This window comes from Oncorhynchus clarkii, unplaced genomic scaffold (genome assembly GCF_045791955.1).
Source record: "Oncorhynchus clarkii lewisi isolate Uvic-CL-2024 unplaced genomic scaffold, UVic_Ocla_1.0 unplaced_contig_3996_pilon_pilon, whole genome shotgun sequence".
NCBI classification, from domain to species: domain Eukaryota; kingdom Metazoa; phylum Chordata; class Actinopteri; order Salmoniformes; family Salmonidae; genus Oncorhynchus; species Oncorhynchus clarkii.
The window spans coordinates 92,501-212,051 of NW_027258020.1; the positions used below are offsets into that span (position 1 = coordinate 92,501).

The following is a 119,551-nucleotide window of genomic DNA, read 5'->3' on the forward strand; positions in this document are numbered from 1 at the left end:
GGTCAAACGTAGTGCACTGTGTAGAGAACAGGATGCCATTTTGGACCATCCCCCAGAGAGCGGAACACTGGGCGTCACCTTGACAACGAGAGGAGAAAATCACTGTAATTAACGTCACGGAGGAGAACGATCCACAGAAAACACAGTATTTTAGGAACGTGCTCAACCGTAGACTCAACGGAGAGCGTTCAAGCTCGTCTAGTTGTTCCAGGTGTTTCACACCACATGACCCCCGTGTGTGTGTGTGTGTGGGGGGGGGGTACTCTTTTATTTATCACAGAGCTTCTCCTTTAAAGATGTGGAGTTACTGATCATTCTCCCTCTTAAAATAGTATTTTAAGGAGACGTCGTCTCTGTGCGTTGGCGGTAGTGTAATGTCTTGCATTCTCTTCAGAAAATATAGGACTTCTCTTACAGTCAAGGTGTTGAATGTGTCTTCCACGTTTGATAAATGTGGATTTATAAGGTCTACATTAGACTTCACATTTAATGCCTTTTAAGCTACTGCTACTGTCTGTTTATCATATATGCACAGTCACTTTAACTATACACTCGTGTACATACTACCTCAGTTGGGCCGACCAACCAGAGCTCCCGCACATTGGCTAACGGGGCTATCTGCATTGTGTCCCACCACCCACCAACCCCTCTTTTACGCTACTGCTACTCTCTGTTCATCATATATGCGTAGTCACTTTAACCATATCTACATGTACATACTACCTCAATCAGCCTGACTAACCGGTGTCTGTATGTAGCCCCTCTACTGTATATAGCCTCTCTACTGTATGTAGCCTCTCTACTGTATATAGCCTCTCTACTGTATATAGCCTCTACTGTATATAGCCTCTCTACTGTATGTAGCCTCTCTACTGTATATAGCCTCTATACTGTATGTAGCCCCTCTACTGTATATAGTCTCTCTACTGTATATAGTCTCTCTACTGTATATAGCCTCTCTACTGTATATAACCTCTCTACTGTATATAGCCTCTCTACTGTATATAGCCTCTACTGTATTTAGCCTCTCTACTGTATGTAGCCTCTCTACTGTATATAGCCTCTATACTGTATGTAGCCCCTCTACTGTATATAGTCTCTCTACTGTATATATCCTCTCTACTGTATGTAGCCCCTCTACTGTATATAGCCTCTCTACTGTATATAGCCTCTCTACTGTATATAGCCTCTCTACTGTATATAGTCTCTCTACTGTATATAACCTCTCTACTGTATATAGCCTCTCTACTGTATATAGCCTCTCTACTGTATATAGCCTCTCTACTGTATATAGCCTCACTACTGTATATAACCTCTCTACTGTATATAGCCTCTCTACTGTATATAACCTCTCTACTGTATATAACCTCTCTACTGTATAGAGCCTCTCTAATGTTATTTTTCACTGTCTTTTTACTGTTGTTTTATTTCTTTACTTACCCATTGTTCACCTAATATATTTTTTGCACTATTGGTTAGAGCCTGTAAGTAAGCATTTCACTGTGAGGTCTACTACACCTGTTGTATTCAGCATTTCACTGTAAGGTCTACTACACCTGTTGTATTCAGCATTTCACTGTAAGGTCTACTACACCTGTTGTATTCAGCATTTCACTGTGAGGTCTACTACACCTGTTGTATTCAGCATTTCACTGTGAGGTCTACTACACCTGTTGTATTCAGCATTTCACTGTGAGGTCTACTACACCTGTTGTATTCAGCATTTCACTGTGAGGTCTACTACACCTGTTGTATTCAGCATTTCACTGTAAGGTCTACTACACCTGTTGTATTCAGCATTTCACTGTGAGGTCTACTACACCTGTTGTATTCAGCATTTCACTGTGAGGTCTACTACACCTGTTGCATTCAGCATTTCACTGTAAGGTCTACTACACCTGTTGTATTCAGCATTTCACTGTGAGGTCTACTACACCTGTTGTATTCAGCATTTCACTGTAAGGTCTACTACACCTGTTGTATTCAGCATTTCACTGTAAGGTCTACTACACCTGTTGTATTCAGCATTTCACTGTAAGGTCTACTACACCTGTTGTATTCAGCATTTCACTGTAAGGTCTACTACACCTGTTGTATTCAGCATTTCACTGTGAGGTCTACTACACCTGTTGTATTCAGCATTTCACTGTAAGGTCTACTACACCTGTTGTATTCAGCATTTCACTGTAAGGTCTACTACACCTGTTGTATTCAGCATTTCACTGTAAGGTCTACTACACCTGTTGTATTCAGCATTTCACTGTAAGGTCTACTACACCTGTTGTATTCAGCATTTCACTGTCAGGTCTACTACACCTGTTGTATTCAGCATTTCACTGTAAGGTCTACTACACCTGTTGTATTCAGCATTTCACTGTCAGGTCTACTACACCTGTTGTATTCAGCATTTCACTGTAAGGTCTACTACACCTGTTGTATTCAGCATTTCACTGTAAGGTCTACTACACCTGTTGTATTCAGCGCACGTGACAAATAAACTTTGATTTGATTAATATTTAGATTAAATTCCGATACGCTTTTGAATGTCTGAATTGGAAATGGGGTGACCTACAGTATCTTGTCATGTGTGACAGATCACGTTTATCTAATCTCTCCCTGGCTGTCTGCTCAGTTCAGTCATGTTCTGTGTCTTTGTAACCTCTGTGATTGACTTCCGTGTCCTGTGTCAGCGCGCACCTCCTGCTTGACACTCGATCTAGTCAAGTATCAGAACGCTCCGTCCAATCATCAACATAACCTGCATCTTCACTCCGTGACGGCATCCCAAATGGCACTCTATGTAGGGAACGTATTTTCACCAGAGTCCTATGGAGGCTGTGGTCAAAAGTAGTACACTATACAGTATATGATCACTCATCCTCACACTACCGTACTGTATAGCACTGTACAACACTGTATCCTCATATCATATCAAATCATCTCGGCTTAGACCCAAATGCCATCCTATTCCCTACATTGGGCAATACTTTCATATGGGCCCTGGTCAAAAGGAGTGCACTTGTAACGGTGTTCGTCTATAGGAGGAGAAGAAGCGGACCAAAGCGCAGCGTGGTGGTTACTCATGTTCTTTAATTAATGGAAACGGAACGATACATGAAATAACTTAACTCTACAAAACAACAAACGGAACGTGAAAACCTATACAGCCTATCCTGTGACAACACACACACAGTGACAGGAACAATCACCCACAAACAAACAGTGAAACCCAGGCTACCTAAGTATGATTCTCAATCAGAGACAACTAATGACACCTGCCTCTGATTGAGAACCATACTAGGCCGAAAACATAGAACTGCCCCAAAACATAGAAAAACAAACATAGACTGCCCACCCAACTCACGCCCTGACCATACTAAATAAATACAAAAACAAAGGAAATAGAGGTCAGAACGTGACAGTACCCCCCCCCAAAGGTGCGGACTCCGGCCGCAAAACCTTGACCTATAGGGGAGGGTCTGGGTGGGCGTCTGTCCGCGGTGGCGGCTCTGGCGCGGGACGCGGACCCCACTTCACCATTGTCTCAGTCCGCCTTATTGTCCGCCTCCGTGGCTTACACACCATGCCCACCCCTCTCAATGACCCCACTGGACAGAGGGGCTGCTTGGGACAGAGGGGCAGCTGCTCGGGACAGAGGGGCAGCTGCTCGGGACAGAGGGGCAGCTGCTCGGGACAGAGGGGCAGCTGCTCGGGACAGAGGGACAGCTGCTCGGGACAGAGGGACAGCTGCTCGGGACGGAGGGGCAGCTGCTCCGGGCGGAGGGGCTCTAGCGGCCCCTGGCTGACTGGCGGCCCCTGGCTGACTGGCGGCACTGGCGGCCCCTGGCTGACTGGCGGCACTGGCGGCCCCTGGCTGACTGGCGGCACTGGCGGCCCCTGGCTGACGGGCGGCACTGGCGGCCCCTGGCTGACTGGCGGCACTGGCGGCCCCTGGCTGACGGGCGGCACTGGCGGCCCCTGGCTGACGGGCGGCATTGGCGGCTCCTGGCAGACGGGCGGCACTGGCGGCGCTGGGCAGACGGGCGGCGCTGGCGGCGTTGGGCAGACGGGCGGCGCTGGCGGCGTTGGGCAGACGGGCGGCGCTGGGCAGACGGGAGGCTCCGGCAGAGGCGCCGGACAGGCGGGAGGCTCCGGCAGAGGCGCCGGACAGGCGGGAGGCTCCGGCAGAGGCGCCGGACAGGCGGGAGGCTCCGGCAGAGGCGCCGGACAGGCGGGAGGCTCCGGCAGCGGCGCCGGACAGGCGGGAGGCTCCGGCAGAGGCGCCGGACAGGCGGGAGGCTCCGGCAGCGGCGCCGGACAGGCGGGAGGCTCCGGCAGAGGCGCCGGACAGACGGGAGGCTCCGGCAGAGGCGCCGGACAGACGGGAGGCTCCGGCAGCGGCGCCGGACAGGCGGGAGGCTCCGGCAGAGGCGCCGGACAGACGGGAGACTCCGGCAGCGCTGGAGAGGAGGAAGGCTCTGGACGGATGGGCCGGAGAGACAGCCTGGTACGGGGAGCTGCCACCGGAGGGCTGGGGTGTGGAGGTGGTGACGGATAGACCGGGCCGTGCAGGCGCACTGGAGCTCTTGAGCACCGAGCCTGCCCAACCTTACCCGGTTGAATGGTCCCGGTCGCCCTGCCAGTGCGGCGAGGTGGAATAGCCCGCACTGGGCTATGCAGGCGAACCGGGGACACCGTGCGCAAGGCTGGTGCCATGTAAGCCGGCCCAAGGAGACGCACTGGAGACCAGATGCGTAGAGCCGGCTTCATGGCACTTGGCTCGATGCCCACTCTAGCCCGGCCGATACGCGGAGCTGGAATGTACCGCACCGGGCTGTGCACCCGCACTGGGGACACCGTGCGCTCCACAGCATAACACGGTGCCTGCCCGGTCTCTCTAGCCCCCCGGTAACCACAGGAAGTTGGCTCAGGTCTCCTACCTGGCGTAGCCATACTCCCTGTTAGCCCCCCCCCAAGAAATTTTTGGGGCTGACTCCCGGGCTTCCATCCACGACGCCGCGCTGCCTCCTCATACCAGCGCCTCTCCGCTTTCGCCGCCTCCCGTTCTTCCTTGGGGCGGCGATACTCTCCTGGCTGAGCCCAAGGTCCTTTACCGTCTAGTTCGTCCTCCCATGTCCAATCCTCCTCGCGCTGCTCCTGCTGCTGCTTTCTCCTTTGCCCATTACCACACCGCTTGGTCCTGTTGTGGTGGGTGATTCTGTAACGGTGTTCGTCTATAGGAGGAGAAGAAGCGGACCAAAGCGCAGCGTGGTGGTTACTCATGTTCTTTAATTAATGGAAACGGAACGATACATGAAATAACTTAACTCTACAAAACAACAAACGGAACGTGAAAACCTATACAGCCTATCCTGTGACAACACACACACAGTGACAGGAACAATCACCCACAAACAAACAGTGAAACCCAGGCTACCTAAGTATGATTCTCAATCAGAGACAACTAATGACACCTGCCTCTGATTGAGAACCATACTAGGCCGAAAACATAGAACTGCCCCAAAACATAGAAAAACAAACATAGACTGCCCACCCAACTCACGCCCTGACCATACTAAATAAATACAAAAACAAAGGAAATAGAGGTCAGAACGTGACAGCACTACATAAGGAATAGGGTGTAATTTGAGACAAGGACATCGTATTATATTGTATCATCCTTGTGATCAAAGTGCCATCGACCAAAGCTATTTTATGACAGTCCTATTTTATAGCCTAGATGTACTGCACCTCTTTCAGAACAGGAAAATGAAAAATAAGCCAGGTAATGGAGTATAGGAGTCCTGAGAGCTTCTCCTGCCTGGTTGATAGTCCTCTTTAAAAGGTCCTATTCTAAGTTGTGGTATTTAAATCACTCAATAGACCTTTACAGGGAGGAAATGGAACATTCTGAATTAAATGTTCTATTGTCCTGGTGACGGAACGGAGCAGATCACTCTATATCACTGTCCTGGTGGCGGAACGGAGCAGATCACTCCATATTACTGTCCTGGTGACAGAACGGAGCAGATCACTCCATATTACTGTCCTGTTGTTGGAACGGAGCAGATCACTCCATATTACTGTCCTGTTGTTGGAACGGAGCAGATCACTCCATATTACTGTCCTGGTGACAGAACGGAGCAGATCACTCCATATTACTGTCCTGGTGACGGAACGGAGCAGATCACTCCATATTACTGTCCTGTTGTTGGACCGGAGCAGATCACTCCATATTACTGTCCTGGTGACGGAACGGAGCAGATCACTCCATATTACTGTCCTGGTGACGGAACGGAGCAGATCACTCCATATTACTGTCCTGGTGACGGAACGGAGCAGATCACTCCATATTACTGTCCTGGTGGCGGAACGGAGCAGATCACTCCATATTACTGTCCTGTTGTTGGATCGGAGCAGATCACTCTATATTACTGTCCTGGTGACGGAACGGAGCAGATCACTCCATATTACTGTCCTGGTGACAGAACGGAGCAGATCATTCCATATTACTGTCCTGGTGACGGAACGGAGCAGATCACTCCATATTACTGTCCTGGTGACAGAACGGAGCAGATCACTCCATATTACTGTCCTGTTGTTGGACCGGAGCAGATCACTCCATATTACTGTCCTGGTGACAGAACGGAGCAGATCATTCCATATTACTGTCCTGTTGTTGGACCTGAGCAGATCACTCCATATTACTGTCCTGGTTACAGAACGGAGCAGATCATTCAATATTACTGTCCTGGTGACGGAACGGAGCAGATCACTCCATTTTACTGTCCTGGTTACAGAACGGAGCAGATCATTCCATATTACTGTCCTGGTGACGGAACGGAGCAGATCACTCCATATTACTGTCCTGGTGACAGAACGGAGCAGATCACTCCATATTACTGTCCTGGTGACCGAACGGAGCAGATCACTCTATATTACTGTCCTGGTGACGGAACGGAGCAGATCACTCCATATTACTGTCCTGGTGACAGAACGGAGCAGATCACTCCATATTACTGTCCTGGTGACAGAACGGAGTAGATCACTCTATATTACTGTCCTGGTGACAGAACGAAGCAGATCACTCCATATTACTGTCCTGGTGACAGAATGGAGCAGATCACTCTATATTACTGTCTTGGTGGCAGAACGGAGCAGATCACTCCATATTACTGTCCTGGTGCCAGAACGGAGCAGATCACTCCATATTACTGTCCTGGTGACAGAACGGAGCAGATCACTCCATATCACTGTCCTGGTGACAGAACGGGGCAGATCACTCCATATTACTGTCCTGGTGGCGGAACGGAGCAGATCACTCCATATTACTGTCCTGGTGACAGAACGGAGCAGATCACTCTATATTACTGTCCTGGTGACAGAACGGAGCAGATCACTCCATATTACTGTCCTGGTGACAGAACGGAGCAAATCACTCTATATTACTGTCCTGTTGGCAGAACGGAGCAGATCACTCCATATTACTGTCCTGGTGGCAGAACGGAGTAGATCACTCCATATTACTGTCCTGGTGACAGAACGGAGCAGATCACTCCATATCACTGTCCTGGTGACAGAACGGAGCAGATCACTCCATATTACTGTCTTGGTGGCGGAACGGAGCAGATCACTCCATATTACTGTCCTGGTGACAGAACGGAGTAGATCACTCCATATTACTGTCCTGGTGGCGGAACGGAGCAGATCACTCCATATTACTGTCCTGGTGACAGAACGGAGCAGATCACTCCATATCACTGTCCTGGTGATGGAACGGAGCAGATCACTCCATATTACTGTCCTGGTGGCGGAAACGAAGCAGATCACTCCATATTACTGTCCTGGTGACTGAACGAAGCAGATCACTCCATATTACTGTCCTGGTGACAGAACGGAGCAGATCACTCTATATTACTGTCCTGGTGGCAGAACGGAGCAGATCACTCCATATTACTGTCCTGGTGGCAGAACGGAGTAGATCACTCCATATTACTGTCCTGGTGACAGAAAGGAGCAGATCACTCCATATCACTGTCCTGGTGACAGAACGGAGCAGATCACTCCATATTACTGTCTTGGTGGCGGAACGGAGCAGATCAATCCATATTACTGTCCTGGTGACAGAACGGAGTAGATCACTCCATATTACTGTCCTGGTGGCGGAACGGAGCAGATCACTCCATATTACTGTCCTGGTGACAGAATGGAGCAGATCACTCCATATCACTGTCCTGGTGATGGAACGGAGCAGATCACTCCAAATTACTGTCCTGGTGGCGGAAACGAAGCAGATCACTCCATATTACTGTCCTGGTGACTGAACGAAGCAGATCACTCCATATTACTGTCCTGGTGACAGAACGGAGCAGATCACTCTATATTACTGTCCTGGTGGAAGAACGGAGCAGATCACTCCATATTACTGTCCTGGTGGCAGAACGGAGTAGATCACTCCATATTACTGTCCTGGTGACAGAACGGAGCAGATCACTCCATATCACTGTCCTGGTGACAGAACGGAGCAGATCACTCCATATTACTGTCTTGGTGGCGGAACGGAGCAGATCACTCCATATTACTGTCCTGGTGACAGAACGGAGTAGATCACTCCATATAACTGTCCTGGTGGCGGAACGGAGCAGATCACTCCATATTACTGTCCTGGTGACAGAACGGAGCAGATCACTCCATATCACTGTCCTGGTGATGGAACGGAGCAGATCACTCCATATTACTGTCCTGGTGGCGGAAACGAAGCAGATCACTCCATATTACTGTCCTGGTGACTGAACGGAGCAGATCACTCCATATTACTGTCCTGGTGACAGAACGGAGCAGATCACTCCATATTACTGTCCTGGTGACGGAACGGAGCAGAGCACTCCATATTACTGTCCTGGTGACGGAATGGAGCAGATCACTCCATATTACTGTCCTGGTGACGGAACGGAGCAGATCACTCCATATTACTGTCCTGTTGTTGGAACGGAGCAGATCACTCCATATTACTGTCCTGTAGTTGGAACGGAGCAGATCACTCTATATTACTGTCCTGGTGACAGAACGGAGCAGATCACTCCATATTACTGTCCTGGTGGCGGAAACGAAGCAGATCACTCCATATTACTGTCCTGGTGACTGAACGGAGCAGATCACTCCATATTACTGTCCTGGTGACAGAACGGAGCAGATCACTCCATATTACTGTCCTGGTGACGGAACGGAGCAGAGCACTCCATATTACTGTCCTGGTGACGGAACGGAGCAGATCACTCCATATTACTGTCCTGGTGACGGAACGGAGCAGATCACTCCATATTACTGTCCTGTTGTTGGAACGGAGCAGATCACTCCATATTACTGTCCTGTAGTTGGAACGGAGCAGATCACTCTATATTACTGTCCTGGTGACAGAACGGAGCAGATCACTCCATATTACTGTCCTGGTGACAGAACGGAGCAGATCACTCCATATTACTGTCCTGGTGACAGAACGGAGCAGATCACTCCATATTACTGTCCTGGTGTTGGAACGGAGCAGACCACTCCATATTACTGTCCTGGTGACAGAACGGAGCAGATCACTCCATATTACTGTCCTGGTGACGGAACGGAGCAGATCACTCCATATTACTGTCCTGGTGACGGAACGGAGCAGATCACTCCATATTACTGTCCTGGTGACAGAATGGAGCAGATCACTCCATATTACTGTCCTGTTGGCAGAACAGAGCAGATCACTCCATATTACTGTCCTGGTGACAGAACGGAGCAGATCACTCCATATTACTGTCCTGGTGGCGGAACGGAGCAGATCACTCCATTATACTGTCCTGGTGACAGAACGGAGCAGATCACTCCATATTACTGTCCTGGTGACGGAACGGAGCAGATCACTCCATATTACTGTCCTGGTGGCGGAACGGAGCAGATCACTCCATATTACTGTCCTGGTGGCGGAACGGAGCAGATCACTCCATATTACTGTCCTGGTGACAGAACGGAGCAGATCACTCCATTTTACTGTCCTGGAGACAGAACGGAGCAGATCACTCCCTATTACTGTCCTGGTGACAGAACAGAGCAGATCACTCCATGTTACTGTCCTGGTGGCGGAACGGAGCAGATCACTCCATATTACTGTCCTGGTGACAGAACGGAGCAGATCACTCCATATTACTGTCCTGGTGACGGAACGGAGCAGATCACTCCATATTACTGTCCTGGTGACAGAACGGAGCAGATCACTCCATATTACTGTCCTGTTGTTGGAACGGAGCAGATCACTCCATATTACTGTCCTGTTGTTGGAACGGAGCAGATCACTCCATATTACTGTCCTGGTGACAGAACGGAGCAGATCACTCCATATTACTGTCCTGGTGATGGAACGGAGCAGATCACTCCATATTACTGTCCTGGTGACGGAACGGAGCAGATCACTCCATATTACTGTCCTGTTGTTGGACCGGAGCAGATCACTCCATATTACTGTCCTGGTGACGGAACGGAGCAGATCACTCCATATTACTGTCCTGGTGACGGAACGGAGCAGATCACTCCATATTACTGTCCTGGTGACGGAACGGAGCAGATCACTCCATATTACTGTCCCGGTGGCGGAACGGAGCAGATCACTCCATATTACTGTCCTGTTGTTGGATCGGAGCAGATCACTCTATATTACTGTCCTGGTGACGGAACGGAGCAGATCACTCCATATTACTGTCCTGGTGACAGAACGGAGCAGATCACTCCATATTACTGTCCTGGTGGCGGAATGGAGCAGATCACTCCATATTACTGTCCTGGTGACAGAACGGAGCAGATCACTCCATATTACTGTCCTGTTGTTGGAACGGAGCAGATCACTCCATATTACTGTCCTGTTGTTGGAACGGAGCAGATCACTCCATATTACTGTCCTGGTGACAGAACGGAGCAGATCACTCCATATTACTGTCCTGGTGACGGAACGGAGCAGATCACTCCATATTACTGTCCTGTTGTTGGACCGGAGCAGATCACTCCATATTACTGTCCTGGTGACGGAAGGGAGCAGATCACTCCATATTACTGTCCTGGTGACGGAACGGAGCAGATCACTCCATATTACTGTCCTGGTGACGGAACGGAGCAGATCACTCCATATTACTGTCCTGGTGGCGGAACGGAGCAGATCACTCCATATTACTGTCCTGTTGTTGGATCGGAGCAGATCACTCTATATTACTGTCCTGGTGACGGAACGGAGCAGATCACTCCATATTACTGTCCTGGTGACAGAACGGAGCAGATCATTCCATATTACTGTCCTGGTGACGGAACGGAGCAGATCACTCCATATTACTGTCCTGGTGACAGAACGGAGCAGATCACTCCATATTACTGTCCTGTTGTTGGACCGGAGCAGATCACTCCATATTACTGTCCTGGTGACAGAACGGAGCAGATCATTCCATATTACTGTCCTGTTGTTGGACCGGAGCAGATCACTCCATATTACTGTCCTGGTTACAGAACGGAGCAGATCATTAAATATTACTGTCCTGGTGACGGAACGGAGCAGATCACTCCATATTACTGTCCTGGTTACAGAACGGGGCAGATCATTCCATATTACTGTCCTGGTGACGGAACGGAGCAGATCACTCCATATTACTGTCCTGGTGACAGAACGGAGCAGATCACTCCATATTACTGTCCTGGTGACCGAACGGAGCAGATCACTCTATATTACTGTCCTGGTGACGGAACGGAGCAGATCACTCCATATTACTGTCCTGGTGACAGAACGGAGCAGATCACTCCATATTACTGTCCTGGTGACAGAACGGAGCAGATCACTCTATATTACTGTCCTGGTGCCAGAACGGAGAAGATCACTCCATATTACTGTCCTGGTGACAGAACGGAGCAGATCACTCCATATCACTGTCCTGGTGACAGAACGGAGCAGATCACTCCATATTACTGTCCTGGTGGCGGAACGGAGCAGATCACTCCATATTACTGTCCTGGTGACAGAACGGAGCAGATCACTCTGTATTACTGTCCTGGTGACAGAACGGAGCAGATCACTCCGTATTACTGTCCTGGTGACAGAACGGAGCAGATCACTCCATATTACTGTCCTGGTGGCAGAACGGAGCAGATCACTCCATATTACTGTCCTGGTGGCAGAACGGAGCAGATCACTCCATATTACTGTCCTGGTGGCAGAACGGAGTAGATCACTCCATATTACTGTCCTGGTGACAGAACGGAGCAGATCACTCCATATCACTGTCCTGGTGACAGAACGGAGCAGATCACTCCATATTACTGTCTTGGTGGCGGAACGGAGCAGATCACTCCATATTACTGTCCTGGTGACAGAACGGAGTAGATCACTCCATATTACTGTCCTGGTGGCGGAACGGAGCAGATCACTCCATATCACTGTCCTGGTGATGGAACGGAGCAGATCACTCCATATTACTGTCCTGGTGGCGGAAACGAAGCAGATCACTCCATATTACTGTCCTGGTGACTGAACGAAGCAGATCACTCCATATTACTGTCCTGGTGACAGAACGGAGCAGATCACTCTATATTACTGTCCTGGTGGAAGAACGGAGCAGATCACTCCATATTACTGTCCTGGTGGCAGAACGGAGTAGATCACTCCATATTACTGTCCTGGTGACAGAACGGAGCAGATCACTCCATATCACTGTCCTGGTGACAGAACGGAGCAGATCACTCCATATTACTGTCCTGGTGGCGGAACGGAGCAGATCACTCCATATTACTGTCCTGTTGTTGGATCGGAGCAGATCACTCTATATTACTGTCCTGGTGACGGAACGGAGCAGATCACTCCATATTACTGTCCTGGTGACAGAACGGAGCAGATCACTCCATATTACTGTCCTGGTGGCGGAATGGAGCAGATCACTCCATATTACTGTCCTGGTGACAGAACGGAGCAGATCACTCCATATTACTGTCCTGGTGACGGAACGGAGCAGATCACTCCATATTACTGTCCTGGTGACAGAACGGAGCAGATCACTCCATATTACTGTCCTGGTGACAGAACGGAGCAGATCACTCCATATTACTGTCCTGGTGACGGAACGGAGCAGATCACTCCATATTACTGTCCTGGTGACAGAACGGAGCAGATCACTCCATATTACTGTCCTGTTGTAGGAACGGAGCAGATCACTCCATATTACTGTCCTGTTGTTGGAACGGAGCAGATCACTCCATATTACTGTCCTGGTGACAGAACGGAGCAGATCACTCCATATTACTGTCCTGGTGACGGAACGGAGCAGATCACTCCATATTACTGTCCTGGTGACGGAACGGAGCAGATCACTCCATATTACTGTCCTGTTGTTGGACCGGAGCAGATCACTCCATATTACTGTCCTGGTGACGGAAGGGAGCAGATCACTCCATATTACTGTCCTGGTGACGGAACGGAGCAGATCACTCCATATTACTGTCCTGGTGGCGGAACGGAGCAGATCACTCCATATTACTGTCCTGGTGACAGAACGGAGCAGATCACTCTGTATTACTGTCCTGGTGACAGAACGGAGCAGATCACTCCGTATTACTGTCCTGGTGACAGAACGGAGCAGATCACTCCATATTACTGTCCTGGTGGCAGAACGGAGCAGATCACTCCATATTACTGTCCTGGTGGCAGAACGGAGCAGATCACTCCATATTACTGTCCTGGTGGCAGAACGGAGTAGATCACTCCATATTACTGTCCTGGTGACAGAACGGAGCAGATCACTCCATATCACTGTCCTGGTGACAGAACGGAGCAGATCACTCCATATTACTGTCTTGGTGGCGGAACGGAGCAGATCACTCCATATTACTGTCCTGGTGACAGAACGGAGTAGATCACTCCATATTACTGTCCTGGTGGCGGAACGGAGCAGATCACTCCATATCACTGTCCTGGTGATGGAACGGAGCAGATCACTCCATATTACTGTCCTGGTGGCGGAAACGAAGCAGATCACTCCATATTACTGTCCTGGTGACTGAACGAAGCAGATCACTCCATATTACTGTCCTGGTGACAGAACGGAGCAGATCACTCTATATTACTGTCCTGGTGGAAGAACGGAGCAGATCACTCCATATTACTGTCCTGGTGGCAGAACGGAGTAGATCACTCCATATTACTGTCCTGGTGACAGAACGGAGCAGATCACTCCATATCACTGTCCTGGTGACAGAACGGAGCAGATCACTCCATATTACTGTCCTGGTGGCGGAACGGAGCAGATCACTCCATATTACTGTCCTGTTGTTGGATCGGAGCAGATCACTCTATATTACTGTCCTGGTGACGGAACGGAGCAGATCACTCCATATTACTGTCCTGGTGACAGAACGGAGCAGATCACTCCATATTACTGTCCTGGTGGCGGAATGGAGCAGATCACTCCATATTACTGTCCTGGTGACAGAACGGAGCAGATCACTCCATATTACTGTCCTGGTGACGGAACGGAGCAGATCACTCCATATTACTGTCCTGGTGACAGAACGGAGCAGATCACTCCATATTACTGTCCTGGTGACAGAACGGAGCAGATCACTCCATATTACTGTCCTGGTGACGGAACGGAGCAGATCACTCCATATTACTGTCCTGGTGACAGAACGGAGCAGATCACTCCATATTACTGTCCTGTTGTTGGAACGGAGCAGATCACTCCATATTACTGTCCTGTTGTTGGAACGGAGCAGATCACTCCATATTACTGTCCTGGTGACAGAACGGAGCAGATCACTCCATATTACTGTCCTGGTGACGGAACGGAGCAGATCACTCCATATTACTGTCCTGGTGACGGAACGGAGCAGATCACTCCATATTACTGTCCTGTTGTTGGACCGGAGCAGATCACTCCATATTACTGTCCTGGTGACGGAAGGGAGCAGATCACTCCATATTACTGTCCTGGTGACGGAACGGAGCAGATCACTCCATATTACTGTCCTGGTGACGGAACGGAGCAGATCACTCCATATTACTGTCCTGGTGTCGGAACGGAGCAGATCACTCCATATTACTGTCCTGTTGTTGGATCGGAGCAGATCACTCTATATTACTGTCCTGGTGACGGAACGGAGCAGATCACTCCATATTACTGTCCTGGTGACAGAACGGAGCAGATCATTCCATATTACTGTCCTGGTGACGGAACGGAGCAGATCACTCCATATTACTGTCCTGGTGACAGAACGGAGCAGATCACTCCATATTACTGTCCTGTTGTTGGACCGGAGCAGATCACTCCATATTACTGTCCTGGTGACAGAACGGAGCAGATCATTCCATATTACTGTCCTGTTGTTGGACCGGAGCAGATCACTCCATATTACTGTCCTGGTTACAGAACGGAGCAGATCATTAAATATTACTGTCCTGGTGACGGAACGGAGCAGATCACTCCATATTACTGTCCTGGTTACAGAACGGGGCAGATCATTCCATATTACTGTCCTGGTGACGGAACGGAGCAGATCACTCCATATTACTGTCCTGGTGACAGAACGGAGCAGATCACTCCATATTACTGTCCTGGTGACCGAACGGAGCAGATCACTCTATATTACTGTCCTGGTGACGGAACGGAGCAGATCACTCCATATTACTGTCCTGGTGACAGAACGGAGCAGATCACTCCATATTACTGTCCTGGTGACAGAACGGAGCAGATCACTCCATATTACTGTCCTGGTGACAGAACGGAGCAGATCACTCCATATCACTGTCCTGGTGACAGAACGGAGCAGATCACTCCATATTACTGTCCTGGTGGCGGAACGGAGCAGATCACTCCATATTACTGTCCTGGTGACAGAACGGAGCAGATCACTCTGTATTACTGTCCTGGTGACAGAACGGAGCAGATCACTCCGTATTACTGTCCTGGTGACAGAACGGAGCAGATCACTCCATATTACTGTCCTGGTGGCAGAACGGAGCAGATCACTCCATATTACTGTCCTGGTGGCAGAACGGAGCAGATCACTCCATATTACTGTCCTGGTGGCAGAACGGAGTAGATCACTCCATATTACTGTCCTGGTGACAGAACGGAGCAGATCACTCCATATCACTGTCCTGGTGACAGAACGGAGCAGATCACTCCATATTACTGTCTTGGTGGCGGAACGGAGCAGATCACTCCATATTACTGTCCTGGTGACAGAACGGAGTAGATCACTCCATATTACTGTCCTGGTGGCGGAACGGAGCAGATCACTCCATATCACTGTCCTGGTGATGGAACGGAGCAGATCACTCCATATTACTGTCCTGGTGGCGGAAACGAAGCAGATCACTCCATATTACTGTCCTGGTGACTGAACGAAGCAGATCACTCCATATTACTGTCCTGGTGACAGAACGGAGCAGATCACTCTATATTACTGTCCTGGTGGAAGAACGGAGCAGATCACTCCATATTACTGTCCTGGTGGCAGAACGGAGTAGATCACTCCATATTACTGTCCTGGTGACAGAACGGAGCAGATCACTCCATATCACTGTCCTGGTGACAGAACGGAGCAGATCACTCCATATTACTGTCCTGGTGGCGGAACGGAGCAGATCACTCCATATTACTGTCCTGTTGTTGGATCGGAGCAGATCACTCTATATTACTGTCCTGGTGACGGAACGGAGCAGATCACTCCATATTACTGTCCTGGTGACAGAACGGAGCAGATCACTCCATATTACTGTCCTGGTGGCGGAATGGAGCAGATCACTCCATATTACTGTCCTGGTGACAGAACGGAGCAGATCACTCCATATTACTGTCCTGGTGACGGAACGGAGCAGATCACTCCATATTACTGTCCTGGTGACAGAACGGAGCAGATCACTCCATATTACTGTCCTGTTGTTGGAACGGAGCAGATCACTCCATATTACTGTCCTGTTGTTGGAACGGAGCAGATCACTCCATATTACTGTCCTGGTGACAGAACGGAGCAGATCACTCCATATTACTGTCCTGGTGACGGAACGGAGCAGATCACTCCATATTACTGTCCTGGTGACGGAACGGAGCAGATCACTCCATATTACTGTCCTGTTGTTGGACCGGAGCAGATCACTCCATATTACTGTCCTGGTGACGGAAGGGAGCAGATCACTCCATATTACTGTCCTGGTGACGGAACGGAGCAGATCACTCCATATTACTGTCCTGGTGACGGAACGGAGCAGATCACTCCATATTACTGTCCTGGTGACGGAACGGAGCAGATCACTCCATATTACTGTCCTGGTGGCGGAACGGAGCAGATCACTCCATATTACTGTCCTGTTGTTGGATCGGAGCAGATCACTCTATATTACTGTCCTGGTGACGGAACGGAGCAGATCACTCCATATTACTGTCCTGGTGACAGAACGGAGCAGATCATTCCATATTACTGTCCTGGTGACGGAACGGAGCAGATCACTCCATATTACTGTCCTGGTGACAGAACGGAGCAGATCACTCCATATTACTGTCCTGTTGTTGGACCGGAGCAGATCACTCCATATTACTGTCCTGGTGACAGAACGGAGCAGATCATTCCATATTACTGTCCTGTTGTTGGACCGGAGCAGATCACTCCATAGTACTGTCCTGGTTACAGAACGGAGCAGATCATTAAATATTACTGTCCTGGTGACGGAACGGAGCAGATCACTCCATATTACTGTCCTGGTTACAGAACGGGGCAGATCATTCCATATTACTGTCCTGGTGACGGAACGGAGCAGATCACTCCATATTACTGTCCTGGTGACAGAACGGAGCAGATCACTCCATATTACTGTCCTGGTGACCGAACGGAGCAGATCACTCTATATTACTGTCCTGGTGACGGAACGGAGCAGATCACTCCATATTACTGTCCTGGTGACAGAACGGAGCAGATCACTCCATATTACTGTCCTGGTGACAGAACGGAGCAGATCACTCTATATTACTGTCCTGGTGCCAGAACGGAGCAGATCACTCCATATTACTGTCCTGGTGACAGAACGGAGCAGATCACTCCATATCACTGTCCTGGTGACAGAACGGAGCAGATCACTCCATATTACTGTCCTGGTGGCGGAACGGAGCAGATCACTCCATATTACTGTCCTGGTGACAGAACGGAGCAGATCACTCTGTATTACTGTCCTGGTGACAGAACGGAGCAGATCACTCCATATTACTGTCCTGGTGACAGAACGGAGCAGATCACTCCATATTACTGTCCTGGTGGCAGAACGGAGCAGATCACTCCATATTACTGTCCTGGTGGCAGAACGGAGTAGATCACTCCATATTACTGTCCTGGTGACAGAACGGAGCAGATCACTCCATATCACTGTCCTGGTGACAGAACGGAGCAGATCACTCCATATTACTGTCTTGGTGGCGGAACGGAGCAGATCACTCCATATTACTGTCCTGGTGACAGAACGGAGTAGATCACTCCATATTACTGTCCTGGTGGCGGAACGGAGCAGATCACTCCATATCACTGTCCTGGTGATGGAACGGAGCAGATCACTCCATATTACTGTCCTGGTGGCGGAAACGAAGCAGATCACTCCATATTACTGTCCTGGTGACTGAACGAAGCAGATCACTCCATATTACTGTCCTGGTGACAGAACGGAGCAGATCACTCTATATTACTGTCCTGGTGGAAGAACGGAGCAGATCACTCCATATTACTGTCCTGGTGGCAGAACGGAGTAGATCACTCCATATTACTGTCCTGGTGACAGAACGGAGCAGATCACTCCATATCACTGTCCTGGTGACAGAACGGAGCAGATCACTCCATATTACTGTCTTGGTGGCGGAACGGAGCAGATCACTCCATATTACTGTCCTTTTGACAGAACGGAGTAGATCACTCCATATTACTGTCCTGGTGGCGGAACGGAGCAGATCACTCCATATTACTTTCCTGGTGACAGAACGGAGCAGATCACTCCATATCACTGTCCTGGTGATGGAACGGAGCAGTTCACTCCATATTACTGTCCTGGTGGCGGAAACGAAGCAGATCACTCCATATTACTGTCCTGGTGACTGAACGGAGCAGATCACTCCATATTACTGTCCTGGTGACAGAATGGAGCAGATCACTCCATATTACTGTCCTGGTGACGGAACGGAGCAGATCACTCCATATTACTGTCCTGTTGTTGGAACGGAGCAGATCACTCCATATTACTGTCCTGTTGTTGGAACGGAGCAGATCACTCTATATTACTGTCTTGGTGGCAGAACGGAGCAGATCACTCCATATTACTGTCCTGGTGCCAGAATGGAGCAGATCACTCCATATTACTGTCCTGGTGACAGAACGGAGCAGATCACTCCATATCACTGTCCTGGTGACAGAACGGAGCAGATCACTCCATATTACTGTCCTGGTGGCGGAACGGAGCAGATCACTCCATATTACTGTCCTGGTGACAGAACGGAGCAGATCACTCTATATTACTGTCCTGGTGACAGAACGGAGCAGATCACTCCATATTACTGTCCTGGTGACAGAACGGAGCAGATCACTCTATATTACTGTCCTGGTGGCAGAACGGAGCAGATCACTCCATATTACTGTCCTGGTGGCAGAACGGAGTAGATCACTCCATATTACTGTCCTGGTGACAGAACGGAGCAGATCACTCCATATCACTGTCCTGGTGACAGAACGGAGTAGATCACTCCATATTACTGTCCTGGTGGCGGAACGGAGCAGATCACTCCATATTACTGTCCTGGTGACAGAACGGAGCAGATCACTCCATATCACTGTCCTGGTGATGGAACGGAGCAGATCACTCCATATTACTGTCATGGTGGCGGAAACGAAGCAGATCACTCCATATTACTGTCCTGGTGACTGAACGAAGCAGATCACTCCATATTACTGTCCTGGTGACAGAACGGAGCAGATCACTCTATATTACTGTCCTGGTGGAAGAACGGAGCAGATCACTCCATATTACTGTCCTGGTGGCAGAACGGAGTAGATCACTCCATATTACTGTCCTGGTGACAGAACGGAGCAGATCACTCCATATCACTGTCCTGGTGACAGAACGGAGCAGATCACTCCATATTACTGTCTTGGTGGCGGAACGGAGCAGATCACTCCATATTACTGTCCTGGTGACAGAACGGAGTAGATCACTCCATATTACTGTCCTGGTGGCGGAACGGAGCAGATCACTCCATATTACTGTCCTGGTGACAGAACGGAGCAGATCACTCCATATCACTGTCCTGGTGATGGAACGGATCAGATCACTCCATATTACTGTCCTGGTGGCGGAAACGAAGCAGATCACTCCATATTACTGTCCTGGTGACTGAACGGAGCAGATCACTCCATATTACTGTCCTGTTGTTGGAACGGAGCAGATCACTCCATATTACTGTCCTGTAGTTGGAACGGAGCAGATCACTCTATATTACTGTCCTGGTGACAGAACGGAGCAGATCACTCCATATTACTGTCCTGTTGTTGGAACGGAGCAGATCACTCCATATTACTGTCCTGGTGACAGAACGGAGCAGATCCCTCCATATTACTGTCCTGGTGACGGAACGGAGCAGATCACTCCACATTACTGTCCTGGTGACAGAACGGAGCAGATCACTCCATATTACTGTCCTGGTGTTGGAACGGAGCAGATCACTCCATATTACTGTCCTGGTGACAGAACGGAGCAGATCACTCCATATTACTGTCCTGGTGACGGAACGGAGCAGATCACTCCATATTACTGTCCTGGTGACGGAACGGAGCAGATCACTCCATTATACTGTCCTGGTGACAGAACGGAGCAGATCACTCCATATTACTGTCCTGGTGACGGAACGGAGCAGATCACTCCATATTACTGTCCTGGTGGCGGAACGGAGCAGATCACTCCATATTACTGTCCTGGTGGCGGAACGGAGCAGATCACTCCATATTACTGTCCTGGTGACAGAACGGAGCAGATCACTCCATTTTACTGTCCTGGAGACAGAACGGAGCAGATCACTCCCTATTACTGTCCTGGTGACAGAACGGAGCAGATCACTCCATATTACTGTCCTGGTGGCGGAACGGAGCAGATCACTCCATATTACTGTCCTGGTGACAGAACGGAGCAGATCACTCCATATTACTGTCCTGGTGACGGAACGGAGCAGATCACTCCATATTACTGTCCTGGTGACATAACGGAGCAGATCACTCCATATTACTGTCCTGTTGTTGGAACGGAGCAGATCACTCCATATTACTGTCCTGTTGTTGGAACGGAGCAGATCACTCCATATTACTGTCCTGGTGACAGAACGGAGCAGATCACTCCATATTACTGTCCTGGTGATGGAACGGAGCAGATCACTCCATATTACTGTCCTGGTGACGGAACGGAGCAGATCACTCCATATTACTGTCCTGTTGTTGGACCGGAGCAGATCACTCCATATTACTGTCCTGGTGACGGAACGGAGCAGATCACTCCATATTACTGTCCTGGTGACGGAACGGAGCAGATCACTCCATATTACTGTCCTGGTGACGGAACGGAGCAGATCACTCCATATTACTGTCCTGGTGGCGGAACGGAGCAGATCACTCCATATTACTGTCCTGGTGACGGAACGGAGCAGATCACTCCATATTACTGTCCTGGTGGCGGAACGGAGCAGATCACTCCATATTACTGTCCTGTTGTTGGATCGGAGCAGATCACTCTATATTACTGTCCTGGTGACGGAACGGAGCAGATCACTCCATATTACTGTCCTGGTGACAGAACGGAGCAGATCACTCCATATTACTGTCCTGGTGGCGGAATGGAGCAGATCACTCCATATTACTGTCCTGGTGACAGAACGGAGCAGATCACTCCATATTACTGTCCTGGTGACGGAACGGAGCAGATCACTCCATATTACTGTCCTGGTGACAGAACGGAGCAGATCACTCCATATTACTGTCCTGTTGTTGGAACGGAGCAGATCACTCCATATTACTGTCCTGTTGTTGGAACGGAGCAGATCACTCCATATTACTGTCCTGGTGACAGAACGGAGCAGATCACTCCATATTACTGTCCTGGTGACGGAACGGAGCAGATCACTCCATATTACTGTCCTGGTGACGGAACGGAGCAGATCACTCCATATTACTGTCCTGTTGTTGGACCGGAGCAGATCACTCCATATTACTGTCCTGGTGACGGAACGGAGCAGATCACTCCATATTACTGTCCTGGTGACGGAACGGAGCAGATCACTCCATATTACTGTCCTGGTGACGGAACGGAGCAGATCACTCCATATTACTGTCCTGGTGGCGGAACGGAGCAGATCACTCCATATTACTGTCCTGTTGTTGGATCGGAGCAGATCACTCTATATTACTGTCCTGGTGACGGAACGGAGCAGATCACTCCATATTACTGTCCTGGTGACAGAACGGAGCAGATAATTCCATATTACTGTCCTGGTGACGGAACGGAGCAGATCACTCCATATTACTGTCCTGGTGACAGAACGGAGCAGATCACTCCATATTACTGTCCTGTTGTTGGACCGGAGCAGATCACTCCATATTACTGTCCTGGTGACAGAACGGAGCAGATCATTCCATATTACTGTCCTGTTGTTGGACCGGAGCAGATCACTCCATATTACTGTCCTGGTTACAGAACGGAGCAGATCATTAAATATTACTGTCCTGGTGACGGAACGGAGCAGATCACTCCATATTACTGTCCTGGTTACAGAACGGGGCAGATCATTCCATATTACTGTCCTGGTGACGGAACGGAGCAGATCACTCCATATTACTGTCCTGGTGACAGAACGGAGCAGATCACTCCATATTACTGTCCTGGTGACCGAACGGAGCAGATCACTCTATATTACTGTCCTGGTGACGGAACGGAGCAGATCACTCCATATTACTGTCCTGGTGACAGAACGGAGCAGATCACTCCATATTACTGTCCTGGTGACAGAACGGAGCAGATCACTCTATATTACTGTCCTGGTGCCAGAACGGAGCAGATCACTCCATATTACTGTCCTGGTGACAGAACGGAGCAGATCACTCCATATCACTGTCCTGGTGACAGAACGGAGCAGATCACTCCATATTACTGTCCTGGTGGCGGAACGGAGCAGATCACTCCATATTACTGTCCTGGTGACAGAACGGAGCAGATCACTCTATATTACTGTCCTGGTGACAGAACGGAGCAGATCACTCCATATTACTGTCCTGGTGACAGAACGGAGCAGATCACTCCATATTACTGTCCTGGTGGCAGAACGGAGCAGATCACTCCATATTACTGTCCTGGTGGCAGAACGGAGTAGATCACTCCATATTACTGTCCTGGTGACAGAACGGAGCAGATCACTCCATATCACTGTCCTGGTGACAGAACGGAGCAGATCACTCCATATTACTGTCTTGGTGGCGGAACGGAGCAGATCACTCCATATTACTGTCCTGGTGACAGAACGGAGTAGATCACTCCATATTACTGTCCTGGTGGCGGAACGGAGCAGATCACTCCATATCACTGTCCGGGTGATGGAACGGAGCAGATCACTCCATATTACTGTCCTGGTGGCGGAAACGAAGCAGATCACTCCATATTACTGTCCTGGTGACTGAACGAAGCAGATCACTCCATATTACTGTCCTGGTGACAGAACGGAGCAGATCACTCTATATTACTGTCCTGGTGGAAGAACGGAGCAGATCACTCCATATTACTGTCCTGGTGGCAGAACGGAGTAGATCACTCCATATTACTGTCCTGGTGACAGAACGGAGCAGATCACTCCATATCACTGTCCTGGTGACAGAACGGAGCAGATCACTCCATATTACTGTCTTGGTGGCGGAACGGAGCAGATCACTCCATATTACTGTCCTGGTGACAGAACGGAGTAGATCACTCCATATTACTGTCCTGGTGACGGAACGGAGCAGATCACTCCATATTACTGTCCTGGTGACAGAACGGAGCAGATCACTCCATATCACTGTCCTGGTGATGGAACGGAGCAGATCACTCCATATTACTGTCCTGGTGGCGGAAACGAAGCAGATCACTCCATATTACTGTCCTGGTGACTGAACGGAGCAGATCACTCCATATTACTGTCCTGGTGACAGAACGGAGCAGATCACTCCATATTACTGTCCTGGTGACGGAACGGAGCAGATCACTCCATATTACTGTCCTGTTGTTGGAACGGAGCAGATCACTCCATATTACTGTCCTGTTGTTGGAACGGAGCAGATCACTCTATATTACTGTCTTGGTGGCAGAACGGAGCAGATCACTCCATATTACTGTCCTGGTGCCAGAATGGAGCAGATCACTCCATATTACTGTCCTGGTGACAGAACGGAGCAGATCACTCCATATCACTGTCCTGGTGACAGAACGGAGCAGATCACTCCATATTACTGTCCTGGTGGCAGAACGGAGTAGATCACTCCATATTACTGTCCTGGTGACAGAACGGAGCAGATCACTCCATATCACTGTCCTGGTGACAGAACGGAGTAGATCACTCCATATTACTGTCCTGGTGGCGGAACGGAGCAGATCACTCCATATTACTGTCCTGGTGACAGAACGGAGCAGATCACTCCATATCACTGTCCTGGTGATGGAACGGAGCAGATCACTCCATATTACTGTCATGGTGGCGGAAACGAAGCAGATCACTCCATATTACTGTCCTGGTGACTGAACGAAGCAGATCACTCCATATTACTGTCCTGGTGACAGAACGGAGCAGATCACTCCATATCACTGTCCTGGTGACAGAACGGAGCAGATCACTCCATATTACTGTCCTGGTGGCGGAACGGAGCAGATCACTCCATATTGCTGTCCTGGTGACAGAACGGAGCAGATCACTCTATATTACTGTCCTGGTGACAGAACGGAGCAGATCACTCCATATTACTGTCCTGGTGACAGAACGGAGCAGATCACTCCATATTACTGTCCTGGTGGCAGAACGGAGCAGATCACTCCATATTACTGTCCTGGTGGCAGAACGGAGTAGATCACTCCATATTACTGTCCTGGTGACAGAACGGAGCAGATCACTCCATATCACTGTCCTGGTGACAGAACGGAGTAGATCACTCCATATTACTGTCCTGGTGGCGGAACGGAGCAGATCACTCCATATTACTGTCCTGGTGACAGAACGGAGCAGATCACTCCATATCACTGTCCTGGTGATGGAACGGAGCAGATCACTCCATATTACTGTCATGGTGGCGGAAACGAAGCAGATCACTCCATATTACTGTCCTGGTGACTGAACGAAGCAGATCACTCCATATTACTGTCCTGGTGACAGAACGGAGCAGATCACTCTATATTACTGTCCTGGTGGAAGAACGGAGCAGATCACTCCATATTACTGTCCTGGTGGCAGAACGGAGTAGATCACTCCATATTACTGTCCTGGTGACAGAACGGAGCAGATCACTCCATATCACTGTCCTGGTGACAGAACGGAGCAGATCACTCCATATTACTGTCTTGGTGGCGGAACGGAGCAGATCACTCCATATTACTGTCCTGGTGACAGAACGGAGCAGATCACTCCATATCACTGTCCTGGTGATGGAACGGATCAGATCACTCCATATTACTGTCCTGGTGGCGGAAACGAAGCAGATCACTCCATATTACTGTCCTGGTGACTGAACGGAGCAGATCACTCCATATTACTGTCCTGTTGTTGGAACGGAGCAGATCACTCCATATTACTGTCCTGTAGTTGGAACGGAGCAGATCACTCTATATTACTGTCCTGGTGACAGAACGGAGCAGATCACTCCATATTACTGTCCTGTTGTTGGAACGGAGCAGATCACTCCATATTACTGTCCTGGTGACAGAACGGAGCAGATCCCTCCATATTACTGTCCTGGTGACGGAACGGAGCAGATCACTCCACATTACTGTCCTGGTGACAGAACGGAGCAGATCACTCCATATTACTGTCCTGGTGTTGGAACGGAGCAGATCACTCCATATTACTGTCCTGGTGACAGAACGGAGCAGATCACTCCATATTACTGTCCTGGTGACGGAACGGAGCAGATCACTCCATATTACTGTCCTGGTGACGGAACGGAGCAGATCACTCCATATTACTGTCCTGGTGACGGAACGGAGCAGATCACTCCATATTACTGTCCTGGTGGCAGAACGGAGCAGATCACTCCATATTACTGTCCTGGTGACAGAACGGAGCAGATCACTCCATATTACTGTCCTGGTGGCGGAACGGAGCAGATCACTCCATATTACTGTCCTGGTGGCGGAACGGAGCAGATCACTCCATATTACTGTCCTGGTGACGGAACGGAGCAGATCACTCCATATTACTGTCCTGTTGTTGGAACGGAGCAGATCACTCCATATTACTGTCCTGGTGACAGAACGGAGCAGATCACTCCATATTACTGTCAGTAAAATGTCAAATCAACACGGAGGCTCATTAATCTGGCGGCCCCCGAACACCATTTACTCTGACTAGGAGCTGTTACACACAGAACAGCACTCTGACTAGGAGCTATTATACAGAGAACAGCACTCTGACTAGAATCTGTTACACACAGAACAGCACTCTGACTAGGAGCTATTATACACAGAACAGCACTCTGACTAGAATCTGTTACACACAGAACAGCACTCTGACTAGGAGCTATTATACACAGAACAGCACTCTGACTAGAATCTGTTACACACAGAACAGCACTCTGACTAGAATCTGTTATACACATAACAGCACTCTGACTAGAATCTGTTACACACAGAACAGCACTCTGACTAGAATCTGTTACACACAGAACAGCACTCTGACTAGAAGCTATTATACACAGAACAGCACTCTGACTAGAATCTGTTACACACAGAACAGCACTCTGACTAGAATCTGTTACACACAGAACAGCACTCTGACTAGAATCTGTTACACACAGAACAGCACTCTGACTAGAATCTGTTATACACAGAACAGCACTCTGACTAGGAGCTATTATACACAGAACAGTACTCTGACTAGGAGCTATTATACACAGAACAGCACTCTGACTCGGAGCTATTAAACACAGAGCAGCACTCTGACTCTGAGCTATTATACACAGAACAGTACTCTGACTATGAGCTATTAAACACAGAACAGCACTCTGACTCGGAGCTATTATACACAGAACAGCACTTTGACTAGGAGCTGTTATACACAGAACAGCACTCTGACTAGTAGCTATTATACACAGAACAGCACTTTGACTAGGAGCTGTTATACACAGAACAGCACTCTGACTAGGAGGTGTTATACACAGAACAGCACTCTGACTAGGAGGTGTTATACACAGAACAGAACTCTGACTAGGAGGTGTTATACACAGAACAGAACTCTGACTAGGAGGTGTTATACACAGAACAGAACTCTGACTAGGAGGTGTTATACACAGAACAGAACTCTGACTAGGAGGTGTTATACACAGAACAGAACTCTGACTAGGAGGTGTTATACACAGAACAGAACTCTGACTAGGAGGTGTTATACACAGAACAGCACTCTGACTAGGAGGTGTTACACACAGAACAGCACTCTGACTAGGAGCTGTTATACACAGAACAGCACTCTGACTAGGACCTATCAGGAGCACTAGAGAGCGTGCTATGGAATAAATGTGTTTTGTTTGAGCTCCACTCAATGTTGATGGTAATATGACAAAAGTAAAAGGCATCATTAAAAGGGGGCTTTTATCCAAGATCATTTGGATAAGACAGAAAACGAACCAATGTCAACATCGAGGAGTTAGCTGAAGATGCTAGCTGCCAAGAGCTCCCCACAGAACCTACTCCAAGTGACCCACTGGCCGCTATAAACTCACTAAGCTAAAAGGTGGACACAAGGTTGGCTGATATCTCAAAGAGCATTGGGACTTTGTCTGAAACTGTGAAGGCAACCAAGGGCAGGGTGCATGAGGTCGATTTGTCTGAAACTGTGAAGGCAACCAAGGGCAGGGTGCATGAGGTTGATTTGTCTGAAACTGTGAAGGCAACCAAGGGCAGGGTGCATGAGGTTGATTTGTCTGAAACTGTGAAGGCAACCAAGGGCAGGGTGCATGAGGTTGATTTGTCTGAAACTGTGAAGGCAAACTAGGGCAAGGAGTCTGAGGTCGATTTGTCTGAAACTGTGAAGGCAACCAAGGGCAGGGAGGTTTTCTGGGCTAACAATGTAATAAATAATACATAAAAATAAAAAAAAACGATATAGTTTCCTTCGGACTCGAAGAGAAGCGACCGTCTCTGTCGGCGCCATCTTGCGTGAGTGATCTATGGAGCTTAAATAAATTCAGTAGTACTGCCTCCTGCCGACTCCTCTCTACACCAGTGATAAAACCACATAAATGATTAGCGAGACAGCTAAGGCATGTACAGGCATCTAGAGATATTCCTAAAATTAAAGACCAGAATGGTAAAATAGTAAGAGATCCGTAGGATATTGATGAAAGCTTGGCACAATTTTACTCAGAGCTACAGTATCTCACTCTACAGTATCTCACTCTACAGTATCTCACTCTACTGTATCTCACTCTACAGTATCTCACTCTACAGTATCTCACTCTACAGTATCTCACTCTACTGTACACCAATCTACAGTATCTCACTCTACTGTACACCAATCTACAGTATCTCACTCTACAGTATCTCACTCTACAGTATCTCACCCGACAGTATCTCACCCGACAGTACTACTCTATATAAATCTACTGTATCTCACTCTACTGTATTTCACTCTACTGTATCACAATCTACTGTATATCAATCTACTGTATCTCACTTTACAGTATATCACTCTACTGTATCGCAATCTACTGTATATCAACCTACAGTATCTCACTCTACAGTATATCAATCTACTGTATATCAATCTACAGTATATCAATCTACTGTATATCACTCTACAGTATATCAATCTACTGTATATCACTCTACAGTATATCAATCTACTGTATATCACTCTACAGTATATCAATCTACTGTATCTCACTATACAGTATATCACTCTACTGTATCGCATTCTACTGTATATCAACCTACAGTATATCAATCTACTGTATATCACTCTACAGTATATCAATCTACTGTATATCACTCTACAGTATATCAATCTACTGTATATCACTCTACAGTATATCAATCTACTGTATATCACTCAACTGTATATCAATCTACTGTATATCAATCTACTGTTTATCAATCTACTGTATATCAATCTACTGTTTATCAATCTACTGTATATCAATCTACTGTATATCAATCTACTGTATATCACTCTACTCTATATCAATCTACTGTAAATCAATTTAAATTCGATGCTACTGATCCACAAACTACGAAACGCCTTCTCACTGAATGTGATCTTCCTAAACGAGACAAGGGGGTAGCGGCTGCACTCGATGCCGGGATAACTTTAGAGGAGATTACTGCAGTGATAGCACAATTTCCAAACAGCAAGGCCTCTGTCCCCGATGGATATGTAATAGAATTCTATAAGAAGTACTGTGCCAGTCTAGCTCCACTTACGTTGTGAATGTTTAAACATTCCAAAGAAAATGCCAAACTATCACAAACAATCTATCAGGCTACAGTACTATAGCACTGATCCTGAAAAAAAGATAGAGATTCCATGGAGATGTTGTTTTATCGCCCCGGGCCATAGCTCCGTATAGAAAATAAAGTGTTGACAAAGATATTGGCAAACCGATTGAAAGAATACATAAACTCAGCAAAAAAAAGAAACGTCCCTTTTCAGGATCCTGTCATTCAAAGATATTTTGTAAAAAAAATCCAAATAACTTCACAGATTTTCATTGTAAAGGGTTTAAACACTGTTTCCCATGCTTGTTCAATGAACCATAAACAATTAATGATCATGCACCTGTGGAACGGTCGTTAAGACACTAACAGCTTACAGACGGTAGGCAATTAAGGTCACAGTAATGAAAACTTAGGACACTAAAGAGGCCTTTCTACTGACTCTGAAAAACACCAAAAGAAAGATGCCCAGGCTCCCTGTCCATCTGCGTGAACGTGCCTTTGGCATGCTGCAAGGAGGCTTGAGGACTGCAGATGTGGCCAGGGCAATACATTGCAATGTTCATACTGTGAGATGCCTAAGACAGCGCTACAGGGAGACAGGACGGACAGCAGATCGTCCTCGCAGTGGCAGACCACATGTAACAACTCCTGCACAGGATCGGTACATCCGAACATCACACCTGCGGGACAGGTACAGGATGGCAACAACAACTGCCCGAGTTACACCAGGAACGCACAAGCCCTCCATCAGTGCTCAGACCGTCCGCAATAGGCTGAGAGAGGCTGAACTGAGGGCTTGTAGGCCTGTTGTAAGGTAGGTCCTCACAAGACATCACCGGCAACAACATCGCCTATGGGCACAAACCCAACGTCGCTGGACCAGACAGGACTGGCAAAAAGTGCTCTTCACTGACGAGTCGCGGTTTTGTCACATCAGGGATAATGGTCGGATTCGTGTTTATTGTCGAAGGAATGAGCGTTACACCGAGGCCTGTACTCTGGAGAGGGATCGATTTGGAGGTGGAGGGTCTGTCATGGTCTGAGTGTCACAGCATCATCGGACTAAGCTTTTTGTCATTGCAGGCAATCTCAACGCTGTGCGTTACAGGGAAGACACCCTCCTCCCTCATGTGGTACCCTTCCTGCAGGCTCATCCTGACATGACCTTCCAGCATGACAATGCCATACAGCCATACTATTCGTTCTGTGCGTGATTTCCTTGCAAGATACGAATTTCAGTGTTCTGCCATGGCCAGCGAAGAGCCCGAATCTCAATCGCATTGAGCACGTCTGGGACCTGTTGGATCGAAGGGTGAGGGCTAGGGCCATTCCCCCCAGAAATGTCTGGGAACTTGCAGGTGCCTTGGTGGAAGAGTGGGGTAACATCTCACAGCAAGAACTGGCAAATTTGGTGCAGTCCACGAGGAGGAGATGCACAGCAGCCCTTAATGCAGCTGGTGGCCACACCAGATACTGACTGTTACTTTTGATTTTGACCCCCTCCGTTTGTTCAGGGACACATTATTCAATTTCTGTTATTCACATGTCTGTGGAACTTGTTCAGTTTATGTCTCAGTTGTTGAATCTTGTTATGTTCATACAAATATTTACACATGTTAAGTTTGTTGAAAATATCACAGTGAGAGGATGTTTTCTTTTTTGCTGATTTTATGTCTGACGTCATACACCCTGACCAGACAGGTTTTATCCCGGGCCAACATATATACTACAATCTGAGATGCCTTTTCAACGTAATGTATCACGATCATAAGGTTGAGGGAGTGGTAATAGCTCTTGATGCAGAGAAGGCGTTTGATCAGATTGAGTGGAAGTAAGTATATGATGTCGGTTCTGGAGGATATGATGTCGGTTCTGGAGGATATGATGTCGGTTCTGGAGGACATTATGTCAGTTCTGGAGTATATGATGTCGGTTCTGGAGTATATGATGTCGGTTCTGGAGGATATGATGTCGGTTCTGGAGGACATGATGTCGGTTCTTTTGGATAAGAATTATTTATGCACACCCAATGGCATCCGTGGTAACCAATCAGGAGATGTCCCAGTCATTCCGACTGTTCAAAGGCTGTCGACAGGGGTGCCCTCTTTCGCCTGCTCTCTTCGTTATAGCCATGGAACCCCTCACTACTCTCATTCGTGTACGTGATGATATTGCTCCCGTTAAGATAAAAAGACACGCAGCACAAAATCTCCCTCTATGCAGACGATGTTCTTTTGATTTTATCCAAGCCTAAGACTTCTATTCCCCCCTTACTTAACTTGATAAATACATTTGGCTCCTTCTCTGGATATAAGATAAACTGGCACAAAAAAGTGAATTGATGCCGATATCACGGCCTGTGGATATGCACTTTCTGCAATCAACCCCATTTATAACTGAGTTCACAAGCCTTCGCATTGAAGTGACCAGAACATTTGATCAGCTACTGAAAACTAATTCGGACATGAAATTGATCAGCTTAAACAAAATATAGATTTTTGGAACACACTGCCTATTTCCTTGGTTGGTTATAAACGCTATTCAAATGGTTGTCCTACCCAGGCTTCGTTACCTCTTCCAATGTCTACCCAGTTTCATACCACAAAGCTACTTTAAGAAACTGGATTCGATAGTAATTCCATTTTTACGGGATAACAAGGCAGCCAGAATTTCAAAGAATAATTTATGCAAGTACAAGTTAGAGGGGAGTTTTGGCCTTCCTTGCTTTAAAACTGTATTATTGGGCTGCCAATCTGAACATTGTGTCTTTCTGGAGGGAAAGTTTACCTGGGATCCGTCTGAATGATATAGCAAAATGACATAGCAAAAAAAGGAAAAAAGTGGAAAAAAGCCTCTTATGACTCTGATCTGGTCATTTGTCACACTCTTAGGATCTGGAAACAGATGAGGTATTGAGGTACATACCCAGTGTTTACATAGACAGCCCAATTTTCCTGAATCATGCTTTCCACCCTGCATTGGATGATATGTTGTTTTCACAGTAGAAGGAGATGGGGCTTGAAACAATCAATAACTTACACATTGATGGTAATTTAGCATCATTTCAACAGTTACAGGATAAGTTTAATTAACATGCCAGCAACATATTTTGTCAGATACCTCCAAATCCTGAATTTCTTAAGGACACATATCCCACAGTGTGGCATTAAGCCAAAGAATCGTACATTAGATAGTCTGATCCTTGCCAAACCCCATTCAAAAGAGTCAGTTTCTAAACTGTATGATGTGCTTCAGGACCACATAGAGGTATCCACAGACATATTACACTGACTTGGGAACAAGAACTTGGTTCAGAAATCTCAGATGAGGACTGGGTAGAAGTTCTCGATGAGGACTGGGTAGAAGCTCTCAGGAATATAAACCACAGTTCAGGGAATGCCAGACACAACCTTGTACAGTTTAAGGTGATACACAGGTTACACCACTCAAAGGTTAAACTGCATCAAATATTCCCAGACACCTCACCACTGTGTGAGAGGTGGAAGCAGGATGAGGAGACGTTGACCCACTTATTCTGGACCTAAGTTACATGCTTACTGGGCTCTCATTTTTGATGACTTATCTAAAGCCTTTGATAGAGTTATAACCTCAGACTCATTGATCGCTCTGTTTGGTACAGTTGATGGGAATAACCCGGAAGGGAAGACTGTCTCTCTTTGTACTCTATTAGCCAAAAGGCTCATATTGCCATTTTGGAAATTGGAGACTCTACCTACTTTTGAAATGTGGTTACGGGATTTAGGGAATGTAATACATATGGCAAAGATTCTATACAATACCTCCAATAGAAGTCCAATGTTTTACAGAATATGTCAGCCTATACTGGATAAATGGTCTAGTCCCGCTTCATAACTGGGTTGACGATCTGCTGCTCCTCTGTGCTGTACTCCACTCAATATTTATTTGGGGTTTAACTACACTGCTTGTAATGACTGTATCGGTTCGTCGAACTCTCACGCATCTCCTGTCTCATAGGGCTTCTACGCCTCGGCTGGCTCGTCAGGCCTCGACTGGTCCGCTCCTGATCCCCGGGATCGTCCCCTTGGTTTTTGGGTTTAACTACACTGCTTGTAATGACTGTATGCTGTCTTCTTATAATAAGTACCACCTAATAGGATTTATTTGTTATTTTTTGTATTCTGTGAGTTAAGTTTTGTTTTGTCCTCTAAATCTGCCATCCCATTCAACACCTCAATGAATGTCCATGTTTGTATCTCTGTCTTCCATTTCTATTGGAAAATAATAAACATATTATGAAAAAATATTTTAAAAATGGAAGACAGAAGAGAATATTTAATCATCGATGTCTGACGGGAGTTCAGGGGTCGTGGTTGGAGAACAGAGGTACGAAAGGATTTCTCTCCCATGAACGTTTATTCAGTTTCCTGTCTGTGCGTTGTTCGGGCTTCTTGTTTTGTTTTATGTTGCATTCATTTATTAAATGATTCACTCCCTGAACTTGCTGCCTCCCGCCTCAGCCAGTTCGTTGGGCTCTCACGCTTCAGCCGGTTCGTTGGGTTCTCACGCCTCAGCCGGCTCGTCGGGCTCTCCCGCCTCAGCCGGTTCGTTGGGCTCTCACGCTTCAGCTGGCTCGTTGGGCTCTCCCGCCTCAGCCGGTTCGTTGGGCTCTCCCGCCTCAGCCGGTTCGTTGGGCTCTCACGCCTCAGCTGGCTCGTTGGGCTCTCCCGCCTCAGCCGGTTCGTTGGGCTCTCCCGCCTCAGCCGGTTCGTTGGGCTCTCACGCCTCAGCTGGCTCATCGGGCTCTCACGCCTCAGCCGGCTCGTCAGGCTCTCACGCCTCAGCCGGCTCATCGGGCTCTCACGCCTCAGTCGGTTCGTCGGGCTATCGTGCTTCAGCCGGTTCGTTGGGCTCTCATGCCTCAGCCGGCTCGTCGGGCTCTCACGCCTCAGCTGGCTCATCGGGCTCTCACGCCTCAGTCGGTTCGTCGGGCTCTCGCGCTTCAGCCGGTTTGTTGGGCTCTCACGCCTCAGCCGGCTCATCGGGCTCTCACGCCTCAGCCGGCTCGTCGGACTCTCACGCCTCAGTCGGTTCGTCGGGCTCTCACGCCCCAGCCGGCTCGTCGGACTCTCACGCCTCAGTCGGTTCGTCGGGCTCTCACGCCTCAGCTGGCTCGTCGGACTCTCACGCCTCAGCCGGCTCGTTGGACTCTCAAGCCTCTGTCGGTTCGTCGAACTCTCACGCATCTCCTGTCTCATAGGGCTTCTACGCCTCGGCTGGCTCGTCAGGCCTTGACTGGTCCGCTCCTGATCCCCGGGATCGTCCCCTTGGTCGGTGTCCTGCGGCTGTAGCTGCGCGCCAGGCATGGGGTACTGTCACGTCTACTCCCTCTCTGGCACTCTAGGTCGCCAGGCTCCCGCACCTCAGCCGGTTCGAAAGGTTCCTGCGCCTCAACAGAGGTGAGCGGTCCGCTCCTGATCTCCAGGATCGTCCCTTTGGCCGGCGTACTGTGGCTGGAGCCTTGCGTTGGGGAGAGGGTACTGTCACATATACTCCCTCTCCGGCGCTCTAGGTCACCAGGCTGCTCGTTATGGTGCACACCTGTCACCATCGTTACGCGCACTAGCGCGTCATCAGACTCACCTGGACTCCATCACCTGCCTGATTACCTTCCCTATATATGTCCCTCCCTTTGGTTCCTTCCCTATATATGTTCCTCCCATTGGTTCCTTCCCTATATATGTCCCTCCCTTTAGTTCCTTCCCTATATATGTCCCTCCCTTTGGTTCCTTCCCTATATATGTCCCTCCCTTTGATTCCTTCCCCAGCCGTTATTGTTTCTGTATCAGTTTCCTGTCTGTGCGTTGTTCGTGTTTCTTGTTTATGTGTAATGTTTCGTTCATTTATTAAATGATTAACTCCCTGAGCTTGCTTCCTGACTCCCAGCGCACACGTTACAGCAATTTAAGACCAACCACTGTTTAAACACCACGGGTATTTTCATATTTTCATCGCCAACAGGGACACTTCAGAATAAATCAATAAATGAATAGCGATGTGCATTCATTACATTAATTCACGAGCTTGACGAGTCATTTAAAATAAAGTCTCATTAGGCTCAGTGGCGGCTGCAACACCTGAAACAGCGATCTGTCCCGTTCATTTAACACTCTACCTGACTGTGATGTTTGAGTACTGTCAGAAGGGAATTGATTGTAATGAGTTTCTACAACCTATTCCTGATTACAAAAGCAAGGTCAGATCAGTATTTACAAATGGGATTGTTAAAACTCAAAACATGTTTGGTTTGCTAAATATTGACCAAATTCATCGGCGTCAACATGAAAATGTGCTCTACAGGTGTGGCTTCATTCAAGGACAGGTTGGTGTCAATATTTATATTCACTATATTTTACATACAGTATCTAGACAAACAATTGGATAATAGCATATTCACGTGTCCTTACATATTACAATCCCTCCTAATGTCTCCACCATGTCTCCTCCATATCTCCTCCATGTCTCCTCCGTGTCTCCTCCAAGTCTCCTCCATGTCTCCTCCATGTCTCCTCCGTGTCTCCTCCATGTCTCCTCCATGTCTCCTCCATGTCTCCTCCAAGTCTCCTCCATGTCTCCTCCGTGTCTCCTCCATGTCTCCTCCAAGTCTCCTCCATGTCTCCTCCATGTCTCCTCCGTGTCTCCTCCATGTCTCCTCCGTGTCTCCTCCATGTCTCCTCCGTGTCTCCTCCATGTCTCCTCCATGTCTCTTCCATGTCTCCTCCATCTCTCCTCCATGTCTCTTCCATGTCTCCTCCATGTCTCCTCCATGTCTCTTCCGTGTCTCCTCCGTGTCTCCTCCGTGTCTCCTCCATTTCTCCTCCATGTCTCCTCCATCTCTCCTCCGTGTCTCCTCCGTGCCTCCTCCGTGTCTCCTCCGAGTCTCCTCTGAGTCTCCTCCGTGTCTCCTCCGTGTCTCCTCCGTGTCTCCTCCATATCTCCTCCATGTCTCCTCCATGTCTCCTCCGTGTCTCCTCCATATCTCCTCCGTGTCTCCTCCGTGTCTCCTCCGTGTCTCCTCCATGTCTCCTCCATGTCTCCTCCGAGTCTCTTCTGAGTCTCCTCCATCTCTCCTCCGTGTCTCCTCCATATCTCCTCCATGTCTCCTCCATGTCTCCTCCGTGTCTCCTCCATATCTCCTCCATGTCTCCTCCGTGTCTCCTCCGTGTCTCCTCCGTGTCTCCTCTGTGTCTCCTCCATGTCTCCTCCGTGTCTCCTCCATGTCTCCTCCATGTCTCCTCCGTGTCTCCTCCGTGTCTCCTCCGTGTCTCCTCCATGTCTCCTCCGTGTCTCCTCTGTGTCTCCTCTGAGTCTCCTCCGTGTCTCCTCTGTGTCTCCTCCATGTCTCCTCCATGTCTCCTCCGTGTCTCCTCCATGTCTCCTCCATGTCTCCTCCGTGTCTCCTCCGTGTCTCCTCCATGTCTCCTCCAAGTCTCCTCCATGTCTCCTCCATGTCTCCTCCGTGTCTCCTCCATGTCTCCTCCGTGTCTCCTCCATGTCTCCTCCATGTCTCCTCCAAGTCTCCTCCATGTCTCCTCCATGTCTCCTCCATGTCTCCTCCATGTCTCCTCCAAGTCTCCTCCATGTCTCCTCCGTGTCTCCTCCATGTCTCCTCCAAGTCTCCTCCATGTCTCCTCCATGTCTCCTCCGTGTCTCCTCCATGTCTCCTCCGTGTCTCCTCCATGTCTCCTCCGTGTCTCCTCCATGTCTCCTCCATGTCTCTTCCATGTCTCCTCCATGTCTCTTCCATGTCTCCTCCATGTCTCCTCCATGTCTCTTCCGTGTCTCCTCCGTGTCTCCTCCGTGTCTCCTCCATTTCTCCTCCATGTCTCCTCCATCTCTCCTCCGTGTCTCCTCCGTGCCTCCTCCGTGTCTCCTCCGAGTCTCCTCTGAGTCTCCTCCGTGTCTCCTCCGTGTCTCCTCCGTGTCTCCTCCGTGTCTCCTCCATATCTCCTCCATGTCTCCTCCATGTCTCCTCCGTGTCTCCTCCATATCTCCTCCGTGTCTCCTCCGTGTCTCCTCCGTGTCTCCTCCATGTCTCCTCCATGTCTCCTCCGAGTCTCTTCTGAGTCTCCACCATCTCTCCTCCGTGTCTCCTCCATATCTCCTCCATGTCTCCTCCATGTCTCCTCCGTGTCTCCTCCATATCTCCTCCATGTCTCCTCCGTGTCTCCTCCGTGTCTCCTCCGTGTCTCCTCTGTGTCTCCTCCATGTCTCCTCCGTGTCTCCTCCATGTCTCCTCCATGTCTACTCCATGTCTCCTCCATGTCTCCTCTGAGTCTCCTCCTTGTCTCCTCCATGTCTCCTCCGAGTCTCCTCCATGTCTCCTCCGTGTCTCCTCCGTCTCCTCCATGTCTCCTCCATGTCTCCTCCATGTCTGTTCTCAGAACAATGATGTGGCTAAACTGCTAAACTGTATGTTTGTTTCATGAACAACAAATGTGTCCACAGAAGCCCTTCAGAATGTCGAAATGTATTCTGTGTACAGAGCTGAACAGCCATGAATTTGCCATCTTCACTGTGGGTTTGTAGAGATGGTGCCAACGCAACACAACAGAAGACGAAGAGATTCCAGCAGGATGCTTTCAGCCTCTATCTGTATTAATCATCTCAGCTCAATTTCTCAGTGTTTTGTCACAATGCTTACAATGCCAACAGACTGTATTATACTGAGCCCTGAGACGGAGAAAGAGACAGAGAGACACAGAGACACACAGAGAGAGACAGAGAGAAAGAGAGAGAGAGAAGGAGAGGGAGAGAGAGAGACAGAAGGAGAGAGAGAGGGAGAGGGAGAGAGAGATAGATTTTTAGGGAGAGAGAGAGAGAGAGAGAGAGAGCCAAAGGGAGAGAGAGAGAGAGAGAGAGAGAGAGCGACAGAGAGAGACAGAGAGAGACTGAGAGAGAGAGAGGGAGAAAGAGAGAGACAGAGAGAGGGATGGAGAGAGAGAGAGAATAGCCTAGCCTCTTTAAGCATATGTTGTATCAGATAAGTCTGCCAAACAGTGATTCTCTGCCTTAAGGAGCTGGCTTGATAAGGTCTCTGGATCAATATGCTTTGAGGGATCGGAGCAGAAAAGGATGCCATTGAACTTACTGCAGGCGCTGTCTCTGCCACATCCTTTACTATAACACTGCCTCAGACTACTCTACTCTGCCATGTTATCTGTTAACCTTTATTTAACTAGGCAAGTCAGTTAAGAATACATTCTTATTTACAATGACCCGGGCCAATTGTGCACTGCTCTATGGGACTCCCAATCACAGCCGGATGTGAGGCAGCCTGGATTTGAACCAGGGACTGTAGTGATGCCTCTTGCAGTGCAGTGCATTGCTTAATGGGAGATTTCTTTAAGGGAGATTACTTTATGGGAGATGTCTTTTAAGGATATTTCTTTGAGGGAGAATTCTTTATGGGAGATTTCTTTAAGGGAAATTTCCTTATGGGAGAGTTCTTTATGGGAGATTTTTTTATGGGAGATTTCTTTAAGGGAAATTTTATTATGGGAGATTTCGTTATGGGAGATTTACTTGGGGGATATTTCTTTAAGGGAGATTTCTTTAAGGGAAATTTCCTTATGGGAGATTTCTTTAAGGGAAATTTATTTATGGGAGATTTCTTCATGGGAGATTCTCCAATGAACTTGGTCTTTAGTCCAGGCTTATTCTGTGTCTGGGAAAACCACCACAGTATGCTTTCAGATATTCCTTTAACCTACCTGTTAAGGGTGTGTACAGGAGGCCAAGTCAGATGCAGGAGAGCAGAGTGGAGTGAACAGGCTCACTTTTTATTTCGGTCCAACGAAAGAACAAAAGTATATAAACACGGAACATAGACAAAAAGTCTGCCGCTTAACAATACCCACATAACATACATACAATTACACACAAAGACGTGGAGGGAACAGAGGACTAAATACATGCAGTGTGATTGGGGAATGTAAACCAGGTGTGAAGGGAACAAGACAAAACAAATGGAAAATAGAAAAATGGAGTGGCGATGGCTAGAAAAGCAGGTGACGTCGACCGCCGAACGCCGCCTGAAGGAGAGGAGCCGCTTCGGCGGAAGTCGTGACACTACCAGAAAACGTAAAGATGGCGCCCGGGGTGTGATGTGGAACATTAGCCCTCTGACAGGGTCCATTTAGAAGTTGTCTTCATTCCAGGATATAGTCTGGTTTATCTGACCCGACCACAGTGCTGAACCAGACATAGAACAACTGGAGCGTGTTGGGGAAAAAATGCATCTCTGATAAAATGTTCCAAGATGGCCACCGAGAGTCTGAAATGTTCCACTATTCCCTTTGTAGTGGACTACTTTCGACCCCTTAATAGGGTGCCATTGATTTCTGACACAGCCTACTTCCTGATTGTGTTAGCCAGTGATGTTTATTCCTGGGAGGTAAGATGGGAAGTAACATTCAGAGAGAGAAGAGGGAGGAATGAGGCATGAATTATGAATGACTGCCAAGAGTGTATATCTGGGGGGACGTGTGTGTGTGTGTGTGTGCGTGTGTGTGTGTGTGTGCGTGTGTGTGTGTGTGTGTGCGTGCGTGTGTGTGTGTGTGTGTGTGCGTGAGTGCGTGTGTGTGTGTGTGTGTGCGTGTGTGCGTGTATGTGTGTGTGTGTGTGCGTGTTCGTGCGTGAGTGCGTGTGTGTGTGTGTGTGCGTGTGTGTGTGTGTGCGTGTGTGTGTGTGTGTGTGTGTGTGTGTGTGTGTGTGTGTGTGTGTGTGTGTGCGTGTGTGCGTGTGTGTGTGTGTGTGTGCGTGTGTGCGTGTGTGTGTGTGTGTGTGTGTGTGTGTGTGTGTGTGTGTGTGTGTGTGTGTGTGTGTGTGTGTGTGTGTGTGTGTGTGTGTGTGTGTGTGTGCGTGCGTGCGTGTGTGTGTGTGTGTGTGTGTGCGTGAGTGAGTGCGTGTGTGTGTGTGTGTGTGTGTGTGTGTGTGTGTGTGTGTCTGCGGGGTGGATGGAACTGCTGACGGATGATTTCCAGAGAGATGTTGTATCAGGTTAAGTCTCGCCAGACAGCGACGATATCCGGCCTGTAATAACACTCGTCCTCAGAGGTGATTTAGGTATTAATCTGTCCGACGACTACCTCTCCCTATTTTCTACCTCCTCTTCTATTGGTCCTGATGTACTGGGGTGGGCGTGGCCCACACCAAGAAAATATCATATATCATGGAAGATTGTTTTTCTTCTTGACAAACCCTCACATTATCAAAAGTACCTCAGTAATGAGTAATGAAGGTAATGAACAACATCGAGTCTCTGTGTAATTTGGAATGACTCCAAGGTAGAAATACTTGAGTTGCGGGCAACAACAACAACAACAACACACACACACACACACACACAAACAAACAGCTGGTCGGCTTTTCTCAAATTGCAAGCAGGACATTCCAAGTGAGGATGGACAAGGACATATGTTTAGTTAGAGAGATAATGATAACATATGTTTAGTTAGAGAGATGAGTGGGAGTAAATACTGCCAGGAGAGAAGCATTAGTTTCCTATCCAGCTAATATCTACTGCTGTCAGATGTCTGAGAGATTACACATGGCCCCTACAAGCCACCGTACATGTTAGGGTAATCTATGTACTTTTACAGCATCACGCACTAAACTTCCATATCTACTGGGTGAAATTCCACAGTGTGACATCACAGCAGCAAGATGTGTGACCTGTTGCCACAAGAAAATGGGCAACCAGTGAAGAACAAACACCATTGTAAATACAACCCATATTTATGCTAATTTATTTTCCCTTGTGTACTTTAGCCATTTGTACATTGTTAAAACACTGTATACATATGTATAATATGACATTTGTAATGTCTTTATTGTTTTGAAACATCTGTATGTGTAATGTTTACTGTTAATTTTTATTGTTTATTTCACTTTTGTATATTATCTACCTCACTTGCTTTGGCAATGTTAACACACGTTTCCCATGCCAATAAAGCCAATTGAATTGAGAGAGAGAGAGAGAGAGAGAGAGAGAGAGAGAGAGAGAGAGAGAGAGAGAGAGAGAGACCAGTTCCTCCTCTATGAGTGATGTTTCTCTTCAGAGCCTCCCAGTGGGCTGTCTTGCCCTCGGGTCCTGTCTCTCCCATACGTCCTAAACAGCATGGCACCCTCTGCCCTATTTGGTGCACTACTGTTGAATACTATACGAATCCAATAAACCGAAATGGCCAAATTTGGATGGAATCAATTAGCTTAATTTCTCAGTTCAAATTATCTTTTCAACAAAATTTTGTTTCAGGGAACGGATATCTTATCTGAACCATGTCAGAAACAATCTGAATATCGGTAGGTGTCAAAATCCTCTTTCTTGCGCTTCGTTGAGGTGGAACGACTCACCTGGGACACACGGTCCAGTCTGCCTCTAACTCCTTCCTTATAACGTAGCAGGTTATTACTGTTCCCTCTGAGTCACTCTGACCTTCATCTGGAACCAATCCTAGAGCCGCTCACCGCTACCGTGGCCTTTTATCCTGGACAATTCTACTCCTCTCTGGTGAGACCTCAGGGCTGAGCACAGTCAATGTAAAACTGTAGCAGAGTCTGTAGCATCAACAAGGAGGCTCGGAAGGCAAACCGTTTGTCTGTCATGTACATCAATGCACCGTATATCACCAGTGTTTTGAGGGGAGAAGAGTCAGTGTTGCCGTTCTATACCATGAATACGGTGTCCATATTAGGACAGCCTCAACTCCTTGTGACGCTGAGGCTGGCTTAATATGGACACCGTTCAGTGTTTGAATCTGAACTCTCTCTCTCTCTCTCTCTCTCTCTCTTTATCTCTCTCTCTCTCTCTCTCTCTCTCTCCCTCTGTCTCTCTCTGTCTCTCTGTCTCTCTCTCTCTGTCTCTCTCTCTCTCTCTCTCTCCCTCTGTCTCTCTCTGTCTCTCTCTCTCTCTCTCTCTCTCTCTCTCTCTCTCCCTCTCTCTCTCTGTCTCTCTGTCTCTCTCTCTCTCTCTCTCTGTCTCTCTCTCTCTCTCTCTCTCTGTCTCTCTCTCTCTCTCTCGCTCTCTCTCTCTCTCTCTCCGTCTCTCTCTCTCTCTCTCCGTCTCTCTCTCTCTCTCTCTCTCTGTCTCTCTCTCTCTCTCTCTCTCTCTCTCTCTCTCTCTCTCTCTCTCTCTCTCTCTCTCTCTCTCTCTCTCTCTCTCTCAGAGGCTCAACCCAGGTTTCTCTCCACTATCTCTGACTTGGTCTTCCCAGCACGTATGTTCTCAGCCCCTGCACAGAGCACAGAGCACAGAGCACAGAGCACAGAGCACAGAGCACTGCTTAACCAGCCATTCCACTGCCTGCAAATTGAGTGCATTATTTGCCGCTATGAGCCGTCACTTCAGAAGAGCTGGGCACCGTGCCGTTCTTTTCCCCCTCATCCTTATCCTCCTCCACTGAATCCTGTTCTAAACCACTCTTCCTGGGCCAGGAAGGTAGAGGAGTGGGGTGGGGTGGGGTAGAGAGGAAGGGGACATGGTAGGCATTTGAGGCAAAAGAGAGAGGGAATTAGGGAGTTACTGAGGGGGACTGGAATGAAGATAAGGGGGACCAGGGGTGGGGGTTGTTGAGGGGCACCAGGGGTGGGGGTTGTTGAGGGGGACTGGAGGGAAGATAAGGGGGACCAGGGTGGGGGTTGTTGAGGGGGACCAGGGGTGGGGGTTGTTGAGGGGCACCAGGGGTGGGGGTTGTTGAGGGGGACTGGAGGGAAGATAAGGGGGACCAGGGTGGGGGTTGTTGAGGGGGACCAGGGGTGGGGGTTGTTGAGGGGGACTGGAGGGAAGATAAGGGGGACCAGGGTGGGGGTTGTTGAGGGGGACCAGGAGTGGGGGTTGTTGAGGGGGACCAGGGGTGGGGGTTGTTGAGGGGGACTGGAGGGAAGATAAGGGGGACCAGGGTGAGGGTTGTTGAGGGGGACCAGGGTGGGGGTTGTTGAGGGGGACTGGAGGGAGGAAATTCTTATTTACAATGACTGTCTCCCCGGCCAAACCCTCTCCTAACCCGGACGACGCTGGGCCATGGGACTCCTGATCACGGCCAGGTGTGATACAGCCCGGGATCGAACCAGGGTCTGTAGTGACACCTCTAGCACTGAGATGTAGTGCCTTAGACTGCTGCGCCACTCCCTGAAGATATAGTGCACTACTGTTGACCAGAACCACCTTATTCCCTACGTAGTACACTACTGTTGACCAGAACCACCTTATTCCCTACGTAGTGCACTACTGTTGACCAGAACCACCTTATTCCCTACGTAGTGCACTACTGTTGAAGAGAACCACCTTATTCCCTACGTAGTGCACTACTGTAGACCAGACCCACCTTATTCCCTACGTAGTGCACTACTGTTGACCAGAACCACCTTATTCCCTACGTAGTGCACTACTGTTGACCAGAACCACCTTATTCCCTACGTAGTGCACTACTGTTGAAGAGAACCACCTTATTCCCTACGTAGTGCACTACTGTAGACCAGACCCACCTTATTCCCTACGTAGTGCACTACTGTTGACCAGAACCACCTTATTCCCTACGTAGTGCACTACTGTTGACCAGAGGCTCATCCATCAACACGGCTGTAACGAGAGCCAGATCGTGTTGGGGATTGCAAGGTTCTGTAGTTGTGAAGCTCAGCAAAACCTGACATGATAAAATACCCTAGAACACGCGAGGCTGTCCTGGATAGGCCTGCATGGATTTACATGTGAGATGAAATGGGTTCGGTTAAGGTCTATCTATGCAGGTGATAAACCCTCTCAACAGTCAACTTCGTGCTGCAATAATACTCTATACTTTTTTTATCCCTTGCCCCAGTGTGAACTGCACTATATAAACAAAAATATGTGAACGCCACTTCAAATTAGAGGATTTGTCTAATTCAGCCACACCTGCTGCTGACAGGTGTAGAAAATCGAGCACACAGCCATGCAATCTCCCGTAGACAAACATTGGCAGAAGAATGGCCTCACTGAAGAGCTCATTTGGACTTTCAACGTGGCACCGTGATAGGATGCCACCTTTCCAACAAGTCAGTTTGTCAAATTTCCGTCCTGCTAGAGCTGCCCCCCGGTCAACTGTAAGTGCTGTTATTGTGAAGTGGAAACGTCGAGGAGCAACAACGGCTCAGCCGTGAAGTGGTAGACCACACAAGCTCACAGAACGGGAGTCGCCGAGGGCTGAAGCACGTAGCACGTAAAAATCATCTGCCAACTGTTTGGAGGAGGAGGAGTTTGGTGGAGGAGGAGTTTGGTGGAGGAATAATGATCTGGGGCTGTTTTTCATGGTTTCGGCCACTTAGTTCCAGTGAAGTGAAATCTTAACGCTACAGCATACAATGACATTCTAATCTAGATGATTCTGTCCCTCCAACTTTGTGGCAAAAGTTTGGGGAAGGCTCTTTCCTGTTTCAGCACGACAATACCCCAGTGCACAAAACAAGGTCCATACAAAAAAAATGGTTTGTGGAAGAACTTGACTGGCCTGCACAGAGCCCTGACCTCAACCCCATCGAACACCTTTGGGATGAATTAAAACACTGACTGCGAGCCAGGCCTAATCAACCCAACATCAGTGCCTGACCTCACTAACGCTCTTGTTGCAGAATGAAAGCAAGTCCCCACAGCAATGTTCCAACATCTAGTGGAAAACCTTCCCAGAAGAGTGATTCTTCATGATTTTGGAATGAGATGTTGGACGAGCAGGTGTCCACATTCTGTTGGGTCATGTAGTGTATAAACGAAAGCAACTTCCAAATGCGAATTGAACTGAGGAGAGTTGAAAGTTTTCAACTGAAGAGTCTCTCTCTGGACCTAAATGCTGCCGTTCCATATGGTCACCGTACCATGTCGTGAGACCACTGAGACCAGAGGCCATTTCAGAAACGACGAGTCATGATTCATTTCAACTTGTGTGGGGACAGTTGGTCAACTCCCTTGAATCAGGACAGGCCTGCTATTGCCACCCGGTGGCTGGATGATAGTACTACAGCTAGGACCTGCTTGAAATGCATAACAAACATAAACATGCTATTTATTGTTATTAAACCAAACCAACAGAAACAAACAGGTGGTCCTCACCCTGACTGCCTTCGCCAGCAGAGCTACAGACCAGAGTTACAGACCAGAGCTACAGACCAGAGCTACAGACCAGAGTTACAGACCAGAGTTACAGAGCAGAGTTACAGACCAGAGCTACAGACCAGAGTTACAGACCAGAGCTACAGACCAGAGTTACAGACCAGAGTTACAGACCAGAGTTACAGAGCAGAGCTACAGAGCAGAGCTACAGACCAGAGTTACAGACAAGAGTTACAGACCAGAGCTACAGAGCAGAGTTACAGACCAGAGTTACAGACCAGAGATACAGACCAGAGTTACAGACCAGAGTTACAGACCAGAGCTACAGACCAGAGTTATAGACCAGAGCTAAAGACCAGAGCTACAGACCAGAGTTACAGACCAGAGCTACAGACCAGAGCTACAGACCAGAGTTACAGATCAGAGTTACAGACCAGAGTTACAGACCAGAGCTACAGACCAGTTACAGACCAGAGCTACAGACCAGAGCTACAGACCAGAGTTACAGAGCAGAGCTACAGACCAGAGTTACAGACCAGAGTTACAGACCAGAGCTACAGACCAGAGTTACAGACCAGAGCTACAGACCAGAGTTACAGACCAGAGTTACAGACCAGAGATACAGACCAGAGTTACAGACCCGAGCTACAGACCAGAGATACAGACCAGAGATACAGAGCAGAGTTACAGACCAGAGTTACAGACCAGAGCTACAGAGCAGAGTTACAGACCAGAGTTACAGACCAGAGTTACAGAGCAGAGCTACAGAGCAGAGTTACAGACCAGAGTTACAGACTAGAGTTACAGACCAGAGTTACAGACCAGAGTTACAGAGCAGAGTTACAGACCAGAGCTACAGACCAGAGTTACAGACCAGAGCTACAGACCAGAGTTACAGACCAGAGTTACAGACCAGAGTTACAGAGCAGAGCTACAGAGCAGAGCTACAGACCAGAGTTACAGACAAGAGTTACAGACCAGAGCTACAGAGCAGAGTTACAGACCAGAGTTACAGACCAGAGATACAGACCAGAGTTACAGACCAGAGTTACAGACCAGAGCTACAGACCAGAGTTATAGACCAGAGCTACAGACCAGAGTTACAGACCAGAGTTACAGACCAGAGCTACAGACCAGAGATACAGACCAGAGTTACAGACCAGAGTTACAGACCAGAGTTACAGACCAGAGATACAGACCAGAGTTACAGACCAGAGCTACAGACCAGAGATACAGACCAGAGTTACAGACCAGAGTTACAGACCAGAGTTACAGATCAGAGCTAGAGACCAGAGCTACAGACCAGAGTTACAGACCAGAGCACAGAGGACAGTGGAGAGCGGGCTATGGGCAACGCTACAGAGTAGTCAACCCCTGGGCTATGGGCAACGCTACAGAGTAGTCAACCCCTGGGCTATGGGCAACGCTATAGAGTAGTCAACCCCTGGGCTATGGGCAACGCTACAGAGTAGCCAACCCCTGGGCTATGGGCAACGCTACAGAGTAGCCAACCCCTGGGCTATGGGCAACGCTACAGAGTAGCCAACCCCTGGGCTATGGGCAACGCTACAGAGTAGTCAACCCCTGGGCTATGGCTGCATGAGGCGTGTCTCGCTGCATGAGGCGTGTTGTACTTCATGAAGCATGTTGTACTGCATGAGGCGTGTTGTGCTGCATGAGGCGTGTTGCGCTGCATGAGGCGTGCTGTACTGCATGAGGCGTGTTGTACTGCATGAGGCGTGTTGTACTGCATGAGGCGTGTTGTACTGCATGAGGCGTGTTGTGCTGCATGAGGCGTGTTGCGCTGCATGAGGCGTGCTGTACTGCATGAGGCGTGTTGTACTGCATGAGGCGTGTTGTACTGCATGAGGCGTGTTGTACTGCATGAGGCGTGTCTCGCTGCATGAGGTGTGTCTCGCTGCATGAGGCGTGTTGTACTGCATGAGGCGTGTCTCGCTGCATGAGGCGTTTTGTGCTGCATGAGGCGTGTCTCGCTGCATGAGGCGTGTCTCGCTGCATGAGGCGTGTTGTACTGTATGAGGCGTGTTGTGCTGCATGAGGCGTGTTGTACTGTATGAGGCGTGTTGTGCTGCATGAGGCGTGTTGTACTGTATGAGGCGTGTCTCGCTGCATGAGGCGTGTTGTACTGTATGAGGCGTGTCTCGCTGCATGAGGCGTGTCTCGCTGTATGAGGCGTGTCTCGCTGTATGAGGCGTGTCTCGCTGCATGAGGCGTGTCTCGCTGTATAAGGCGTGTCTCGCTGCATGAGACGTGTCTCGCTGTATGAGGCGTGTCTCGCTGCATGAGGCGTGTTTCGCTGTATGAGGCGTGTCTCGCTGCATGAGGCGTGTCTCGCTGTATGAGGCGTGTCTCGCTGTATGAGGCGTGTCTCGCTGTATGAGGCGTGTCTCGCTGCATGAGGCGTGTCTCGCTGCATGAGGCGTGTCTCGCTGCATGAGGCGTGTCTCGCTGCATGAGGCGTGTCCCGCTGCATGAGGCGTGTCTCGCTGCATGAGGCGTGTCTCACTGCACGAGGCGTGTCTCGCTGCATGAGGCGTGTCTCGCTGCATGTGGAAAATGGTGGTCCCACCAGATACTGACTGGTTGTCTGATCCACACCAGATACTGACTAGTTTTCACACCCCTACCTTTTATTTAAAGGTATCTGTGACCAACAGATGTATATCTGTATTCCCAGTCGTGAAAAGATTAGAGCCTCATTTATTAACTTACATTTACAGATGTCCTTATATGAACTAAAACTCTGTAAAATCTTTAGAAATGTTGCATGTTGCGTTTATATTTTTTGTTCAGTATAAATTGTTCGGCTGCCGTTGAGACAGATATGTAGGTTCAGACATAACTTGTATGTTCAGCCATTTCAAATAGTTATTCACAGGGGAAATGAGTCCCAGGCAGGCAGCATCATTGTTGGTGGGTGCTGATTTAGTCATGTAATATTCTGTCTCTGTACTGACATGTCAATCAACAGATATGCTACCGAACAGCAGTTATAACTGGCTCAAAAACACACACACACTCACACACACTCACACACACACACACACACACACACACACACACACACACACAAATACACACCCTCTCTCTATATCTCTCTCTCTCGCTCTCTCTCTCTCTCTCTCTCTTTCTCTCACATAAAAGGGGGAAGAGGGGAGGAGGAAAATTAGGAGGATGAGGAGGATAATGAGGAAGAGGGAGGGAGGACGAGTAGGTGTAATATTCCATATATTCAAGATGAATAACAGAGAAATGTCCAGACAGATTAAGTTGATGGCTGTTCATCTAGAAGCTTTGCATGGCTCACACACACTTTCACAGGTTGAGTAACTATCCTAAACTGCAGTACTATGGATCCACCATGTGGTGTGGTATTAGGTGAATGATTTCGTAAACAGTTGTCAATGCTACCGCACTGCCTAAACATCCCAGGGAGGTAATCCTGTAACCCTGGTAACAGATTGAATGTCTTGGCTCTGTTGTTCAAGGCTCCGAATTTGTTTTCTCCTGGTATGACGTCGCCATCCAGTGGACATGCTTGAGTGTTACTGGGGACAGTGTTACGAGTAGTGGCCCGGTGTTAGGGTTTTCTTCCGATGAAGGAGAGACGGACCAAAATGCAGCGTGGTTAAATCGATACATCTTTAATAAAGACGAAACACGATCAATACAAAAAACAAGAAACGTAACATGAAAACCTACCAGCCTATACTGGTGCAAAACAAACACTGAGACAGGAACAATCACCCACGAAACACTCAAAGAATATGGCTGCCTAAATATGGTTCCCAATCAGAGACAACGATAAACACCTGCCTCTGATTGAGAACCACTCTAGACAACCATAGACTTTTCTAGACAACCCCACTAAGCCACAATCCCAATACCTACAAAAACCCCAAGACAAAAACACACCACATAATTAACCCATGTCACACCCTGGCCTGACCAAAATAATAAAGAAAACACAAAATACTAAGACCAGGGCGTGACACCCGGCCTTGTCACCGTGAGTCACTATTCATAATGCTGAAGTGAGGAGAAAAGGTCAAAATGACCTTTGGGAAAAAATGTGTCACTTTTTATGCCCTGGCTGAATAATGATTGGTGGTTTCTTGCAGCTGATTGTCGGCCTCGTTCTCACGAGATAAACTACGAAAACCAGAATCAAGTAAAGTGGGGATTTTTTTTTTTTTTACACACAGTAGCCACCTAATAAAATAGGTATGTAACCAACTGTGTTTCAGGTTAATGTCATAACTCCACTACAGTAGGCTGCAGTGGAGGCTGGTCGGACGGGCTCATTGTAATGGCTAGAATGGAATTAATGAAACGTTACCAAACACTTCAAACATATAGAAACCCTGTTTGACTCCGTTCCATAAACTCCATTCCAGTCATTACACAGATCCTGTCTTCCTATATAACTCATCCCATCAGCCTCCACTGGTAGGCTGTCACCGCACCGTCACCACACCCCTTTTCAAATGCCGTTTCAAGTTCTAGTCAGAACTAGGAACTCGAAAATGTCCCGACTTGCTAACTTGTTGTAGGTGTACACATGCCACATTCAACGAATCAGCAAGTCGGAAAATATCCGAGTTCCCTAAATCAGATAAGCATCTGAACGCGCCAGATGTCTCGGGAAGTCGGGGGCAGAAGTATGGAATTTCCCGAATTCTGCAACATGCGCCTCGGTCTGGTAGTCTACACTCAGTCAATACCTTTGGCGTTACATACGTAAAACTAGCCAAAATAAAGATTATCCACAACAGTGGAATTTGCCTTCAAAATAATAGTCTATAATTGAAAGTGATGCAAACGAATACAAATAGTGGAATCATGCCATATTTATACTAGATAATGGAAGAAAAAAAAAGTTTGGAATATTGTTATATAAATTCTAAATCTGTTTGAATCGCACTGTGGGTGTATTAGACTTGAGAGTCGCACCGGGGACATCCTTCTATTTCACTGCGCAGGCTTACCTATGGATTGTGGATCAACGAAACGGGATATCAATCTACTCAGTGACACCCACAGAACTGTGAGTTTAAACAAATATTAGCGTTTTTAGCTCTTATTGCGTGACTTCCCTAGTCAGCTCATTGTACGTATTGATGGTTGGTGTTTTTACAAACATTTTCCAATCCTCCCTCGACCAGCAACACGTGGCAGTGTTGTGGAAAAACTCAACAATTCTACCCATTCATAAAGCCTCTAATCCCTCTGTGCTGAATGAACTACCGCCCTGTTGCCTTGACATCCTTAGTAATGAAATGCCTTGAGAAACCTGTGAAAAGTCATATTCTCAGCGTCGCCCAGCAGTTCCTCGACCCATTAACACTTTGCCTATCAGCCTAGCAGAGGAGTTGATGATGCCCTTCTTACTCTGCTCAACATGGTCTATAGACATCTAGAGGGCGCCAAATCCCATGGCAGGGTTCGGTTGGTTGACTTTTCTTCTGCCTTCAACACAATCCAGCCTTACATTCTGGCACAGAGACTCATAAGGGACATCTCCTTAGGTGGGGGGCTGGTTTTGTGGCTGTTGGACTTCCTGAGTTAGAGGTCACAGTGTGTCAAGGTGGGTCCCCACGTTGTCAGACAAACACACCACCAACACAGGCTCTCCACAGGGATGTGTTTAGTCTCCACTCCACCACCAACACAGGCTCTCCTCAGGGATGTGTTCTGTCTCCACTCCACCACCAACACAGGCTCTCCTCAGGGATGTGTTTAGTCTCCACTCCACCACCAACACAGGGATGTGTTTAGTCCCCACTCCACCACCAACACAGGCTCTCCTCAGGGATGTGTTTAGTCTCCACTCCACCACCAACACAGGTCTCTCCTCAGGGATGTGTTTAATCCCCACTCCACCACCAACACAGTCTCTCCTCAGGGATGTGTTTAGTCTCCACTCCATCACCAACACAGGCTCTCCTCAGGGATGTGTTTAGTCTCCACTCCACCACAAACACAGGCTGTCCTCAGGGATGTGTTTTTGGTCCAAGTTCAATGAGTCAGTCGTCAGCTCAATGTGGCTCATTTCACAGTGGTTTCAGAGTCCCGCAATCTTCAAGAGCTATGACGCTACTCTTTATGGAAACTCTTCACAGTTGTGTTCTCTGAGTGTCACTGAGTAGACAACACTGGTTGTTGGTCGAAGGAGGATTGGAAAATGTCTGTAAAAATACCAGCATTCAATATGTACAATAGGTTGACTGGGGAGGTGATTTCCCCACAGTCAAATCCCCACACCGCAATAAGAGCTACAACACTGATATTGGTGGAAACTCTTCATAGTTGTGTTCTGTGGGTGTCCCGGAGTAGACTGATACCTCTTTTAATCTATTCACAATACATAGCTAAGGCTGAGCAGTGAAAAATATGAGTATGCCCCCCAATGCAATTCTAATACATCTAACAGTGCTAATTCAACTGATTTTCTAATTAATTCAGTATTTATTCTTTTTATTTATTTTTATATAACAACATTCCAACCTTGTTTAGCATTTATCTAGTCAAAATATGTCATGATTCAACTATTTGTAACCATTTGAATCGCGTTCAATAATGAACTTTTATTTTGAAAGTGAAACCGCAAATTCAACTATCGTGGCTGATCTTTATTGTGGCTAGCTTCACATAGGTTAGATTCTTGACGATAATAAGGTTCCAGCTCAGTCGCAGTTGAGATGGACTCGTCTATGTACCTGTATGATGTCCCCCCAGTTTTGATGGAGAAGTTTTGTAAGATAATCGACAGCGGTGATGACAGCCTCGGATGGCGCGGGCTCGGTGAGTAATGTGAACAAAGTGTTACTTTCTGTGCGCGGTTTAAACCGAATGATTACGGGTTTACCTAAACGGAAGTGTTGTGTACACTGTGGTACATGTTGTGTAGATTACACGTTAACGATCTCTTCTGTGATAAATAAACATTCCGTTTTTTTCCCCACCGCACAATGTAACGCTGTTAGTGTATAGCACATAGTATAATGTCACTATAACATCGGAAGACTGGGTCAGAAATATACAGTAGCGCTGGTATTTTAGCAACTCACACCACATCACTGCTCCATAACCCCTTTTCGAGGACATGATACTACTATGATACTACTATGCTACTTTCATTAATACCATGATACTACTATGGTACTTTCATTAATACCATGGTACTACGATGGTACTTTCACTTAAACCATGGTACTACTGTGGTACTTTCATTAATACCATGGTACTACTATGTTACTTTCATTAATACCATGGTACTACTGTGGACTTTCATTAATACCATGGTACTACTGTGGTACTTTCATTAATACCATGATATAGTCTGTATCATGGAAAAGTACTGTGGTTTTAGCCCTGAAGTTTGATGGTACTACCATTGTACTGCCATTGTCCTTAATTATTACCATGGTACTGCATCATTGTTACCATGGTATAGACGTGGATCATGTTTTTAACCTGCATTTAACCTCACTCTACATTGGCTTCCGCGAGCCTGCATAGTCATTGAGTCAGTTGTCGTGTTTGTAGTTTTCTTGCCAAATTGGGCTACTTTGAAAACTATGTCATGGGTAAAAATGAGTGAGTGAGTGAGTGAGTGAGTGAGTGAGTGAGTGAGTGAGAAAACAAATCATGAGAAAACAAATAATTACAGTTTTTTTAAAATTCTATTTAATTCAATATAAAACCATCTGTGTTTGTCACAGAAAGATGGGACTAGTTTCTGTGGATGTGGACAGATTTCCAGCGGTGTGCTTCGTTTGAGACAAGCAGTGACGGGCCCTCCCGGTGAGGCAAATTACATTTCAGACGGGACTTTCCAGCCTCCAATGACGGTGGATGTGCAATGGAATCCGACACCGGAGTCCCTAGTCACTACAGTTAAATGGAATCCGACACCGGAGTCCCTAGTCACTACAGTTAAATGGAATCCGACACCGGACTCCCTAGTCACTACAGTTAAATGGAATCCGACACCGGAGTCCCTAGTCACTACAGTTAAATGGAATCTGACACCGGAGTCCCTAGTCGCTACAGTTAAATGGAATCCGACACCGGACTCCCTAGTCACTACAGTTAAATGGAATCTGACACCGGAGTCCCTAGTCACTACAGTTAGATGGAATCTGACACCGGAGTCCCTAGTCACTACAGTTAAATGGAATCTGACACCGGAGTCCCTAGTCACTACAGTTAAATGGAATCTGACACCGGAGTCCATAGTCACTACAGTTAAATGGAATCCGACACCGGACTCCCTAGTCACTACAGTTAAATGGAATCTGACACCGGACTCCCTAGTCACTACAGTTAAATGGAATCTGACACCGGAGTCCCTAGTCACTACTGTTAAATGGAATCTGACACCGGACTCCCTAGTCACTACAGTTAAATGGAATCTGACACCGGAGTCCCTAGTCACTACAGTTAAATGGAATCTGACACCGGACTCCCTAGTCACTACAGTTAAATGGAATCTGACACCGGAGTCCCTAGTCACTACAGTTAAATGGAATCTGACACCGGACTCCCTAGTCACTACAGTTAAATGGAATCTGACACCGGAGTCCCTAGTCACTACAGTTAAATGGAATCTGACACCGGAGTCCCTAGTCACTACAGTTAAATGGAATCTGACACCGGACTCCCTAGTCACTACAGTTAAATGGAATCCGACACCGGAGTCCCTAGTCACTACAGTTAAATGGAATCCGACACCGGAGTCCCTAGTCACTACAGTTAAATGGAATCCGACACCGGAGTCCCTAGTCACTACAGTTAAATGGAATCCGACACCGGAGTCCCTAGTCACTACAGTTAAATGGAATCTGACACCGGAGTCCCTAGTCACTACAGTTAAATGGATTCCGACACCGGACTCCCTAGTGACTACAGTTAAATGGAATCTGACACCGGAGTCCCTAGTCACTACAGTTAAATGGAATCTGACACCGGAGTCCCTAGTCACTACAGTTAAATGGAATCCGACACCGGACTCCCTAGTCACTACAGTTAAATGGAATCCGACACCGGAGTCCCTAGTCACTACAGTTAAATGGAATCTGACACCGGAGTCCCTAGTCACTACAGTTAAATGGAATCTGACACCGGAGTCCCTAGTCACTACAGTTAAATGGAATCTGACACCGGAGTCCCTAGTCACTACAGTTAAATGGAATCCGACACCGGAGTCCCTAGTCACTACAGTTAAATGGAATCTGACACCGGAGTCCCTAGTCACTACAGTTAAATGGAATCTGACACCGGAGTCCCTATTCACTACAGTTAAATGGAATCTGACACCGGAGTCCCTAGTCACTACAGTTAAATGGAATCTGACACCGGAGTCCCTAGTCACTACAGTTAAATGGAATCCGACACCGGAGTCCCTAGTCACTACAGTTAAATGGAATCTGACACCGGACTCCCTAGTCACTACAGTTACATGGAATCCGACACCGGACTCCCTAGTCACTACAGTTAAATGGAATCTGACACCAGAGTCCCTAGTCACTACAGTTAAATGGAATCTGACACCGGACTCCCTAGTCACTACAGTTAAATGGAATCCGACACCGGAGTCCCTAGTCACTACAGTTAAATGGAATCCGACACCGGAGTCCCTAGTCACTACAGTTAAATGGAATCCGACACCGGAGTCCCTAGTCACTACAGTTAAATGGAATCCGACACCGGAGTCCCTAGTCACTACAGTTAAATGGAATCTGACACCGGAGTCCCTAGTCACTACAGTTAAATGGAATCTGACACCGGACTCCCTAGTCACTACAGTTAAATGGAATCCGACACCGGAGTCCCTAGTCACTACAGTTAAATGGAATCTGACACCGGACTCCCTAGTCACTACAGTTAAATGGAATCCGACACCGGAATCCCTAGTCACTACAGTTAAATGGAATCTGACACCGGACTCCCTAGTCACTACAGTTAAATGTGATCTATTATATTGACGAGTCAAGCGGCCCGCTTTAACAATGGAAATACATAGAGGTGTATCATCAAAGATGGAAGGCAGGCGTGTAACATAAGATAGGGTAGGACCCCTCTAGCCAATGAGGGGCCAGATACACGGCTCTTCCTCTCTGCTACTGATCAGAAACCCTCGTTGCCTTGCCGGGCTGAAGAGACTATTGTATACAATATACAGCCAACATATGAGGCCTAACAGGCAACAGTAGGACACAGGATCTGTGTCAGTGTGCGTGAGTCTTCCTCTGTATTCTGTCTGTCTCAACTACACCACTGTGGTCTGCTGCTCTCGGACCAGCACAACCAGAACTTTTAACAAATACCTGGGTTCATTTCAGACATTTAGAGACGTCAGTACCAAGATGCCTTCTTTTGGTCTCTTAACTGTTTCAGCGCCACCTTTCTGTTTTCATGATGCATGATTTCCTGTTCTGACGGAGAGCTGGTCTCACTCTTTGATATGTGATCTCCTGTTCTGACAGAGAGCTGGTCTCACTCTTTGATATGTGATCTCCTGTTCTGACAGAGAGCTGGTCTCACTCTTTGATATGTGATCTCCTGTTCTGACGGAGAGCTGGTCTCACTCTTTGATATGTGATCTCCTGTTCTGACGGAGAGCTGGTCTCACTCTTTGATATGTGATCTCCTGTTCTGACAGAGAGCTGGTCTCACTCTTTGATACAGTGCCTTGCGAAAGTATTCGGCCCCCTTGAACTTTGCGACCTTTTGCCACATTTCAGGCTTCAAACATAAAGATATAAAAATGTATTTTTTTGTGAAGAATCAACAACAAGTGGGACACAATCATGAAGTGGAACAACATTTATTGGATATTTCAAACTTTTTTAACAAATCAAAAACTGAAAAATTGGGCTTGCAAAATTATTCAGCCCCCTTAAGTTAATACTTTGTAGCGCCACCTTTTGCTGCGATTACAGCTGTAAGTCGCTTGGGGTATGTCTCTATCAGTTTTGCACATCGAGAGACTGAAATTGTTTCCCATTCCTCCTTGCAAAACAGCTCGAGCTCAGTGAGGTTGGATGGAGAGCATTTGTGAACAGCAGTTTTCAGTTCTTTCCACAGATTCTCGATTGGATTCAGGTCTGGACTTTGACTTGGCCATTCTAACACCTGGATATGTTTATTTTTGAACCATTCCATTGTAGATTTTGCTTTATGTTTTGGATCATTGTCTTGTTGGAAGACAAATCTCCGTCCCAGTCTCAGGTCTTTTGCAGACTCCATCAGGTTTTCTTCCAGAATGGTCCTGTATTTGGCTCCATCCATCTTCCCATCAATTTTAACCATCTGCCCTGTCCCTGCTGAAGAAAAGCAGGCCCAAACCATGATGCTGCCACCACCATGTTTGACAGTGGGGATGGTGTGTTCAGCTGTGTTGCTTTTACGCCAAACATAACGTTTTGCATTGTTGCCAAAAAGTTCAATTTTGGTATCATCTGACCAGAGCACCTTCTTCCACATGTTTGGTGTGTCTCCCAGGTGGCTTGTGGCAAACTTTAAACGACACTTTTTATGGATATCTTTAAGAAATGGCTTTCTTCTTGCCACTCTTCCATAAAGGCCAGATTTGTGCAATATACGACTGATTGTTGTCCTATGGACAGAGTCTCCCACCTCAGCTGTAGATCTCTGCAGTTCATCCAGAGTGATCATGGGCCTCTTGGCTGCATCTCTGATCAGTCTTCTCCTTGTATGAGCTGAAAGTTTAGAGGGACGGCCAGGTCTTGGTAGATTTGCAGTGGTCTGATACTCCTTCCATTTCAATAGTATCGCTTGCACAGTGCTCCTTGGGATGTTTAAAGCTTGGGAAATCTTTTTGTATCCAAATCCGGCTTTAAACTTCTTCACAACAGTATCTCGGACCTGCCTGGTGTGTTCCTTGTTCTTCATGATGCTCTCTGCGCTTTTAATGGACCTCTGAGACTATCACAGTGCAGGTGCATTTATACGGAGACTTGATTACACACAGGTGGATTGTATTTATCATCATTAGTCATTTAGGTCAACATTGGATCATTCAGAGATCCTCACTGAATTTCTGGAGAGAGTTTGCTGCACTGAAAGTAAAGGGGTTGAATAATTTTGCACGCCCAATATTTCAGTTTTTGATTTGTTAAAAAAGTTTGAAATATCCAATAAATGTCGTTCCACTTCATGATTGTGTCCCACTTGTTGTTGATTCTTCACAAAAAAATACAGTTTTATATCTTTATGTTTGAAGCCTGAAATGTGGCAAAAGGTTGCAAAGTTCAAGGGGGCCGAATACTTTCGCAAGGCACTGTATGTGATCTTCTGTTCTGGTCTCACTGATAAGTGACTGACAGAGAGTGGGTCTCACTGATAAGTGACTGACAGAGAGTGGGTCTCACTGATAAGTGACTGACAGAGAGCGGGTCTCACTGATAAGTGACTGACAGAGAGTGGGTCTCACTGATAAGTGACTGACAGAGAGCGGGTCTCACTGATAAGTGACTGACAGAGAACGGGTCTCACTGATAAGTGACTGGCAGAGAGTAGGTCTCACTGATAAGTGACTGACAGAGAACGGGTCTCACTGATAAGTGACTGACAGAGAGGGGGTCTCACTGATAAGTGACTGACAGAGAATGGGTCTCACTGATAAGTGACTGACAGAGAGTGGGTCTCACTGATAAGTGACTGACAGAGAGTGGGTCTCACTCTCTTTGATAATCTGCGTTTGACTTTGAATGTGAATGTGTTCCACCTCAGCTCAGCCAATCAGAAAACTGTCCTGACCCATCTTGGTAGGGGAGCCGGCCATTGCTCACTGGTCAGCCAAATGCTCAGTATAGATTATTATAAAAACAGAGAAATTGAGCAAAAGTCATATAAAATCACCAGCCGTGACATTTTTTTAAATACATTTTTTATATATATATATATATTTTGGGATCAATTTCGACCAGCCCACCCTGTTAAAAGATGGTCCGGCCCTTCTGGCATTTGCCAGAATTGCCAGACGGCCAATACGCCCACGCACTATAAGAACGTGTTTCCTGCTGTTAACGCGCTTATTTCTCTCCTTTATCTATCCCCCTTCAGCGGCGCGTATCGTGCCAAGTTGGACGGAGGTGCGACGCACCGAGAGGCTGGAGGCAATAGGCAAGAGCCCCACGCGAGAACTCATCTGGTCGTGGGCGCAACAGAACAAAACTGTTGGGGACCTTGTGAAGGTGTTGGAGGATATGGGTCACTACAGAGCTCTGCAGCTCTTTAGTCCTCACGGTAAGGCGACTATTAATAGACCTATACCACACTGCAGTTTGTGTCCGTTTCGTATAGTATTCCACACGTTACGACTTCCAGAACTGTAGCTTGTTTTTCACTGAAGCAAATACCCTTTGGTTTCACTTCTGTAATGTCATTGTTGCGTAAACTTCCTCTATTCGTGTGCAAGCACTCAACACTGTCAACACAACATTTAGCAATCAGACAGACTGAACATTTTCAGTGTCCTGCTACACTAATGGTTGATAATGTAGGTCGATGTTATTAGTGGTCAATAAAACAGTGAAATGTTGTCCTTTCAGAAACACAGTATTCCTTCCCCAACAGTGGACCATCAAAGAGCAGCAGGGATAACCCCTCCCCTCCTCAGTTACCCGCGGTAGGCTACTAGTTATGTCCTGATGTATCTATTAATCAAACCCCTCCCCTCCTCAGTCACCCGCGGTAGGCTACTAGTTATGTCCTGATGTATCTATTAATCAAACCCCTCCCCTCCTCAGTTACCCACGGTAGGCTACTAGTTATGTCCTGATGTATCTATTAATCAAACCCCTCCCCTCCTCAGTCACCCACGGTAGGCTACTAGTTATGTCCTGATGTATCTATTAATCAAACCCCTCCCCTCCTCAGTTACCCGCGGTAGGCTACTAGTTATGTCCTGATGTATCTATTAATCAAACCCCTCCCCTCCTCAGTTACCCGCGGTAGGCTACTAGTTATGTCCTGATGTATCTATTAATCAAACCCCTCCCCTCCTCAGTCACCCGCGGTAGGCTACTAGTTATGTCCTGATGTATCTATTAATCAAACCCCTCCCCTCCTCAGTCACCCGCGGTAGGCTACTAGTCATGTCCTGATGTATCTATTAATCAAACCCCTCCCCTCCTCAGTCACCCGCGGTAGGCTACTAGTTATGTCCTGATGTATCTATTAATCAAACCCCTCCCCTCCTCAGTTACCCACGGTAGCTACTAGTCATGTCCTGATGTATCTATTAATCAAACCCCTCCCCTCCTCAGTTACCCACGGTAGGCTACTAGTTATGTCATGATGTATCTATTAATCAAACCCCTCCCCTCCTCAGTCACCCGCGGTAGGCTACTAGTCCTGATGTATCTATTAATCAAACCCCTCCCCTCCTCAGTTACCCGCGGTAGGCTACTAGTCATGTCCTGATGTATCTATTAATCAAACCCCTCCCCTCCTCAGTCACCCGCGGTAGGCTACTAGTTATGTCATGATGTATCTATTAATCAAACCCCTCCCCTCCTCAGTCACCCGCGGTAGGCTACTAGTTATGTCCTGATGTATCTATTAATCAAACCCCTCCCCTCCTCAGTCACCCGCGGTAGGCTACTAGTTATGTCCTGATGTATCTATTAATCAAACCCCTCCCCTCCTCAGTTACCCACGGTAGGCTACTAGTTATGTCCTGATGTATCTATTAATCAAACCCCTCCCCTCCTCAGTCACCCGCAGTAGGCTACTAGTCATGTCCTGATGTATCTATTAATCAAACCCCTCCCCTCCTCAGTCACCCGCGGTAGGCTACTAGTTATGTCCTGATGTATCTATTAATCAAACCCCTCCCCTCCTCAGTCACCCGCGGTAGGCTACTAGTTATGTCCTGATGTATCTATTAATCAAACCCCTCCCCTCCTCAGTCACCCACGGTAGGCTACTAGTTATGTCCTGATGTATCTATTAATCAAACCCCTCCCCTCCTCAGTCACCCGCGGTAGGCTACTAGTTATGTCCTGATGTATCTATTAATCAAACCCCTCCCCTCCTCAGTCACCCGCGGTAGGCTACTAGTTATGTCCTGATGTATCTATTAATCAAACCCCTCCCCTCCTCAGTTACCCGCGGTAGCTACTAGTCATGATCAACTTATAATGTTATGATCCATAACTGTTATCACCCTGTAATAACTTGTCTATGTAGGCTAGTCCATGTGTCACCCTGTAGTAACTGTTGTCTATGTAGGCTAGTCCATGTGTCACCCTGTAGTAACTGTTGTCTATGTAGGCTAGTCCATGTGTCACCCTGTAGTAACTGTTGTCTATGTAGACTAGTCCATGTGTCACCCTGTAATAACTGTTGTCTATGTAGGCTAGTCCATGTGTCACCCTGTAGTAACTGTTGTCTATGTAGGCTAGTCCATGTGTCACCCTGTATTAACTGTTGTCTATGTATGATAGTCCATGTGTCACCCTGTAATAACTGTTGTCTATGTAGACTAGTCCATGTGTCACCCTGTAGTAACTGTTGTCTATGTAGGCTAGTCCATGTCTCACCCTGTACTAACTGTTGTCTATGTAGGCTAGTCCATGTGTCACCCTGTAATAAATGTTGTCTATGTAGGCTAGTCCATGGGTCACTCTGTAATAACTGTTGTCTATGTAGGCTAGTCCATGTGTCACCCTGTAATAACTGTTGTCTATGTAGGCTAGTCCATGTGTCACCCTGTAATAACTGTTGTCTATGTAGACTAGTCCATGTGTCACCCTGTAATAACTGTTGTCTGTGTAGACTAGTCCATGTGTCGCCCTGTAATAACTGTTGTCTATGTAGGCTAGTCCATGTGTCACCCTGTAATAACTGTTGTCTATGTAGGCTAGTCCATGTGTCACCCTGTAATTCATCCTTAGTTACACTGTACTAACTGTTGTCTATGTAGGCTAGTCCATGTGTCGCCCTGTAATTCATCCTTAGTTACACTGTACTAACTGTTGTCTACGTAGGCTAGTCCATGTGTCACCCTGTAATTCATCCTTAGTTACACTGTACTAACTGTTGTCTACGTAGGCTAGTCCTTGTGTCACCCTGTAATAACTGTTGTCTATGTAGGCTTGTCCATGTGACACCCTGTAATTCATCCTTAGTTACACTGTACTAACTGTTGTCTACATAGGCTAGTCCATGTGTCACCCTGTAATTCATCCTTAGTTACACTGTACTAACTGTTGTCTACGTAGGCTAGTCCATGTGTCACCCTGTAATTCATCCTTAGTTACACTGTACTAACTGTTGTCTACGTAGGCTAGTCCATGTGTCACCCTGTAATAACTGTTGTCTATGTAGGCTAGTCCATGTGTCACCCTGTAATTCATCCTTAGTTACACTGAACTAACTGTTGTCTACGTAGGCTAGTCCATGTGTCACCCTGTAATTCATCCTTAGTTACACTGTAATAACTGTTGTCTACGTAGACTAGTCCATGTGTCGCCCTGTAATAACTGTTGTCTACGTAGGCTAGTCCATGTGTCACCCTGTAATAACTGTTGTCTATGTAGGCTAGTCCATGTGTCACCCTGTAATTCATCCTTAGTTACACTGAACTAACTGTTGTCTACGTAGGCTAGTCCATGTGTCACCCTGTAATTCATCCTTAGTTACACTGTACTAACTGTTGTCTATGTAGACTAGTCCATGTGTCTCTCTGTAATAACTGTTGTCTATGTAGGCTAGTCCATGTATCGCCCTGTAATTCATCCTTAGTTACACTGTACTAACTGTTGTCTACGTAGGCTAGTCCATGTGTCACCCTGTAATTCATCCTTAGTTACACTGAACTAACTGTTGTCTACGTAGGCTAGTACATGTGTCACCCTGTAATTCATCCTTAGTTACACTGTAATAACTGTTGTCTACGTAGACTAGTCCATGTGTCGCCCTGTAATTCATCCTTAGTTACACTGTACTAACTGTTGTCTGTTGTATGTTCCGTGTTGTGTGTGTTTTCGTCACCACGTCCTGTTTTCTCAGTCACCCCCACCTGCCAGCGAGTCGACCCGACCTGGTTGGAACCAGTCTAATTATCACGTGTCAAGTGAAGGTACATAACTGAAAGGCTGTGGAGCCGACAATGTGAAAAACTGCCCGTGTGCCCTTGAGCAAGGCACTTAACCCTATTTCGCCTTGTAAAACAATACATTAGACTGCACCTATCTGATGTATGTGACAATGTTACTATTCTTTTAATTTGAAATTTTTTTATACCGTTTTTCTGTCTTGTGATTTTTCTGTCCACCTTTTAATATTCCTGATGAGATACATTAGATTACTGAGTACATTAGATTGCTGAGTACATTAGATTACTGAGTACATTAGATTACTGAGTACATTAGATTGCTGAGTACATTAGATTACTGAGTACATTAGATTACTGAGTACATTAGATTACTGAGTACATTAGATTGCTGAGTACATTAGATTACTGAGTACATTAGATTACTGAGTACATTAGATTACTGAGTACATTAGATTACTGAGTACATTAGATTGCTGAGTACATTAGATTACTGAGTACATTAGATTACTGAGTACATTAGATTACTGAGTACATTAGATTACTGAGTACATTAGATTGCTGAGTACATTAGATTGCTGAGTACATTAGATTACTGAGTACATTAGATTACTGAGTACATTAGATTACTGAGTACATTAGATTACTGAGTACATTAGATTGCTGAGTCATTTCATTGTTTCAGTAGGAATTGTATTCATCGTGCTATGTTGGTACTACTATCACACGTTCTTATGTCAAAACATCACACCTCTGGTCCACAACAGACTGATGTGTTGAGATGGTCCCTAGTTACAACAGACTGATGTGTTGAGATGGTCCCTAGTTACAACAGACTGATGTGTTCAGATGGTCCCTAGATACAACAGACTGATGTGTTGAGATGGTCCCTAGTTACAACAGACTGATGTGTTGAGATGGTCCCTAGTTACAACAGACTGATGTGTTGAGATGGTCCCTAGATACAACAGACTGATGTGTTGAGATGGTCCCTAGATACAACAGACTGATGTGTTGAGATGGTCCCTAGTTACAACAGACTGATGTGTTGAGATGGTCCCTAGATACAACAGACTGATGTGTTGAGATGGTCCCTAGATACAACAGACTGATGTGTTCAGATGGTCCCTAGTTACAACAGACGGTTGTGTTGAGATGGTCCCTAGTTACAACAGACCCATAAATAATATTGAGGGCATTATCCTATGAAACATCCTATGAGAGTAAGCTTCTGAGAGGTATTAAATTCCCTATTTCACTTCTCTTTTTATTTTGTGGTTTCATTGACGACCGGTTTCATAGGGTGCAACCCAAATGGGCACCCTATGTTCCCTAAATAGTGCCCATGGGTCAAAAGTAGTCCACTACGTAGGGAATAGGGTGCTGTTTGAGATGTAGCCATACGACTCATTGTGTGTCAAAGTACTAGTGAGAATGCTGAGGTTTTTCCTCGTTACTCTGCGTATGTTCTAAATATTCTCACCTTGTAGAAACCACAGGCGTAGTGTTTTCACTCTGTTTCTAGGTAGAAACCACAGGCGTAGTGTTTTCACTCTGTTGCTAGGTAGAAACCACAGGCTTAGTGTTTTTTACTTATTGCTAGGTAGAAACCACAGGCGTAGTGTTTTCACTCTGTTGCTCAGTATAAACCACAGGCGTAGTGTTTTCACTCTGTTGCTAGGTAGAAACCACAGGCTTAGTGTTTTTTACTTATTGCTAGGTAGAAACCACAGGCGTAGTGTTTTCACTCTGTTGCTCAGTATAAACCACAGGCGTAGTGTTTTCACTCTGTTGCTCAGTAGAAACCACAGGCTTAGTGTTTTTTACTTATTGCTAGGTAGAAACCACAGGCTTAGTGTTTTCACTTTGTTGCTAGGTAGAAACCACAGGCTTGTGATCACCTACTCAGACGTCATAGAGGGAACTAGACATTTTCACCAGGACATGAAGATCTCTGAGGGCAGCTTCTCTGCTGTCTACAGAGTGGTGAAGGGAAATGAAACCTTCGCTGTCAAGCTCTTCAAGCAGGTACTGACACTCCTACTCCATACAGTGCTCCATTTATCAAAGTCATCTTTTCAAAATGACCCTGGCTTGATGGAGATGAAATATAATACAGGTCATTATAAAACTAGACATTTATTTGGTCATGTGCTTCAAAAGGACTGGGGACATACGCAACACAGTTCAAGTGTTTGTTGGTCTTCTTCGTTGGTCTGTACAGGTGCAGAAAGCCTCATGGAGGAAGTTGTGGGATCTATTCAGGAGAGAGATGGAAGTTCATCATCTGTATGTCTAACTACTCCATTAATCCTCCATTTTAGATGGTTTCTGCGTAAATATTTACCTCTGAAATCCATTAGGACATCAATAGTCTTCCATGCACACATCTTCTCCTAATTGTAAAAAAAAATAAAAAAATCTGTTGTCAATGACTTACCTGGTTAAATAAAGGTAAATATCTGCCTGTTACTAATCATCAAATCTGCCTGTTTATCTTTCAGCTACCAGCATCCTAACATCTTAGAGCTGTTGGGTTGTTACTCTGATGGGGATCGTTACTGGCTGGTATACCCTTACCTTCCCAACGGATCTCTGTTCCACAGACTGCATGACCAGGTGAGATATTCTATTCTATACCCCTTACCTTCCCAACGGATCACTGTTCCACAGACTGCATGACCAGGTGAGATATTCTATTCTATACCCCTTACCTTCCCAACGGATCACTGTTCCACAGACTGCATGACCAGGTGAGATATTCTATTCTATACCCCTTACCTTCCCAACGGATCACTGTTCCACAGACTGCATGACCAGGTGAGATATTCTATTCTCTACCCCTTACCTTCCCAACGGATCACTGTTCCACAGACTGCATGACCAGGTGAGATATTCTATTCTATACCCCTTACCTTCCCAACGGATCTCTGTTCCACAGACTGCATGACCAGGTGAGATATTCTATTCTCTACCCCTTACCTTCCCAACGGATCTCTGTTCCACAGACTGCATGACCAGGTGAGATATTCTATTCTCTACCCCTTACCTTCCCAACGGATCACTGTTCCACAGGCTGCATGACCAGGTGAGATATTCTATTCTATACCCCTTACCTTCCCAACGGATCACTGTTCCACAGACTGCATGACCAGGTGAGATATTCTATTCTATACCCCTTACCTTCCCAACGGATCTCTGTTCCACAGACTGCATGACCAGGTGAGATATTCTATTCTATACCCCTTACCTTCCCAACGGATCTCTGTTCCACAGACTGCATGACCAGGTGAGATATTCTATTCTATACCCCTTACCTTCCCAACGGATCTCTGTTCCACAGGCTGCATGACCAGGTGAGATATTCTATTCTATACCCCTTACCTTCCCAACGGATCTCTGTTCCACAGACTGCATGACCAGGTGAGATATTCTATTCTCTACCCCTTACCTTCCCAACGGATCACTGTTCCACAGACTGCATGACCAGGTGAGATATTCTATTCTCTACCCCTTACCTTCCCAACGGATCTCTGTTCCACAGACTGCATGACCAGGTGAGATATTCTATTCTCTACCCCTTACCTTCCCAACGGATCACTGTTCCACAGACTGCATGACCAGGTGAGATATTCTATTCTCTACCCCTTACCTTCCCAACGGATCTCTGTTCCACAGACTGCATGACCAGGTGAGATATTCTATTCTCTACCCCTTACCTTCCCAACGGATCTCTGTTCCACAGACTGCATGACCAGGTGAGATATTCTATTCTCTACCCCTTACCTTCCCAACGGATCACTGTTCCACAGACTGCATGACCAGGTGAGATCTACCTCTTCAGTTGAGACACCACTATGCACAAGCTCACACATTTTCTTCAACAGATACACCTATTCTAGTTGTAGGTTGTGTTACCTATTCTAGTTGTAGGTTGTGTTACCTATTCTAGTTGTAGGTTGTGTTACCTATTCTAGTTGTAGGTTGTGTTACTTATTCTAGTTGTAGGTTGTGTTGCCTATTCTAGTTGTAGGTTGTGTTACCTATTCTAGTTGTAGGTTGTGTTACCTATTCTAGTTGTAGGTTGTGTTACCTATTCTAGTTGTAGGTTGTGTTACCTATTCTAGTTGTAGGTTGTGTTACCTATTCTAGTTGTAGGTTGTGTTACCTATTCTAGTTGTAGGTTGTGTTACCTATTCTAGTTGTAGGTTGTGTTACCTATTCTAGTTGTAGGTTGTGTTACCTATTCTAGTTGTAGGTTGTGTTACCTATTCTAGTTGTAGGTTGTGTTACCTATTCTAGTTGTAGGTTGTGTTACCTATTCTAGTTGTAGGTTGTGTTACCTATTCTAGTTGTAGGTTGTGTTACCTATTCTAGTTGTAGGTTGTGTTACCTATTCTAGTTGTAGGTTGTGTTACCTATTCTAGTTGTAGGTTGTGTTACCTATTCTAGTTGTAGGTTGTGTTACCTATTCTAGTTGTAGGTTGTGTTACCTATTCTAGTTGTAGGTTGTGTTACCTATTCTAGTTGTAGGTTGTGTTACCTATTCTAGTTGTAGGTTGTGTTACCTATTCTAGTTGTAGGTTGTGTTACCTATTCTAGTTGTAGGTTGTGTTACCTATTCTAGTTGTAGGTTGTGTTACCTATTCTAGTTGTAGGTTGTGTTACCTATTCTAGTTGTAGGTTGTGTTACTTATTCTAGTTGTAGGTTGTGTTACCTATTCTAGTTGTAGGTTGTGTTACCTATTCTAGTTGTAGGTTGTGTTACCTATTCTAGTTGTAGGTTGTGTTACCTATTCTAGTTGTAGGTTGTGTTACCTATTCTAGTTGTAGGTTGTGTTACCTATTCTAGTTGTAGGTTGTGTTACCTATTCTAGTTGTAGGTTGTGTTACCTATTCTAGTTGTAGGTTGTGTTACCTATTCTAGTTGTAGGTTGTGTTACCTATTCTAGTTGTAGGTTGTGTTACCTATTCTAGTTGTAGGTTGTGTTACCTATTCTAGTTGTAGGTTGTGTTACCTATTCTAGTTGTAGGTTGTGTTACCTATTCTAGTTGTAGGTTGTGTTACCTATTCTAGTTGTAGGTTGTGTTACCTATTCTAGTTGTAGGTTGTGTTACCTATTCTAGTTGTAGGTTGTGTTACCTATTCTAGTTGTAGGTTGTGTTACCTATTCTAGTTGTAGGTTGTGTTACCTATTCTAGTTGTAGGTTGTGTTACCTATTCTAGTTGTAGGTTGTGTTACCTATTCTAGTTGTAGGTTGTGTTACCTATTCTAGTTGTAGGTTGTGTTACCTATTCTAGTTGTAGGTTGTGTTACCTATTCTAGTTGTAGGTTGTGCTACCTATTCTAGTTGTAGGTTGTGCTACCTATTCTAGTTGTAGGTTGTGTTACCTATTCTAGTTGTAGGTTGTGTTACCTATTCTAGTTGTAGGTTGTGTTACCTATTCTAGTTGTAGGTTGTGTTACTGTAAAGGCAAATTTCCGTCCTCCGATGGACAATAATCTTCCATTTAATTCTACTAAACTACTATTCTATTCTATTTCAATGCCGAACATATCAGCGTATCTGTCTCTGCGGTGGACAGACTGTATGGTAGTAGGTGTACTGGTGTTTAAATGCTAACAGGTTTCCCTTCCTGCATCTCTCTGTAGAACGCAGTGCCTCCTCTCTCATGGCAGGAGCGCCTGGACATCATCAAGGGGACGGCTAAGGCTGTACATCACCTACACATGGCCCAGCCCTGCACTGTGGTCTGTGGTAACATCACAAGGTACCGGCTCAAACCCCTAGTCTATAACATCACAAGGTACCGGCTCAAACCCCTAGTCTATAACATCACAAGGTACCGGCTCAAACCCCTAGTCTATAACATCACAAGGTACCGGCTCAAACCCCTAGTCTATAACATCACAAGGTAGCGGCTCAAACCTCTAGTCTATAACATCACAAGGTACCGGCTCAAACTTCTAGTCTATAACATCACAAGGTGCCGGCTCAAACCTCTAGTCTATAACATCACAAGGTACCGGCTCAAACCCCTAGTCTATAACATCACAAGGTACCGGCTCAAACCCCTAGTCTATAACATCACAAGGTACCAGCTCAAACCCCTAGTCTATAACATCACAAGGTACCGGCTCAAACCCCTAGTCTATAACATCACAAGGTACCGGCTCAAACCCCTAGTCTATAACATCACAAGGTACCGGCTCAAACCCCTAGTCTATAACATCACAAGGTACCGGCTCAAACCCCTAGTCTATAACATCACAAGGTACCGGCTCAAACCTGTAGTCTATAACATCACAAGGTACCGGCTCAAACCCCTAGTCTATAACATCACAAGGTACCGGCTCAAACCTCTAGTCTATAACATCACAAGGTACCGGCTCAAACCTCTAGTCTATAACATCACAAGGTACCGGCTCAAACCTCTAGTCTATAACATCACAAGGTACCGGCTCAAACCCCTAGTCTATAACATCCCAAGGTACCGGCTCAAACCTCTAGTCTATAACATCACAAGGTACCGGCTCAAACCCCTAGTCTATAACATCACAAGGTAGCGGCTCAAACCTCTAGTCTATAACATCACAAGGTACCGGCTCAAACCCCTAGTCTATAACATCACAAGGTACCGGCTCAAACCCCTAGTCTATAACATCACAAGGTACCGGCTCAAACCCCTAGTCTATAACATCACAAGGTACCGGCTCAAACCCCTAGTCTATAACATCACAAGGTACCGGCTCAAACCCCTAGTCTATAACATCACAAGGTACCGGCTCAAACCTCTAGTCTATAACATCACAAGGTACCGGCTCAAACCTCTAGTCTATAACATCACAAGGTACCGGCTCAAACCCCTAGTCTAGTCACTCACCTCACCCCCTTTCACCCCCTAGCCTAGTGGTTAGTGGCAGGAGAGCCTTGTGTTTAGTGCATTGGACTAGTAACCGGAAGGTTGCAAGATCAAATCCCTGAGCTAACAAGGTAAAAAAAATCTGTCGTTCTACCCCTGAACAATGCAGTTAACCCACTGTTCCTAGACCAGCTAACCCACTGTTCCTAGACCAGCTAACCCACTGTTCCTAGACCAGTTAACCCACTGTTCCTAGACCAGTTAACCCACTGTTCCTAGACCAGCTAACCCACTGTTCCGAGACCAGTTAACCCACTGTTCCTAGACCAGTTAACCCACTGTTCCTAGACCAGTTAACCCACTGTTCCTAGACCAGTTAACCCACTGATCCTAGACCAGTTAACCCACTGATCCTAGACCAGTTAACCCACTGTTCCGAGACCAGTTAACCCACTGTTCCTAGACCAGTTAACCCACTGTTCCTAGACCAGTTAACCCACTGTTCCTAGACCAGTTAACCCACTGATCCTAGGCCGTCATTGTAAATAAGAATTTGTTCTTAACTGACTCCCTGTCACACCTGAGTTCCAAAGCCTATTCTCTCTGTGTAGTTCTAAAGAACCCTGTCACTCCTGAGTTCCAAAGCCTATTCTCTCTGTGTAGTTCTAAAGAACCCTGTCACACCTGAGTTCCAAAGCCTATTCTCTCTGTGTAGTTCTAAAGAACCCTGTCACTCCTGAGTTCCAAAGCCTATTCTCTCTGTGTAGTTCTAAAGAACCCTGTCACACCTGAGTTCAAAAGCCTATTCTCTCTGTGTAGTTCTAACATCCTGCTGGACGAGCGGCTGCAGCCCAAGCTGTCTGATTTTGGGACGGCCCGTCTCAGACCCCACTCCGTCAGTCAGAGCTGCACCGTTACCTTGGATACGACCTTCGGAACCCTGGGCTACCTGCCGGAGGAATACATACGAGACGGAAAGCTGTCCGTCAGTCTGGACGTGTTCAGCTTGGGAGTGGTGAGTTAGGGAGCGCGTGACACAACAATCCTCTTTCAACAGACGTGGTCTTTGTCAGCTACTTGCGACTAATACTAGATAAACTGATCTGAATGCCAGAACATAGCTGTTTGTGAATGGCTTGGATGTCCATGACCAGAACCTGTTAATAAGAAGCTATTTGTTCTTTAGGTTATAATGGAAATTATAACGGGACGGAAAGCTAGAGAGGAGACTCCTAGACACACCCTGCTGGTAAGACTAGAATGACATTTTGTTACTTACGGAAATTGCACATTGTATTAAAATGCTTGCTAAACACATGAAATAATGCTGTGTTGCTGGATACATGTGCTCTGGTTCATCCTCCCTGCCTCCCGTCCAGAGAAACGTCCTACGTGGAGAGGTGGAAGACACTGGCAGTGTAGACTCCTGTCTTCAGTATCTGGACCCGAGAGCTGGTCTTTGTCCCCACTCTATGTCCTTTACCTTGTTGCGTCTAGCCCTGGACTGCACCTCTACACGACCACGCAACAGACCCACCATGGAGAATGTGAGTCAACTCAATACAATTCAATGCAATCCAGTTCAATTTACTTCATTTCAATTCAATTCTACTTTACTGAGTTGGGTAAATGTGAGAATAGGGACATGAACCTGACTTTTAGAGTCAAGGTTCAAGGTAGGACTGTTTGTTTGATTTTCCACTGAATCAGACCTGAATCAGACCTGAATCAGACCTGAATCTGACCTGGGCAGAAAATAGTTATATTTTGTAGTTTGTTTGGTAGAGTTTGAGCTAGTCGAAGATAGTTTAGGTAGAGTTTGAGCTAGTCGAAGATAGTTTTAGGTAGAGTTTGAGCTAGTTGAAGATAGTTTATTTAGAATTTGATATTTAGAATTTGAGGTAGTCGAATATAGTTTAGGTAGAGTTTGAGCTAGTTGAAGATAGCAAATATTGTTTTTTGATATTCAAATACAGGTCTCAGGAAAATAATACCTCGCAAATAACCAAATCATATTTGAAGGTATTTGAATATATGCAAGTTATTTGAAAAACTCAAAAATATTTATTTGGTGGCTGCCAAATATTCGATGAAGAACCCAAAACAATAAGAGTTAGTTGAATTAGTCTAAATATATGATCATAAGCACATAGTTTGGAGGGCTCTCACATATAAATCTTAATATAGCCTATAGCCTACAATGAAATTACATGAGGGACATGGAATCACCTCAACATTAGAGGAGATTAACAAAATGACTGACAAATATGTTCGTAATGAGTGACATAAGGTTATACGGTAATGAGTGACATAAGGTTATACGGTAATGAGTGACATAAGGTTATATGGTAATGAGTGACATTAGGTTATACGGTAATGAGTGACATTAGGTTATACGGTAATGAGTGACATTAGGTTATACGGTAATGAGTGACATAAGGTTATACGGTAATGAGTGACATAAGGTTATATGGTAATGAGTGACATTAGGTTATACGGTAATGAGTGACATTAGGTTATACGGTAATGAGTGACATTAGGTTATACGGTAATGAGTGACATTAGGTTATACGGTAATGAGTGACATAAGGTTATATGGTAATGAGTGACATTAGGTTATACGGCAATGAGTGACATTAGGTTATACGGTAATGAGTGACATAAGGTTACACGGTAATGAGTGACATAAGGTTATACGGTAATGAGTGACATAAGGTTACACGGTAATGAGTGACATAAGGTTATACGGTAATGAGTGACATAAGGTTACACGGTAATGAGTGACATAAGGTTATATGGTAATGAGTGACATAAGGTTACACGGTAATGAGTGACATAAGGTTACACGGTAATGAGTGACATAAGGTTACATGGTAATGAGTGACATAAGGTTATACGGTAATGAGTGACATAAGGTTATACGGTAACACTTGACATCCAGTTCTTGTATGTAGTAACTTTGTAATTATTACCATAGCAACATTGTTGTTACATGGGACTTTGGAAATGTCTTTATAATTACACAATAATGGCGTTATTAAATGGAATAAGGAACAGTCACAATTCTTGTGTAGATTAGTTACAAAAAAGCCCAGTTTATTGCAGCATACCACCCTGCATACCACCCTGCATACCACCCTGCATACCACCCTGCATATCACCCTGCATACCACCCTGCATATCACCCTGCATACCACCCATCATACCACCCATCATACCACCCTGCATACCACCCTGCATATCACCCTGCATATCACCCTGCATACCACCCAGCATACCACCCTGCATACCACCCTGCATCCCACTGCTGGCTTGCTTCTGGAGCAAAGCAGGGTTGGTCCTGGTCAGTCCCTGGATGGGAGACCAGATGCTGCTGGAAGTGGTGTTGGAGGGCCAGTAGGAGGCACTCTTTCCTCTGGTCTAAAAAAATATCCCAATGCCCCAGGGCAGGGATTGGGGACACTGCCCTGTGTAGGGTGCTGTCTTTCGGATGGGACGTTAAACAGATGTCCTGACTCTCTGTGGTCACTAAAGATCCCATGGCACTTATTGTAAGAGTAGGGGTGTTAACCCCGGTGTCCTGGCTAAATTCCCAATCTGTCCCTCATACCATCGTGGTCACCTAATCATCCCCAGTTTACAATTGGCTCTTTCATCCCCCTCCTCTCCCCTGTAACTATAACCCCAGGTTGTTGCTGTACATGAGAATGTGTTCTCAGTCAACCTACCTGGTAAAATAAATTAATAGCTATGCAATTACCAAATTATTATGTAACAAAATGCTAATACAAGGTAATTAAAGTTGTTTTACTCCAGCACAAGAACAGTTTAATGCTCAACGTTACTTAGAACGCTAACAGTAACAAAATATGGCTATTAAGTGTCGAAAGCAAGCAAAATATACCAAAACTGCCTTCTCGAATCAACCACAGCCAAGGTAGGTGGGAAAGTCATGTTCGTTTATATTCTGAGTAAAGTATCCCTTTAAAGATGGTGTAGTGTGTGTTTCAAACAAGAACACTTCCTGTCAGACGGACAAAGAGGTTCGACGTTGTTTGCCAATGGATTTGAATTACTCTACAGTATTTTTCAGGTATTATAAAATGAATTGCAGCCTTCAACCACCTCAGTGGCCTGTTAAAAGAGTCATACAGTACAGATGTAGGATCTTAGTTTGAGCCAGTTTGCTACAGCAGGAAAATAATCCTCAGCAACAGGAAATGTGAATTATTATGTGGATTATCGTAAATGGACATTTTTGTATTGGTTGACACATTTTTTTCATTAGGGCAAATCAAATCTGAAATGTTAAAGTTAATATTACAAACTTTAGAAGCCTTTTCAAATCTCAAATACACTACAAGTTTGCATTTTCTGCTGTGCGGGAAAATTCTCAGCAACATAAGTGTGATCAAAGTAAGATCCTACATCTGTAGTTGAGCATCACAACTTATACTTATCTGTAAAAAACAATATAATTGGTTAATTGGTTTGACTTGATAATGTACACCTGGGGCAATGACATTCAGGAGATTAGACATTTACAGAATGTTCACGTAGAAATGTATTGTGTAGATGAAATATGACTGTCATATTGGAATAGGATAGGAGATTGGGCTCTATTCATTCTATTTCTATCCTCAACATACAGTTCTAGATACAGCCCTGCCATTAGTTGAAGACAACCAATCCAACATACAGTTCTAGATACAGTCCTGTCATTAGTTGAAGACAGCCAATCCCAGCCCTGTCATTAGTTGAAGACAGCCAATCCAACATGCAGTTCTAGATACAGCCATGTCATTAGTTGAAGACAGCCAATCCAACATACAGTTCCTGATACAGTCCTGTCATTAGTTGAAGGCAGCCAATCCAATGGTTTCTGAAATGTAGTCACTTCCTGAGATCTGTATTCAAATAGTTATTTTAAAGTAGTCATTTTTTGAGGATCTGTTTTCAAGTAGTTGTAGTCACCTCCAAAGTAACTCTTTGTTTCCCTGAAAGCATCGTTAGAACTAGAGTTCTCTTAGGTCTGGACTGAATACTGTAGCTAGGTGAATACTGTAGCTAGGTGAATACTGTAGCTATGTGAATACTGTAGCTAGGTGAATACTGTAGCTAGGTGAACACTGTAGCTAGGTGAATACTGTAGCTAGGTGAACACTGTAGCTAGGTGAATACTGTAGCTAGGTGAATACTGAAGCAAGGTGAATACTGTAGCTAGGTGAATACCGTAGCTAGGTGAATACCGTAGCTAGGTGAATACCGTAGCTAGGTGAATACCGTAGCTAGGTGAATACTGTAGCTAGGTGAATACTGTAGCTAGGTGAATACTGAAGCTAGGTGAATACCGTAGCTAGGTGAATACCGTAGCTAGGTGATTACCGTAGCTAGGTGAATACTGTAGCTAGGTGAATACTGTAGCTAGGTGAATACTGAAGCTAGGTGAATACTGTAGCTAGGTGAATACTGTAGCTAGGTGAATACCGTAGCTAGGTGAATACCGTAGCTAGGTGAATACCGTAGCTAGGTGAATACTGTAGCTAGGTGAATATTGTAGCTAGGTGAATACCGTAGCTAGGTGAATACCGTAGCTAGGTGAATACCGTAGCTAGGTGAATACCGTAGCTAGGTGAATACTGTAGCTAGGTGAATACTGTAGCTAGGTGAATACTGAAGCTAGGTGAATACTGTAGCTAGGTGAATACTGTAGCTAGGTGAATACCGTAGCTAGGTGAATACCGTAGCTAGGTGAATACCGTAGCTAGGTGAATATTGTAGCTAGGTGAATACCGTAGCTAGGTGAATACCGTAGCTAGGTGAATACCGTAGCTAGGTGAATACCGTAGCTAGGTGAATACTGTAGCTAGGTGAATACTGTAGCTAGGTGAATACCGTAGCTAGGTGAATACTGTAGCTAGGTGAATACTGTAGCTAGGTGAGGGGCTGACTAGACAAATGAGAACTGAAGTCATTTACAGCCTCTCAACATTTGTGGACTTAGTAAATATTGACTTTATGAGTCATACTCGATTACTGCTTTTATTTACAGGTAAATCATTGACAGCACATTGTCTTTTACAGTAATGAAATGGGTGATCTCCCCCAACCTGTTCCAGGTGTTACAGGTATTGAGCCAGCTGCTTCCCCTGCCGTGCCCACCTGAAGACCAGCCCCACACGCTGACCGACGAGGCCCCAGCTCCCCCTGCCTCTCCTGCCCAGATGGGACAGGGCCCCAGCTCCAACCCCAGCCCCAGTGTGCCTGTGGAGGATGATGAGCTGCACAGTTACCCCGTTGAGAACCCACAGCCAGCTCCAGCCCAGGGAGGGCCCTGTGAGTGTAGCCAGTCAGAGGTCACCTATCTGGGCAGTGGGGAGCGGAGCAACCACCTGTCACGGGAGGGGGCTGGGGAAAGAGCAGGGCTAGGGGCTGATGAGGCTGACCAGAGCCTACAGACCAATGGAGAGCCAGTGGATCTTTACGGTAGCTGGCCAGTCCAATGTAGCTGTTCAGCTGAGGTGAATGGACTGGGCTGTGAAGACTGTAGAGCCAATGGGTTTACTCCCTGCCCCTCAGACCTCCCTCAAGGCAAGTATTATGTTTGGGACCAGGAGTTATACCTCACCACCTTACCTAACCAGGTTTAAGCCCAATGCCCTACCTATAGACTAACTACCTATAGACTATAACTACCTATAGACTATAACTACCTATAGACTATAACTACCTATAGACTATAACTACCTATAGACTGTAACTACCTATAGACTGTAACTACCTATAGACTGTAACTACCTATAGACTGTAACTACCTATAGACTGTAACTCCCTATAGACTGTAACTACCTATAGACTGTAACTACCTATAGACTGTAACTATCTATAGACTGTAACTGTAACTACCTATAGACTAACTACCTATAGACTATAACTACCTATAGACTGTAACTCCCTATAGACTGTAACTACCTATAGACTAACTACCTATAAACTGTAACTACCTATAGACTGTAACTACCTATAGACTGTAACTACCTATAGACTGTAACTACCTTTAGACTGTAACTACCTATAGACTGTAACTACCTATAGACTGTAACTATCTATAGACTGTAACTGTAACTACCTATAGACTAACTACCTATAGACTATAACTACCTATAGACTGTAACTCCCTATAGACTGTAACTACCTATAGATTGTAACTGTAACTACCTATAGACTGTAACTACCTATAGACTGTAACTGTAACTACCTATAGACTGTAACTACCTATAGACTAACTCCCTATAGACTGTAACTACCTATAGACTAACTCCCTATAGACTGTAACTCCCTATAGACTGTAACTACCTGTAGACTAACTACCTATAGACTGTAACTACCTATAGACTAACTACCTATAGACTGTAACTACCTATAGACTAACTACCTATAGACTGTAACTACCTATAGACTGTAACTACCTATAGACTATAACTACCTATAGACTGTAACTACCTATAGACTAACTACCTATAGACTAACTACCTATAGACTATAACTACCTATAGACTGTAACTACCTATAGACTAACTACCTATAGACTATAACTACCTATAGACTATAACTATCTATAGACTGTAATCACCTATAGACTAACTACCTATAGACTAACTACCTATAAACTGTAACTACCTATAGACTAACTACCTATAGACTGTAACTACCTATAGACTATAACTATAGACTGTAACTACCTATAGACTAACTACCTATAAACTGTAACTACCTATATACTAACTACCTATAGACTGTAACTACCTATAGACTATAACTACCTATAGACTGTAACTACCTATAGACTAACTACCTATAGACTAACTACCTATAGACTGTAACTGCCTATAGACTAACTACCTATAGACTGTAACTACCTATAGACTGTAACTACCTATAGACTAACTACCTATAGACTAACTACCTATAAACTGTAACTACCTATAGACTAACTACCTATAGACTGTAACTGCCTATAGACTAACTACCTATAGACTGTAACTACCTATAGACTGTAACTCCCTATAGACTGTAACTACCTATAGACTGTAACTACCTATAGACTGTAACTACCTATAGACTAACTACCTATAGACTAACTCCCTATAGACTGTAACTACCTATAGACTGTAACTACCTATAGACTAACTACCTATAGACTAACTACCTATAGACTGTAACTACCTATAGACTATAACTATAGACTGTAACTACCTATAGACTAACTACCTATAAACTGTAACTACCTATATACTAACTACCTATAGACTGTAACTACCTATAGACTATAACTACCTATAGACTGTAACTACCTATAGACTAACTACCTATAGACTAACTACCTATAGACTGTAACTGCCTATAGACTAACTACCTATAGACTGTAACTACCTATAGACTGTAACTACCTATAGACTAACTACCTATAGACTAACTACCTATAAACTGTAACTACCTATAGACTAACTACCTATAGACTGTAACTGCCTATAGACTAACTACCTATAGACTGTAACTACCTATAGACTGTAACTCCCTATAGACTGTAACTACCTATAGACTGTAACTACCTATAGACTGTAACTACCTATAGACTAACTACCTATAGACTAACTCCCTATAGACTGTAACTACCTATAGACTGTAACTACCTATAGACTAACTACCTATAGACTAACTACCTATAGACTGTAACTGCCTATAGACTAACTACCTATAGACTGTAACTACCTATAGACTGTAACTACCTATAGACTAACTACCTATAGACTAACTACCTATAGACTGTAACTACCTATAGACTGTAACTACCTATAGACTGTAACTACCTATAGACTAACTACCTATAGACTAACTCCCTATAGACTGTAACTACCTATAGACTGTAACTACCTATAGACTAACTACCTATAGACTAACTACCTATAGACTGTAACTCCCTATAGACTGTAACTCCCTATAGACTAACTACTTATAGACTAACTACCTATAGACTAACTACCTATAGACTGTAACGAGGGCCTGGAGTTTATCCAGGTCTGGTCAAAGGATCAAGTAAAAACACTGTTTTAGCTTTAGAACCTGGTTGTATAAAAATTAAGATTTCAGAGATCATTTCTTCTTTACACAGCTGCCAATGTTGAGTCAGAGTCACATACTGGTTTAATTCAAATTGTTCTGTCTATGTTTCAGGTGACCTCAGCTTCTCTTCCCTCAGTATAGTGGACAACCCTGCCAAGCAGAGAATGATGAATAAGATTGATCTGTACAACAGAGGCCTCCTCAGAACAGAGGAACTCCTCTCTGTCTCCATGACCACCCAGGAGTGACAAAGCTACAGAGGAACAACTCTCTGTCTCCATGACCACCCAGGAGTGACAAAGCTACAGAGGAACTCCTCTCTGTCTCCATGACCACCCAGGAGTGACAAAGCTAATCTAGGATCTGCTTGCCCTCCCGAATCCTAATCTTAATTAACCATTAGAGGTTAAAAACACAAAACAGACCCCAGACCAGCATCTAGGGCAACTTCACTACTCTAAATGACACATGCATACAGTACATAGCCTGCTGAGAGAGAGGGTTAACTTATCCATATATCTGACTTAGTCATTTCTGGTCCTGGTTAAATGATCTGGTCCTGGTTAAATGACCTGGTCCTGGCTCTGGTTAAATGACCTGGTCCTGGTTAAATGACCTGGTCCTGGTTAAATGACCTGGTCCTGGTTAAATGATCTGGTCCTGGTTAAATGACCTGGTCCTGGTTAATTGACGTGGCCCTGGTTAAATGACCTGGTCCTGGCCCTGGTTAAATGACGTGGCCCTGGTTAAATGACCTGGTCCTGGCCCTGGTTAAATGATCTGGCCCTGGTTAAATGACCTGGCCCTGGTTAAATGACCTGGTCCTGGCCCTGGTTAAATGATCTGGCCCTGGTTAAATGACCTGGCCCTGGTTAAATGACCTGGTCCTGGCCCTGATTAAATGACCTGGCCCTGGTTAAATGACCTGGCCCTGGTTAAATTACCTGGCCCTGATTAAATGACCTGGCCCTGGTTAAATGACATGGCTCTGGTTAAATGATCTGGCCCTGGTTAAATGATCTGGCCCTGGTTAAATGACCTGGTCCTGGTTAAATGACCTGGTCCTGGTTAAATGACCTGGTCCTGGTTAAATGACCTGGTCCTGGTTAAATGACCTGGTCCTGGTTAAATGATCTGGCCCTGGTTAAATGACCTGGCTCTGGTTAAATGACCTGGTCCTGGTTAAATGACCTGGTCCTGGTTAAATGACCTGGTCCTGGTTAAATGATCTGGCCCTGGTTAAATGATCTGGCCCTGGTTAAATGACCTGGCTCTGGTTAAATGACCTGGTCCTGGTTAAATGACCTGGTCCTGGTTAAATGACCTGGTCCTGGTTAAATGATCTGGCCCTGGTTAAATGATCTGGCCCTGGTTAAATGACCTGGCCCTGGTTAAATGACCTGGTCCTGGCCCTGGTTAAATGACCTGGCCCTGGTTAAATGACCTGGTCCTGGCTCTGGTTAAATGACCTGGCTCTGGTTAAATGATCTGGCCCTGGTTAAATGACCTGGCCCTGGCCACTCAGCCACATGATACTGTAGATGGTTTCAAATCTCCCTTTCTCTAAATGACTGTACGGATCTGGGCTGGTTTCCCAAAAAGCATCGTAGCACTATGATCATCTTTCGTCCATTTAGTTTCAATGGAATTAAAGTTAGTGCTACGATGCTTTTAGGAAATCCAGCCCTGGTATGTGACGAGACGTGATGTTCATATGGTTGAATGAAAGCAATCTATGTCCTTCGTTGTCAGTAAATTATGCTAAAAAATATATTCTTGTAGAAAGGTATTTATTATCTGCTGACAGATTCCATTTTATATTTCTTATTTATAAAATTAGGATATGATTTATACAGTACTTCTATAATAAAAACATTTTATAAAGATAATTTAAAATGATGGGTTCATGCAAAAATGTTAGCGTGTAGAAACAGTGGGAAACTAAACCAAAGCATGAAGTGCTGTCATACCTTGTCCATAGGCCGCTGACAGGGTAAGGAAACCAATGTGTCATTTTGTAACTATCCCTTTACTTATGTTTTGTAAGATGACTTTACATTTTTTCATGCCTTTTATTAATAAAATAAGATTGACAATGTGGGATGAATTCGTTTGAAATATTTGTAGGTAAACAAACTATAGTCCGCTTTCACTGTAATTCACAACTATAACGGCATTCATGATTTAAAATACGATGTTGTGGTATCTGGTAAGACTAATGATAACCAGATGAGACTCATCAAGCTGCACCTTACCCCCCAGGCCGGTAGGTGGCGCTCACACAATAGTTTTTTTTTAGGTTGCCTCGGAAAAAAGGCAAAAGCACTTCCGCTTTGCCACTTCCTTGTTTTTATGTCAGCTGTCAAATTCAATTGACGCGCGAAATAAGCAAAACAAAACAGAAATGTCACAGTCGGGGTGTCCTCTTGGTGACAGAGTCCTAGTAGGTTACATTTTACCCGAAAAGAAGGTTAAAAACTCCGAAAATGACGACTCTGATTGGGAAGATGATGAGGAGGAAGAAGATGCACAGCCGGATTTTCTGGATATGAAAGAGATGGACAGCGTTAGTTCAGGAGGACATGTGTTTAATTCCTCCGTACCGGGCCGAAACGAAGGTGAGTGGTCGTTGACAGATCATCATAGTTTTAATAAATGCACATGTAGAAGTTAACCTAACTAGCTAATGGGGTTGTCACTTGCAACAAATTAGGCATATTTATCTAACAAGCAAGTTGCCAATCATTCGGTGTAAAGGAACAGCGACAGTGTCACTCTTGTCGGTCGAGCTTGTATTGATTGTAATTTCTCCTACTGTAGAGAGGAGTCTACTGTAATTTATATAGTTTGTTCAATCTGGTTTATCTCTTGTTGGTGACACTAATACACCCACAGAAAGGTGGGTATAATTTGTGGGAAAGTTCCAACAGGAGGAATCTGTAACCAAAAACTTGTTAAAGTACAAGGTTGCCAACAAAACAACGTATACAAAGTTGTATAGCGGCAGAATAAGATACCGGGTAGAGAGGGTGGGCTTTTTCCATTCAGCATGTTTATTCCGTAAAAATATCTGTCCTCTCTCTGGTAGCCTACGAACAAACATTAAGAATAAGCTACGTGGTGAGTTGATGCCTGTTCGGCATTTAGTTAGCTAGGTGAATTGATCATGCTACTTTTGTATGCGTTGTTTGTTGCCAACCTTGTACTTTACCAAGTTTTTGTTACAGATTCCTGTTGGAACGTTCCCACAAATTATACACACCTCCCACAAAACACTATCATACAATCCACCACGATGAATGCATGCTGATGATCTAGCTACCTAACGTTAGTCAGCTCAATAACTAACTATCTTGTGTAATTGTTTCATTTTCTATCCCATGTCCGTTCTAGTTGATTTCCTGGACAGCGTGTCTGGTAAGAGATGCAGAGTAATGGGCCGGTTCAGTCTGAAGGACCCGTGGTGGGAGGCTACCTGCACGACCCGCGCTGCCAAGGGCAAGCTGGTGCTACGGGGCTACCCTGCCTACCGCCTTCGCTCAGACCTCCAGGGAGACCCGGACCACTCTGTCCTGTCTCTGTTCCTCACCGCCTGCGGCGTGGACGCACAGTTTGTCGTCCCCTTCTTTGCTTGGCTGCCGATGGGAAGGAAGGTGGAGTTTGCTAACTTGCAGGAAGTTCTGGCTGAGTTTGAGGAAGGAGAGCAGCACAGGGCTTTGGCACAGCAGATTAAAGCCTTGGTCTCTGTTTCAGGTAGGTGGACGTGGGGGAGAGATACATCTAGACCCTGATGTGTTTTGGTAATATGAAGTGCTGTGAGTAAAGACCATAGCTGTGTTCGAATACTCCTACCATACCATACTATACCATACTAACCATACCATACTAACTATACCATTCTATACCATACCATACTATACCATACTAACCATACCATACTATACCATTCTATACCATACTAACCATACCATACTAACTATACCATTCTATACCATACTATACATTCTATACTATTCTATACTATACCATACTATACCATTCTATACCATACTAACCATTCTATACCATACTATACCATTCTATTCTATACCATTCTATACATTCTATACTATACCATTCTATACCATTCTATACCATTCTATACCATACTAACCATTCTATACCATTCTATGCCATACTATACCATTCTATACTATACCATTCTATACCATACTAACCATACCATACTAACTATACCATACTATATCATTCTATACCATACTATACCATACTATACCATTCTATACCATACCATTCTATACCATTCTATATTATACCATACCATACTATACCATTCTATACCATACTAACCATACCATACTATATCATTCTATACCATTCTATAGTATACCATACTAACTATACCATTCTATACCATACTATTCTATACCATACTAACCATACCATACTATACCATTCTATACTATACCATTCTATACCATACCATTCTATACCATTCTATACCATACTATACTATACCAATCTATACTATACCATTCTATACCATACTAACCATACCATACTAACCATACCAATCTATACCATACCATACTATACCATTCTATACCATACTAACCATACTAACCATACCATACTATACCATTCTATACCATACTAACCATACTAACCATACCATACTATACCATTCTATACCATACTAACCATTCTATACCATACTAACCATACCAATCTATACCATACTAACCATACCATAATATACCATTCTATACCATACTAACCATACTATACCATACTATACCATTCTATACCATACTAACCATACTATACCATACTAACCATACCATAATATACCATTCTATACCATACTAACCATTCTATACCATACTATACTATACCAATCTATACTATACCATTCTATCCCATACTATACCATACCATACTAACCATTCTATACCATACTAACTATTCTATACCATACTATACCATTCTATACCATACTAACCATTCTATACCATACTATACTATACCAATCTATACTATACCATTCTATACCATACTATACCATACCATACTAACCATTCTATACCATACTAACTATTCTATACCATACTATACCATTCTATACCATACTAACCATACCATACTATACCATACTAACTATACCATACTATACCATACTATACCATACTAGCAGCACAGTTAGTTACCAGCAGCACAGTTAGTTACCAGCAGCACAGTTAGTTACCAGCAGCACAGTTAGTTGCCAGCAGCACAGTTAGTTGCCAGCAGCACAGTTAGTTGCCAGCAGCACAGTTAGTTGCCAGCAGCACAGTTAGTTGCCAGCAGCACAGTTAGTTGCCAGCAGCACAATTAGTTACCAGCAGCACAGTTAGTTACCAGCAGCACAGTTAGTTACCAACGCTCAACACCCGTTGAATCTGACAACGCCCTGAATTTACAAACGGCCAGAGCGCACTCTGGCACTCCCAGATCGAAGTTACGAACACACCCGAAGTCTAGCTAGTAATTTGTTACGCTAACAAGCTAGCAATAGGTTGCATAGCAACAGCAACAGCATCAGCTTCCGGTATACGTGTGAAGCCCTAGCGCGCTCAACTGAAATGTTACCGTTGGTTTACAGTATACTAACATTTAGTATGGGTATCTGGAACACAGCTCATGTCATCGGTATGTCTGTCAGTTGCAGGGATGCGCGTGACTGCTGCCTCTCTGTACCCCCATGTGATGAGATACCTGCCTACCCTACTGCCAGGGCGCTTCACAGAGCTCCTGAGTCGGGGAAAGAAAAGCCAAAAACATCCTGCGGCACAGGGTGCTACACAGATAGAGGAGGAGGAGGAGGAAGAGGAGGATCTCAGCTTGCTGGCCAAAATAGAGGAGATGATCAAGACGGACGTCTGGAAGCTGGGCTTTAACTATGTAAGCGTAACCTCCTGGCTGCTTGTGGACTGTGGTTGGTTAACATACTTTGTCAACAGTTTCTGTAGTCTTCGATCGGACCAATCCAGCAGTGAAGTATCACATCGCATCCCTCCAATCTGCCATGCACGCTTTGACATGAACTCAAATAAGAAAATAATTCATTATCTTGAGTAATCGCTTCTCACTTTTCCCCTCTCCCCCCTCCCTCCCTTTCTCTCCCCTCTCCTCCCTCCCCCTACTCCCCTCTCTCTCTTTCTCTCCCCTCTCCTCCCTCCCCCCTACTTCCCCTCCCTTTCTCTCCCCTCTCCTCCCTCCCCCCTACTCCCCCCTCCCTCTCTCCCCTCTCCTCCCTCCCCCTACTCCCCTCTCTCTCTTTCTCTCCCCTCTCCCCTCTCCTCCCTCCCCCTACTCCCCCCTCCCTCTCTCCCCTCTCCTCCCTCCCCCTACTCCCCTCTCTCTCTTTCTCTCCCCTCTCCCCTCTCCTCCCTCCCCCTACTCCCCTCTCTCCCTTTCTCTCCCCTCTCCCCCCTACTCCCCTCTCTTTCTCTCCCCTTTCCTCCCTCCCCCCTACTCCCCCCTCCCTCTCTTTCTCTCCCCTCTCCTCCCTCCCCCCTACTCCCTCTCTCCCCTACTCCCCTCTCTCTCTAGGTTATGTACAAGGAGTTGAAGGTGGTCCATTGCGAGGCTCAGCTGAGATCCTTCCATGAGTGTAAACTCTTCGAAGAGATCCCTCTGAAGCAGCGTAACGCCCTGCGAGTCTACGACTCTCTGAAGAACCACTGCTGCAGGACGGGCAGTACCTACACGGAGCTCCCCACCCTGTGTGACGAGGTCAGGAGAGGGTGTAGCTCCGTGATGGAGGTGGAGGTACGAGGAACACAGAATAAATCCGTCTGTCCACTTTGTGTTTCATGTATTGTTTGTTGGTTCGTTTGGCTGAGGCAGCTCCATATGTATTTATTTTGAATTTTCAAATGTAGTTAATTCGCTTCGTTCTTTCATTCAGGTGTGGGACGCAGTCCACTTCCTCAAAGAGCTGGGCGTCGTGGTACGGGATCGCCAGAAGGTGGCGCTGCAGAACCTGCATTCTTATGAGACTGGGATAGCTGAGTGCCTACGCTGTCTGGTGCAGGAAGAGCCCTGGGTTATACCTCTGGATGTCATAGAGGTGCTGACTGCTTCAGCTCTGGAGAGGCTGAGGAAGACGGGAGGGGATGGAGGGAGTAGGGAGGATCAAGGTGAAGTGGACTCCGACGCAGAGCGGAAGGCTGATGAGCTGAATGAATGATATGGATGGCAGCGCTGCAGAGACAGACCGTACTAGTGCTGCTGTTAGAACAGCCAGCGGATACTCTGTCCCAGACCACATCAAACCTGAACCAGCCCCTACAGACCAGGGCCCTCCAGTAGATTTAGACCCAGACCAGGGCCCTCCTCCAGTAGATTTAGACCCAGACCAGGTACGTGCAGCAGAGATGATCTGCTTCAATCCGGTGACGGTGATCAGCGGTAAGGGGGGCTGTGGTAAGACAACGGTGGTGAGTCTGGTGTTCAAGGCCGCCTTGCAGCAGAGCCCAGAGAAGGAGGTCAGGAAGGCATGCTGGGACTTTGAAAATGACTCCTTGGGGTCTGAGGCGTGGGAGGAAGCCGATGCGTGGGAGGAAGAAGCCCTGTCGAAGAGTCTCCTCTCTCAGTTAGAGGGGGAGGTAAAGGACGAGAAGAAGTCGTCGTCGTGGGTTTTACAGGGAGAGGACGAGGTGTTACTAACAGCACCCACAGGGAGAGCTGCGTCTCTGCTCACCAAGAGGACCTGCTTCAAGGCCTACACCCTGCACCAGGTTGGTACAGGAGACAGTTATGCCCTTAGAATGACTTCTAGAATGGTTCTGATCCAGTTCTGACTATCTGCTATTAGCCGGGTACAGAACAGGTTTCTGAATGGCAAACATTAGCCTGGGTAAAGCTAGTCACATTCTCTGTCCATGTAGGCTTTGTCTCTGTAATAGAAAGGTTTCGGTGAGACCAAAATAAACAGCTGAAGTGTTTTATCATTTTCATGGTTTACAAAGGATTATTTGTGTAATTTGTAGGTCAATTTTTCCACTTGTTTTCTGTAAGCGGCCATGCTCACCGTGGGCGGCCATGCTCACCGTGGGCGGCCATGCTCACCGTGGGCGGCCATGCTCACCGTGGGCGGCCATGCTCACCGTGGGCGGCCATGCTCACCGTGGGCGGCCATGCTCACCGTGGGCGGCCACGCTCACCTTGGGCGGCCACGCTCACCGTGGGCGGCCACGCTCACCGTGGGCGGCCACGCTCACCGTGGGCGGCCACGCTCACCGTGGGCGGCCATATTGTTCTAAATGAACCAGTTGAACATCAGTAGTCAGGTCCATGTGTTGTACAGTCGTGGCCCAAAATTTTGAGAATGACACAAATGCTTAATTTTCACAAAGTCTCCTGCCTCAGTTTGTATGATGGCAATTTGCATATACTCTAGAATGTTATGAAGAGTGATCAGATGAATTGCAATTAATTGCGAAGTCCCTCTTTGCCATGCAAATGAACTGAATCCCCCAAAAAACATTTCCACTGCATTTCAGCCCTGCCACAAAAGGACCAGCTGTCATGTCAGTGATTCTCTCATTAACACAGGTGTGAGTGTTGACAAGACTGGAGATCACTCTGTCATGCTGATTGAGGTCGAATAACAGACTGGAAGCTTCAAAAGGAGGGTGGTGCTTGGAATCATTGTTCTTCCTCTGTCAACCATGGTTACCTGCAAGGAAATACGTGCCGTCATTATTGCTTTGCACAAAAAGGGCTTCACAGGCAAAGATATTATTGCCAGTAAGATTGCACCTAAATCAACCATTTATCGAATCAATCATTTATCGAGTCAATCCTCAAGAGGCGGGTGGACAAACAAAAACCCACAAACTCTGACAAACTCCAAGTATTGATTATGCAAGAATGGGCTGCCATCAGTCAGGATGTGGCCCAGAAGTTAATCGACAGCATGTCAGGGCGGATTGCAGAGGTCTTGAAAAAGAAAGGTCAACACTGCAAATATTGACTCTTTGCATCAACTTCATGTAATTGTCAATAAAAGCCTTTGACACTTATGAAATGCTTGTAATTATACTTCAGTATCCATAGTAACATCTGACAAAAATATCTAACGACACTGAAGCAGCAAACTTTGTGGAAATTAATATTTGTGTCATTCTCAAAACTTTTGACCACGACTGTACATAGTGCCACTTCCAGAGGTCACAGATACCTAACCCCTCCCTCCTGTTCACTCTTCCCTGTCACTCCTCCCTCCTGTTCACTCTTCCCCGTCACCCCTTCCTCCTGTTCACTCTTCCCCGTCACCCCTCCCTCCTGTTCACTCTTCCCCGTCACCCCTCCCTCCTGTTCACTCTTCCCCGTCACCCCTCCCTCCTGTTCACTCTTCCCCGTCACCCCTCCCTCCTGTTCACTCTTCCCCGTCACCCCTCCCTCCTGTTCACTCTTCCCCGTCACCCCTCCCTCCTGTTCACTCTTCCCCGTCACCCCTCCCTCCTGTTCACTCTTCCCCGTCACCCCTCCCTCCTGTTCACTCTTCCCCGTCACCCCTCCCTCCTGTTCACACTTCCCCGTCACCCCTCCCTCCTGTTCACTCTTCCCCCTCACCCCTCCCTCCTGTTCACTCTTCCCCGTCACCCCTCCCTCCTGTTCACACTTCCCCGTCACCCCTCCCTCCTGTTCACTCTTCCCCGTCACCCCTCCCTCCTGTTCACTCTTCCCCGTCACCCCTCCCTCCTGTTCACTCTTCCCCGTCACCCCTCCCTCCTGTTCACTCTTCCCCGTCACCCCTCCCTCCTGTTCACTCTTCCCCGTCACCCCTCCCTCCTGTTCACTCTTCTCCGTCACCCCTCCCTCCTGTTCACTCTTCCCCGTCACCCCTCCCTCCTGTTCACTCTTCCCCGTCACCCCTCCCTCCTGTTCACTCTTCCCCGTCACCCCTCCCTCCTGTTCACTCTTCCCCGTCACCCCTCCCTCCTGTTCACTCTTCCCCGTCACCCCTCCCTCTCAGGTAGTGTGGAGTTTCATGCAGGCCAAGAAAGACCCCAACGGGGCTCCTGAGGAGTGGAAGTTTGCGTCTGTGCGCGTGTTGGTGGTGGACGAGGGCAGTCTGGTGTGTGTTCAGCTCCTCCACTCCGTCCTCACCATGCTCACCAAACACGCACAGCTCAGGAAGTTCGTCATCTTGGGTACGTTCGTTTTTTAAGTTCAGGTTTAAGCTGTACATGTTCGACATGTAAAGTGTGATGCCAACACGTGTGTGTTTGTGTGTGTGTGGGGGGGGTGAAGGTGGAACAGAGTTAGGTAAGGTGAAGACTTCCTGTCCTATACAATGGACTTCCTGTCCTACACAAGGGAAACACAATGTGGTCCACTAGACTGCTCGGAATCACTGATCTACAAATCACCTTGTATCCCAATAAACTCCTCCATTATCTGAATGACATTAAGACTACACTGCTTAATAACCCTGCTAGGACTTAAGGGTTAGGACTTACTGACTGTTTGTCTAGGGGATGCTGTCAGCTGACCACTATCCAGCCAACTCCTTGTCAAATCAAAATCAAATCAAATGTTATTAATCACATACACGTGGTTAGCAGATGTTAATGCGAGTGTAGCGACATGCTTGTGCTTCTAGTTCCGACAGTGCAGTAATGTCTAACAATTAATCTAACAATTCCCCAACAACTATGGAATGAGATTATGTACATATATGGAGGAGCGATGACATGATGCAATAGATGGTATAAAATACAGTATATACAGTTGAAGTTTACATACACTTAGGTTGGAGTCATTAACTCGTTTTTCAACCACTCCACACATTTCTTGTTAACAAACTATAGTTTTGGCAAGTTGGTTAGGACATCTACCTTGTGCATGACACAAGTCATTTTTCCAACAATTGTTTACAGACAGATTATTTCACTTATAATTCACTGTATCACAATTCCAGTGGGTCAGAAGTTTAAAAACAATAAGTTGACTGTGCCTTTTTAAATAGCTTGGAAAATTCCAGAAAATTATGTCTTGGCTTTAGAAGCTTCTGATAGGCTAATTGACATAATTTGAGTCAATTGGAGGTGTACCTGTGGATGTATTTCAAGGCCTACCTTCAAACTTTGCTTGACATCATGGGGAAATCAAAAGAAATCAGCCAAGACCTCAGAAAATAAATTGTAGACCTCCACAAGTCTGGTTCATCCTTGGGAGCAATTTCCAAATGCCTGAAGGTTCCACGTTCATCTGTACAAACAATAGTACACAAGTATAAACACCATGGGACCACGCAGCTGTCATACCGCTCAGGAATGAGATGCATTCTGTCTCCTAGAGATGAAAGTATTTTGGTGTGAAAAGTGCAAATCAATCCCAGAACAACAGCAAAGGACCTTGTAAAGATGCTGGAGGAAACAGGTACAAAAGTATCTTTATCCACAGTAAAACGAGTCCTATATCGACATAACCTGAAATGCTGCTCAGCAAAGAAGAAGCCACTGCTCCAAAACCGCCATAAAAAAAGCCAGACTAGTATTTGGTAGCATTTCCTTTAAATGGTTTAACTTGGGCATCGATTTTGTGAAGTGCACCAGTCCCTCCTGCAGAAAAGCACATGGGGACAAAGATTGTACTTTTTGGAGAAATGTCCTCTGGTCTGATGAAACAAAAATAGAACTGTTTGGCCATAATGACCGTCGTTATGTTTGGAGGAAAAAGGGGGAGGCTTGCAAGCTGAAGAACACCATCCCAACCGTCAAGCACAGGGGTGGCAGCATCATGATTTAAAAAAAATAATATTTTTTACCCCTTTTTCTCCCCAATTTCGTGGTAGTAGTTGTAGTAGTTGTAGTAGCTACTATCTTGTCTCATTGCTACAACTCCCGTACAGGCTCGGGAGAGACGAAGGTTGAATGTCATGCGTCCTCCGATACACAACCAACCAAGCCGCTGCTTCTTAACACAGCGCTCATCCAACCCGGAAGCCAGCCGCACCACTGTGTCGGAGGCTACACCGTGCAACCTTGGTTAGCGCGCACAGCGCCCGGCCCGCCACAGGAGTCGCTGGTGCGCGATGAGACAAGGACATCCCTACCGACCAAGCCCTCCCTAACCCGGACGACGCTAGGCCAATTGTGCGTCGCCCCACGGACCTCCCGGTCGCGGCCGGTTACGACAGAGCCTGGGCGCGAACCCAGGGACTCTGATGGCACAGCTGGCGCTGCAGTACAGCGCCCTTAACCACTACGCCACCCGGGAGGCCCGGCAGCATCATGTTGTGGGGGTGCTTTTCTGCAGGAGGGACTGGTGCACTTCACAAAATCGATGCCCAAGTTAAACCATTTAAAGGAAATGCTACCAAATACTAATTGAGTGTATGTAAACTTCTGACCCACTGAGAATGTGATGAAAGAAATAAAAGCTGAAATAAATCATTATCTCTACTATTATTCTGACATTTCACGTTCTTAAAATAAAGTGTTGATCCTAACTGACCTAAAACAGGGAAATTTTACTAGGATTAAATGTTTTGTGAATTGTGAAAAACTGAGTTTAAATGTATTTGGCTAAGGTGTATGTAAACTTCCGACTTCAACTGTACATATGAGATATGACTAATGTAAGATATGTAAACATTATTAAAGTGACTAGTGATCCATTTATTAAAGTGGCCAGAGATTTGAGTCTGTATGTAGGCAGCAGCCTCTGAGTTAGTAACGGCTGTTTAACAGTCTGATGGCCTTGAGATAGGCTTTTTTTTCAGTCTCTCGGTCCCTGCTTTGATGCACCTGTACTGACCTCGCCTTCTGGATGATAGCGGGGTGAACAGGCAGTGGCTCAGGTGGTTATTGTTCATGATAATCCTTTTGGCCTTCCTGTGACACCGGGTGGTGTAGGTGTCCTGGAGGGCAGGGGATGTGTTGTGCCTTGCGGTTGAGGGCGGTGCAGTTACTGTACCTGGCAGTGATACAGCCCGACAGGATGCTCTCAATTGTGCATCTTTTAAAGTTTTGTCAGGGTTTTAGGTGACAAGCCACATTTTTTTTTCAGCCTCCTGAGGTTGAAGAGGCGCTGTTGCACCTCCTTCACCACACTGTCTGTGTGGGTGCACCATTTCAGTTTGTCTGCGATGTGTACGCCGAGGAACTTAAAACTTTCCACCTTCACCACTGCTGTCCTTTCGATGTGGATAGGGGGGTGAACCCTCTGCTTTTTCCTGAAGTCCACGATCATCTCCTTTGTTTTGTTGACGTTGAGTGAGAGGTTGTTTTCCTGACACGCCTATAGGGAGGAGCCCTCACCTCCTCCCTATAGGCTGTCTCGTTGTTGGTGGTGATCAAGCCCACTACTGTTGTGTCGTCTGCAAACTTGATGATCGAGTTGGAGGCGTGCATGGCCACTCAGTCATGGGTGAACAGGGATTACAGGAAAGGGCTGAGCACGCACCCCTGTGGGGCCCCAGTGTTGAGGGTCAGCAAAGTGGAAATTTTGTTTCCTTACCTTCACCACCTGGGGGCAGCCCGTCAGGAAGAATGGCCTGTTCCACAGTCTGCCTGTTTGTCTAGGTGATGTGCGTCAGCTGCCCAGTATCCAGCCAGGAAACACCTTGTATGGCCTGTTCCACAGTCTGCCTGTTTGTCTAGGTGATGTGCGTCAGCTGCCCAGTATCCAGCCAGGAAACACCTTGTACGACCTGTTCCACAGTCTGCCTGTTTGTCTAGGTGATGTGCGTCAGCTGCCCAGTATCCAGCCAGGAAACACCTTGTATGGCCTGTTCCACAGTCTGCCTGTTTGTCTAGGTGATGTGCGTCAGCTGCCCAGTATCCAGCCAGGAAACACCTTGTATGGCCTGTTCCACAGTCTGCCTGTTTGTCTAGGTGATGTGCGTCAGCTGCCCAGTATCCAGCCAGGAAACACCTTGTATGGCCTGTTCCACAGTCTGCCTGTTTGTCTAGGTGATGTGCGTCAGCTGCCCAGTATCCAGCCAGGAAACACCTTGTACGACCTGTTCCACAGTCTGGGCCGAGCCCATTGGGCCATCGAGATGAGGACCAATCACAGAGCTGAGTCTCAACTCATCGTCAACAACGCCGGACAGTAAATATGACATTGGTTTTTGTCTTTTAGTTTCCACACAAACGTAAAAATACCACAGTGACTATTTGATAATATAAAATAAAAAGAACCATGAATTAATTCAGTATGTAGATAGAATAAACTTTAGATACAACTTTGCAAATTCAGATATATTAAACTAATTTTCTTGATTTAAAAAAAAAAAATGGCTAATTCTGTAAGATTGTTTTTGTCATGTCCTGATGCCATGACCAACCATGAGAAAATAAAAATCCTGCGTCTGTCCTTTTAAAAAAAATCAGAATTGCAGAGATGGGGATGAATCGTAGTTTCAGACCGCTCCACTACGACGCCATCTTGGATCTGAATGGAAGTTACACCATGCCCTCTGAAGACAAGAGGTTCATCCTCATCCTGCTGCCCAACACCGACTCTAACTCTGACTATGGTGAGTACACCGTGGACTCCATCTGAAAACACAGAACACTACCAATATAATGCAACACAATGTGATGTTGTTTTTCAGACCTTCAGGTGGCTATCGAACTACTATTGAAAGCTGCTCCAGGACTGAGGAATGACGCCACGTCACAGTTCATTGCCTTCAGACGGTAAGACACGCATTACACAGTAGAGTGGTCAGACATGTAGAGGTTATCTACACCGTAGATACTATAGGGACAGTAGAGGGGTTCTCTATACTATAGGGACAGTAGAGGGGTTCTCTATACTATAGGGACAGTAGAGGGGTTATCTATACTTTAGGGACAGTAGAGGGGTTCTCTATACTATAGGGACAGTAGAGGGGTTCTCTACACCGTAGATACTATAGGGACAGTAGAGGGGTTCTCTATACTATAGGGACAGTAGAGGGGTTCTCTATACTATAGGGACAGTAGAGGGGTTCTCTATACTATAGGGACAGTAGAGGGGTTCTCTATACTATAGGGACAGTAGAGGGGTTCTCTACACCGTAGATACTATAGGGACAGTAGAGGGGTTCTCTATACTATAGGGCCAGTAGAGGGGTTCTCTATACTATAGGGACAGTAGAGGGGTTCTCTATACCATCGATACTATAGGGACAGTAGAGGGGTTCTCTATACCATCGATACTATAGGGACAGTAGAGGGGTTCTCTATACTATAGGGACAGTAGAGGGGTTCTCTATGCTATAGGGACAGTAGAGGGGTTATCTATACTATAGGGACAGTAGAGGGGTTATCTATACTATAGGGACAGTAGAGGGGTTCTCTATACCATGGATACTATAGGGACAGTAGAGGGGTTATCTATACTATAGGGACAGTAGAGGGGTTCTCTATACCATCGATACTATAGGGACAGTAGAGGGGTTCTCTATACTATAGGGACAGTAGAGGGGTTCTCTATGCTATAGGGACAGTAGAGGGGTTATCTATACTATAGGGACAGTAGAGGGGTTATCTATACTATAGGGACAGTAGAGACAGTTCTGCCCTTAGAATGACTTCTAGAATGGTTCTGACCCAGTTCTGACTATCTGCTATTAGCCGGGTACAGAACAGGTTTTCCCACTCACTGTGGGCGGCCATATTGTTCTAAATGAACCAGTTGAACATCAGTAGTCAGGGCCATGTGTTGAACAGTCGTGGCCAAAAGTTTTGAGAATGACACAAATATACATTTTTACAAAGTCTCCTGCCTCAGTTTGTATGATGGCAATTTGCATATACTCCAGAATGTTATGAAGAGTGATCAGATGAATTGCAATTAATTGCGAAGTCCCTCTTTGCCATGCAAATGAACTGAATCCCCCAAAAAACATTTCCACTGCATTTCAGCCCTGCCACAAAAGGACCAGCTGTCATGTTTGTGATTCTCTCGTTAACACAGGTGTGAGTGTTGACAAGACTAGAGATCACGCTGTCATGCTGATTGAGGTCAAATAACAGACTGGAAGCTTCAAAAGGAGGGTGGTGCTTGGAATCATTGTTCTTCCTCTGTCAACCATGGTTACCTGCAAGGAAACACGTGCCGTCATTATTGCTTTGCACAAATAGGGCTTCACAGGCAAAGATATTATTGCCAGTAAGATTGCACCTAAATCAACCATTTATCGAATCAATCATTTATCGAGTCAATCCTCAAGAGGCGGGTGGACAAAAAAACCCCCACAAATTCTGACAAACTCCAAGCATTGATTATGCAAGAATGGGCTGCCATCAGTCAGGATGTGGCCCAGAAGTTAATTGACAGCATGCCAGGGCGGATTGCAGAGGTCTTGAAAAAGAAAGGTCAACACCGCAAATATTGACTCTTTGCATCAACTTCATATAATTGTCAATAAAAGCCTTTGACACTTGTGAAATGCTTGTAATTATACTTCAGTATTCCATAGTAACATCTGACAAAAATATCTAACGACACTGAGGCAGCAGACTTTGTGAAAATGTATATTTGTGTCATTCTCAACTTTTGGCCACGACTGTATATAGTGCCACTTCCAGAGGTCACAGATACCTAACCCCTCCCTCCTGTTCACTCTTCCCTGTCACCCCTCCCTCCTGTTCACTCTTCCCTGTCACCCCTCCCTCTCAGGTAGTGTGGAGTTTCATGCAGGCCAAGAAAGACCCCAACGGGGCTCCTGAGGAGTGGAAGTTTGCGTCTGTGCGCGTGTTGGTGGTGGACGAGGGCAGTCTGGTGTGTGTTCAGCTCCTCCACTCCGTCCTCACCATGCTCACCAAGCACGCACAGCTCAGGAAGTTCGTCATCTTGGGTACGTTCGTTTTTTAAGTTCAGGTTTAAGCTGTACATGTTCGACATGTAAAGTGTGATGCCAACACGTGTGTGTGTTTGTGTGTGTGTGGGGGGGGTGAAGGTGGAACAGAGTTAGGTAAGGTGAAGACTTCCTGTCCTATGCAATGGACTTCCTGTCCTACACAAGGGAAACACGATGTGGTCCACTAGACTGCTCGGAATCACTGATCTACAAATCACCTTGTATCCCAATAAACTCCTCCATTATCTGAATGACATTAAGACTACACTGCTTAATAACCCTGCAATGACTTAAGGGTTAGGACTTACTGACTGTTTGTCTAGGGGATGCTGTCAGCTGACCACTATCCAGCCAACTCCTTGTCAAATCAAAATCAAATCAAATGTTATTAATCACATACACGTGGTTAGCAGATGTTAATGCGAGTGTAGCGAAATGCTTGTGCTTCTAGTTCCGACAGTGCAGTAATATCTAACAATTAATCTAACAATTCCCCAACAACTACCTTCTATAGGGATGGAATGAGATTATGTACATATATGGAGGAGCGATGACATGATGCAATAGATGGTATAAAATACAGTATATACAGTTGAAGTTTACATACACTTAGGTTGGAGTCATTAACTCGTTTTTCAACCACTCCACACATTTCTTGTTAACAAACTATAGTTTTGGCAAGTTGGTTAGGACATCTACCTTGTGCATGACACAAGTCATTTTTCCAACAATTGTTTACAGACTTTCACTTATAATTCTCTGTATCACAATTCCAGTGGGTCAGAAGTTTAAAAACAATAAGTTGACTGTGCCTTTTAAATAGCTTGGAAAATTCCAGAAAATTATGTCTTGGCTTTAGAGGCTTCTGATAGGCTAATTTACATAATTTGAGTCAATTGGAGGTGTACCTGTGGATGTATTTCAAGGCCTACCTTCAAACTTTGCTTGACATCATGGGGAAATCAAAAGAAATCAGCCAAGACCTCAGAAAATAAATTGTAGACCTCCACAAGTCTGGTTCATCCTTGGGAGCAATTTCCAAATGCCTGAAGGTTCCACGTTCATCTGTACAAACAATAGTACACAAGTATAAACACCATGGGACCACGCAGCTGTCATACCGCTCAGGAATGAGATGCATTCTGTCTCCTAGAGATGAAAGTATTTTGGTGTGAAAAGTGCAAATCAATCCCAGAACAACAGCAAAGGACCTTGTAAAGATGCTGGAGGAAACAGGTACAAAAGTATCTTTATCCACAGTAAAACGAGTCCTATATCGACATAACCTGAAATGCTGCTCAGCAAAGAAGAAGCCACTGCTCCAAAACCGCCATAAAAAAGCCAGACTAGTATTTGGTAGCATTTCCTTTAAATGGTTTAACTTGGGCATCGATTTTGTGAAGTGCACCAGTCCCTCCTGCAGAAAAGCACATGGGGACAAAGATTGTACTTTTTGGAGAAATGTCCTCTGGTCTGATGAAACAAAAATAGAACTGTTTGGCCATAATGACCGTCGTTATGTTTGGAGGAAAAAGGGGGAGGCTTGCAAGCTGAAGAACACCATCCCAACCGTCAAGCACAGGGGTGGCAGCATCATGATTTAAAAAAAATAATATTTTTTACCCCTTTTTCTCCCCAATTTCGTGGTAGTAGTTGTAGTAGTTGTAGTAGCTACTATCTTGTCTCATTGCTACAACTCCCGTACAGGCTCGGGAGAGACGAAGGTTGAATGTCATGCGTCCTCCGATACACAACCAACCAAGCCGCTGCTTCTTAACACAGCGCTCATCCAACCCGGAAGCCAGCCGCACCACTGTGTCGGAGGCTACACCGTGCAACCTTGGTTAGCGCGCACAGCGCCCGGCCCGCCACAGGAGTCGCTGGTGCGCGATGAGACAAGGACATCCCTACCGACCAAGCCCTCCCTAACCCGGACGACGCTAGGCCAATTGTGCGTCGCCCCACGGACCTCCCGGTCGCGGCCGGTTACGACAGAGCCTGGGCGCGAACCCAGGGACTCTGATGGCACAGCTGGCGCTGCAGTACAGCGCCCTTAACCACTACGCCACCCGGGAGGCCCGGCAGCATCATGTTGTGGGGGTGCTTTTCTGCAGGAGGGACTGGTGCAATTCACAAAATCGATGCCCAAGTTAAACCATTTAAAGGAAATGCTACCAAATACTAATTGAGTGTATGTAAACTTCTGACCCACTGAGAATGTGATGAAAGAAATAAAAGCTGAAATAAATCATTATCTCTACTATTATTCTGACATTTCACGTTCTTAAAATAAAGTGTTGATCCTAACTGACCTAAAACAGGGAAATTTTACTAGGATTAAATGTTTTGTGAATTGTGAAAAACTGAGTTTAAATGTATTTAAACTTCCGACTTCAACTGTACATATGAGATATGACTAATGTAAGATATGTAAACATTATTAAAGTGACTAGTGATCCATTTATTAAAGTGGCCAGAGATTTGAGTCTGTATGTAGGCAGCAGCCTCTGAGTTAGTAACGGCTGTTTAACAGTCTGATGGCCTTGAGATAGGCTTTTTTTTCAGTCTCTCGGTCCCTGCTTTGATGCACCTGTACTGACCTCGCCTTCTGGATGATAGCGGGGTGAACAGGCAGTGGCTCAGGTGGTTATTGTTCATGATAATCCTTTTGGCCGTCCTGTGACACCGGGTGGTGTAGGTGTCCTGGAGGGCAGGGGATGTGTTGTGCCTTGCGGTTGAGGGCGGTGCAGTTACTGTACCTGGCAGTGATACAGCCAGACAGGATGCTCTCAATTGTGCATCTTTTAAAGTTTTGTCAGGGTTTTAGGTGACAAGCCACATTTTTTTTTCAGCCTCCTGAGGTTGAAGAGGCGCTGTTGCACCTCCTTAACCACACTGTCTGTGTGGGTGCACCATTTCAGTTTGTCTGCGATGTGTACGCCGAGGAACTTAAAACTTTCCACCTTCACCACTGCTGTCCTTTCGATGTGGATAGGGGGGTGAACCCTCTGCTTTTTCCTGAAGTCCACGATCATCTCCTTTGTTTTGTTGACGTTGAGTGAGAGGTTGTTTTCCTGACACGCCTATAGGGAGGAGCCCTCACCTCCTCCCTATAGGCTGTCTCGTTGTTGGTGGTGATCAAGCCCACTACTGTTGTGTCATCTGCAAACTTGATGATCGAGTTGGAGGCGTGCATGGCCACTCAGTCATGGGTGAACAGGGATTACAGGAAAGGGCTGAGCACGCACCCCTGTGGGGCCCCAGTGTTGAGGGTCAGCAAAGTGGAAATTTTGTTTCCTTACCTTCACCACCTGGGGGCAGCCCGTCAGGAAGAATGGCCTGTTCCACAGTCTGCCTGTTTGTCTAGGTGATGTGCGTCAGCTGCCCAGTATCCAGCCAGGAAACACCTTGTATGGCCTGTTCCACAGTCTGCCTGTTTGTCTAGGTGATGTGCGTCAGCTGCCCAGTATCCAGCCAGGAAACACCTTGTACGACCTGTTCCACAGTCTGCCTGTTTGTCTAGGTGATGTGCGTCAGCTGCCCAGTATCCAGCCAGGAAACACCTTGTATGGCCTGTTCCACAGTCTGCCTGTTTGTCTAGGTGATGTGCGTCAGCTGCCCAGTATCCAGCCAGGAAACACCTTGTATGGCCTGTTCCACAGTCTGCCTGTTTGTCTAGGTGATGTGCGTCAGCTGCCCAGTATCCAGCCAGGAAACACCTTGTATGGCCTGTTCCACAGTCTGCCTGTTTGTCTAGGTGATGTGCGTCAGCTGCCCAGTATCCAGCCAGGAAACACCTTGTACGACCTGTTCCACAGTCTGGGCCGAGCCCATTGGGCCATCGAGATGAGGACCAATCACAGAGCTGAGTCTCAACTCATCGTCAACAACGCCGGACAGTAAATATGACATTGGTTTTTGTCTTTTAGTTTCCACACAAACGTAAAAATACCACAGTGACTATTTGATAATATAAAATAAAAAGAACCATGAATTAATTCAGTATGTAGATAGAATAAACTTTAGATACAACTTTGCAAATTCAGATATATTAAACTAATTTTCTTGATTTAAAAAAAAAAAAGGCTAATTCTGTAAGATTGTTTTTGTCATGTCCTGATGCCATGACCAACCATGAGAAAAGAAAAATCCTGCGTCTGTCCTTTTAAAAAAAATCAGAATTGCAGAGATGGGGATGAATCGTAGTTTCAGACCGCTCCACTACGACGCCATCTTGGATCTGAATGGAAGTTACACCATGCCCTCTGAAGACAAGAGGTTCATCCTCATCCTGCTGCCCAACACCGACTCTGACTCTGACTATGGTGAGTACACCGTGGACTCCATCTGAAAACACAGAACACTACCAATATAATGCAACACAATGTGATGTTGTTTTTCAGACCTTCAGGTGGCTATCGAACTACTATTGAAAGCTGCTCCAGGACTGAGGAATGACGCCACGTCACAGTTCATTGCCTTCAGACGGTAAGACATGCATTACACAGTAGAGTGGTCAGACATGTAGAGGTTATCTACACCGTAGATACTATAGGGACAGTAGAGGGGTTCTCTATACTATAGGGACAGTAGAGGGGTTCTCTATACTATAGGGACAGTAGAGGGGTTATCTACACCGTTGATACTATAGGGACAGTAGAGGGGTTCTCTATACTATAGGGACAGTAGAGGGGTTCTCTATGCTATAGGGACAGTAGAGGGGTTCTCTATACTATAGGGACAGTAGAGGGGTTATCTACACCGTTGATACTATAGGGACAGTAGAGGGGTTCTCTATACTATAGGGACAGTAGAGGGGTTCTCTATACTATAGGGACAGTAGAGGGGTTCTCTACACCGTTGATACTATAGGGACAGTAGAGGGGTTCTCTATACTATAGGGACAGTAGAGGGGTTCTCTATACTATAGGGACAGTAGAGGGGTTCTCTACACCGTTGATACTATAGGGACAGTAGAGGGGTTCTCTATACTATAGGGCCAGTAGAGGGGTTCTCTATACCATCGATACTATAGGGACAGTAGAGGGGTTATCTACACCGTTGATACTATAGGGACAGTAGAGGGGTTCTCTATACTATAGGGACAGTAGAGGGGTTCTCTATACTATAGGGACAGTAGAGGGGTTCTCTACACCGTTGATACTATAGGGACAGTAGAGGGGTTCTCTATACTATAGGGACAGTAGAGGGGTTCTCTACACCGTTGATACTATAGGGACAGTAGAGGGGTTCTCTATACTATAGGGACAGTAGAGGGGTTCTCTATACTATAGGGACAGTAGAGGGGTTATCTACACCGTAGATACTATAGGGACAGTAGAGGGGTTCTCTATACTATAGGGACAGTAGAGGGGTTCTCTACACCGTTGATACTATAGGGCCAGTAGAGGGGTTCTCTATACTATAGGGACAGTAGAGGGGTTCTCTATACTATAGGGACAGTAGAGCTGTTCTCTATACTATAGGGACAGTAGAGGGGTTATCTACACCGTAGATACTATAGGGACAGTAGAGGGGTTCTCTATACTATAGGGACAGTAGAGGGGTTCTCTATACTATAGGGACAGTAGAGGGGTTCTCTACACCGTTGATACTATAGGGACAGTAGAGGGGTTCTCTATACTATAGGGCCAGTAGAGGGGTTCTCTATACCATCGATACTATAGGGACAGTAGAGGGGTTCTCTACACCGTTGATACTATAGGGACAGTAGAGGGGTTCTCTATACTATAGGGACAGTAGAGGGGTTCTCTATACTATAGGGACAGTAGAGGGGTTCTCTATACTATAGGGAGAGTAGAGGGGTTCTCTATACTATAGGGAGAGTAGAGGGGTTCTCTATACTATAGGGACAGTAGAGGGGTTCTCTATACTATAGGGACAGTAGAGGGGTTCTCTATACTATAGGGACAGTAGAGGGGTTCTCTATACTATAGGGACAGTAGAGGGGTTCTCTATACTATAGGGACAGTAGAGGGGTTCTCTATACTATAGGGACAGTAGAGGGGTTCTCTATACTATAGGGACAGTAGAGGGGTTCTCTATACTATAGGGACAGTAGAGGGGTTCTCTATACTATAGGGCCAGTAGAGGGGTTCTCTATACTATAGGGACAGTAGAGGGGTTCTCTATACTATAGGGACAGTAGAGAGGTTCTCTATACCATCAATACTATAAGGACAGTAGAGGGGTTCTCTATACTATAGGGCCAGTAGAGGGGTTCTCTATACTATAGGGACAGTAGAGGGGTTCTCTATACTATAGGGACAGTAGAGGGGTTCTCTACACCGTTGATACTATAGGGACAGTAGAGGGGTTCTCTATACTATAGGGACAGTAGAGGGGTTCTCTATACCATCGATACTATAGGGACAGTAGAGGGGTTCTCTATACCATCGATACTATAGGGACAGTAGAGGGGTTCTCTATACTATAAGGACAGTAGAGGGGTTCTCTATACTACAGGGACAGTAGAGGGGTTCTCTATACTATAGGGACAGTAGAGGGGTTCTCTATACTACAGGGACAGTAGAGGGGTTCTCTATACTACAGGGACAGTAGAGGGGTTCTCTATACTACAGGGACAGTAGAGGGGTTATCTATACTATAGGGACAGTAGAGGGGTTCTCTATAGTATAGGGCCAGTAGAGGGGTTCTCTATACTATAGGGACAGTAGAGGGGTTCTCTATAGTATAGGGCCAGTAGAGGGGTTCTCTATACTACAGGGACAGTAGAGGGGTTCTCTATACTATAGGGACAGTAGAGGGGTTCTCTATACTACAGGGACAGTAGAGGGGTTCTCTACACTATAGGGACAGTAGAGGGGTTCTCTATACTATAGGGACAGTAGAGGGGTTCTCTATACTACAGGGACAGTAGAGGGGTTCTCTACACCGTAGATACTATAGGGCCAGTAGAGGGGTTCTCTATACTATAGGGACAGTAGAGGGGTTCTCTATAGTATAGGGCCAGTAGAGGGGTTCTCTATACTACAGGGACAGTAGAGGGGTTCTCTATACTATAGGGACAGTAGAGGGGTTCTCTATACTACAGGGACAGTAGAGGGGTTCTCTACACTATAGGGACAGTAGAGGGGTTCTCTATACTATAGGGACAGTAGAGGGGTTCTCTATACTATAGGGACAGTAGAGGGGTTCTCTATACTATAAGGACAGTAGAGGGGTTCTCTATACTACAGGGACAGTAGAGGGGTTCTCTATACTACAGGGACAGTAGAGGGGTTCTCTATACTATAGGGACAGTAGAGGGGTTCTCTATACTATAGGGACAGTAGAGGGGTTCTCTATACTATAGGGACAGTAGAGGGGTTCTCTATACTATAGGGCCAGTAGAGGGGTTCTCTATACTACAGGGACAGTAGAGGGGTTCTCTATACTATAGGGACAGTAGAGGGGTTCTCTATACTATAGGGACAGTAGAGAGGTTCTCTATACCATCAATACTATAAGGACAGTAGAGGGGTTCTCTATACTATAGGGACAGTAGAGGGGTTCTCTATACTATAGGGACAGTAGAGGGGTTCTCTATACTATAGGGACAGTAGAGGGGTTCTCTATACTACAGGGACAGTAGAGGGGTTCTCTATACTACAGGGACAGTAGAGGGGTTCTCTATACTACAGGGACAGTAGAGGGGTTCTCTATACTATAGGGACAGTAGAGGGGTTCTCTATACTATAGGGACAGTAGAGGGGTTCTCTATACTACAGGGACAGTAGACAGTAGAGGGGTTCTCTATACTACAGGGACAGTAGAGGGGTTATCTATACTACAGGGACAGTAGAGGGGTTCTCTATACTACAGGGACAGTAGAGGGGTTCTCTATACTACAGGGACAGTAGAGGGGTTCTCTATACTACAGGGACAGTAGAGGGGTTCTCTATACTACAGGGACAGTAGAGGGGTTCTCTATACTACAGGGACAGTAGAGGGGTTCTCTATACTACAGGGACAGTAGGGGTTATCTATATTAAGACCTGTATCTTAACTGTAGCTGTTTGTTTTTCAGGAAGGAGTGTGTCTTGATCAATGAGCTTTGCTGCAAACATTACTGCGACCACCGCACCAAGTAAGTTACTGTACTGCTATAGGAAGTGATGCTGTTTCTACTGCTATAGGAAGTGATGCTGTTTCTACTGCTATAGGAAGTGATGCTGTTTCTACTGCTATAGGAAGTGATGCTGTTTCTACTGCTATAGGAAGTGATGCTGTGTCTACTGCTATAGGAAGATATGCTGTTTCTACTGCTATAGGAAGTGATGCTGTTTCTACTGCTATAGGAAGAGATGCTGTTTCTACTGCTATAGGAAGTGATGCTGTTTCTACTGCTATAGGAAGTGATGCTGTTTCTACTGCTATAGGAAGAGTTGCTATTTCTACTGCTATAGGAAGTGATGCTGTTTCTACTGCTATAGGAAGTGATGCTGTTTCTACTGCTATAGGAAGTGATGCTGTTTCTACTGCTATAGGAAGAGATGCTGTTTCTACTGCTATAGGAAGAGATGCTGTAGGGAGAGATGCTGTTTCTACTGCTATAGGAAGAGATGCTGTAGGGAGAGATGCTGTTTCTACTGCTATAGGAAGAGATGCTGTAGGGAGAGACGCTGTTTCTACTGCTATAGGAAGAGATGCTGTTTCTACTGCTATAGGAAGAGATGCTGTTTCTACTGCTATAGGAAGAGATGCTGTAGGGAGAGATGACGTTTCTGCCACTGGGGGGGGGGGGGGGTTAAGAAGAGATATTGTTTCTACTGCTGTGTAATGAGTGGACCACCAGATAGAGCTGTTGTACCAGTTGTAAAAAGGAAGAATGTGCAATGTGAGGAGGCAGAGGAGACTTGCCTCGTCTCCTAGATCCCGTTTGTTTCTGTTAGAAATCCCAGCTGGCCTCCTTATCTGTTGATAGATAAATAATTTGTGTTTGATGTGTCGATCTTTTTACCTCAGAAACAACAAGAACCGACTAGATTTCCAGCCGAGAGATAAAGTCTGCTGTACAAAGAACGGCTACGTCACAGACAGGAACAAGGAAGTGTCTCCCGAAGAAGAGGACTTGGAGAACAGCTACGTATCTGACACGGACAGGACCAAGCGGAGACTTCCTGGTCTGGACGGAGGGGAGAGACGGAGAGGGAACGGGGCCACACAGAGAGACGGAAGTGGTGACAAAATGAAAACTAAAGAGAAGAATAAAGAGCGTCTGTGTAACGGAGAGATATTCTTCATTAAACATGTGAGAGACGAGAGGACCAATAGTTACACGTGTTTTAGGCTATTCTGTAAGCTGCTCAATTCTAATTGGCTGAGCCGTGCTCTTGGGTTGTGTCTCCTCCTATGACAGGACGTGACAGAGGAGGAGGCGGGCTCACAGCGGAGCAGGAAGCAGAGGTACTTGACTCTGGATGATGGTGACGGACGGGAGCTGTGTGTTTCCTTCAGGGAGCTGCAGAGAGAATGTAAACTGCAACACGCCTGGGCTAGGACCATACACACCTTCCAGGTGTGTGTGTGTGTTTTCTCTCTGTCTCCATTCATAAACTGATGAGAGAATGTAAACTGCAGTGTGTGTGTGTGTGTGTGTGTGTGTGTGTGTGTGTGTGTGTGTGTGTGTGTGTGTGTGTGTGTGTGTGTGTGTGTGTGTATTCTCTCTGTCTCCATTCATAAACTGATGAGAGAATGATTTAAACTAAGCAGTTCAGTAGACATTTTCTCTGATGGAATTCTTCAGTTGTACTGTGCCTTCCTTCTCTGTGCGTCAGGGGTCGGAGACCGAGACGATTGTGTACGTGCTGGGTAACGGTAGCGTCCAGACGTGGAAACACGTGTACACGGCTGTGACACGGGGACAGAAGCGTGTATATGTCATAGCTAAGCAGGAGGGCATGGCCTCGGCCATCAAGAGACGCATCATCCCACGTAACACCCGGCTGGGAACCCTGGTCAAAGAGCTGCTGGTCCAGCCTGGGGCTGAGGGGCAGGACCAACCAGACCAGAACCAACCACAGCCGGGCACACCTCGCAGGGCAGCCCCAGGCTTCGGGCCTACACAGACCACTCCTCTGGCCTCACAGACACCTAGCGGGTCTCTAAGGACCCCCTACAAAACCCCTATAGCAGCACCCAGACTCCTCTCTACGCCCAGCGTAGCAGTCCCACTTCACGCCAATCGTGTCCAGTCCCACTCTACGTCGGTCCTACCCAGGAAGCTGTGGAGAAATGAGCCTCCAACAGCTCCTCAGGCAGATGCCTCAGACACCTCTCTAATGGACGACATCACTTTCAGTCAGGCATATACCTGGTCGCCTATGAACAGCGGCTCTGAGGACCCCTCTCAGGAGCAGCCTGGGTCTTGTGAGGAGGAGGAGGAGGAGGAGGAGGAGGAGGAGGAAGGGATCGAGATGGAGGCTAGCAGCAGCGCTGTAGAGGATGGACACATGGGGAAGGGTTCACATTTAGCTGCTCGGTCTGGGGTTGAGAGCACCCCTTCCAAGAGGACGCTCAGTCCTGACAGTGACAAACAGAATGTAACTCCTCATAAACAGGTCAAGGTAAGAGGAGGAGGACGCTCAGTCCTGACAGTGACAAACAGAATGTAACTCTGGAGGAGGGGTTATTTTAGTAGAAGTGGTTGAGGTGAGGAGGAGGAGGGGGGGTTATTTTAGTAGAAGTGGTTGAGGTGAGGAGGAGGAGGAGGGGTTATTTTAGTAGAAGTGGTTGAGGTGTGGAGGAGGAGGAGGGGTTATTTTAGTAGAAGTGGTTGAGGTGAGGAGGAGGAGGAGGAGGGGTTATTTTAGTAGAAGTGGTTGAGGTGTGGAGGAGGAGGAGGGGTTATTTTAGTAGAAGTGGTTGAGGTGAGGAGGAGGAGGGGTTATTTTAGTAGAAGTGGTTGAGGTGTGGAGGAGGAGGAGGGGTTATTTTAGTAGAAGTGGTTGAGGTGAGGAGGAGGAGGAGGAGGAGGGGTTATTTTAGTAGAAGTGGTTGAGGTGAGGAGGAGGAGGAGGAGGAGGGGTTATTTTAGTAGAAGTGGTTGAGGTGAGGAGGAGGAGGAGGGGTTATTTTAGTAGAAGTGGTTGAGGTGAGGAGGAGGAGGGGTTATTTTAGTAGAAGTGGTTGAGGTGAGGAGGAGGAGGGGTTATTTTAGTAGAAGTGGTTGAGGTGAGGAGGAGGAGGGGTTATTTTAGTAGAAGTGGTTGAGGTGTGGAGGAGGAGGAGGAGGAGGGGTTATTTTAGTAGAAGTGGTTGAGGTGGGGAGGAGGAGGAGGAAGGGTTATTTTAGTAGAAGTGGTTGAGGTGGGGAGGAGGAGGGGTTATTTTAGTAGAAGTGGTTGAGGTGGGGAGGAGGAGGAAGGGTTATTTTAGTAGAAGTGGTTGAGGTGGGGAGGAGGAGGAGGGGTTATTTTAGTAGAAGTGGCTGAGGTGTGGAGGAGGAGGAGGAGGAGGGGTTATTTTAGTAGAAGTGGTTGAGGTGGGGAGGAGGAGGAGGAGGGGTTATTTTAGTAGAAGTGGTTGAGGTGGGGAGGAGGAGGAGGAGGAGGGGTTATTTTAGTAGAAGTGGTTGAGGTGGGGAGGAGGAGGAGGAGGGGTTATTTTAGTAGAAGTGGTTGAGGTGGGGAGGAGGAGGAGGAGGGGTTATTTTAGTAGAAGTGGTTGAGGTGGGGAGGAGGAGGAGGAGGGGTTATTTTAGTAGAAGTGGTTGAGGTGGGGAGGAGGAGGAGGAGGGGTTATTTTAGTAGAAGTGGTTGAGGTGTGGAGGAGGAGGAGGGGTTATTTTAGTAGAAGTGGCTGAGGTGGGGAGGAGGAGGAGGGGTTATTTTAGTAGAAGTGGTTGAGGTGGGGAGGAGGAGGAGGAGGGGTTATTTTAGTAGAAGTGGGTGAGGAGGAGGAGGAGGGGTTATTTTAGTAGAAGTGGTTGAGGTGGGGAGGAGGAGGAGGAAGGGGGGGGTTATTTTAGTAGAAGTGGTTGAGGTAGTTATTCTAAGAGAGTCAGTTGGGAAGAGTTATCACGTTTCTCTGACTCCATCTTGTTGTTGTGTCATCTGTGTAGGTGGAGCCATTCGAATCACCGCTGGGCTGTTCCAGACTGCAGCAGCTCGCCCTCTGCACGCCCACCTCCCACGGCAAACGGCTTTTCCAAGGTCCACCCTCCGATCAGGACTGAACGTCTTCTCTCCCTGACCCATTGATACCAGGATATCTTATGATTGATGGCCACTACTGCATTGATACCAGGATATCTTATGATTGATGGCCACTACTGCATTGATACCAGGATATTTGAATCAAATCATATTTTATACGTCACATGCACGGAATACAAGTGTAGACCTTACCATGAAATGCTTACTTACAAGCCCATAACCAATAATGCAATTTTAATTAAAAATAAGAGTTAAGAATGATATTTACTAAATAAACTCGTTTTTTTAAAAGTAACGCAATAAAATAAAAATAATGAGGTTATATACAGGGGGTAACGGTACCGAGACAATGTGTAGGGGGGTAGAGGTTAGTCGAGATGATTGAGGTAGGTAGGGGTAGAGTGACTGCATAGATAATAATGAGTATCAGTAGTGGGGGGGAAGGAGGGTTCAATGTAAATAGTCCGGTGGCCAGTTGATGAACTGTTCAGCAGTCTTATGGCTTCGGGGTGGGAGCTGTTCAGCAGTCTTATGGCTTCTGGGTGGAAGCTGTTAAGGAGCCTTTTGGACTTGGTGCTCCTGTACCGCTTGCCGTGCGGTAGCAGAGAGAACCGTCTATGACTTGGGTGGCTGGAGTCTATTTTTAGGCCCTTCCTCTGACACCGCCTGGTATAGAGGTCCTGGATGGCAGGAAGCTCGGCCCCAGTGATGTACTGGGCCGTACGCATTTCCCCCTGTGGCGCCTTGCGGTCGGATAGCGGTCCGGCGCCATCATTAGACAGGAAACTCTGCATTACTATCTGTTTATTTTAAATGTTTTAATTACAATCTGGGCTTGTTTCATTTTATTGATCAAGAGCCTCAGATGAGATTGTGATCATTTCATCAGTATGTTGCAATCACCTCAGCCATGTTGTTATTTTTCCACTCTGTAAATCATCTCAGCCATGTTGTTGTCTTTCCACTCTGTAAATCACCTCAGCCATGTTGTTGTCTTTCCACTCTGTAAATCATCTCAGCCATGTTGTTGTCTTTCCACTCTGTAAATCACCTCAGCCATGTTGTCTTTCCACTCTGTAAATCACCTCAGCCATGTTGTTGTCTTTCCACTCTGTAAATCACCTCAGCCATGTTGTCTTTCCACTCTGTAAATCACCTCAGCCATGTTGTTGTCTTTCCACTCTGTAAATCACCTCAGCCATGTTGTCTTTCCACTCTGTAAATCACCTCAGCCATGTTGTTGTCTTTCCACTCTGTAAATCACCTCAGCCATGTTGTTTATTTTTCCACTCTGTAAATCACCTCAGCCATGTTGTTTATTTTTCCACTCTGTAAATCACCTCAGCCATGTTGTTTATTTTTCCACTCTGTAAATCACCTCAGCCATGTTGTTGTTTTTTCCACTCTGTAAATCACCTCAGCCATGTTGTTATTTTTCCACTCTGTAAATCACCTCAGCCATGTTGTTGTCTTTCCACTCTGTAAATCACCTCAGCCATGTTGTTGTCTTTCCACTCTGTAAATCACCTCAGCCATGTTGTTGTTTTTTCCACTCTGTAAATCACCTCAGCCATGTTGTTGTTTTTTCCACTCTGTAAATCACCTCAGCCATGTTGTTGTCTTTCCACTCTGTAAATCACCTCAGCCATGTTGTTTATTTTTCCACTCTGTAAATCACCTCAGCCATGTTGTTTATTTTTCCACTCTGTAAATCACCTCAGCCATGTTGTTGTCTTTCCACTCTGTAAATCACCTCAGCCATGTTGTTGTCTTTCCACTCTGTAAATCACCTCAGCCATGTTGTTGTCTTTCCACTCTGTAAATCACCTCAGCCATGTTGTTGTCTTTCCACTCTGTAAATCACCTCAGCCATGTTGTTGTCTTTCCACTCTGTAAATCACCTCAGCCATGTTGTCTTTCCACTCTGTAAATCACCTCAGCCATGTTGTCTTTCCACTCTGTAAATCACCTCAGCCATGTTGTTGTCTTTCCACTCTGTAAATCACCTCAGCCATGTTGTTTATTTTTCCACTCTGTAAATCACCTCAGCCATGTTGTTGTCTTTCCACTCTGTAAATCACCTCAGCCATGTTGTTTATTTTTCCACTCTGTAAATCACCTCAGCCATGTTGTTTATTTTTCCACTCTGTAAATCACCTCAGCCATGTTGTTTATTTTCCCACTCTGTAAATCACCTCAGCCATGTTGTTTATTTTCCCACTCTGTAAATCACCTCAGCCATGTTGTTTATTTTCCCACTCTGTAAATCACCTCAGCCATGTTGTTATTGTTCCACTCTGTAAATCACCTCAGCCATGTTGTTTATTTTTCCACTCTGTAAATCACCTCAGCCATGTTGTTTATTTTTCCACTCTGTAAATCACCTCAGCCATGTTGTTTATTGTTCCCACTCTGTAAATCACCTCAGCCATGTTGTTTATTTTTCCACTCTGTAAATCATTTTTTATTGTTTCTCTTTTCTCGGCCATACAAAGGTTTACAGCTGGAGGAATTCCCCAAGTTATACATAGACGATAAATATCATGCTACCAAAGTATTAAATTTGTACAAAAATACTTTGACAGGTTATAATACCGGTCCGTTAGAAATAAAAAATACAATTTTTCAGGGACTTAAACAGTGAGTTTCTTTAACTGTATCATACATTGAATGATGGTTGACCCCACTATGGTAATTGGCAGTGTGTACTCCAGTATTAAGAACAGAAAAATGACCACTCCACCTGAGCTATTTAACTCAAAGGCTTCGTCTGCATAAGTCCAAAAGCTTGTTCTCTGTAGCGTTGAGGTGAATTGTAAAGAAACCTAAGGTGCAAATGTCTGCAATGAACTGTATCTGTGGTTAAATAAACCACTGGTTGTTTGTTTTTTTGACACAGCAAATGGCTTGAGATTCAACTGAACTCTTTAAAAGACAACAATAGTAGCAGTGACTGGAAGTAGTCAATTATTACTGTTGGGCTACTACGGTTGAACTGTGTGTAGTCATTTCCAGTAGTTGAGATGTCAGTCATTTCAGTAGCTGAGTATCCAGTGCATTTGATGTCAGCCATTTCAGTAGCTGAGATGTCAGTCATTTCAGTAGCTGAGATGTCAGTCATTTCAGTAGTTGAGATGTCAGTCATTTCAGTAGCTGAGATGTCAGCCATTTCAGTAGCTGACATGTCAGTCATTTCAGTAGCTGAGTATCCAGTGCATTTGATGTCAGCCATTTCAGTAGTTGAGATGTCAGTCATTTCAGTATACAGTGCATTTGATGTCAGCCATTTCAGTAGTTAAGTATTGGGAGTTGTCCATGTATAAATACAGCACTTGAAAGTGAACATTTTGAGACGACGTGGCTTTTCCAACAGTCTCTATGGCGCAAGTGAGAGAGATGGAGAGCGAGATCGTTGTCTAAATAAGAGATCGAGTGGTTGGTTATATAGTGGGAGGGATAATGCTGTCGTACGTGAGCCATTTCCACAACAACAACAACAACAACAAAATAGTGAGACCATAGAAATAGAAATCATAGAATGGGATTTTTTTCCCCCATTTCAAGTCTGATCTAGTTCTGTAAGCAAGAGACCGTGTTCTGTGAGCACTGAAGACAGAGAGGTGACGTCACTGAAGACAGAGAGGTGACGTCACTGAAGACAGAGAGGTGACGTCACTGAAGACAGAGAGGTGACGTCACTGAAGACAGAGAGGTGACGTCACTGAAGACAGAGAGGTGACATCACTCGTCCAGAAAAAAGCCACTAGTTTACATGAAGTACACGGTTCGGGAACGTCTGTTTCGTCACAGGTCAGCCTGCTTTTGAACAGACCTCTTTTTTCTGGTGTCATAGTTAGTTAGTTTTTTTTTTTTTTTTTATGAAGTGAAAATCTACTGGAATTACACCTTGTTGCCTTACCATTATAGGGTAAGACATTACACTGGACCCTTCAACATACATCTCTCATCATCATCATCATTAAACAAGTGTCATTTTCTATATTACAAATTCTTTGTTATTATTTGAAGCCTTTGGGGGGGAGGCAAACCTCAGAAAAACAATGAACCGTACAAAATAACATACTTTAAACAAAGCCAGTATCACACAGATTAGCATATTAGTTGATATTTACTCAAATAGGGTACAGGGATGGTGGGATATAAAATAGAAGAGCTGTTTTGAATTACTTGGGTTATTTTAGATTTTACCTCATGCTTTCCCCCCCTCCCCTTAAATCAATGGGTCATTTTGATTGGATGGTAGGAATTAAATGAGTAACGTTACTATTCCGGGTGGGATATTTAAGGTTGATTTGATATCTGGTTGGTTGGCGCTCTTTTCAGATCGTCGTTTTAAAAGGATAAAATGACTGCTATAATATGAGTGTCGTTTTTTTCTAAACCCAGTTTTATAGGTGCCTCTTCCTAAGTAGTAGTTTGTTTCAGTACCGATGAAACTACCTGCGATGTGCTGTCCAATGTTCTGAAGTAGTAGGACTTTCTCTCTGGGTTCTCCCGTAGCGGCTCAGCGGTCTAAAGTACTGCATCGCAGGGCTCGAGGCATCACTACAGCCCCGGTCTCCATCCCAGACTGTGTTTCAGCCGGGCCGAGACCAGGAGACCCATGAGGCGGCGCACAATTGGCCGAGCGTTGTCCTGGTTAGGGGAGGGTTTGGCCCGGCCGGGATTTCCTTGTCCCATTGCGCTCTAGCGACTCCTTGTGGCGGGTTGAGCGCCTGCAAGCTGACCCTCGGTCGCCAGTTGTACGGCGTTTCCTCCGACACATTGGTGCGGCTGGCTTCGGGGTTAAGCGAGCAGTGTGTCAAGAAGCAGTGTGGCTTGCCAGGGTCGTGTTTCGGAGGACGCATGGCTCTCGAACTTTACCTCTCCCTGTACGGGAGTTGCTGCGATGGGGCAAGATTGTAACTACTAATTGGATATCACAATTATTTTTGAACTATATCTCTGGTTCCTGTATCAGCACAGTGTTAGCATACCTATTTTACTCATACTGTATGCAGGCAAGTCAGACTCAGGACCACAGAGTCAGTTCTTCCTCCTTTACTAGTGCAGCTGTAAGGAAGCACATTGCATATATCACCTCCTCGTACAGTAAAAAAAACCCATCTCTTCTGCATCTATTTATGAAAATAGATCCATGTCCAAATGAAGGATAAGGTGCTTCAGGGAAATGGGCGATCCTGTATTCTAGGATTCAGAGAAGTCGCCATTTTGTTTTTGGGGAATTGCAGATTGTGTTTTGTTGTTTTGTTTCTTTCTAATTGGGCGTAGCCTAGATAAAGCTGCTTCTTCATTCTCCTCCCCAAAGCAAAGCTTTTTACATCCTTTTCTAAAAGGGTTTCATATATTATGCTTCTAGGTCAACCAGTGTGCTTGGTGACATGCATGGAGAGGAGACGTCACTTCTAGTCTCGTCTGCCAAACGCATTGTGATGAAGCCTAAGGGGACGACTGACTGTCCCGGTTCCATTTCAACATCCTCTTCCTCAGTCTTGTCTACGAGAGGCAGGACTACAGTACAGGCTTCAGAAAATAAATGGGGCTAACGTTTAAAATATTGTGCTATTTTCCAGATGTTTTTTTTCTTTCTTCCCCCAAGTCAAATAGTCTACTTAAAAATCATTGGGAAGAAGTGAGACACAGTACTGATATTTTCTCTGTAAAAACCATTAGAAATCACAGGGGGAGGGACAGAGAGCTAGTGAGACCTGGGTATGACAGATGAAGGAGGACAAGGAGGACAGAGAGCTAGTGAGACCCGGGTATGACAGATGAAGGAGGACAAGGAGGACAGAGAGCTAGTGAGACCCAGGTATGACAGATGAAGGAGGACAAGGAGGACAGAGAGCTAGTGAGACCCAGGTATGACAGATGAAGGAGGACAAGGAGGACAGAGAGCTAGTGAGACCCGGCTATGACAGATGAAGGAGGACAAGGAGGACAGAGAGCTAGTGAGACCCAGGTATGACAGATGAAGGAGGACAAGGAGGACAAGGAGGACAGAGAGCTAGTGAGACCCAGGTATGACAGATGAAGGAGGACAATGGGGGCAGGGAGCTAGTGAGACCCAGGTATGACAGATGAAGGAGGACAAGGAGGACAGAGAGCTAGTGAGACCCGGGTATGACAGATGAAGGAGGACAAGGAGGACAGAGAGCTAGTGAGACCCGGGTATGACAGATGAAGGAGGACAGAGCGAAGCCAAGTGTGAACGAGAGAGACCGAGAGAGAGAAGGAAGGAAGGAAGGAAGGACTCCCTAGAATAACTAGATAGAGGGTTTGTATCACTCTGGCCTTGTTTCCGTCACGAACGCTACACAGCAGTGGTGAAGCAACACAAACACACACGTACAGAGTGGCCAGTCCAGCATCACATGTAAACGTTTCAGCAAATGTTAGTGTGTTTTCTTTTGTCTTTTTTGTTTGTTTTAAACAACAGAACTGTGTTACTGTTTTATTGTCCAGCTGCAGTAATAAAAAGGAGAGGATCGGTCGGATGGCACTATTGTTTCAGTTCATCGCTGTTGTTATTTTTGTCTCAGGTATTTTCCAAGAGGTCAGTGTGGTCGACGTTGCCCTCCATCTTTGTAGTTCGCCTCCATCTTTGTAGTTCTTTGTAGTCCTTGGGTAGTGGTGCGTACCGTACTCAATAGTCCCCAGTGTGAGGGAGGAAGAGGAGGAAACCTCTTGTGATTGTGGCTCATGCTCTGGCTCAGAGGAAGGAGTTTAGTTTTGTCAGTGTGCTTTGACTTAGCGGCCCAGGACCCCACCATCCACCTAGGAACACTGTCTGTCTATCTGTGTCCTTAATAGCACCCTATTCCCTAGGTAGTGCACTACTTTTAGCCAGAGCTGAGAGGGGTTAGCCTGCAAAAGAGGTTCTGGACAGAAGTAGTGCCCTACACGTGCAATAAGGCTCCATTTTAGATTGACCCCCTGTCTCATCAGAGTGTTTTTCTAAAGTAGCACCAGGGGGAGGACAACTCACAGGGGAAGGGGAGAGAGAGAGAGCCTTGGGACTTCAGACCTCCAGTCTGCTATAAGGTCTTAGTGGGACAGATAGATAGACAGAAAGAGAGAGCCTTGGGCCTTCAGACCTCCAGTCTGCTATAAGGTCTTAGTGGGGTCTCTATCATCTAGCCCAGCCCCGGCCAGCGCCGCCCCGATCCCAGTCACCCCGATTCCAGCAGCCATCCTGGACAAGGAATGGTGGTTCTGGTTCGGTGGAGGGCCAGAGAGGCTGTCCCCCGGCTCGGTCCAGTTGATAACAGGCTCCTCGGCGGGTAGCTGGTTCAGTTCTGACTGGGACCCGGTTCTGGAGGAAGCAGGGTTCCTGCTGATCACCAGGTCCAATTTGTTTCCTGACTCGGCGATCAGAGGGACCACCAGACAGCAGTCGAAGTCTCTGGTCCTCACGTGGTTGATCTGAGAAACCAAAAGACAAGAGAGAGAGAGTTATTTAGATTTGGGTTTAAAAAGCTTTTGAGGTCCATTGAATGAATGTTAAAGAGGCAACAAAAGGAAGTGATTCCAGCCAGCACAGACTGAAGGTCCGTCGTGGCAAACCTCTGTTTGACCATCATCTGGTGAGCAGAGGTTTGCCACGACGCTGGTTTATATCTGGTTTAAAAGCTTTGGTTTAAAAGCCAAACAAATATGTCATATTTGTATTTCCTGAGACTGAAAGTTTAACTTCAGGCTTTGCCTCAGAGCGGTTTCCTTTCATTTCAGTTAGGAGCCGACAAGATCAATACATCTACTCTGTTTAAACCTTCAGGTGAACCGTTTGTAAAACCCAGTCCTGTTCTTCAAACAGGAAGTCAGAACACTTACGTTCTCTCTCTCTCTGCTCCTGTGTACGGCTGATTTAATATTTACTGATGTACCCGTCAATTACAACCACAGTAAACATACAAGCTGAATAACGTATCATCTTGGCTATCGGAATAAACTGCAGTTCATTTCCTTGAGCACCTTTTGTGTTTGTGCTTTTAGAAACAACTTTGTCAGCGACTTGGAAAAAAATAAAAGTTGAATAACGTCCCAGGTTGACGTTAACCTGTCAGAAGACTAAATTGTAGTTGAGTTCCTTGTTTGTGCTTTTAAAAAACAACAACAGTGACCTGAGGGAAGCTGATAAGGAAGACAGTCTCTCTCTCTCTGAGCAGCGAATAATGAGACAACCTTTCTTTTCTTTTCATATGCTAATGACACGTTCACTAGATTGACAGCTTCCTGGAGAGGGATTCATCTATCCATCAACACGACTCTCTCTGCCAAGTCAGCCTCACTTAGACCAGCGGGAAATTAGGCCAATGTTGTGTATCAATTTGGGACCCCCAAAAAAATTACAAAAAATCTTTTGACGTTGTATGAACTGTGTAGATCTGCTCTACTTTAGGGAGTTCTGTAACACCCATATCTACTTCCTGTCTTTAGCTACATGGAGGAAATAGAAACTATTGGAAAGTCAAATGATTTCTTATCTAAATGTTGAACGTGCTTATGGGCGACGGAGAGAAGCAAAATGGTGCAGTTTGAGGCCATGTGGCGGAGAGAGATGCGGGCGGGGGGTGATGGTGTGTGTGTGTGTGTGTGTGTGTGTGTGTGTACCTGTAGCAGCCTGTCGTAGGACTTCAGCCCCCCGACCTCTGCAGGTCCCCCTGGGCGGATGTTGTTGACATAGACACCTTTCTCCAGGAGGCCATCCGACACACTGAAGCCAAAGTCTTCAAGGTCCGACTCCTTCAACAGACTCACCTGCAATCAATCAATAATGTCCTCAACTATCAATGAATCATTTAACCTGGTGTAAATAATGCAGTTGATTGATAGACTGGATGACAGGCTGTGTCTGCTGACAGTCATAATGTGATTGATAGACTGGATGACAGGCTGTGTCTGCTGACAGTCATAATGTGATTGATAGACTGGATGACAGGCTGTGTCTGCTGACAGTCATAATGTGATTGATAGACTGGGTGACAGGCTGTGTCTGCTGACAGTCATAATGTGATTGATAGACTGGATGACAGGCTGTGTCTGCTGACAGTCATAACGTGATTGATAGACTGGATGACAGGCTGTGTCTGCTGACAGTCATAATGTGATTGATAGACTGGATGACAGGCTGTGTCTGCTGACAGTCATAACGTGATTGATAGACTGGATGACAGGCTGTGTCTGCTGACAGTCATAACGTGATTGATAGACTGGATGACAGGCTGTGTCTGCTGACAGTCATAACATGTCAATACCAGAGCTTCATCATAAATGAAGCTGTCAAAAAGCTCAAGTTGAAGACTCGCAGACACTTAAGATGCGTCAGCACGTTCTTACCTTCACAGGGTTTTTAACCCCTCTGACGTTCCATGAAATTAAGTAAACAGTGTAAAGAAAAGCAGCAGTACTCGGTCCCTAGAGGGCCTTGGTGGGCCCCGGGGGGCTTTGGATGGCCCCGGAGGGCCTTGGTGGTGGTTTATCATCGTTACCTTGTGCAGCTCCACGGGTGTGGGCGACATGACGTCATTCATCTCCTGCTTCATCTTCCTCATGGCGAAGGCCTTGCGCCCCCCGTCGCTGGGCAGGGTGTTGGAGCGCGAGGACTGGTTGTACTGCGGCCGGGCTGCGCTGCGCTCCTGGAAGCTGGCCTGCCGACCCAGGTGGCTCCTCAGAGGAGCAGGGTCATGGTTCAGACTCAGACTGCTGCCTGACATAATGGTGGCCTGGAGGGGGGGGAGAGGAGACACCGGGGGAGGAGATGAGGGAGGGAATCGAGAGAAAAAGAGAGAGGGGGGAGAGGGAGAAGATGGGGGAGGGAGAGAGGAATGGGAGAGGGGGGAGATGGAGAGGAGAGAAGGGAGAGAGAGAGAGAGAGGGAGGGAGGGAGGGAGAGAGAAGAGAGAGTGGGAGAGGGAGGAGATGGGGGAGGGAGAGAGGAAGGGGAGAGGGGGGAGATGGAGAGGAGAGAAGGGAGGGAGCGAGAAGAAAGAGTGGGAGAGGGAGGAGATGGGGGAGGGAGAGAGGAGGGGGAGATGGAGAGAAGGGAGGGGAGAGAGAAGAGGGAGGGAGGAGAGGAGAAATGAGAGGAGAGAGAGGAGGGGGAGGAGAGGGGAAATGAGAGGAGAGAGAGGAGGGGGAGAGGCCAGAGAGGGAGAACAGGGGGTTATGGTGATGAACTTCCAAAGTGAGATATGAAGTACAAGGTCCGCTCATGGACATGAGAAGTGCTCCAGGTGTAGAATGTGTTCAAGCAGTGTGTCAAAGAGAAATGGTTTGATTGTAGAATAATAACATAGACAGTTCCTGTCAGAGGAGATGGTTGGTTCATCATCATCATCATCATCATCATGACCCAATGAACAAACAAGCAGAGACGGAAAAACTTCAAAACCCAAGACGCCTTGCAGCAACTGTCCCATCATGCTTTGCTCACACCGCCATGCCCATTGTCACGTCATCATCATCACTCTTCCCACTGATTGGACAGGAATGAGTGATGTCACTCAAACCACCAGACGTGGAGGTCTCATGTTTGTGACAAACTGAACACTGTTTCACCCAAGCTGATGCATAGAGGTGCTGCAGGAACCGAAACAGTTTGGCCAACAACACACTGTCACAGTCTCCATGCACCAAGACACAAGGTACAGCGCTTTGACTCTAAATGGAAGATGTGTGTGATTCATTCCAACATACAATTTGCCAGTTTTCATGTTGACAAATGCAACATGCTCTTCACTACTGACATGAATTAACAGACGTGTTCATTTAAAGCGAATGAGGAGCCGTAGGGTGTGTTCAATCCAAGTGGAGGTGGCATTTAATTCAGTCAAGCCTCCTTGATTTAATGTCTCCAAACCCGAAAGGATAATTATTTCTCTTTATTCCAAACTAACCTCTGTGATTCACACGGTGTCACTTACTTCCTGCATTGACACTTAATTTCAAGGTTCATTTACAATGTATTGCTGAGCGTCAACACACCTCCAGGCAGCACTACGGATGCATCCCAAATGGCCCACTATTCCCTTTATAGTACAGGGCCCATGTAGTATATAATGTAGGGAATAGGGCCCATGTAGTGTATAATATAGGGAATAGGGCCCATGTATTGTATAATATAGGGAATAGGGCCCATGTAGTGTATAACATAGGGAATAGGGCCCATGTAGTATATAATATAGGGAATAGGGCCCATGTAGTATATAATATAGGGAATGGGGCCCATGTAGTGTATAATATAGGGAATAGGGCCCATGTAGTGTATAATATAGGGAATAGGGCCCATGTAGTGTATAATATAGGGAATAGGGCCCATGTAGTGTATAATATAGGGAATAGGGCCCATGTAGTGTATAATATAGGGAATAGGGCCCATGTAGTGTATAATATAGGGAATAGGGCCCATGTAGTGTATAATATAGGGAATAGGGCCCATGTAGTGTATAAAATAGGGAATAGGGCCCATGTAGTGTATAATATAGGGAATAGGGTGATATGTAGTGTATAATATAGGGAATAGGGCCCATGTAGTGTATAATATAGGGAATA

At 46.2% G+C, this 119,551-nt stretch overlaps 3 protein-coding genes across 5 annotated transcripts; 2 read left to right on the top strand and 1 right to left on the bottom strand.

Moving 5' to 3' along the window:
- Positions 1–52,474: 52,474 nt before the first annotated feature.
- Positions 52,475–81,046, top strand: LOC139394551 (interleukin-1 receptor-associated kinase 3-like). 2 transcript variants are annotated; one of them, XM_071142643.1, is made up of 14 exons: positions 52,542–52,673; positions 53,594–53,675; positions 58,962–59,144; positions 59,450–59,526; positions 62,916–62,985; positions 64,835–64,986; positions 65,183–65,247; positions 65,463–65,577; positions 68,613–68,731; positions 70,643–70,838; positions 71,010–71,072; positions 71,203–71,370; positions 75,943–76,414; positions 79,058–79,571. In XM_071142643.1, the coding sequence occupies exons 1-14, from the start codon at positions 52,647–52,649 to the stop codon at positions 79,192–79,194; spliced, it is 1,926 nt and encodes a 641-aa protein (XP_070998744.1). In that variant the 5' UTR covers positions 52,542–52,646; the 3' UTR covers positions 79,195–79,571. The 2 variants fall into 2 exon arrangements, with proteins under 2 accessions (XP_070998745.1, XP_070998744.1); XM_071142644.1 differs by lacking the exon at positions 53,594–53,675 and having other exon boundaries at positions 52,475–52,673; positions 79,058–81,046.
- A 304-nt stretch (positions 81,047–81,350) lies between these two features.
- LOC139394549 (DNA helicase B-like) lies at positions 81,351–108,069 on the top strand. The gene is given in 15 exon segments (XM_071142640.1): positions 81,351–81,564; positions 82,340–82,699; positions 84,648–84,886; positions 85,538–85,756; positions 85,896–86,173; positions 86,175–86,727; positions 88,971–89,148; positions 92,917–93,058; positions 99,978–100,123; positions 100,202–100,286; positions 103,849–103,908; positions 104,787–105,072; positions 105,181–105,339; positions 105,599–106,387; positions 107,884–108,069. Coding segments are annotated over 15 exon segments (3,822 nt in total). The 3' UTR covers positions 107,998–108,069.
- A 6,240-nt stretch (positions 108,070–114,309) lies between these two features.
- On the bottom strand, positions 114,310–117,717 carry LOC139394550 (glutamate receptor-interacting protein 1-like). Of its 2 annotated transcripts, XM_071142642.1 has the most exons (4): positions 117,490–117,717; positions 116,612–116,758; positions 115,096–115,423; positions 114,310–115,025 (listed from the first exon to the last, which is right to left on the bottom strand). In XM_071142642.1, the coding sequence occupies exons 1-3, from the start codon at positions 117,712–117,714 to the stop codon at positions 115,106–115,108; spliced, it is 690 nt and encodes a 229-aa protein (XP_070998743.1). In that variant the 5' UTR covers positions 117,715–117,717; the 3' UTR covers positions 114,310–115,025; positions 115,096–115,105. The 2 variants fall into 2 exon arrangements, with proteins under 2 accessions (XP_070998743.1, XP_070998742.1); XM_071142641.1 differs by having other exon boundaries at positions 114,310–115,423.
- Positions 117,718–119,551: the final 1,834 nt, after the last annotated feature.

Excerpts from the sequence above, each read along its gene's own strand:
- LOC139394551 (XM_071142643.1), top strand. The coding sequence starts at position 52,647 with ATGACAGCCTCGGATGGCGCGGGCTCG. Across the intron at positions 52,674-53,593 it reads CCTCGGATGGCGCGGGCTCG|AAAGATGGGACTAGTTTCTG; the intron begins GTGAGTAATGTG and ends TGTTTGTCACAG. Across the intron at positions 71,073-71,202 it reads CTCCTAGACACACCCTGCTG|AGAAACGTCCTACGTGGAGA; the intron begins GTAAGACTAGAA and ends CCTCCCGTCCAG.
- LOC139394550 (XM_071142642.1), bottom strand. The coding sequence starts at position 117,714 with ATGTCAGGCAGCAGTCTGAGTCTGAACCATGACCCTGCTCCTCTGAGG. Across the intron at positions 116,759-117,489 it reads CACCCGTGGAGCTGCACAAG|GTGAGTCTGTTGAAGGAGTC; the intron begins GTAACGATGATA and ends GATTGATTGCAG. Across the intron at positions 115,424-116,611 it reads CCTACGACAGGCTGCTACAG|ATCAACCACGTGAGGACCAG; the intron begins GTACACACACAC and ends TTGGTTTCTCAG.